Source organism: Ovis aries, chromosome 8, assembly GCF_016772045.2.
Source record: "Ovis aries strain OAR_USU_Benz2616 breed Rambouillet chromosome 8, ARS-UI_Ramb_v3.0, whole genome shotgun sequence".
Classification (NCBI taxonomy): domain Eukaryota; kingdom Metazoa; phylum Chordata; class Mammalia; order Artiodactyla; family Bovidae; genus Ovis; species Ovis aries.
In genome coordinates this window covers 70,337,034-70,481,212 of record NC_056061.1, presented here as the reverse complement: position 1 = coordinate 70,481,212, position 144,179 = coordinate 70,337,034, and the positions used below count along the sequence as shown (strand labels likewise).

The following is a 144,179-nucleotide window of genomic DNA, read 5'->3' as shown; positions in this document are numbered from 1 at the left end:
TGGAATTCCAGTGGAGCTATTTCAAATCCTGAAAGATGATGTTGTGAAAGTGCTGCACTCAATGTGCCAGCACATTTGGAAAACTCAGCAGTGGCCACAGGACTGGAAAAGGTCAGTTTTCATTCCAATCCCAAAGAAAGGCAATGCCAAAGAATGTTAAAACTTCCATATAATTGCACTCATCTCACAAGATAGCAAAGTAATGCTCAAAATTCTTCAAGCCAAGCTTCAACAAAACGTGAACCAGAACTTCCAGATGTTCCAGCTGGATTTAGAAAAGGCAGAGAACCAGTGATCAAACTGTCAACATCTGCTGACTCATCAAAAAAGCAAGAGCGTTCCAGAAAAACATCTATTTCTGCTTTATTGACTATGCCAAAGCCTTTGACTGTGTGGATCACAACAAACTGGAAAATTCTGAAAGAGATGGGAATACCAGACCACCTGCCCTGCCTCTTGAGAAATCTGTATGCAGGTCAGGAAGCAACAGTTAGAACTGGACATGGAACAACAGACTGGTTCCAAATCAGGAAAGATGTACATCAAGGCTGTATCTTGTCACCCTGCTTATTTAACTTATATGCAGAGTACATCATGAGAAATGTTCGCCTGGATGAAGCACAAGCTGGAATCAAGATTACTGGGAGAAATATCAATAACCTCAGATATACAGATGACACCGCCCTTATGGCAGAAAGGGAAGAAGAACTAAAGAGCCTCTTGATGAAAGTGAAAGAGAAGAGTGAAAAAGCTGACATAAAGCTCAGTTCAGTTCAGTTCAGTTCAGTTGCTCAGTCGTGTCCAACTCTTTGTGACCCCATGAATCGCAGCACACCAGGACTCCCTGTCCATCACCATCTCCCGGAGTTCACTCAGACTCACATCCATCAAGTCCGTGATGCCATCCAGCCATCTCATCCTCAGTCGTCCCCTTCTCCTCCTGCCCCCAATCCCTTCCAGCATCAGAGTCTTTTCCAATGAGTCAACTCTTCGCATGAGGTGGCCAAAATACTGGAGCTTCAGCTTTAGCACCATTCCTTCCAAAGAAATCCCAGGGTTGATCTCCTTCAGAATGGATTGGTTGGATCTCCTTGTAGTCCAAGGGACCCTCAAGACTCTTCTCTAACACCACAGTTCAAAAGCATCAATTCTTCAGTGCTCAGCCTTCTTCACAGTCCAAATCTCACATCCATACATGACCACAGGAAAAACCATAGCCTTGACTAGACGGACCTTAGTCAGCAAAGTAATGTCTCTGCTTTTGAATATACTGTCTAGGTTGGTCATAACTTTTCTTCCAAGGAGTAAGCATCTTTTAATTTCATGGCTGCAGTCACCATCTGCAGTGATTTTGGAGCCCAAAAAAATGAAGTCTGACACTGTTTCTACTGTTTCCCCATCTATTTCCCAGGAAGTGATGGGACGAGATGCCATGATCTTCGTTTTCTGAATGTTGAGCTTTAAGCCAACTTTTTCACTCTCCTCTTTCACTTTCATCAAGAGGCTTTTTAGCTCCTCTTCACTTTCTGCCATAAGGGTGGTGTCATCTGCATATCTGAGGTTATTGAGATTTCTCCTGGCAATCTTGATTCCAGTTTGTGCTTCTTCCAGCCCAGGGTTTCTCATGATGTACTCTGCATATAAGTTAAAAAAGCAGGGTGACAAGATACAGCCTTGATGTACTCCTTTTCCTATTTGGAACCAGTCTGTTGTTCCAAGTCCAGTTCTAACTGTTGCTTCCTGATCTGCATACAGATTTCTCAAGAGGCAGGTCAGGTGGTCTGAATACCCATCTCTTTCAGAATTTTCCAGTTTGTTGTGATCCTCACAGTCAAAGGCTTTGGCATAGTCAATAAAGCAGAAATAGATGTTTTTTCTGGAACTCTCTTGCTTTTTCCATGATCCAACAGATGTTGGCAATTTGATCTATGGTTCCTCTGCCCTTTCTAAAACCAGCTTGAGCATCAGGGAGTTCACGGTTCACGTATTGCTGAAGCCTGGCTTGGAGAATTTTGAGCATTACTTTACTAGCATGTGGGATGAGTTCTCAGCATTCTGAAAACTAAGATCATGGCATCTGGTCCCATCACTTCATGGGAAATAGATGGGGAAACAGTGGAAACAGTGACAGACTTTATTTTGGGGGGCTCCAAAATCACTGCAGATGGTGACTGCAGCCATGAAATTAAAAGACACTTACTCCTTGAAAGGAATGTTATGAGCAACCTAGAGAGGATATTACAAAGCAGAGACATTACCTTAACAACAAAGTTCTATCTCATCAAGGCTATGGTTTTCCATTAGTCACGTATGGATGTGAGAGTTGGACTATAAAGAAAGCTGAATGTCGAAGAATTGTTGCTTTGAACTGTAGTGTTGGAGAAGACTCTTGAGAGTCCCTTGGGTTGCAAGGAGATTCAACCAGTCCATCCTAAAGGAAATCAGTCCTGAATATTCATTGGAAGGACTGATGCTGAAGCTGAAACTCCAGTACTTTGGCCACCTGATGTGAAGAACTGACTCATTGGAAAAGACCCTGATGCTGGGAAAGATTGAAGGCATAGAAGGGGACAACAGAGAGGATGAGATGGTTGGATGGCATCACCAACTCAATGGACATGAGTTTGGATAATCTCCAGGAGTTGGTGATATACAGTGAGGCCTGGCATGATGCAGTCCATGGGGTCAACTTAGTGACTGAATCAGGATGAAAAAATGAAAAAGCAGAAAGTTATGTCTCAGATGAAGGGAAAGATAACCCCCAAGAAAAACGACAAAATGAAGTGGAGACACGCAACCTTCCAAAAAAGAATTCAGAATAATAATAGTGAAGATGATACAGTATCTCAGGAAAACAATGGAGAAGATGCAAGAAATGCTTACCAAAGAACTAGAAGAAAATACAAACAGAGACACACTAGAAGGAATCATTTGGAGAAGGCAATGGCACCCCACCCCAGTACTCTTGCCTGGAAAATTCCATGGATGGAGGAGCCTGGTAGGCTACAGTCCATGGGGTCACTGAGAGTTGGACACGACTCAGTGACTTCACTTTCACTTTTCACTTTCATGCATTGGAGAAGGAAATGGCAACCCACTCCAGTGTTCTTGCCTGAAGAATCCCAGGGACGAGGGAGCCTGGTGGGCTGCCGTCTATGGGGTCGCATAGAGTCGGACAAGACTGAAGCGACTTAGCAGCAGTAGCAGAAAGAATCATTTGCAGTTAACTGCTCTTCTGGGCAAACTTAAAGAAATCACTGCCACAAAACAGAATATAGAAAAGAAAAAATTTTTTAAAAAAAGTGAAGACAGCCTAAGAGATCTCTGGACAACATTAAATTCACCAACACTTGTATTATAGGGGTCGCAGAATGAGATGAGAGAGAGAAAAGTTTTGAGAAAATATTTGAAGAGATAATGGCTGAAAACTTCCCTTACATGTGAAAGGAAATATTCAAGTCCAAGAAGCACACAAAGTCCCAGGCAGAATAAACCCAAGAATGAACACAGAGAGACACATAATAATTAAATTGACAAAAATTAAAGACAAATATAAAATATTAGGAGCAACAAGGGAAAAATGACAACTTACAAAGGAACTCCCATAAGGTTATCAGTTGACTTCTCAACAGAAACTCTACAGACCAGAAGAGAATGGCATGATATATTTAAAATGGTGAAAGAAAAGAACCAAAACCAAAAGTATTCTACCCAGCAAGATCCTCCTTCACATTTGATGAAGAAATCAAAAGCTTTCCAAACAAGCAAAAGTTAAGAGAATTCAGCACCACCAAACATCTTTACAACAAATGCTAATGGAACTCCTCTAAGCAGAAAACACATAGAAGGAAAAGACCAACACAAAATAAACTCAAAATAATTAAGAAAATGGTAGTAGGATTATACATATTGACAATTACCTTAAATGTAAATGGATTAAATGCACAAACCAAAAGACATAGACTGGCTGAGCAGATGACAAATATGTGCATATATGTGCTTTCACTTACCACATCATTCTACTTAACTACCCAAATTGTATTTAACTATTTTAATTTATAGATTAGTCAGGTTTCCATCATGGTGTGCAATTGTAATGATTTTTTATGTTTGTCTGGCTATTGATTGTGACAACCGAGAAACATCTTCTACTATTGTGATTTTTGATTAATAAAATAATTGTATCATGACTAGTCAACAAAAAAATAACAGAATTTTATATCACTAAAACTACCATTTAATAAGAAAACCTGTAATCACTTTTCAAAATTCAGATGCATATAAGAATGATCTTGGAATTTTTTGAAAAATACAATTGACCAGGTATTGCTTTTTTTCCTCAAAAACTCGAAATGTGTTTCCAGTATGCAGTCATGTTTAAAAATTAACTGGACTATATGATGATCTCTTAATTTTATCTAGTTTCTTTCACTTTTTCTATTTCATATTCAGTTCTCCCATTTCATTTTGTTTATGTTTCCCAATTTCTCCATTTCTTTTTTTGAAGTTCTTTCTCAAATCATTACCAATAGCAGAGAAGGTTTTCTATAATATATATATTTTAGAAAACTTATGAATTTTTGCCTAGCTAAAAAATATATGACATTTTAATCCCACTTGTTTGACTTAGTATGAATAGAATGCTACATTACTAATTTATATTCACTCAAAATTGTAATATAGTTCCATGTATTTTGGCATCTAATATTACTGCTAAAAGTCTAGAAAGTTTATTATCATAGTGATTAAAAAAAAATTTTTGAATAAGACTTGAAACTTCTAATGCAGTTCTGAGAATAAAAAGAAATACTGTGATGTAAACAAAACAGGAAATTAACATGGTATACAATTTTATTAACTAAAGTACAGATTTTTTTCAAATCTCAAAAACATGAAGATAAATGAGTAGTAGTAATGTAATGTACAATAGCATAATTATAATTAATGTTGATGTATGCTATATACAAAAGTTATTAAGAGTAAATACAAGAATTCTCATTACAAAGAAAACATTTTTTCTATTTCTTTAATTTTGTATCTATGAGATGATGGATGTTCACTAAACTTATGATATCATTTTATGATGTATAATAATCATAATGGCATACTTCTTAAGCTTATATAGTGTTCTATGCTGATTATATCTCAATAAAAATGGAAGAAGAAAAAAACAAAAACATGAGTCTATTTTTAAGATCCTCATTATTTTAATCATATTTGTATATACATTTATTTCAGTGGCTATTTAAGAAATAGCTATTAAAGTTACATGCAGCTTATAATAGTATATAAGCTGCATATACTCTTTGATGCATTTTATTTTTAAATAGCATGCAAATCACATATACACTAAAAAAGGAAGGAAATTATATCAAATATTAAATTATTAGCTATAGAAGCTAGCAGAATAAGTAATTTTATTTTTTCTATATTCATTCTTAAAATTTCTGTAATGAATATATGTTAATGTATTAAAATATTATAGTAAGATGGAAAACAAATCAAATGTTTAATATCTAATATAATGACAAATTTAAGGAATCAAAGTTTACTAGGTCGAATACCACTTCACACACAAAAAAGATATATAAGTGATCAGTAGGTACATGAAACAGAGAAGGCAATGGCACCCCACTCCAGTACTCTTGCCTGGAAAATCCCATGGATGGAGGAGCCTGGTGGGCTGCAGTCCATGGGGTCGCTAAGAGTTGGACACGACTGAGCGACTTCACTTTCACTTTTCACTTTCATGCACTGGAAAAGGAAATGGCAACCCACTCCAGTGTTCTTGCCTGGAGAATCCCAGGGGATGGGGGAGCCTGGTGGGCTGCTGTCTATGGGGTCGCACAGAGTCAGACACAACTGAAGCGACTTAGCAGCAGTAGCAGCAGCAGCAGGTACATGAAAAGGAGCTTCCCTGGTGGCTCAGATGGCAAAGAATCTGCTTGCAATGCAGGAGACCCAGGTTTGATTCCTAGATCGAGAAGATCTCCAGGAGGGCATGGCAACCCACTCCAGTATTCTTGCCTAGAGAACTCCATGGAGAGAGGAGCCTGGCAGGTTACAGTCCATGGGGTTGTAAAGAGTCAGACATGACTGAGCAACTAACACACACACACATACATGAAAAGTTGCTAAACATGACTAAATTAGTCATCTGAGAAATACAAATTTTAACCTCATAAGATACCACCTCACACTCAGGAGACAGTAAAAATGATAAAGTTTATGAGAACCAAAACCCCAAACAGTGATAAGAATATGACTCAAACAGAAATGTAATGAACAGCTGAAGACAGTGTTAAATGATGCAGAAAATATGGCTAAATGTTGATAATTTCTTATAAATTTAGGCATACACCTGTTCTATGGACGAGCAATTTCACTTCTAGCTATTTACCCAAAAGAAATAAAAATATATGTTTATAAAAAGACTTTTATAGGAATGGTCTTAGTAGTTTTATTTATAGTAGACAACTGGAAACAATTCAAATGCATATCAACAAGAGAGTGAGCTTAAAAATTGTAATATTTCCATATAATAAAACACTACTCCACAATTTAAAAAAATACATTACATGAAGCAACATGAATGAAATCAAAAACATTATTTTAAGAAAATGACACCAGAGTACATACTGTTTAATTCCATTTGTATAAAGTTCAAGTATAGTCACACTTGTCTACAAATAGAAATCAAAATGGTAATCACATTTGCATGAGGGATATGGGATTAACTAGAAAGGAAGAAAAAAGAATTTTCTGAAGTGATGGAAATGTTCCATATTTTGATGAAAAAGTTATAATACACAACAGAACTAGATAAAGTGACCCATAGAATACTCAGAGTAAGAAAAATAATACTAGTTATAGTGAAAGTAGAGAAATTGGATTCTACAAGTTGATAACGAAGGAGCAGCAGAAAGACAAAATACAAGAAACTTTAAGGCCAGAGAACCAGTGAGAAAGAAGAAAGTAGCCAAGAGTCCTCAGAACTGGAGAAAGCAAAGGACCAAATATGACATTGCATTTATCAAAAAGTAGCTTAGTAGTGATATTTATAAAGCAGTTTTATGAGAAGGAATGACATCAGACTGTGGAAAAATGGGAGTGAGGAAACAGAAAATAAGTCTTATAACTTTTTTCGAGTGTCTGAAAGCCTTTACATTTATTTACCAGTAACTTTGGTATACCAAAAATATCTGCATACACACACAGACTTCTGCGCACCAATGATAATTACTGTTTGTGATTTAAAATTACAGAACACTTACTAAACACAAAATTAAGGTCAAATTACAGGTATAAATTTAGAAGGAAAAAAAAAAAACAAGCAAATGATCCCCAGTGTAAAATTTAACTATAAAAAGAGATTGCCTGGAGGAAATTATATTTATATATAATATATATATACATATATAGTCATATCCTACTTCTATATGTAAAAGAAAGAAAAGCAACATAGTTGATAAATTAGAAGGGTGTGGAGCAAAATCAGACCTATATTTGAATCCCATCTCCATACTTTATTAATTGTAGGACCATGAGAAAGTGGCAGCATATTCAAATTCCAGTTTCCTCTTTAAGAAAACAGGATAATCATACTTATACTGGTGGAGTTGTTTTGAAAATTAAATGAAAATGCTGAGTATACTGACTAATAATTTTCAATGTTAATGGTTGTTGTTCAATTATTCAGTTGTTTCCGGCTCTTTGCGACCCCATGGACTACAGTACACCAGGCTTCCCTGTCCTTCACCATCTCCTGGATCTTGCTCAAATTCATATCCATTGAGTCGGTGATGCCATCCAACCATCTCATCCTCTGTCGTCTCCTTCTCCTCCTGCCTTCAATCTTTCCCAGCATCAGGGTAAGAGATGGATATTTATTATTGTCATTATAATTATTATTATAAGGTGCTAGAGAAGGAAATGGCAATCCACTCCAGTGTTCTTGCCTGGAGAATCCCAGGGATGGGGAAGCCTGGTGGGCTGCCGTCTATGGGGTCACACAGAGTCAGACACAACTAAAGCAACTTAACAGCAGCAGCAGCAGCAGCAGCAGAGAAGAGAACATTTAAGAGTCTATTCCTTGGGTATGTACATTCACTATAGTTCAACATTTTCATGGAAAGAACTGTTTTGTAGGCTTATTAATAAAGCTATTTTCCATACTTGAATAAGATTCATTAAGCTTTTCAGATACACTGAATCTATAGCAATATACCATAGCTCAGTTGGTAAGGAATCTGCCTGCAATGTGGGAGGCCCTGGTTCAATTCCTGGGTCAGGAAGATCTGCTGGAGAAGGGATAGTCTACCCACTTCAGTATTCCTGGGCTTCCCTTGTGGCTCAGCTGGTAAAGAATCCACCTACAATGCGGGAGACCTGGGTTGGATCCCTGCATTGGGAAGATACCCTGGAGAAGGGAAAGGCTACCCATTCCAGTATTCTGGCCCAGTGAATTCATGGACTGTATTAGTCCATGGGGTCGCAAAGAGTTAGACGTGACCGAGCGACTTTTACTTCATTTCACTTCACTTCATGGTCAAACCAGTCAATCCAATTCACCTCGGAAGTACTTAACAATCAATAATTATGCTGTATAAATAACATTGTTAGAAACAATTTTATTGATTCTAGTATCTGATCCTAGCAAACCATATCTACTTTGGTTGGCCATCTATCAGGCCAGCTTGGAACTTTGAAATAAGCTTAGTATTGCCAAGTTCTTAAAGATTAAAATATAAGAATTTCTTAGTTGTATGTGTTGCAGTTAATCCTTTTTCCTATTTAAACCTCATTTTTCCTACGGTACAAGACATATGTCTGTAGATTTGTCAATTCCTTGAACACCTAGGAAATTATAGTGTTGATGTTTCAAGTTTTTTTGTATAGACACACAGTGTTCTAAAAAAAAAAAAGTTGTAAGAGTTACAAAAGCTAATTATATGGTAATATTAATGACAGTTATCAATGGTGATAGTGATGATAACAATCGTAGCAGTAAAGAACCCAGGTACAAGTTTCCCTGGTGGCTTAGATGGTAAAGAATCTGTCTGCAATGGGGGAGACCTGGGTTTGATCCCTGGGCTGGGAAGATCCCTGGAGAAGGGAATGGCTTACCCACTCCAGTATTCTGGCCTGGAGAATTCCATGGACAAAGGAGCGTGGCAGGCTACAGTCCACGGGGTCGCAAAGAATCAGACATGACTGAGCGACTTTCACTGTCACTCTCTGTCAGAAGTTCTAAGAAACTCTAAGTGGGTTGAAGGATGAGAGCCTGTTTAAGGGAAAGAGCATCCAGAAAAATATAAGACATCCTGAAAGGATATATGTTGAAGAAGCAAAGAAAAATAAAAAGAGTACCTCAAAAAGGAGAAATGGATAAATTGTGTGGAATATCACTGTAACATATAAATTAAGGTTAGACATAGCAGTATCCCTGGGTTTTAGTGGTATGGAGGAAATGGATAGCTCCAGCAAGAGCAATTTTTGTCAAGTTTTGAGAGCTTAAGACAGACTGAAGTGGTTGAATAGCTAATGTTTAATAGGATTTCCCAAGTGGTGCTAGTGGTTAAGAACCTGCCTGCCAATGCAGACGCTGGTTCAATCCCTAGGTCAGGAAGACCCCCTGGAGGAGGAAATGGTAACCCACTCCAATATTCTTGCCTGGAGAATCCAAAGGACAGAGGAGCCTGGCAGGCTAAAATCCACAGGGCCACACAAAGCTGGACACAACTGAAGCGACTTAGCACGTGTGCATATTGCAACTTCAAAAAATGGAATTGCTAGTCAGAACTCAATATGAACTATCTCAAGTCCTGTGTAGGGAGACTCATGATGTATGTATCACACTTGAAAATCTTATGTAAGCCTAATAATCTGTTCCCAACATTTTACAAAACTGGGGACTGGATTTAACAGGGGTATTTTCTACTTCAAAGAACCATAATGTTCTTTCAATTAGTAGAATTCAATCTTCCATGAGAATTTAAAGGATACAACACTGTATTTCTCAGATGACTTAAATGCAGATACCTCCAAAGTGACTCACATCTCACAATTATTATTCACTTATCATTGCATTTATCCACTGTCCTCATAAATGGTACTTTTATTTAACTATCTTTTTATCTCAGTCTTGTCTTCTTCCTGCCATGCTAATCTCGTCTATCTTTGAGGGCCCAGCTCCAGTCTCATCTCCTGTTTTGAGGCCTTCAGAAAACACTGATCTACATTAATTGCTGCCCCTTATGATTTCTAATGAACTGTGTTACATATATTTACACCAAGAAAATATCCTTGTTTTTCACTTATACCTGATCAAGAGGAAAGAGTACATGATTCTTGAGTTTAAGAATCAGATCAAATTGTATTCTTGTAACCCATGGTACAGTTCCATGCAGATAATAGATTCTCAATAAAAATGTGTTGTATTAAAAAGTAATAAAAGAGATAATTTTCTAATTTAAATTTTTTTTTCAATTTTTAGTTCTGGTCATGCCATGTGAAGCTTTCAAGATCTTAGTTCCCCAACCAGGGACTGAACCCATGCCTTCAGTAGTGAAAGCTCAGTCTTAACAATTGTACCACCAAGGAATTTCCAAGAGATAATCCTGAAGACATAGGATAAAAAGTAAAAACACATCTAAATCTGAACTGCAAAGGATGTCTAGGTTTCCTTCCAGCCTGAGCAGATAAAGTGCTTTCAAGTGCCTCCCAAATTAAGGAGTTTTTAAAGAGATTCCTAAATCTTTTTACAGAACTACTTGGTTTCATTGTAAAGCTCAGTTCTCAAATTCTGACTCAAGTTCAGAGAGTAACGTCACTTTTAGCCTTGATTCAGAAACTATGCTGACAATTCTATTTTCTTATCTCTCTGTGGAGATAATTACCTTGCAAGTGATTTGATGAGTCAAAGTTTTAATAGCACTTTGAAGAACGGCCTATATATATTTGGATCTTCATTGGTGCAAATAATGTACAAATAACATGTTTTGTTGGCTTCTAAGTTGCTTTCCTAACATGTGGATACGCAGAGCATATATCATCAAGTGATTGATATATGAGCATTTTACCATGACAGAAATATTGAAAACAGACAATGGGGGGGAAGTACATAATCTGAGATATATATAAAAAGAAAACTAATTTCAGAGCTTATTATAAACAATAAATCAGTCATGCATATTACAGTTAAGTTTATCTGTATATAATAAATTTAAGGTATTTTGTATGCATCTACTTTTTAAGTGCCTATGATACCTCAAATGATCAGTAACTATTACTGTAAATTATTTTCTGGAAAAACTTAAGTTCCTAATTTAGATTCATTATTTAAACATAAAAATTTCATCTCTTAAAGCTAAAAATTTGCATACCATGGAAGTATCAACAGAAATTCTTTCATATATCCCTAATAGATTATTTACAGTTTTGCTTCACAGATAAAAGGAGCTAAGTCTTTAAAGTCCTTTTAAAGTATTAGTAGTGTAGCAAATTTTTGAAAACCTAAAAGGTATTATTCTCCAAATTTAATCACAAAAACAGAATGACATGAAAGAAATCACCTCAAAGAAACAATACACCTTAAAATTAGAGCTGGGCAATTCTATTTCCAGTTTTGACCCAGCAATCCCACTGCTGGGCATACACACCAAGGAAACCAGAATTGAAAGAGACACATGTACCCCAGTGTCCATCGCAGCACTGTTTATAATAGCCAGGACATGGAAGCAACCTAGATGTCCATCAGCAGATGAATGGATAAGAAAGCTGTAGTACATATACACAATGGAGTATTACTCAGCTATTAAAAGAATACATTTGAATCAGTTCTAATGAAGTGGATGAAACTGGAGCCGATTATACAGAGTGAAGTAAGCCAGAAAGAAAAACACCAATACAGTATATTAACGCATATATATGGAATTTAGAAAGATGGTAACAGTAACCCTGTATGCAAGACAGCAAAAGAGACACAGATGTATAGAACACTCTTTTGGACTCTGCGGGAGAGGGAGAGGGTGGGATGATTTGGGAGAATGGTATTGAAACATGCATAATATCATATATGAAACGAATCACCAGTCCAGGTTCAATGCAGGATACAGGATGCTTGGGGCTGGTGCACTGGGATGACCCAGAGGGATGGTACGGGGAAGGAGGTGGGAGTGGGGTTCAGGATGGGGAACACGTGTACACCTGTGGTGGATTCATGTTGATGTATGGCAAAACCAATACAATATTGTAAAGTAATTAGCCTCCAATTAAAATAAATAAATCTATATTTTAGAAAAATTAGAGCTGGGAAAGCCTTAGTCTTACTCTCAAATTACGTCAATGAGCAAGTTGAGGACCAAAGTGGCATCTGACTGAGTTTGTAAGTGGCAGAACCAAATGTAGAATATTAACAACCTGACTCCAAGCAATGCTTAATCTGTCACTTGATATTCTACTATGATTCATTCACTCCACATTGAGTACGACTGTACGCCAAATGACATGCTAAGTGTGAAGGACAAATGTACAAGTTCTTACAGTGGGCAAGATCATGGCTGTTAGGAAAGACAAATACTTAAATACATAAATTGAAGTATAGTGTGGTGAATGCCAAAATACAAAAGAAGAGTGAGTAGATAATTTTTTCTAGTCTAGGAGAATCAGGTAAGCCTTCATAAAGTAACATTTGATCTGGATCTTCAGAAGGTGAGTGCTGCTGTAACAAGTTACCTCAGATACGTTGACTAAAAACAACAGAAATTTATTTTCTCAAAGTCCTGGAGGCCAGAAGTGTGAAATCAAACTGTTGACAGGCTTAGTCCCTTCTTGAGCTTGTAAGGCAGACCCCATCCCCTGCCTCACTTCCAGTTTCCAACGGCTAGTGGCATGTAGACACACCATTGCAGTCTCTGCCTCTGTCTTCACATCATCTTCTCCTCTGTATTCCTTCCCCCGTCTCTTTCTTATAAGAAAACCTGTCATTGGATTTTTTACTGTAATTCAAGATGATCTTATACCAGGATTCTTACCTTAATTATATCTACAATGACCTCTTTTCATATAAGACCACCTTCAAGGGTTGCAGATACACATGTCTTTTAGGGGGCTAGCCAACCCATTTCAGAGACTGTTGAGATATCACAAATGAGAAACATTTGAAAAATCTGAGAAATGATGGCATAGGCCAATCCACAGACATTATGAAAGAATGCCGCTTACGGTGAAGAAGTAAGAAGTGTAAAACAATTAGGATGAACCTGGAAAAGGGACAGTAGGTAAGGCGGAAGCAGTAAACGGAGGTCAGTTGAGAAGCACCATGTAAACCAAAGTAAGAAAATCTCAAAAAAACCAATTCTGGGTAAGATTTTTATAACAACATTTGGAGTTTGAAAGAGAAAACTGGAGGCTGAGAGATTTTAAAACAGGGGTTGAAAAAAGTTTCCCTGTAAAAGACCAGATTATAAATAATTTAGGCTGAATAACAAACTATTTCTCCACAACTACTCAACTGCAGGGTGTAAGGAGACATAGACAGTAGGTGAAAGAATCAGTGTGGAGGTATTCTAATAGGTTGGTGCAAAAGTAATTGCAGTTTTGCATTGCTTAATTTTGCTGTTTGATATTGAAATAATTTTTAAATAAATGTGGTTATGTTATACATAATTCTAACATGCACTTCTCACTTTATGATTTTTTGCTAATGATTTATTACTTGCTATGTATTTTATATGTATTTTAAACTATGAAAATGATGTTAGACAAAAAGCAAATTTATTTGAGCAATTTTTTATTCAAGTTCTAAATGGGTCATAAAGCAGCAGAGACAACTTGCAACATCAACAAACATTTGGTCCAGGAACTGCTAACAAACGTAGAGTGTAATAGTGGTTCAAGAAGTTTTGTAAAGGAGACATGAGTCTTGAAGATGAGGAGCACAATGGCTGGCCACTGAAGGTTGACAACAACCAATTGAGAGGATCACCGAAGCTGATCCTCTTACAACTACAAGAGAAGTTGCTTAAGAACTCAGCGTCAACCATTTCATAATTGTTTAGCTTTTGAAGCAAATTGGAAAGGTGAAAAAGCTCAGTAAACGTATGCCTCATGAATTGACCACAAATCAAAAAAAAAAAATCATCATTTTGAAGTGTTGTCTTCTGTTATCCTATGCAACAGCAACAGACCATTTCTTGATTGCATTGTGATGTATGATGAAAAGTGGATTTTATACCACAACTGGCAATGACCAGCTCAGTGGTTAGACCGAGAAGAAGCTCCAAAACACTTCCCAAAGCCAAACTTACACCAAAAAAGGTCATGATCACTGTTTGATGGTCTGCTGCCAATCTGATCCACTACAGCTCTCTGAGTCCCAGTGAAGCCATTACATCTGAGAAGTATGCTCAGCAAATCAATGAGATGCACTGAAAACTGCAACGCCGGTAACAGGCACTGGTCAACAGAAAGGAACCAATTCTCTGACAATGCCCAACCACACGTTGCACAATCAATGCTTCAAAAGTGGAGCAAACTGGCCTATAAAGTTTTGTCCTGTCTACCATATTTGCCCAACCTCTCACCAGCTGATTATCACTTCTTTAAGCAACATTTTGCGGGGAAAATGCTTCCACAACCAGTAAGAGGCAGAAAATGGTTTCCAAGAGTTCATCAAATCTACAGGAATAAACAAATTTATTTCTCATTGGCAAAAATGTGTTGATTGTACTGGTTCCTATTTTGATGAATAAAGATATGTTTGAGCTTAGTTATAATGGTTTAAAATTCATGGTCCAAAACCACAATTACTTTTGAACCAACCTAATAATATATATCTGTGCACACTGAAGTTTAATTTTATGTAAATTTCATGGTATTCTTTGATTTTTTTAAATATTTAAAATATAAACCCATTTGTACAGGCAATGTCAGCAGAAATGGTGGAATAGTTAATTTCCAAGGGACCCTCCACAGAAATACCATAAATAATACAGGAACTGGAACTCTGAAAAAGATTTATAACAATCAAGTGAATACTGAATTAAGGAGGGGAAAAGGCAACTTTAGAATTCTAGGAAAGTTTTTCAGCATTTATACTTTCTTTTGTCCTATCCCCTCCCAGCCTGCAGTGATATTGAAGATAGCAGCCTACATTCCCACCGTGGGACACTGGCCCCTAGTTTGTGAAGAGCAAAGGGGACCTTGTTCTCAAAGAATTGGGCTTGTCCATTTTGACATATCTGAGTGCTACCTGAGGCAGTGATTCAGGATACTTGCCTTTGCATCACCTAATTCAGAGCTGTCATGCAGAGAGAATTCCTTGAAAACGTTGTAAGGCAAATGAACAACCCATTACCATCTCAAGCTGGAGATTACAGTTGAGGGTAACAACAGACATGTAAAAAGCCTGAAAAGAAAAGCAGGGGAGTTTCTTTGGAAAACTGGAGTATTAGAAAGTATTGTGTAAACATAAGTGAAGTGAAGTCGTTCAGTTGTGTCCGACTCTTTGCGACCCCATAGACTGTAGCCTACCAGGCTCCTCTGGCTGTGGGATTTTCCAGGCAATAGTACTGGAGTGGATTGCCATTTCCTTCTCCAGGGGATCTTCCCAACCCAGGGCTCAAACCCAGGTCTCCTGCATTGTAGACAGACACTTTACCGTCTGAGCCACCGGGGAAGTGTAAACAGAGGAATATAGAAAGCCACGTCCAAGTGTCAGTTCAGTTCAGTTCAGTTCAGTCTCTCACTCATGTCTGACTTTTTGTGACCCTATGGACTGCAGCACACTAGGCTTCCTTGTCCTTCACTATCTCCCAAAGGTTGCTCAAACTCATGTCCATTGGGTTGATGATGTCATTAACGTCTCATCCTCTGTCACCCCCTTCTCCTCCTCCTTCAGTCTTCCCCAGCATCAGGATCTTTTCCGGTGATTCGGCTCATTGCATCAGGTGGCCAAAGTATTTGAGCTTCAGCTTCAGTATCAGTACTTCCAATAAATATTCACAATTGACTTCCTTTAGGATTGACTAGTTTGATCTCCTAGGTATCCAAGGGACTCTCAAGAGTCTTTTCAGCACCACAGTTTGAAAGCATCTGTTCTTTGGCACTCAGCCTTCCTTATGGTCCAACTCTCACAATCACACATGACTACTGGAAAAACCATAGCTTTGATTATATAGACCTTTGTCGGCAAAATGATGTCTCTGCTTTTTAATATGTTGTCTAAGTTTGTCATAGTTTTTATTCCAAGGAGCATGTGTCTTTCAATTTCATGGCTACAGTCACCATCCACAGTGATATTGGAGCCCAAGAAAATAGTTTGTATCTCCATTTTTCATTGAAAGGCATTGTAGACCATGTGAATAAGTATGCATTCTGGATTCGGGCAAATCTGTTTCTGAATCCTAGATTTTCTGCCTACTTACTTGATATCTAGATGACCTTTAGTAAGTTACTAATGCCTCACCAGCCTGTATTTCTTTAATATTAAAATACAAATAATAACAGCATGGAATCATTTTGAAGACTGAGATTGTGAATGAACAGTGCCCAAGATTGCCTCCCACCAAGACATTCAATATGTGATTACTGTTACTGGATAAAAGTTTAACATTATATTGTTATTCCTATGGTTAAATTTACAGAAAGTAATAACTGGGGCAAAGTATGCTTTTTAATATAAATTATCATATATAAACTATCTAAGCTTTACAGTATATGCTGCCTTCAACAAAGACCTGCAGAGAGTCTATCCAAATGGTAACTGATCCTTCTGTATTCCCATCATGGATACAAAGAATTCCAATGCTTTATTTACAACAATGCAAATTGTTGCTGTTGAACTGATATGATCTAGGCAAAACCAAAAAAATCCAATTTTGTTTATCTAAGGTAAGACAACTTAGTCTAACTAAACATTCATTAGACTTTTAAAAAATATATTTTCTGTAAATCAAAACTACAATGAGATATCACCTGACACCAGTCAGAATGACCATCATTAAAATGTCTACAAATAATAAATGCTGGAAATGGTGTGTAGAAAAGGAAACCCTCCTACACTGTTGGTGGGAATGTAAATTAATACAGCCACTATGGAAAACACTATAGAGTTTCCTTAAAAAAACTAAAACTAGAGTGGCCATATGATCCAGACATTCCACTCCTAGGCATGTATCTAGAGAAAATTCTAATTGGAAAAGATACATGCATCCAATGTTCATAAAAGCACTATTTACAATAGCTATATAATAGTATTTATAATACTATTTCCAAGACATGGAAGCAACCTAAATGTCCATTGATAGATGAATGGGTAAAAAAGATGTTTTATATATATATATGTATATGTATATGTATATGTATATGTATATACACACACTCACACAAAGCACACAATGGAATATTGCTGTTGCTGCTGCTAAGTCGCTTCAGTCGTGTCTGACTCTGTGCGACCCCATAGACGGCAGCCCACCAGGCTCCTCCACCCCTGGGATTCTCCAGGCAAGAACACTGGAGTACTACTCAGTGATAAAAGAAGAAGGAAATAATGTCATTTGCAACAAATATAAATGGACCTAGAAACTATCATACTAAGTGAAATCAGACAGCAAAAGACAAATATCACATGATATCACTTATATGTGGAATCTAAAATATGATACAAATGAACTTATTTGCAAAACAGAAACAGACACATAGAGAATAAACTTATGGTTACCAAAGGGGAAAGGGATGGGGGAAGGATAAATTAGGAGTTTGTGATTAGAAAACACAAACTACTGCATAAAAATAGATAAACAACAATGTACTACTGCATAGCACACAGACCTATAGTCAGTATCCTCTAATAACCCATAACGGAAAAGATCATGAAAAATAATATATACATAAACTGAAACACTTTGTTGTACAACAGAAAGTAAAACAACATTGTAAATCAAATATAATTCAATTTTAAAGACATTATGTTTTCAAGTTTCCCACACAGTGACCTTCAAGGAACCTCTAGAGCTCCCAGTATTGCTGGTCAGGATCCACTGCTCTAATAAACCCTCAGGAGCATACTTTGCAAAATCAAATCATTTTAGTGTTAACCAACTGATGGAACAATTCTAAAAATCCAAATATCCTAAGCGATACATCACTTTTAAAAACTACTTTTGGTGTTTTCTACTCAAAAACAGGAAAAGAGCCCTAATTTTGGAAAGTAAGAAACGTATAAGAACAGTGTGATGTAGCATTACCATGAATGATAATGTTTCATTAAACCCATAAGAGCTGAGATGACACCCAGCAGTGGATCATGGTCAAGAATCAGAGACCACTTGATAGAGGCAGCAAATATTGACCTTGGTTTTAAAGAAGAAAAGGAACATGAATGACTGAGTAAAAAGTAACAAGGTAAAAGGTATAAGATATAAGTTAAAAGGTACAAGATCAGTTCTGTTTGTTTATTCTGTTTTTTTAGGATTTCCAAATCAGAAATTTTACTAAGTCTTGGTAGCCTATTCCAGGATATATAACAAAAAGGGGAGTGAAAGTCTTTAAGGTACAAAAGAGTCTCAGTTGGCTTACTATTCTCCCTGCGCCTGTAATTTTGTTCTGCTTTGTTTTTGCCAATTACAGATTTCAACATAGAAACAGCCGGCTAAAGAAAACAGCTTCTAGATGTACGTTGTTCTTAATGACTGGTTACTAAGTATTTTCAGATCTTAATTTTGGGTCAGGTCCTTATTGTAATTATTGATTTCACTTTGAAGTTTAAAAATAAAAGAGTTACTGCGCACTCACATATCCATTCCCTTTTTCAAGTTATTAAAACTCCTGTCATTTTACAAGCCATGTTATAGGCCACTCGAATAATATTGCCCAGTGTCTTTACTGTAACAGAAAGAGCTGAAATTCTGTCTAAGATATAATAAGGCATAATACCAAAGTTCAGGAGTTCGTCCATTGAATGATTAAAAGCAGTATACTCATCCATCCTCTCATTTACTCAACAAATATTTATTAAAGATCAAAGCACACATGTGCACACACAGAAACTCACTGCAAACTTTTGTAGCGACCAATGACTATCAAAACAAATATTTTCAATTCTAATGTGTTGAGCTTTAAAAACTAGAAATAACAAGTGAGTATTTAACTCAATAAAAGCCAGCTGAGCTTCATTTCTTCCCAATTTAGATTATACATGATATAAATAGCACACATTGCTCCTCTTCAAGAGAGGAAACTACATGAAAATGTCAAATTTACTTGTGGTTTCAATAATTTCAGATAACCCTGACATTCAAACATAAAATTTGAAGCCACAAGAAAAATCCTTCTGAAAAATAGTGTATATATATATATTTCTAGGTGATACACTTATTTTTGTAATCAAAATTGTTATTGCTACTCTATCTCATCCAAGTTTTCATTTTTTTATAGCACCTTAGGAAACTCACCATCAGCTCTTCAGTGAAGATGATATTAAGGATATTGGTTTTGGAGTACATAGTGTTCTTTTGAGACATTCAGGTGACATCTCTTTCTGGTCTTATATAAGTGATGACTATATTTTGAGCAACTAATTAACTTCTACATTATATTGCCTTGAATTACATATTAAAATATGCTTCTGCTTTGCACTGACTTCTAGAAAACTCAAAGTAATATATTTAATTGATTCCCAGCAAGTATTAATAAGGGCTTCCCAGGTGTTGCTAGTAGTAAAGAACCTACCTGCCAATGCAGATGTAAGAGACCCAGGTTCGATCCTTGGGTCGGGAAGATCTCCTGGAGAAAGGCATGGCAACCCACTCTAGTATTCTTGCCTGGAGAATCCCATGGACAGAGGAGCCTGGTGAGCTACAGCCCATGGGGTCGCAAAGAGTCAGACAGAACCAAAACAACTTAGCATGCACAAGTATTAAATAAACAGAAGAATATAAGTTCCATAAGAATAATTCTTACTCCATGAGTAAAATTCCTGAATTATATCAGTGTAATACTGATTTCCTATTAACTGGGCTTCCCTGATAGGTCAGTTGGTAATGAATCTGCTATAATGCAGGAGACCCCGGTTGGATTCCCGAGTCAGGAAGATTTGCCTGAGAAGGGATAGGCTACCCACTTCAATATTTTTGGGCTTCCTTTATGGCTCAGCTGGTAAAGAATCTGCCTACAATGCAGGAGACCTGGGTTCGATTCCTGGGTTGGGAAGATCCCCTGGAGAAGAGAAAGGCTACCCACTTCAGTATTCTAGCCTGGAGAGTTCCATGGACTATATCACAAAGAGTCAGACATGACTGAGTGATTTTCACTTTCATTAACTGCACCACTTTTCCACATAGTTATGTTCCTTGATGCTGAGCTTTTAATACTAACCTTCACTTGTTTAAAATATTTTTTCTCCTTTAATATACACTTTCTATCTTCTGTCTTGAGTTTATAGTTAATAATTTGTACATACCTCTTTACTTATATAAATACACACTACAGCACAGGTATGAACATAACCATGTACTTGATATACAAACACAATAACATTTCCATGAGACTGGTTTATTGGAGAGTTCACTGGGTTACAAAGATGAAATAGTTGGTTTTGTTTTGCTTTCCAAAAAGCTATACAAAACCCCACCCTCTTGTACTTCATTTTCTTCCTGAGGAGCTATTCTGTCATCATGATATCTATATAATTTATTAACCATTTTAACTCTTAGAAATGTCTGACTCATTTTTTAAATTTAGTTATTCATTTTAAAGTTTAATTCCATATCTGATTCAAAGAACTTTTTATACTTTCATTCTAACTTAGCTACAATTAGCACCCTAGAGGCTAAGATCTGGGACCAGGCTATCTGCTTACTATACCTCTCTCATTTCTCGTGTCCTCTTCACTCTGACTGATTCCACCATCACTGAGCATACCTGAACCATTTGAGAAGTAGGGCTGAATAAAATAGTGTCACAGCTCAGAACTTAAGTCTAAGATGCATTTCTCAATTCTGCTTTACCATGGGCTTATTGGAAGCTTGCATGATTGTTTATGATGTTGTTCTTGGATGCCTATCCTATTTTTTCTTAGATGTGGACCTTGCACAGAAACCTAAGTGGAGAGGGGAGAAGAAATAATCTGGATATTCTTGGGACCATAGCTGAAATAGCATCAAAGTAGTACCAAAATAGATCACCATTAACTTCTAAGAACTATGTCTCACAAAACTATTCAGAATCTTTGGGCACATGAGTCAACAAAACCATTTTACATGATAAGCATCATGCAAAGAGAGCAAAGTAGCTAATGTGACAAGTAATTTTACAAGTTCTCTTGGTTACTTATGTCTATGCAACCAAATGATTTGAGAATTCACAGGCAGATGTGGGTGGATATTAGGAAAGTAAACGCCAATTCCCTTCTTGCAGTCATCACAATCTTCTTGGGAGTTCAAGCCGAGGAGAGAGACAGAACAGCTTTTCTCTGTAAACAAAGCCCACTTACAATGACTTCTCTTATAATGACTACAAATGACAGGATAGGTGGTGTCAGAGTCTCTTCTTGGAACTGGCAAATCTCAGCAGGTTCTAAAGGATGATGTTCAGCTCCAACTGCTGGTAGGTATAGACTGCGACTGGAGAAGGAAATGGCGACCCACTTCAGTATTTTGCCTGGAAAATTCCATGGACAGAGGAGCCTGGTGGGCTATCGTCCACAGAGTTGCAAGAGAGTCAGACACGACTTAGCAACTAAACAGTAACACAGGCTGTAACAAGTGTAATACTCTTTGCTTTTAATACTAGCTTTGGATGTTAGCCATAATTCCAGAACATCAGAAAAAATCCTATTTCATCTCTTGTGAAGACTTCCCTAACAGAATCTTAGTTATATTCAGCTAGCTGGCTAAGAATCCTTGATCTCAGGGAAGGTAAGTCTTTTGCTAGCCCTAGAAAATGACTCATGATTAATAAAAACTAGTCATAGAAAAGAGAAGGCGATGGCACCCCACTCTAGTACTCTTGCCTGGAAAATCCCATGGATGGAGGAGCCTGGTGGGCTGTAGTCCATGGGGTTGCGAAGAGTCGGACATGACTGAGTGACTTCACTTTCACTTTTCACTTTCATGCATTGGAGAAGGAAATGGCAACCCACTCCAGTGTTCCTGCCTGGAGAATCCCAGGGATGGGGGAGCCTGGTGGGCTGCCGTCTATGGGGTCGCAGAGTTGGACACGACTAAAGTGACGCAGCAGCAGCAGCAGCAGTCATAGAAATCCCACTATCCCACTTTTCTTCATTAAATATTTTTCCCAAATTTCTTGGAGATAGAGGTGCCCATATGACAATTTATACTCAATGAGACATAAGAGAAAGTCTGCTAGGAGGCTCTGGGGAAAATTTGTGTTCCTATATAAAAAGATGGACTTTGCGAGAAGAAACTTTTATGTCCCAGCCCTTCCTATTCAAGATACTGGTTGTGTGGTTTTGGTGCCCACAAATGCTGCAACTATCTTGAGACAACGTCTAGAGGGCCACTGAGAGCATGGAGATGCTAACAAAGTGAAATGTTATCCTTGAGCTGCTATACGCAACCTGCAATCGCCCTCTTTCAGAGTTCTTGCCTTTGTTATATAAGCCAAAATCTATAAGGAATTCTTCTAACTGCATATAGCTTTCTTCTCAACCGATGATGTTTTAAAAATGCACAGTTAAATTATCAACGATCACAGATTTTTCATTAAAAAATTATATTTACCTCCAGATAATTTCCTCCCAGATATCAGGACATACAAGCACACTCTATCTTGATGACAATCTATCAGTATGAAAGGCTAAATATTGCTTTCAGGAACAATTACTCATTGGTCTCATTATCTTCAATAACTGATTTTGAGGGATTGGAAATAAAGAACAATTTTTCTTTAAAAATAACTAAACATTTCCTTGGACTTCCTTGGTAGCTCAGATGGTAAAGAATCTGCCTGCAATGCAGGAGATCCAGGTTCCATCCCTGAGCCCAGAAGATCCCCTGGAGAAGGGAATGACAACCCACTCCAGTATTCTTGCCAGGAGAATTCCAAGGACAGAGGAGCCTGGCGGGCTACAGTCCATGGGGTCACAAAGAGTTGTACATAACTGAGCGACTAACTCTTTCACTTTAAACAGTTCCTATCAAGTTAATGAGCCTCCAATTCCTGCAGTTGGAGCTAGAGAATCAATAAAAAATGAAATAAAGTTCTCAAGAGTGTCACAAATGGAAAAACTAGAGATAGATTAACTTTTAAAGTAAATACATGACACAAAAGAATCCCTATAATTTAAACATCTGTCTTGGCAGAGATATAGATGGTTAAACTTGGGAGAAACCCCTATGTGACTTTAATTTCTACTATTATCTGCTGAACAGGTAATTTCAATAAAGTCTTTTAGAATAACTTACAAGAACCGTTTTATATCATACATTTTTGCAAGGAAATCTTTTAAAAAATTAAATTTAGTCTATCATGTATATGATGAGAACAATAGAGTTGGTAATTCATTACATTAATATTTCAGCTTATTTAAATACATAATTAATATCTTTCTAGACAACTATACAACTTTTCATTCTGGATTTACTTTAGAAAGGAAGTTGCATATTCCTATATCCTGAAATCTATTTTTTATGTATAAACTTCCTTTCACAACATATGTTCCAGTTACAAAATCACACTTACTTAATTTTAATAACTGACTAAATGTGATAGATAACTGGAAGAAGATTTACAAACACAGGCCTCTCTCTCTTTCTGCCCAAGAGAGTGATACCATCGCTCTTTTAGTTGCTTTAGTGTCTAGTTACTGTAGCTAAAAGCAAATGGCTATCTGGTTAGAGATTTGATATTTCAGGGAGAAACAAAATATTCATGTGCTTATGCCAGTTAAAGCAGCTTTGCTTCCCACAAGTTATGTAAGACAGATTATTTTTCATGCTACTATTCTCAAGTTAAATTTGCTTGTATTTCAACAACAAAACTCATTTGGAATTTTTTTATGCTACCACTAAGGAATCGTTAAGTTGTATATCACAAGCTAAAAATGCACATTTCAAAAAAAAGGGGGGCCCCTAGTCTTCCAGTGTATCTATTTTCATTGCTTGGATGGCATTTATCCCTATTGTATTCTTAAGGCATAAACCACATACACACAAATCTGGGCATGATTTGAAAAGTAAATAATATTTTCTGTTTCTTAACTGGTGTGTTAACCAACCACAATATTCTCCAATTACAGTATTCTAAAAGAGACAGATACAGATGGAATTGTGACTTAGGCAGTGCTCATTCTCTAATGGCTTTTTAACCTCATCTCTGGAACAATTCTTCTTTTCTGTAGCCCCAACCAACAAATCATTAATTCAGCTGGCCACTCTCACAAAAGCAGTTGAGCATGACAGACTCTGCTGGGTTACTGCTTATCATAAGTGTTGTATACACCTTCTTTCCCAGTCCCTGAAGGCTCTACTTTTTCTAGCAAATCTAATACTAATCTAGCTGACTAGGTTTTATTAGGAGAGTCCCTATGCCATTTTCATATTTATTATAATTTGTGAAGATAAATATATTTTTAAAACTCTAACTTGCTATGTAAATATAAGTTGCCATTGGCTTGGTCTATTCAGGCTGCTATAATAAAACACAAGAGAATGGGTGATTTATAAACAACAGGAATTTATTTCTCAAAGTTCTGGAGGCTGGAAGTCTGAAGTCAGGGAATCAGCACTGATAGGTGAGGACCCTCTCCTAGCTTACAAGCTTGTTCTTGTATCCTTACATGCCATGAGCAGCAAGAGATCTAAGTGTGGTCTCCTTCATAACAGAAATAATCCCATTCATGAAGCCTTTGCCCTTATGAACTGATCATGTCCCAAAGACCCTGTCTCCTAATACCATCACCTTGGAGGTTAGGTTTCAACATATAAATTTGGGGGACACATGAACATTTGGACTTCCCTGGTGGCTCAGTGGTAAAGAACCCACCTGCCAATGCAAGAGATGTGGATTTGCTCCCTGGGTCAGGAATATCTGCTGGAGAAGGAAACGGTAACCCACTCCAGTATTTTTGCTTAGGAAGTCACATGGACAGAAGAGCCTGGTGGGCCACAGTCCATGGGGTTGCAAACAGGTTGGACATGACTTTGCCACAAAAACAACAACATAAACATTTAGACCAAAACAGCCACCTATGTCCAACATCCTGCAATTCCTTCAAATAATCCATTCTGTATTATACCTCTAGGCTTTCATATTCAGGAGGCTCTTTTTACTGAGGATATCTTATCTCTTTGTCTACGTGGTTTGGTTCAGTTCAGTCATTCAGTCATCTCTGACTCTTTACGACCCCATGACCCGCAGCACGCCAGGCCTCCCTGTCCATCACCAATTCCCGGAGTTCACCCAAACCCATGTCTATTGAGTCGGTGATGCCATCCAACCATCTCATCCTCTATCATCCCCTTCTCCTCCTGCTCTCAATCTTTCCCAGAATCAGGAGCTTTTCAAATGAGTCAGCTCTTCACATCAGGTGGCAGAAGTATTGGAGTTTTAGCTTCAAAATCAGCCCTACCAATGAACACCCAGGACTGATCTCCTTTAGGATGCACTGGTTGGATCTCCTTGCAGTCCAAGGGACTCTCAAGAGTCTTCTCCAACACCACAGTTCAAAAGCATCAATTCTTTAGCGCTCAGCTTTCTCTATAGTCCAACTCTCACATCCATACATGACCACTGGAAAACCATAGCCTTGACTAGGTGGACCTTTGTTGGCAAAGTAATGTCTCTGCTTTTTATATGCTGTCTAGGTTGGTCATAACTTTCCTTCCAAGGAGCAAGTGTCTTTTAATTTCATGGCTGCAGTCACCATCTGCAGTAATTTTGGAGCCCAGAAAAATAAAGTCAGCCACTGTTTCCACTGTTTCCCCATCTATTTCCCATGAAGTGATGGGACCAGATGCTATGATCTTAGTTTTCTGAATTTTGAGCTTTAAGCCAACTTTTTCACTCTCCTCTTTCACTTTCATCAAGAGGCTCTTTAGTTCTTCTTCACTTTCTGCCATAGGGTGGTGTCATCTGCATATCTGAGGTTATTGAGATTTCTCCTGGCAATCTTGATTCCAGCTTTTGCTTCTTCCAGCCCAGCGTTTCTCATGACGTACTCTGCATAGAAGTTAAATAAGCAGGGTGACAATATACAGCCTTGACGTACTCCTTTTCCTATTTGGAACCAGTCTGTTGTTCCATGTCCAGTTCTAACTGTTGCTTCCTGACCTGCATACAGGTTTCTCAAGAGGCAGGTCAGGTGGTCTGGTATTCCCATCTCTTTCAGAATTGTCCACAGTTTATTGTGATCCACACAGTCAAAGGTTTTGGCCTAGTCAATATAGCAGAAATACATGTTTTTCTGGAACTCTCTTGCTTTTTCCATGATCCAGTGGATGTTGGCAATTTGATCTCTAGTTCTTCTGCCTTTTCTAAAACCAGCTTGAACATCAGGGAGTTCACGGTTCATATATTGCTGAAGCCTGGCTTGGAGAATTTTGAGCATTACTTTACTAGTGTGTGAGATGAGTGCAATTGTGCAGTAGTTTCAGCATTTTTTGGCATTGCATTTCTTTGGGATTGGAATGAAAACTGACCTTTTCCAGTCCCGTGGCCACTGTTGAGTTTTCCAAATTTGCTGGCATATTGAGTGCAGCACTTTCACAGCATCATCTTTCAGGATTTGAAATAGCTCCACTGGAATTCCATCACCTCCACTAGCTTTGTTCATAGTGATGCTTCCTAAGACCCACTTGAGTACCTGGTACATACCTATTAATACTTCAACACTCAATTATCCTCAGAAAATTCTAACTATCCCAGTAGTTTTTCATTTGTACATTTATGCCCTCACAATAATCAGCACTCTACCATAGCACATACAAAAGTTCATTATACTAATTTTAACTCAGCTATCTTTTCTTAATAGGCAGTGACAAAAATTGACAAGGATTCTATCTCATTCAACTGTATATTCCTACAACTTGTAAAGCACTTGGCATCTAATTCTGCAAAATATTTACTGAACAGAATGTATCATATATAAAGTAAAAAAAAAAAAAGTTGCTGCATGTCATATCTTTATCCAAAAAACAAATATCTGGTGGCTCAGAGGGTAAAGCATCTGCCTGCAATGGAGGAGACCTGGTTTTGATCCCTGGGTCAGGAAGATCCCCTGGAGAAGGAAATAACAACCCACTCCAGGACTCTTGCCTGGAAAATCCCATGGATGGGGAAGCTTGGTACGCTATGGTCCATGGGGTTGCAAAGAGTCAGACACAGCTGAGTGACTCCATTTTCTTTCACTAATATACTATCAAGTACCAAAGCAGCTGTGAGGGGGATATTTTTCGATAGAGGCGTGGGGAGTTGGTTTTTATATCCTTTAGTGTTAATCACTCACTCATGTACGATTCTTTGCCCATCAGGCTCCTCTGTCCATGGGATTCTCTAGGCACGAATACTGGAGTGGGTTGCCATTCCCTTCTCCAGGGGATCTTTCCAACCCAGGGAATGAACCCAGGTCTTCTGTATTACAGGCAGATTTTTTACCACATAAGCCAGGAAAGCTCTCCTTTAACTATATTCATATTGCTAGTGCTTCTATTATGTCTGCCTAGGGTACATCTGCCTCATGGACTTCATAAATTTTCCTTTGTATTATATAGTAATAACGTAACAGAGAAGTCAGCTCTGTACAGAACTGAGCCTGTGTTTCTACCTTGTCTGTGCACTATTTGAAACTTCATTCAAACTAGTAGAGCTTCCTATAATTTTCAGGCAGTTTCTCTACCAAGTCATAGCATTGTCCTTCAAAAGGTGGGTGATGATCATTTTCCTAAATTTTGGTCCTATGTAGAAAAACTCTAATATTTCCCCAAGAAATGAAAAGATATTAAATTATAAAGAGAAATTTAGACTAAGTTAGGAAATCTGCCTAAACTGATATTTTGATGCTTGCCACAAATGAGTTTAACATACCAGGTCAAAAAAAAAAAAAAAACTTCCCTGAAATAGCAGAGACCCATATGACAAGATGAATGAAACATTTTTTGTGACTTCCACATAATCATATTTATCTCTAATTAAAAAACAAAGCATATGATACAAGGAACCTAAGTTTATTTATATATACAAACACATTTTTCCATCATTCATTTCACTATTTCGAATTTTCTAATGACTATACAGCCAGAATTTTCTATTTCTACAGGTATACTATAGAAATAGCATACCTCTTTTAAGCTTGCACTGTAAAGTGGATGAGGATGCTGAAAAACTTAACTAAAACTGCTTCTAATTTAGGGCAGAGGAACTTTAATAAATCTGAAGAGTTTTCCAAATACATACCTGTATTCCAGATGACTGAAAATACACAATCATAAATATTCTATTTTACATAAGAAGATGCTTTTTTCGTAATCAGGTTAATAATCACTGATAATTTGGATTTTTTTTTAGTGTTTGATTAAATATTCCATTTCTGCCAGTATATCCACTATGAATTACCCTCCTTAATGACACAAATTTATGCATTTCAAATTGATTTTCATATACTACATTTAACTGGAATAAAATTGGACAAATATTCTGCATAGGAGAAATAGTCATTAAAGCAACAGGACTCCTTTATTGGTTTCTGGTAGAATAGGTGAAATTCCTCCCACCTCTTATCAAAATATAGAAAACCCACATTTGTTCAAAATATTTGGTACAGGTAAAGCATTCTTGCTATTGTAATATCATTTGGCTAAGAATTTCTTCTACATGGATAATTGCATTTCAAAGGATCAAAATACAATGAGATATATAATACCTATTTGATTGCAAAAGAATCATTTTATGATGAGGGCAGTCCAAACTGTTGAAATTTCTCAGGTACCATTTTTTCAGCTTCATTGAAGTATTGACAAATACAACTTGTGTATATTTAAAGCGTACAACTTGATGGTTTAATATATATGTACACTGTGACATGATTACTACAATCAAGTTAATCAGCATATCAATAACCACACATTGCTATCACAGTTTTTGTAGTGAGAACACTCAGGATCAACTCTTCTGGCAAATTGCAGGTATACCATACAATATCATTAAGCATAGTGACAGAGAACTGTTGTAGCTCAATCAGTAAAGAGTCTGCCTGTGGTGCAGGAGAGCTAGATTCAATCCCTGGGTTGGGAAGATTCCCTGGAGAAGGAAACAGCAACCCACTCCAGTATTCTTCATGGAAAATCCCATGAACAGAGGCACCTGGTGGGCTACAGTCCATGAGGTCGCAAGAGTCAGACATGACTTAGTGACTAAACCACCATAGTCACACACTGTTCATTAAATCTCCAGAAGTGATTCATCCTGCATAACTGAATGTGTATACTCTTTGAACAACATCTCCCCATTTCTCCCATCCCTGAGTCCCTGGAAAACACCTTTTTATCTTCTGCTTTTATGAGTTCAAATGCTTTAGAATCCATATATAAATTACATCATGTAGTAATTTGTTTTTCTGTGTCTGGCTTATTTCACTTGTCCTCCAGGTTTGTCCATTGATGCTTTTGAATTGTGGTGCTGGCAAAGACTCTTGAGAGTCCCTTGGACAGTGAGGAGATCAAACAAGTCAATCCTAAACAAAATCAAGTCTTAACATTCATTGGAAGTATTGATGCTGAAGTTGAAGCTCCAATATTTTGGCCACCCGATGTGAAGAGCTGGCTCATTGGAAAAGATCTTGATGCTGGAAAAGATTGACAGCAAAAGGAAAAGGGGAAAGCAGAGGATGGTTAGATAGCATCACCAACTCAACAGACAGGAGTTTGAGCAAACTCTAGGAGATAGTGAAAAACAGAGAAGCCTGGCAGGCTTCAGTCCATGGAGTCGCATAGTGTCAAACATGACTTAGTGACTGGATGACAATAACATATATGTAGTCACATCATCTTTATCCATTAATCCATTGATGAACACTTTAGGTTGTTTCTGCTGCTGCTGCTAAGTCACTTCAGTCGTGTCCAACTCTGTGCGACCCCATAGACAGCAGCCCACCAGGCTCCCCCATCCTTGGGATTCTCCAGGCAAGAACACTGGAGTGCATTGCCATTTCCTTCTCCAATGCATGAAAGTGAAAAGTGAAAGTGAAGTCACTCAGTCGTGCCCAACTCCTAGCGACCCCATGGACTGCAGTCTACCAGGCTCCTCCACCCATGGGATTTGCCAGGCAAGAGTACTGAAGTTGGGTGCCATTGCCTTCTCCTAGGTTCTTTCTATATATTGAATATTGTGCATAGTGCTTCAATGAACACAGGGGTACATATTTTTCAAGATATTGATTTTATTTCCTTTGGTTACATACCTACATATGAGATTGCTAAATCATATGGCAGCTCTATTTTTCATTTTTTGAGGAAAATCTATACCGTTTTCCATAATGGTTGTACTAATTTACATTCCCATCAACAGTGTACCAGAATTCATTTTTCCCTATATCCTTGTCAACATCTCTTCTGCCCTTTTGAAATAGCTGTTCTAACAAGTTTAAGGTAATAGCTCATTGTAGGTTTGATTTCCACTTCTCTGATGATTAGGGATGTTGTGCACCCTTACATTTATATACCTGCTGACCATTTGAATGTGTTCTTTGGACAAGTGTGTATTCAGGCCCGTAGTCCATTTTTTAATCAAGTTTGTTTTGTTTTTACTGTTTGTTTTTGCTGTTTGACTGGCTGAATTATTTATATATTTCATATTAAACCACTTACCAATTATATGGTTTGCAAATATTTTATCCCATTCTGTAGGTTGCTTTTCTTTGCAATCTCATTGAAAAAATAGACAAAACTCATTGTCTGTTTTTGCTTTTGCTCCTGTGATTTTGGCATCATATCCAATAAATTATTGCCCAGATTAATGTCAAGAAGCTTTTCCCCTATGTTTTAACCTAGTAGTTTTACAGTTTCAGGAATTATGTTTATTCCTTTAATCTGCTTTGAGCTGATTTTTGTAGATGATGGAAGACAAGGGTCAAATTTCATTCTTCTCCATGGGGATATCCAGGTTTCCCAAAATTGAGAAGAGATTAACTTTTCCTTATTATGGATAATTAGCATTCTCGTCAAAGATCAGTTGACTGCAGTTGTGTGGGTTTATTTCTGGGCTCTCTATTCTGTTACAATGGCCTATATGTCTTTTTTTGCAAGTATACTGTTTTGATATAGCTTTGTAACATAGCTTTGAAATCAGGACGTATGATACCTCCAACTTTGTTTTCCTTTCTCAAGATTCTTTTGGGGTTCCATATGAATAGTAGAATTGTTATACTACTTCTGCAAAGAATGTCATTGGGACTTTGATAGGGCTTACATTGAACCTATGCACTGAATCTATGCAATCTTCCATTGAATCTTTGGGTAATATGGATATTTTATGAATTCTTCCAATCCACAAACAAAAGATGTCTTTCCACTCATCTGTGTCTCTTGATTTTTTACCAATGTTTTATAATTTTCAGTGTATAAGTCTTTTGTGTATTATGTCAAGTTATATCTAATATTTTATTCTTTTTGTTGCTACTGTGAATTGTTTCCTTAATTTCCTTTTCAGCCAGTTTCTGTATTTTGTGTTGTCTATGTCTAGAAACATGACTGATTTTTGTATGTTGACTTTGTACCCTTCAACTTTACTGTAAATTCATTTATTAATTCTAACAGGTTTTGTTACTTGAGTCTTGAGAGTTTTCTACATATATAATTATGTTACCTGCAAATAGAGAAAAATTTACTTCTCCCTTTCCAATTTGGATGCTTTTTATTTCTCTTTTCTTAACTCATTGCCTTGGCTAGGACTTTCAGTACTAAATTGAATAGAAGTGGTAAGAGTAAGCATTATTGCCTTGCACCAGTTATTGAAGGGAAAGTTTTCATATTTTCCTCACTGAATATGATGTTAGCTGTGAGCTCTTCATAAATGGCCTTTGTTGTGAACTTTGGAAGAATGTATTCTGTTGCTTTTGGATGGAATGTTCTGTGTATATTTGTTAAGTTCATATGATCTGATGTTTCCTTAATGATATTCTGTCTAGACAACCAATCCATTGATATAAATTATTATATTTCTATTTCTCACTTTAGTCTGTTAATACATGCTTTCTATACTTAGGTGCCCCTATGTTGGGTGTATAAAAATTTACAAATGTTAGATCCCTGATGTTGGATTGACCCCTTTATGATTATAGAATGCCCTTTTTTGTCTCTTATTATAGTCTTTGTTTTAAAATCTATTTTGTCTGATATGAGTATAGCTACCCCATCTTTCTTTTGCTTTCCATTTGAATAGAACAGCTTTTTCCATCCTTTCATTTTCAGTCTGTGCATTTCTGAAGTGAGTCTCTGGTAGAAGTGTAAAGATGAGTCTTATTTTTTACCCACTAAGCCACTCTATGTCTTTCGTTTGAGGAATATATTACATTTACATTTAAAGTAATTATTGATACGTATTTATTTACAGCTATGTTGTTAATTATTTTCTAGTTGTTTCATAATTCCTCTCTGTTTCTTTCTTCTCTTTCTCTCCTTTGTAATTTGCTAACTTTGCTTATTGGTATTTTTTAATCCCTTTCTCTTTAACTTTTGTACATCTGCTTTCTTCTTTGTGGTTACCATTAGGCTTACATATAACAACTTATAAGAACTTAAGCTTGATAACATTCTAAGGCTCTATATTTCTGCTCTCTACCTCCACCAGGTTTTATATTTTAGAAGCCACATCTTATATCTTTTTATCTTGTATGAAAATATTAGTCTTTCAGTCATGTCCAACTCTCTGTGATCTCATGCACCATAGCTCTGTCCATGGAATTCTCCAGGCAAGAAAACTGGAGGGGGTAGCCATTCTGTTATCTACAGGATCTTCCCAGATCAGTGATTGAATGTGGGTCTCCCACACTGCAGGCAGATTCTTTACCATCTGAGCCAGCAGGGAAGCCTTATGTATCCCTTAACTAATGATTGCAGTTATAGTCCTTTATCATATGATTCTTTTGCATTATTCCCTAGTACTCTGTATCTCATCTTCTAATTCTCATGAGATTGTCTTTGTAGAGCAGATTATTTCAATTTTAAAGAATTAAATCTAATAAATTTAATAAATAATTCATTGTTTTATTGAAATTTAATAAAATATTAACAGTCCAGCTTATCAGTTTTTTTTTCACATATTATGCTTTTGGTACACTATCTAAAAGTACCCCATTCATCACCATACCCAAAGTTTTCTAGGTTTTCTTTCATAATATCTTTTAAGAGTTTTATATTTTTACATTTTATATTTATAGGATTGATGAAAAGGTTTGTTCTGGTTTTTCCATAAGATGTTATTGAAAGACCCAAACAAACTTTTTGGCTAACACAATAGACCTGTGATCTATTTTTAGTTAATTCTTGTGAAGGTGATTTTGTCATTTTTGAAGTATGAAAAGATTTCCAGGATTCGTACCCCAGTTTATAACATTATAGCTATGGAAAATAAGGATTTGGTTTACACGAGCTTGTTTTTTAACCATCAAAGAATCTATTAGTTTTTAAGTTGGAAATCATTTGCTCCAGGGGTTCCTAAATATCTGTCTTTACGTTGGTTTCACTAGAGTTACCTGGATGGTTGGATGGATTTGGTTTATTTTATAAAAGTTAATTTTTAGGAACTAATCATCAAGAAGGGATTTTAAGACATATGAACATAATTGACGATATATGCTACTACTGTGTGTAAGTGCCCAATATTCTACTGGAAATCAGTGGAGAAATAACTCCAGAAAGATCGAAAGCATGGAGCCAAAGCAAAAATAATACCCAGTTGAGGATGTGACTGGTGATAGAAGCAAGGTCCAATGCTGTAAAGAGCAATATTGCATAGGAACCTGGAATGTCAGGTCCATGAATCAAGGCAAATTGAAAGTGGTGAAACAGGAGATGGCAAGAGTGAATGGTGACATTCTAGGAATCAGCAAACTAAGATGGACTGGAATGGGTGAATTTAACTCAGATAACCATTATATCTACTACTATGGGCGGGAATCCCTTAGTAGTAGCCATCATGGTCAACAAAAGAGTCCGAAATGCAGTACTTGGATGCAATCTCAAAAACGACAGAATGATCTCTGTTTGTTTCCAAGGCAAACCATTCAATATCACGGTAATACAAGTCTATGCCCCAACCAGTAATGTTGAAGAAGTAAAAGCTGAATGGTTCTACGAAGACCTACAAGATCTTTTAGAACTAACACCCAAAAAAAAGATGTCCTTTTCATTATAGGAGACTGGAATGCAAAAGTAGGAAGTCAAGAAACACCTGGAGTAACGGGCAAATTTGGCCTTGGTGTACGTAATGAAGCCGGGCAACGGCTAATAGAGTTTTGCCAAGAGAAAGCACTGGTCATAGCAAACACCCTCTTCCAACAGCACAAGAGAAGACTCTACACGTGGACAACACCAGATGGTCAACACTGAAATCAGATTAATTATATTCTTTGCAGCGAAAGATGGAGAAGCTATATACAGTCAACAAAAACAAGACCGGGAGCTGACTGTGCCTCAGACCATGAACTCCTTATTGCCAAATTCAGACTGAAATTGAAAGAAGTGGGGAAAACCACTAGACTATTGAGGTATGACCTAAATCAAATCCCTTATGACTATACAGTGGAAGTGAGAAATAGATTTAAGGGACTAGATCTGATAGAGTGCCTGATGAACTATGGACGGAGGTTCGTGACATTGTACAGGAGACAGGGATCAAGACCATCCCCATGGAAAAGAAATGCACAAAAGCAAAATGGCTATCTGAGGAGGCCTTAGAAATAGCTGTGAAAAGAAGAGAAGTGAAAAGCAAAGGAGAAAAGGAAAGATATAAACATCTGAATGCAGAGTTTCAAAGAATAGCAAGGAGAGATAAGAAAGCCTTCCTCAGCGATCAATGCAAAGAAATAGAGGAAAACGATAGAATGGGGAGATACCAATGGAATATTTCATGCAAAGATGGGCTCAATAAAGGACAGAAATGGTATAGACCTAATAGAAGCAGAAGATATTAAGAAGAGGTGGCAAGAATACACAGAAGAACTGTACAAAAACTATCTTTACAACCAAGATAATCAAGATGGTGTGATCACTCACCTAGAGCCAGACATCTTGGAATGTGAAGTCAAGTGGGCCTTAGAAAGCATCACTACGAACAAAGCTAGTGGAGATTATGAAATTCCAGTTGAGCTATTTCAAATCCTGAAAGATGATGCTGTGAAAGTGCTGCACTCAATATGCCAGCAAATTTGGAAAACTCAGCAGAAGCCACAGGACTGGAAAGGGTCAGTTTTCATTCCAACCCCAAAGAAAGGCAATGCCAAACAATGCTCAAACTACTGCACAATTACACTTATTTCACATGCTAGTAAAGTAATGCTCAAAATTCTCTAAGCCAGGCTTCAGCAATACGTGAACTGTGAACTTCCAGATGTTCAACCTGGTTTTAGGAAAGGCAGAGGAACCAGAGATCAAATTACCAACATCCGCTGGATCATTGAAAAATCAAGAGAGTTCCAGAAAAACATTTCTGCTTTATTGATTATGCCAAAGCCTTTGACTGTGTGGATCACAACAAACTGTGGAAAATTCTGAAAGAGATGGGAATACCAGACCACCTGACCTGCCTCTTGAGAAACCTATATGCAGGTCAGGAAGCAACAGTTAGAACTGGACATGGAACAACAGACTGGTTCCAAATAGGAAAAGGAGTACGTCAAGGCTGAATATTGTCACCCTGGTTATATAACTTCTATGCAGAGTACATCATGAGAAACGATGGGCTGGAAGAAGCACAAGCTGGAATCAAGATTGCTGGGAGAAATCTCAATAACCTCAGATATGCAGATGACACCACTCTTATGGCAGAAAGTGAAGAGGAACTAAAGAGCCTCTTGATGAAAGTGAAAGAGGAGAGTGAAAATGTTGGCTTAAAGCTCAACATTCAGAAAACGAAGATCATGGCATCTGGTCCCATCACTTCATGGGAAATAGATGGGGAAACAGTGGAAACAGTGTCAGACTTTATTTCTGGGGGCTCCAAAATCACTGCAGATGGTGACTGCAGCCATGAAATTAAAAGAAGACACTTGCTCCCTGGAAGAAAAGCTATGACCAACCTAGACAGCATATTAAAAACCAGAGACGTTACTTTGCCAACAAAGGTCCATCTAGCCAAGGCTATGGTCTTTCCACTAGACATCTATGGATGTGAGACTTGGACTATAAAGAGGGCTGAGCGCCAAAGAATTGATGTTTTTGAACTGTGGTGTTGGAGAAGACTTTTGAGAGTCCCTCGGAGTACAAGGAGATCCAACCAGTCCATCCTAAAAGAGATGACTCCTGAGTTTTCATTGGAAGGACTGTTGTTGAAGCTAAAACTCCAATTCTGACTCAATGCACAAGTTTGGGTAAACTCCTGGAGTTGGTAATGGACAGGAAGGCCTGGCGTGCTGCAGTCCATGAGGTCACAGAGTTGGACACGACTGAGCAACTGAACTGAACTGAACTGATATGAAGAACTGACACACTGGGAAAGATCCTCATGCTGGGAAAGATTGAAGGCAGGAGGAGAAGGGGATGAGACAGGATGAGATGGTTGGATGGCATAACTGACTTGATGGACATGAGTTCGAATAAGCTCCAGGAGTTGGTGATTTCGGACAGGGAAGCCTGGCATGCTACAGTCCATGCTGTCGCAAACAGCTGGACATGACTGAGCGACTGGACTGAACTGAGCTGAACTGAACTGAGGCGTGAACAGCTGCTTCACAACTGGGAGCTTCCAGAATGCTAAGGTGCATAAATGAGTCACGTTTTCTGAAATTAGCTCTGATGATTGTATATTGAAAAACACATCACTCCATAGAGAACTATTCAAAGGCCATACTTTGAAAATACAGGACTGAACATATATAGCATTGTAAAAACTGTTAAAATCTTAATTGTAAGCATATGCTACTGTATTAGAATTCTCTGTATTACATCAGAGAGTTTAAATAACATCTCTAGATATATAACTGGATCCCTAGTTTACTATTTTTGTACAGGTTAACAATAATGTCTGTAGAGACTAATTACTCAATAACATTGAACAAAAATGAAATGAGGCTGGGTTTATTTTAAAATCTCTCTACCTGGCACCAGCAGGACTCGGTAAAATTATGAGCTTGATTTTCTGCTCCATTGGTGAAATGTGACATAAAACTATCAAAGATCACCTGTCGCAGCGCCATATACATTTAAGTACGGAGCTTCAAATTACATTTCCAAAAGAAAGGCTCCATTATATCCTGCACTTAATAAAAGGATTAATTCTCCATTGTAGTGGGATTCTGCTTGCCTACTCTTCCAGCACTAGCGCTACTTTTTTAGCTTGCCTCCTAAACTCTGGATAGGTCACTGATTTCCACTGAATTCTAAGGGGTTTTGTTTACGGAAATAGCTTCTCTTAGAGGTTTGTCATGAAGTTCGGTACTAAGAATATCGACCACTCTGGACTGTCTCCACAGCTAACCGATCCTCCTATAGGCAAGAATTTATTTTTGTGCTTCTGTGATCACACAGGCCAAGACGCCCTTCCGCAGCATAATTCTAAGTCCTTATTAGGTACTCAGTCATCGAGTGCCCCATGTCTGAAAGTGTTAGTCGCTTAGCCGAGTCCGACGCTTTGGGACTCCAGGGACTGTAGCCCACCAGGCTCCTCCGTGGAGGATGGAGTGGGTTGCCATTTCCTCCTCTTGGGGATCTTCCCGACCCAGGGATGGAACTGGGGTCTCCCGCATTGCAGGCAGATTCTTTACTCTCTGAGCCGTTATTTTCCATGCTCTTGGTTCTGAAGCCGCTCAGTGATTTCGGAGTTTACCTAGGCATAAGCCTACCTCCAAGAGAAAAGGCTACCACTCAGTGAAGAAAAGGAAAAAAAAAAAAAAAAAAAAACCTTAAGATATTGGAAGTCCAGCTTCGTCACAATGTGTAGTTTTTTCCTCATCTTAAAAATATTTACTCACATCTCCCCGAAGAGTCTTTTAAAATAACTTCTGAGTGAGACAAACTTTAACCGTAACTAATTAATGGCTGCTCTCTAGAGACAATTTACAAGGTGTACCTGTAGAATTCTGGTCTTTTTATTAAAGACACAGCTCTTAACATCTGTTTCAAGTGTGACCGAAACCTTCAGCCAGCAGCCCCGCCCACTTCTAAATCCGCTTAGAGTGCCGCCTCTTCCTTTGACGTTCAGCCTATCCCATATTCTCTAATGGCTCAGTGTAGCTATCGCGAGACTCCAACGGTATTCTTCGAGAGTCTCTAACCGTGTGGACTTGCGCAAAAGAGACTCATGAAGCAAGGGTCGGAGAAAAGGGGCGGGGCGTCCCGACGTGCGCGTTCACCTTAACCCCACGCTCCAGCGCGCGCCCGGCATCTAGGCGCTGTGGTTTCTGGGCCCCCCGGGAACCCCAACACAAACCAGCATAAAGCGCGCGTGCCCACCTCAGGCCGATGTTCAGTGGATAGCGAATGCGTGCCCGGGACCTGCAGGGGCATCAGAGGGCCCTGGGCCTTGGTGCAGAGAGGCTCTAGGGTCTTGGAGAAACAGTCTAGGTAGGCGCTTGGGTGATAGAGGGTCAGGGGTCAGAGGTCGGGGGCGGAAGGCGTTTCTGGACGCTTACAGAGGTCTCAGGGAGGGACGACTCCGTTGTTTTGGAGCCTGGAAAACTGAAAGGCTGAGGGGGAGCTTCAGCGCGAGTCTCCCCGACCCTTCCCCATCCCAGATGTGCGGGCCTGGGGACCGCCGCGGCTTGCCCGGGACGAAGAGGAGCCGCGGAAGGGAGGCTTGCTTTCCCTCCGCGGACTGGGGCCTACGGTGTCTCGTTTGAGGGTCCTAGGGCCCTTGATCTCGCTCCTCCGCCTCCAGGCAGCTTGTTTGCCCGGCCTGCTGGGAGCGATCGGCGCTGACAGCCTTGTTCAGACTCCTCAAACCGCTTTTGAGTCTTTCGGAAGAAAACTGAGTGGGTATCACCATTCTCCGCAGATATGCCCCTAGAGACTGGAACTGGGCAGCTGCCTAGCTTATTGGTGTGCGGGATTGTAACTGTAGTAAAGGGGAGGCCGGGGCCTCTGAGTTAAAGTTCTCAGGTACCTCAGGAATCAGGTTAATTACATTCGCATTCAAAATCAGCCTTGCATTTTGTGCCTTTTGACTCCGTGATAGTTTCTACTTTTCTGAACCAAGATATGTTTTCTGATGGTTGACGGTCACTATCAGATAAACAGGATTAGTAAACAGTGACTTTGTGCCTTTTTTCTAAGGGACTTGACCTTAGCAGTGAAGTAAAAACCCTAGATGTTTGGTGTTTTCCTTTTTCCGCCTGCAATGTGGAAGACCTGGGTTCGATCCCTGGGTTGGGAAGATCCCCTGGAGAAGGGAACGGCTACCCACTCCAGTATTCTGGCTTGGAGGGTTACATGGACTGTGTGTATATAGTCCGTGCTCGCAGAGTCGTACATGACTGAGCGAGTTTCACTACTTCTGTTTGAATTAACTTGTGACTTTAATGAACAAAAATACTTTTAGAGTTGTTAGAGCCAGTTTCAATTATTCTTCTGGATGATAGCAAGAATGATGAAACTCCCATGAATCGAAATGATACCTGTACCGTACCAGAAAGGCTAGTTGGTTTATGATGAGAAATCATGCTGGAAGCAAGATAGTAGTGAGCAGTAGTGCGACAAATGGTCTGTATTGCAGTACATGGCACTTCCTAGAGTTTACAGAATCCACTTAGCCAATAAGCTGGCAGTTGAGAATAAAATGGTTTTGAAGGGTGCTATTTATAAATATCCTCTTGTCAGGCCTAAAGAGCTGTACTTACAGGATTGTTAAATCTGTTATTAAGAGTTCAGGCTAGAAGGATTTGGGGGAATAGAATCTGTTGGTGAAAAATCAAGGCCTTTTGTAAGTATCTGTGACTAACTATATTTTAGAGTTCTGCAGAGGAAAATACTGTCAACCTGCTGGGGTTATCACTAAGAAAAAGGTTGTGGTAATGGTAGGTCATTGAGAACTTCTCAGCCATCAGTAGTGATTGAATTTCACTTGCATAAGGCTTACCTTGCAGTGTGATATCTCAAATGTATATACTCTCCGTTTTCCTGGATAGCCTAAATCAGGACCTACCATGGGTTTGTTATATATCATTCAGTATTAGCAATTATCTTTTAATGAAGAGATAGTAATTTGGAGGGGGGGGAATCTGAATAAGTTTAATTGATATCCATCTGTTGTATTGTCTTAGTAACAACATTTTATGTTTGTTTCCTAGCAATCTATCTTTGTTTTCTGTTAAAGACACGGATTAGTCAGTTTTCTCTGTTTCACTCTGGGCCAGAAATTGTAAGGAGTAGTTTCACACTACCTGTAGTCTGTTTGAATGTGGTTGAGTGAGATTCGTCCAAAAAGAAATTTGAGTAAAAGTACTTCTGGGTTCTTGAGAAGAGAGAGAATATTCACAGAGTTAGAGATCTTTGTTTCACCTTACTTTGTATATCATTTCCGTCCTGCCCTGACCCGGCATTGGGAGTACAGTGCTGAATAGGGTACTGTTCCTACCCAGCTTTCAAGTAGTTCAGAGTCAAACAGCTGAGAACACTGTAGCAGTTGGAATCAGAAAGAGAAGCCCTTAACTCAGCACACCTGGTTGTGGAACGTTTTGTGAGAGATTAGAATATCGATAGGCCGAAAAGCATGAAAGGGCATTTCAAGCAAAAGGTATTTAAAGGAATGAGAGTGAAAGTGTGGTCCATGTAGGAAACTGTGATATATAATCACGTTACACCCAAACACTGGTATTTAAGGAGGGGAAGAAGGGAAGAAGAAGATTCATCTGGTCTGAGGAAAATAAGAAGGATTTAGAATTGGAATATGATTAGAGATATATGGAATTTTACTGGGACTTGACTTAATAGCTGCCAGTTAACATTATGGTTTTGAGTAGCTTTAATCAAATAATTTAATCTTCTTTGGTTCAAGAATTATTCCTAGGTAAAAGTCTCCTAAAAAAAAAAAGTTGAAACAGGATAGTGGGGCAGAGAGAAGGCAGAATGTTGGCTCAGTAGAGAACTGAATGAAAGGAGAGCCTGCTAGAAACTGTGGTATTTATTTTTCTTGAACTTATCATTGTAATTGATAAATACTTTGATAATAGTGTGACATTGGAAGAATCAAGTTGGAAGCAAACATCTGAGTGAAGGTGTAGATTATAGTGGTATATATAATTTAGAAGATAACTGCATGAGGATGAGTGTTACCAGAGAAAAGAACAAAGAATAAAAGGAAAGTGTTCTGGTTCAATAATATGTCTATTACAAGACTGTCGTAATAGAAAGGGCACATGTTAACCTCTGTTTGCAGTTGATAGCCTCAGACTGGTCATGGGACTACTATTGATGCACCACCAGATGAGCAGACATTTCCCATCTGTGCTGTACTTTGCCAGGAAAGAAATGGATTTCCGTCAGCAGCTAGCTATCCATAACAAGGTTTCTCAAACTTGGCTGGATGCTAGAATCACCAAGTGAGAGTGAAAGTGTTAGTCCCTCAGCTGTGTCCAACTCTTTGTGACCCCATGGACTGTAGCCTGCCGGTCTCTTCTGTCCATGGAATTCTCCAGGCAAGAACACTGGAGTGGGTGGTCATCCCCTTCTCCAGGGGATCTTCCCACCTCAGGGGTTGAACCCAGGTCTCCTGCATTGCAGGCAGACTCTACTGTCTGAGCCACCAGGGAAGAATCACCAAGGGAACCTAAAAAAATAATGGAGGTAGTGCCTGGGCCTTGCCCCAGAGATGATAATTTAATTGGCTGGGCTAGTACCAGGGCATCAGGATTTTGAAAATTTCCCCCAGGTGGTTCTAGTGTTCAGTCAAGTTTGAAACACGCTGATCTGTAGTTCCCCATCTTGCCACTTTAAAGTTTGGTTATTGCAAAGTGTAGTTTATAGTGTTCTCTGCTGCTGCTGCTAAGTCGCTTTAGTCGTGTCCGACTCTGTGCGACCCCAGAGATGGCAGCCCACCAGGCTCCCCCGTCCCTGGGATTTTCCAGGCAAGAACACTGGAGTGGGTTGCCATTTCCTTCTCCAATGCATGAAAGTGAAAAGTGAAAGTGAAGTCGCTCACAGTGTTCTCAGGGTGATGATAATAGCAACTACCACTTACTGAATATATGCTAAATTTCAGTTGCTGTGCTCTTGTACATACACAAAGAAGCTAGATAATTTCTAAGTGCCAAAGCTAGAATTAGAATTTAGGACCCCAAAACTCCCATTCTCTCATATAAGCCACATTGCTTTGCCAGATGTGAGATTCTGTAACCAGTTGCTTTGGGGGCCATTAGAGTTAATGATTCCATCATCACCATGTTGCTAATATTATGGTGGTTAGTGAGCTAGATTGTGTAACTGGCCCAGTTCCCTCCCCATATGTCCCCACCTCTTGACTGAGTCCATCTTTGTGAACTTGCTTTGGCCCATGGAACCTTAGTGTTTTTACCCTGACCAAATGCCAAAAAGTACTTGTGTGATTGGATTTGGACTCTTACTCTTCAGTCACTGTCATATCATTCTTGGGTTTTATTGCTGGTACGAGGAGAAGGATGATTATACTTAGGAGGGCCAAGTGGCTTTTCCCGAAACCTAGCCTATATCAGCCAGTCCTAAGATAATCTGCAGATCTGTGAAAATAAATGATTGCTGTCTCCAGGCAGAGCTTTGGGTGATATGTTATACACCATATTTATGATGGTGGCTAACTGATAAACTGGTATAGAAGACTGACTCGATTCTGGTATTCCAACCTGTGCTCTGAGGAGAACTGGACACAGACAAGCACTTAGTTTATTAGGGACTTTCTTTATCATTCTGATCTCTTATCCAAGGTAATAGGGGAGATAAGATGCTTGAAAAGTAGTTAACTATAGTCAGAGGTTGATTGTAGACCGCCACCTCCATATTCATAAACCAAGCACTGATTAAGGGAATGGAATTCTCCTGATTGACTTAGAACAGCAGTTTTTGATAGACATTTTGCAATTATGAAAATGTTCAATTACTGTCAGTCCATTATGGTAGCTTCTGGTCACATAGAGCTTTTGAGCACTTGAACTATGGCTAGGGAGAATGAAGAGCTGAGTTTAAGTCTTTTTGTTTTTAACGTAAATACTACCTCTTAAAGTTAGATGCAGCTGTCGGCATCCTTATGGGACTACACAAACAACTTCTTTGGGGCTGTTGAGGAAACCACTCTCCTTTTAAGTCACAAAGCTAACATGTTCCTCAGTAAGAGAAAGGTTCTGTCAACAAGGAAATGAGGTAGATCTTAGGTAGATAAATAATATTACTTGTTTGCTTCATGGTTATTGTCCTATTCAGATTTTTCTACTTATTGGGCCAACTTTACTCATTACATTTTGTTAGTAAATTATGCATTGTATCAATACATTTCGAGTTTATTAGAATAAAGCTGTTAAGAGTTTTTAATTCACTTCTATACCGGCTCTTTGTTTTTACCTTTTAAATCAGTTTTATTAAGATAAATTACGTACAATAAAATACAACGATTTTATATATACAATTTGATGAATTTTGACAAATGTATAAAATCATGTGATCACCTGTGGAGCATTTCTGTTACCCCAAAGGTTTCCCTTCTGCTTCTTTGCTGTCAGTCACACCTCTTACCACTTCCTGACCCCTGGAAACCATAATCTGCTTTCTAACACTAGATTCTTTCTTTCTCTAGAATTTCATATAAATGGAATCAGGCACTATATAGTCTTTGACATCTAGCTTCCTTCACTTAGTATAAATGTGTTAAAAATTCATCCGTGTTATATGGATCAATAGTTAGTTTATTATGAGTAGCATTCTGTTTGTTTATCCATTCATCAGGTGATGAACATTTGGGTTGTTTCCAGGTTTAGGCATTTATTTAAAAAATTGGTATTAACAAATTCAAGTTTAGGTTTTTTATGATTCTGTTTTTTATTTCTCTTAGGTAAACACCTTTGAGTGGGATTAATAGGCTGTGCAGAAAGTATATATTTAATTTGTAAGAAGTTGACAAACTTTTCCTATTGGAATGTTTGAGAATTCAGTTTTAGTTATTCTGTGTCCTCGGTCTTTACCATTTTAATTGTTCTACTAGATACGTAGTTTCTCATTGTGGTTTATGAGTTGAATTTGCAATGCCTGAATGACTGACGTGGGACTTCCCTGGTGGCTCAGATGGCAAGGCATCTGCCTACAATACAGGAGACCCGGGTTCGATCCCTGGGTCAGGAAGATCCCCTGGAGAAGGAAATGGCAACCCACTCCAGTACTCTTGCCTGGAAAATCCCGTGGATGGAGAAGCCTGGTAAGCTATAGTCCATGGGGTTGCAAAGAGTCAGACACGACTGAGCAACTTCACTAAATGACTGACAATGGTAAGGATATTTTCTTGTGTTTATTTGGCACTTAGAGATCATCTTTTGTGAAATGACCATTCAGCAATTTTGTCCATTGTTTAAATAAGGTTTTTCTTAAATTGGTTTGCAAGAGTTATGTATATATTTCACATATAAATCTTTCATCAGATCTCTGTACTATTTTCTCTTTTTATGAAGACTTGACAGTTTTAAGAATAAGAAGTTTACAACTTTGTTTAAAGTTAATTATCTTTTAAAAGAGTATAAAAATGAAAAAGAATATTAATATTTTTACAGATATTTTTCATTCATAATGCTTTTTTTCTTTGTGTAGGTCCAAATTTCCATCTAATATCATTTTCCTCTCCCTTGAGTACTTCATTTAACATCTCTTGTGCTATGAGTCTCCACTTTAGGTTCCACTACCAGGTCCCACCACTACCAGCCCCACCACTAAACATGGCAGCCCCCTTGGTGATGCTCTTCTCTCTTGTGCTAATACATTCACACTGTCACTTAGCTTTCCATTCTGATCCCTTCTGTGTCACTCTTTACGAAGCCCTCCAAGTTTCTGGACAGCTGAGCTGTCTCATCGTTTTATATTATCTTAGACAGGGCTAGATTGGGGGCAGAATAATTGAGAATGGGTTGTTAGCAGGGGTAGAGGAGTGTAGACTGCTCTGTGTGCTGAGTTTGTCTTCACAAAACCAAAATGCAGCTTGATGTTTGTACTGAATTAAATACCATGGTTTGATCTCCACTACTTTTATATCCTCTCCTCAGATACGGGATGGTGTTGAATACTTACTGGGGACTTATCCAGTACCTGGCTGGATTTTATTTAAAAAATGAGATTACTGAGAATATATATTAAACTGCACTTGAAGCCAAATTTTATTTATACATTCCTTTCCCTTTTTTTTCAGCTACATGCTTGGAATACATTGGATTAGGCACCAACCATCATTGTGACTTTATGATTTAACTTCTCTGAGTTCTATGTTATGTATAGGAATTGGCTTTTCTTTTGGGAAAAGGGAAAGGCTACGAACTCCAGTATTCTTGCCTGGAGAACCATGGACTGTATAGTCCATGGGGTCACAAAGAGTCGGACATGACTAAGTGACTTTAAATATATATATATATAGTTTAGTGCCTGCCTTATATAGGCTACTTTCAACTTAATTGAAAAAGCTTTATTTTCTTTTTTTCCCTATATTTTAAAATTCTTTTCTTTTACTGTCTCTGCCTTATTTCCCCTCATTGCTGTCACCATCTTATTTCTTGTCCAGCTATCCTCTTATTCTGTTTATCAGCTAATTCATAAAAAGAAATACATTTCCATATTTTCATATTCCTCTTTTGAAAAAAAATATATTTTTAGAGATTTTTAAGCTATGTCAGAGTCAAGTGAACCCTTTGGAATTATAAAGCAAAATTAAATCCTGTAATGATTATATGGGTTTAAGTGTTACTAAAAGTTTTCAAATAAGCATTTCCAGAATATTTGAGAGATTTACCCATCATGCATTCAAAAATCATTATACATATTTTTAGAATTTATTTTAAACAAAAATTTGTCTATATTAAATTTATCTAAAAAGACCGTTAAGATCATTAGGATTTGTGTGATACAAGAGATTATAGTCAATGTGTTCCATACCTGTATTTAACTTATTAAAAACAATTATCCATCGCTTTATGTATCTCTCTAAAGATGTCATGTTATGTGTGGGATTATTATTCTGTGTTGAATTGCTCATCTGGGAATATTTTAATACTAAAATCCTCTCTTGGAATGTCTGCTGTTGTGTTTATCTTCTAGGGTTCACATTTACCAAGAGAACTTGAGGATGAGCAGCCGACGGAAACGTGCTCCCCCAGTGAGGGTAGATGAGGAAAAGCAACAGCAGCTTTGCTGGAATATGCATGAGGACAGAAGGAATGAACCTCTCGCCTTAACCGATGACGAGCAGTCCTGCCCGGGTTTGGGCCCCTCTCCTGCTCACCGCATCATCGTAGATGACAGTCTACAGGAAGAAGTGGCTCCTAGAGAAAAGAAGAGATGTTCCAAAGCCGTGAGCATCTCAAAATCAATTGATAAAGAAGAGACTGGTGGTGTTTTTTCCCCTTTGTCTGTAAAGCTGAATATTATAATTTCTCCCTATCACTTTGATAATTCTTGGAAAGCATTTCTAGGAGAATTCACTCTTCAGCTTCTTCCTGAACAGTGTTTAATTCAAAATTTTTCTGAAAAGAGTTTTACACTAATGAGTCCCAAGTTGAGCAATCAGTTCCTGATCTATGTTCATTCAGGATGTGAAAATGTAGAGAAAAAAGAAAGAGGACTCAATGAGCCAGTAAGTATCTGTGACAAGGGAATTCAAGTGGAGTCGTCCTTCAGCAGTGAAATGTTACAAGATTTGGGATGGCTGCAAAAGAAGAAAAGAATAAAACTTTACCAAAAACCAGAAGAAAATAACATTATCAAGGTATCAATTTATGTGGTGTCCTTTAAGGTTCTTCTGCATTGGATACCCCATTTTGAAATTAACTTAGAAGGAAGCCCTGTAAAGCCAGCGATAAGCATTTCATTATTAAGTGTCAAAGTACGCTTCATTGGGGGCGTTCAATAACTATAAAAATGTATATATTTTATATATCATAGCCAGTCATTTCCAGGCTGTACTTCTTTGGGATCTTCCTGATTCACCGTTTCCAGCTCTATTCTCAGTGACTTCTTTTGATCTTCATTATCTCTTTCCCTTCCAGTAGCAATCCTTTAGTCGTTGCCTTTTCACTTCTTTCATCTCCTTTGTCTCTGGGCTGGTATGATATGAATGCAAATGCAATTCTAGTCTATTTTCAGTTCAGTTCAGTTCAGTCACTCAGTTGTGTCCAGCTCTTCGCAACCTGATGAATCGCAGCACACCAGGCCTCCCTCACACCAGGCCTCCCTGTCCATCACCAGCTCCCGGAGTTTACTCAGACTCATATCCATCAAGTTGGTGATGCCATCCAGCCATCTCATCCTCTGTTGTCCCCTTCTCCTCCTGCCCCAAATCCCTCCCAGCATCAGGGTCTTTTCTAATGAGTCAACTCTTCACATGAGGTGGCCAAAGTATTGGAGTTACAGCTTTAGCATCAGTCCTTCCAAAGAAATCCCAGGGTTGATCTCCTTCAGAATGGACTGGTTGGATCTCCTTGCAGTCCAAGGGACTCTCAAGAGTCTTCTCCAACACCACAGTTCAGAAGCATCAATTCTTCGGCGCTCAGCTTTTTTCACAGTCCAACTCTCACCTCCATACATAACCACTGGAAAAACCATAGCCTTGACTAGGCGGACCTTGGTTGGCAAAGTAATGTCTCTGCTTTTTAATATGCTGTCTAGGTTGGTCATAACTTTCCTTCCAAGGAGTAAGCGTCTTTTAATTTCATGGTGCAATCACCATCTGCAGTGATTTTGGAACCCCCAAAAATAAAGTCTGACACTGTTTCCACTGTTTCCCCATCTGTTTCCCATGAGGTTATAGAACCAGATGCCATGATCTTCGTTTTCTAAATGTTGAGCTTTAAGCCAGCTTTTTCACTCTCCTCTTTCATTTTCAACAAGATGCTTTTTACTTCCTCTTCACTTTCTGCCATAAGAGTGGTGTCATCTGCATAGCTGAGGTTATTGATATTTCTCCCGGCAATCTTGATTCCAGCTTGTGCTTCTTCCAGCCCAGCATTTCTCATGATGTACTCTGCGTATAAGTTAAATAAGCAGGGTGACAATATACAGCCTTGACGTACTCCTTTTCCTATTTGGAACCAGTCTGTTGTTCCATGTCCACTTCTAACTGTTGCTTCCTGACCTGCATACAGGTTTCTCAAGAGGCAGGTCAGGTGGTCTGGTATTCCCATCTCTTTCAGAATTTTCCACAGTTTATTGTGATCCACAAAGTCAAAAGTCTTTGGCATAGTCAAAAGCAGAAATAGATATTTTTTTTGGAACTCTCTTGCTTTTTCCATGATCCAGCTAATGTTGGCAATTTGATCTCTAGTTCCTCTGCCTTTTCTAAAACCAGCTTGAACATCTGGAAGTTCACTGTTCATGTACTGCTGAAGCCTGGCTTGCAGAATTTTGAGCGTTACTTTACTAGCATGTGAGATGAGTTCAAATGTGCGGTAGTTTGAGCATTGTTTGGCATTGCCTTTCTTTGGGATTGGAATGAAAACTGACCTTTTCCAGTCCTGTAGCCACTGCTGAGTTTTCCAAATTTTCTGGCATATTGAGTGCAGCACTTTCACAGCATCATCTTTCAGGATTTGTAACAGCTCCACTGGAATTCCATCACCTCCACTAACTTTGTTCATGGTGATGCTTTCTAAGGCCCACTTGACTTCACATTCCAGGATGTCTGGCTCTAGGTGAGTGATCACACCATTGTGATTATCTGGGTCTTGAAGATCTTTTTTTGTACAGTTCTGTGTATTCTCACCACCTCTTCTTAATGTCTTCTGCTTCTGTTAGGTCCATACCATTTCTCTCCTTTATCGAGCCCATCTTTGCATGAAATGTTCCCTTGGTATCTCTCATTTTCTTAAAGAGATCTCTAGTCTTTCCCATTCTGTTGTTTTCCTCTATCTCTTTGCATTGATCGCTGAAGAAGGCTTTCTTATCTCTCCCTGCTATTCTTCGGAATTCTACATTCAGATGCATATATATTTCCTTTTCTCCTTTGCTTTTTGCTTCTCTTCTTTTCACAGCTATTTGTAAGGCCTCCTCAGACAGCCATTTTGCTTTTGTGCATTTCTTTTCCATGGGGATGGTCTTGATCCCTGTCTCCTGTACAATGCCATGAACCTCTGTCCATAGTTCATCAGGCACTCTATCTATCAGATCTAGACCCTTAAATCTATTTCTCACTTCCACTGTATAATCATAAGGGATTTGATTTAGGTTATGCCTGAATGGTCTAGTGGTTTTGCCCACTTTCTTCAATTTCAGTCTGAATTTGGCAATAAGGAGTTCATGATCTGAGCCACAGTCAGCTCCTGGTCTTGTTTTTGCTGATTGTGTAGAGCTTCTCCATCTTTGGCTGCAAAGAATATAATCAATCTGTTTTCAGTATTGACCATCTGGTGATGTCCATGTGTAGAGTCTTCTCTTGTGTTGTTGGAAGAGGGTGTTTGCTACGACCAGTGCTTTCTCTTGGCAAAACTCTTATTAGCCTTTACTCTGCTTCATTCCATACTCCAAGGCCAAATTAGCCTGCTACTCCAGGTATTTCTTGACTTCCTACTTTTGCATTCCAGTCCCCTATAATGAAAAGGACATCTTTCTTGGGTGTTAGTTCTAAAAGGTCTTGTAGGTCTTCATAGAACCGTTCAACTTCAGCTTCTTCAGCATTACTGGTTGGGGCCTAGGTTTGGATTACCGTGATATTGAATGGTTTGCCTTGGAAACAAACAGAGATCATTCTGTCATTTTTGAGATTGCATCCAAGTACTGCATTCTGGATTCTTGTTGACCATGATGGCTACTCCATTTCTTCTAAGGGATTCCTGCCCATAGTAGTAGATATAATGGTTATCTGAGTTAAATTCACCCATTCCAGTCCATTTTAGTTCGTTGATTCCTAGAATATCAACGTTCACTCTTGCCATCTCCTGTTTGACCACTTCCAATTTGCCTTGATTCAGGGACCTGACATTCCAGGTTCCTGTGCAATATTGCTCTTTACAGCATCGGACCTTTCTTCTATCACTAGTCGCATCCACAGCTGGGTATTGTTTTTGCTTTGGCTCCATCCCTTCATTCTTTCTGGAGTTATGTCTCCACTGATCTCCAGTAGCATATTGGGCACCTACCGACCTGGAGAGTTCCTGTTTCAATATCCTACCATTTTGCCTTTTCATACTGTTCATGGGGTTCTCAAAGCAAGAATACTGAAGTGGTTTGCCATCCCCTTCTCCAGTGGACCACGTTCTAGTCTATTTATGCCTACGGAATTAACTATAATCTGGCATATAAGTCTCTCCTTTGATAGACCTTTGTCTCCTCCAGCTTTATCTGTCTCCCTCTCAACTCTTTATCACTCTGCTTTTTATTCTGTCCCAGAAACTACAGATTGATTTGTTTCCTGCATACACCCTGATGTCTTTCTGCATCTGTGCTTTCACTCTCATACTCCCCTCTGCCTGGGTTGTTGCTTCCTCATCCCTCAAAACTCCTGGTCATTCCTCAATGTGCAGCTCAGGGTTTACTTCATGTGGGGAGATCTTTTCTTAAACTCCATGCACGGTGTTATGTGCTCTTCCCCCATAATACCTGACGCACGTGCTTATTTTTGCCTTGATCACTTGTAGTGTACTTCCATTTTAGACTTTCCCCCTCACTTGACTATGAAGTTTTTTTAATCTTCACAACTGAATAGAATACCAAATACTAAACAGATTTTCAGCAAATGGCTGAATAAATTTATGATTCATTTCAGGCTCTACTATTCACTAGCCAAGTAACTTTTTGTGACTCTTTTAAAGACTCTAATTTCAGCTTCTTTCCATATGACATGTAAATAAAATTCATTTTACCTCATACAACTGTGCTGAAAATCAGGGGAGGTAATGTGAGTAAATGTACTTCAAACTGTAAAGAAGTTAATATGTCTTCATGCTAATACTTGGCATATACTTGGATATACTTGATTCAATACGTGGAATTCTAAAATGTCAAATTCACTTTTGTTCAGTTGAAAACATCACACATGTGTGTTATACATTTCTCACACTGAAAAGCAGTTATATCAATAGCCCTATTTATAGCTTCAGAATTGACTGAGGAAAGGAGAAATTTTAGAAGCATTAGATTGTAATTAATTCTTCCCTGTACAGTCAAACTCTGCAACCTAGCATCCCCTCTCTGGTGACTGTGAGTGCCATAAATTATGGCTCAAGTTAAAAACAGATTTAAGAATTAGTGGTGTGTATGCCTGTGTTCTATCCACTTCTCACCCACATCAAGTCTTGATCTCTTCTGTCTTCCCTAATCCCTACTTTTATAAATATTTAAACACTTACTGCTGCAATACCAGGGCATCTCTAAGCAAACACAGAGCAGAATATAAATAATAATGAAAAGTATTCTTTGCCACTTATTCCAGTGTAATGCTTATTGAATTTTGTTCTTTACTGAAAGAATGTGAGACTCTCAGTGATCATGGAATCAGGCCCAGCATAATACAGGGAAATGAAGGAAACTGTGTTTGTTGATTATCTACCATTAGGAACTTTTAAAATTATACTAAGTGGGCTATATCATATAGTTGTCTCTCCATTTTGCAAATGACAACATTTGGGTTAAAATCAATTATTTTGTGTGTTCTTTTAGCTCTTACATATCAATGCCAGTATTAAAATTCAAGTATTTTGACTGGAAAGCTTTATACTACATTGTTTCACCAAAGTCAAGCTGTACAGCTTTAATCAGGGCCTATTTTCCTGAACATTTTAGTGTTTGATCTAGTAATAGGGATTAGTAAAACCTATCTGTGTTTAAGAATCTTCTTGGGGAATCTGTATTTTTAACCAGCATCACTGATTATTCTGATGATCATCTAGCTGGGAAATCATTGACTTGGTAGGTAGAATTGGCGTTCTCATCACAGTCTCACAGGTTTGGTTCCAGTTAGGGAAATATTTTTTTCTGGCTACTTCAGTGGTGCATCATACATAGTAAGCACTGCATTTGCAGAATAAATTTGTTATTGAAAGTGGAAATATGTGAGATTTGGTAGGTATATATTTAGAGTTTGTCGGGTAAATACTCTGAATACCTTTAAAACTGATGGTGTTAAAAATGTGTTTCTTATATGGTCATAAAAAATGGTGTAGTACAGTCAAAACTTTCTAATGTTGATTAATTATTTGTAGGTTGGAATTTATCTTTTGGAAGCTGGCCTGGCAAAACCAGATTTTCTGAGTGATGCAAGTTCAAGAATGAAAAAGTTCAATCAACTCATGAAGAGAGTGATGGAAAAGCTATACAATTTTATTATTCCAGGTAATTTTTAAAGTAAACTTTAAAATTGCTGCTACTGAAGAGCTGTGGATTTCTCCCAAATCCTGTATATAACAACCAGAAAAACAGCTAATAAAACCATAATAAAATTGAACAACCAACATAAAATTGCTGTATGACAAAGTTATACTTATCTTAAATGCCCCCACTTCTATACTTTTTGTCTTTTTTTTTTTTGCTTAATAATATGCTTAGCTTATAGTGTGTACTCAAGAAATGTTGGTAGCATCACTAGGCAGAATATAAAGGGATCTGAGCTGATTGGAATTTTTGCATTATTGCTGTGTTTTTTGTTTTTTTTTTTTTATTTTGTTATGGCCGGAGATTCTTGGCCGGCCTTTACTCCACCTCTCCTTTGCAGTCTGACAAATAATCTCAAGAGCCTGCTTCCCATAAAGACCAATTAACTTTGCTACTGTTTCTTGGCAAGAAGTTGCATCCTTGGTCAGGACTGCAGTTTCAGAGTTGTCTGCCATTGGTTCCCAAGGGAGAGTGTGGATGGCTTGCTGCAGCCCATCAGCACGACTGGAAAAACGGCTCAGATTCTCCAAGTCCTGCTCATGGTGGGTCAGCCTTATTTCTGGTGCAAATCAGAACAGTTTTATACTGGGATATCTGGGAAATCAGTTTCTAAGCTTGGTTATTGAGTTGTTTTTCTGCAGTACATTCTTTGCGAAGCTTCATAATGCTAATAATAGTAAATCATTTGCATGCTAAAGACATAAAAAAAGAAAATCACTGGTTTCAGAATTGGAAGGAATGCTTTCAAGTACATCTAGAACTTTTTCAGAGTTACGATAAGAGTCCATTATTCTGCCTTTTAAAAATAATAAAACTGGAACTTTTCAAAGGAAAACTTCAAATTTAATTACTAATAATATGCACCTACACTAACAGAAATAGCCAAGCATGTAACTACACATTTATTGTAAACTTTTGAAAATCTTAAAAGGATATAATTTTTATTGAAAAAAGTTAATTGTGTATTTTGTGGTACAGTCTCTATTTTAAGGCTTGTGAGGTATGTCCTACAAATGTGTGTAAGCCTGTTTGAAACCATTCAGTAATAAATCATTGGCAACAGGGGCCTTGCAAATTTTTCAAGAGTTTGAGGGTTGTTTTTTTTCCCACATCGTAGGCATGGCATGACTGAGCAACTTCACTTTCACTTTTCACTTTCATGCATTGGAGAAGGAAATGGCAACCCACTCCAGTGTTCTTGCCTGGAGAATCCCAGGGACAGAGGAGCCTGGTGGGCTGCTGTCTATGGGATCGCACAGAGTTGGACACAACTGAAGCGACGCGGCAGCAGCAGGCATGAATCTTTTTCCACAGGGCAGTTGTGCCCAACAAATGAATCTGAAATTCTTATGGATATGTGTTGGTGGCATAAGCCCATAGTCTCCTAATTGGCTGCTGCTGCTGTTACCAAATACCTATCCTTTTTTAGCATAAGAAATAGAATGGGAAACTTTGTCTTATTAGATATAGGAAAATTGTCTGCCTGTGGATTTTTTTAATGTTGTAAAAGTAAAATAAATTACTCTTTTACAAACTGCAATAGATATTCACATTCAGTTCCTCAGTGGCTTATTAAACATCTACGATGGGCATAGCACATGCTGGCTGCTCTGAGGGGCCATAAAAACAAAAGATAGCCTTTGCTCTCAAAAAGCGTTACAGTTCAGTGGGGAAGGGATGAATGCACACAAACGATTATACTATGAGAAAGACTACAATGTATTGTTATATCCAGTGTATAAGAGTGTTGCATAATACAGAGGAGAGTATTCTGATCAGGGAAAACATAATGTCATGAAAAAGGTATCAATTACATTATCTTGAAGGGTGGAAGCATAGATTTTTGGTCAGTCAAAAGGCACACTAAGCAAAGCCCCAGAGTCGGGAGAGTATATGGTATGTTCTGGGAATAAGAATTGCTTATAATTATAAATGTAGATCTTGTTGTTCTGAGTACACTTGTTCTTGGATATACAGATGTGTTGGAAGAGGATGAGGAAGGTTCCGATAGTGAGCCAGAGGGACAAGACATTGATGAACTCTATCACTTTGTGAAGCAGACACATCAGCAAGAAACTCGGTCCATCCAAGTGGATGTCCAGCATCCTGCACTGACTCCTGTGTTGAGGCCATACCAAAGAGAGGCTGTCAACTGGATGCTACAACAGGAGCATTTCAAAAGCACCCCTGCTAATGGCAAGTATAAGATACTTAAAGAAAGGCAAATTGATCAGAGTAATTAGATGAGAGAGTTAGGGTGGAGGAAATCGGTCAGTAAACAAATTATATTGAAAACATGGGAGAGAATGGGTGTATTACTGTGAACAAAATTATTTTCTAAGATATCCTTCAAAATTGACACCTAGAGAAATTCATTTATGAGTTCCCTCATCTGTAAAAGTTTGAACTGATTTTTCCAACCAGAGTAAAGGCTGCCTTGATGGAATTTTTAAAAACCAAGAAATTTTTTTTACATGCCTTTCCAACTAAGAATTGCTTTTGTAACCTGATCAGATGGGAATTGTGCTAATGTATGAAAGAAACTGTACAATTTAATCATGAATGTTAGGAACAGAAAGCATGTTTATAAAAGTGGGAGACTAACATGATTAATCTGTTTCCTAGTCATACTTATTTTCTTTACTCCACAAGATAAATAATGAAATGTCATCTAGTAAGTGTTTTTATAAAAGTAGTCAGTTTATGGGAATCATCTGTGTTGCTGCTTTATCATTTGTCTTTACAGGGTTGGGCACTAGATGAGATTTTTACATGACCCTAGGAAGTGAAGTGCTAACCATTTCTCCTTTTTCCTGTATAGATTTATTTTAATTAGTGATGAATAACTCTTCCATATTTCTCCCACTTTTTTATCCAACAAACTTTTTTAAACTTTTTATTTTGGAACTCAGTTCATAGCCAATATTATTTCTTACTCTTGCTTCTCCCATATTCTGAATTCTTTTGAAGTAGTAATGCCTCATGAAGAAGGAAATGGCAACCTGCTCCAGTATTCTTGCCTGGAAAACCCCATGGACATAGGAGCCTGGTGGTACAGTCCATGGGGTCGCAAAGAGTCGGACACAACTGAGTGACTGGATAGCAACAATAACCCCACATATCATTTCATCTGTTAATATTTCAGTTTATTTCATTAAAAGATACAGGTTCTTTTAAACAAATATATATATATATAATGAATTTTGAAACCCAAAAATTTATCAATATCACTGTCTATCTTCCTTCCTAACCCCCTTTCTATTTCTCTCTTTAGTATGTTCAAATCTGAAACCAAGTAACATCCATATAGTATTGGAATTACTTGGTGTCTCTTAAGTTTCTTTTAGTCCATAGGTTTTATTTCTTCTTCTATTTTTTTCTTATATTTGTTGAAGAAATTTTATAGTTCTATAGAATTTCCTACAGGTTATTTTTTTCTCTAAAATAAAATAATTTTTTTTAACTAAGGAATTTGATTAAGGTGTAACATATACAGTAAATGCATAGATCTTAAGGGCACAGTTTGTTAAGTTTGGATAAATCTCTGCATCTATGTAACTAGCAATTCAGTTAAGACATAGAACCAGACTTTCCCAAAAGTAGACACTGGCCACCCATGCCTCTTTAAACTTGAAATGTGACTGTCCGAATTATGTGGTGTAAGTTTAAAATACACACTAAGTTTCCAATAGTACAAAAAGAAAAGAAGTGAAATATCTCACTACTACTTTTTACATTGATTACATATTGAAGTGATAATATTGTATTTGATTGTTAGACAAAAATATTAAAATTAATTTTACCTGTTTCTTTTAATATTTGTATCATACAGTGCTGACATAAAATATTTCCATCACCCAGCACTTTCCATCATTGCCTAGTCAGTTTTCCTACTTCAATCCCTTCAGGAGGCAACCACTGTCATCATAAATTTGTTTTGTCTGTTTTTGAAACAGACAGTGATAAAATGTGTCCACTCAGGCGGAGGGAGTGGCCTTCTTTCAACATAATGTTTTTGAGGTTCATCCATGCTGCATGTATCAATAATTCATTGTTTTTTGTCCCCAGGCTAGATTTTGTTGATTAAATCACATGTGTCATCTAGTGGTTTTTCGGTTCTCTGTGGTTCCCATAAATTAAAACTTTCTATCTTTTAATTTTTTTCATTTTAAAAAACCTGTATGTCTGTATTCCTACTTCATCTATTAATCACTGAAGAAGGTAACAAAAAATGACTAACCGTTTCTGGAAGTAGAGACATACTTACAACTTAGCAGTTGGTTTAAACAGCTTAAAATATTAGGAAGGGATAGTGGAAGATGCTGGTTGACACAGACTCAGTACTTCATTGCTGTAGTTTTAGATTTTTTTTTTTCCTCAGTTAAGCCTTTCCTCTACTCAGACCCATATGAAAGGTTAGATCTGATATAAGTTAATGTATTAGCCCAGTGTAATTTATCTGTGAAGTTATTTAACGATATAAGGTAACTTCTTTAAGCATGTATAAAAGACAAGCTGCTTTCATTTATTCGGTAAGCCTTGATATGTATTGGTTTTCTTTTCCTGTTAATCCTCTGTACTAGTATAATTTGTACATTTTGCTATACTTTGCATAATTAAAATATAATTAATAAGTTAAATTATAAAGTTTCCAATAAAATATAATTGCAAGTATAATTTGCTTTAGTTTTTCTGTCTTATCACTTGCTTCTATGGAAAATAATTGTACGCTAAACAAAGGAAGCAAAAGAATAATATCTGAAGAATGAGAGCGGGGTCCTGGCCTTTTACCCACATGTATGTGTCTTCCCAGGGTATCCTGACTGTTGACTTACTTTTATTTTAATGTGATTATCTGGCAGAACAGAAACTAAACAGAAAATGGTTTATTTTTCTTTAGAAAATGCCTTACACTTTCTATGGCGAGAAATTGTTACATCTGAAGGTTTGAAACTGTACTACAATCCATACACAGGCTGGTAAGGCAAAACTTTGCTTATGCACTTGATATTGAAAACAAATATTATGAAAACCTATATGAGACTGATGGCATATGTCTTCAGCCTTGGCAGTACCTCAGAAAGGCATACTAAATTAAAGTCTCATTAGACAGTTTTATAGATAGGATAGACATGGAATTAATAGCACTTATAATTTTTTGGTAGATAAATGCAGTAGGATAGACTTAAGATGTGTATTTATTGATATTTAAAGAGATAATATTTTTAAGTAAAAATATCACCTTATTATGAGCCAATTCATTAAACTTATTAATTTTATTATAAAAGAGTTCTAGGAATCATTAAATATGATTATCGAATCAGTAGTTACTGCCATTTTTATTCACAGATTCATAAAGGTTACAGAAGGTAGACATGCTTCCCTTTATTTATGGGAGAAAAAAAAATAATGATAGTACCCATTCTGTTTCTGCACACTTAAGTTGTCAGCTCAGGCAGTTTTTTAGTCTCACAGTTGTTCTATTCATGATCTAGAGTCTATAATTGTTGCAACTGAAAGTAGAGTTTTAAAAAGCTTAAGACTTTAATGCATTTCTCCCAGTTCTCTTTAGGAACAGTACGACTTATATTTGCATTCCTATGATGTGTTTTTCTTGTATTTTCCTTCAGCATCATTCGTGAGTACCCAAGTGCTGGACCACAGTTGCTTGGTGGGATCTTAGCAGATGAGATGGGTCTTGGAAAGACAGTGGAGGTTTTGGCTCTGATTCTGACACATACTCGACAAGATGTCAAACAAGATGCTCTCACTCTTCCTGAGGTAGGAGGAGTACTACAGGGCTTGGGAAAGCAGAGCATATGTTCTCCAGAAAGCATCATATGTTGAACATTTGGTTGGCACTTAAGTCAACACTTTCAGTTTATTCTGCGGCTTATGATTTGTATTAGTTGTTAACTTCACATAGGCACAAAAAATGGGATATTTGTGACCTGGCGAAGTTTTTATAGTGATATTGGCCAACCAGGAAGGGGATAGGTATGCTGTTATTTATCAAGCTTCCTTCTAGTTGGCAGAGAAATTCTCTTAGGAAAGTTTGATTACTTCCTCAAATGTTTTGTCACTTCTTCTGATCTCCATATTACTGCTACATATTTTTGAGAGCTATTTTTCAAAAATTATGCAAAGCTCAGATATGTAAATCTTGGGGTCAAATAATTAGAACTTAAAGGGTAAATAGCTTAGTAAGTAGATTTCTCAATGAAACGAACAAATGAAACAAATAAAACTTCTCAATAAATAAAGTCTTTATTCTAAAATGTATGTGTGTTAGTCGCTCAGTCATTTCTAACTCTTTGCAACCTCAGGGATTGTAGACCCCCAGGCTTCTCTATCCATGGGATTCTCCAGGCAAAAACAGTGGAGTGGGTAGCCATTCTCTTCTCCAGAGGATCTTCCCGACCCAGAGATTGAACCTGGGTCTCTTGCATTGCAGGTGGATTTCTCTACCATCTGAGACCCTAGGGAAACCCTCTAAAATGTATAGTTGTGTTTAAATATATACATTTTAGAGTTTATAAGAAAAAAAACTTCACTGAGACTCATAGCTTATAGCTTATATTTTCAGATAATGAAATCGTCAATTAGCACATTAAATCCTGCCGAAATGAAGCCACTAGTTAAAGACATAATTACCTGTAGGGTCCACCATGCTTTCAACCTTAGCGGTTATATGATCTTTTGATAGGGTAAAGTTTGCAAAATTATCCTTTCAGATTTGAGTAAGAGATAGAGTAGGGAATGTCTGTTTCCTTTGTAGAAAAATGAGTTGACGTGTACAGTTTTAACTATCAGTAACTTCCTTTTGAGGGTTTTTTTCTCATTAGCTGTGTTAATTTTAACTTATTTTGATTGCTATTACAAATTCAGTGGGTTAGTACAATTTTAAACAAGCCTTAAAACATATTAATTTCAGAAGTTTCACACTTTAATATGCATGATTTTTTAAAATGATGGCTAGCTGATAACTCTGAAATAAAAAATAAGGTGTATATGTGTGAATAACTTATTTAGCCCTTTCTTTCATAGTTTGTTACAATTCTTTTGTATCTCCTTAATAGAAGGAGGGTTAATTTTGTGAAGCAACTCAGAATACTGAAAGCAAAACACTGTGTAACTGCCTAACGTTGTTTATATCAGGGAGAAGTGGTAAATTATTTCATTCCATCACATTATTCTGGCGGAAATGTAAAAAAGACAGAAACCCAGAATATGGAATTTGAACCAAAAGAAAAAGTTCAATGCCCCCGTAAGTATGAAATCTCTTAAAGATAACAGCCTTTGCAGTGATATTTGTTCTAATTCTTATAATCTTTAATAGAAATATCTTATAATTGTTATAAATAATTGTTTTTACAGTTGTTTATACTTCGCATAAAAGTTTGGTTACAAGGCATATTATCTTAACAAAACTAAAGATTTATTCTTTGGTTTGACTTGATCCAGATAATTTGTTGCTTAATTCGTAGATTAGCAAATTAATGTAATTCTTCTTAAATTATTTTCGTTACTGTAATTTACTTCTTAATTGAGATAAGCTCATTACATATTCTTCAAAATGATGATATACAGACAGCATGTCTTTGATAAATCTTTATTTTTTACTTGGTTCTTAATGCACATTAAGATTAACTGAGTTTTATTTTCTTTTCACTTTAATTGTTTTGACTGAGTTAGCATATCCTTTTGCATTTAGCTACACGTGTGATGATCCTGACAGCTGTTAAAGAAATGAATGGAAAAAAAGGAGTTTCTATTCTTTCCATCTACAAGTATGTCAGTTCTATCTATAGATATGATGTTCAGCGGAACAGGAGTCTTCTGAAACGGATGCTAAAATGTTTAATTTTTGAAGGCCTTGTGAAACAGATCAAAGGCCATGGTTTTTCTGGTACTTTTACATTGGGGAAGAATTACAAAGAAGAGGACATATATGATAAAACGAGAAAGCAGGTAACAGCATTTATCAAGTAGTTATATGTGATGCTTTACAAAGTAAGTTGACAGATCCCACCTGTCTAAAGCTCTTAGAGCCAGATGATAAAAAAGAAACATTAGGAAAAGCACTAATGGCTATGACTTCTGTTTTCTACTTTCTGAAAGAAGTTCCATCAGAGTAGAAACTAAAAATAAGTATTAATTGAGTGGATTATGCAATTAGTTTGTAAAGCATAATATAGGTTAAAATAAGATTTCTTCACCCTCATGCTATTGTCAGCACTCAAAAAGCACATTCCATACTTTAAAAATGTTAATACCTGACATCTGCATAACTCTTTACATACGATTTGAATCTTTTATATGCGTTCTCATTTTCCCTTGTCATCACCTTTTAAAATATTTACATTTTGTTATAAAAGTTCTCTTCTGGGCCAATACTACAATTTGCTTTTAAGAAAATAGTTAAAAATTTGTGAAAATAAATCGAGAAAAGACTGATGACAACAATTCAAAATGTGGAGTTACTAGCTTAGCTACTGTGAAAGAAATTGCAGACCAAAAAGTTCTCTTCCGAGAATAGTGAGTCTCCAGCATTTCCTCCCCAGCCAGGTTAGAAGACTGCAATGAACTCTGTGCTTTTAATAATCCTTCTGCTACCAAAAAAGGAAAATCTCCTTCAGTTAATGCCAATCATTCCATGTTAATGTCATTCATTCCTCTGTTCACCCTTGACTGTGACATCACTTCTAGGAAGGTGCAGCTGACATCTGCCTCCCCAGCATAGCCCCTGTCTGTGGTATAACCCCCTTATGCAATCCTGTAGCATCATTTTAAAGAGTCATGCTCAGTTGTGTCCTACTCTTTTGCAACACCATGAATTGTAGCCCACCAGGCTTCTCTGTCCAGAGGATTCCCCAGGCAAGAATACTGGAGTGGGTTGCCTTTCACTGTTCTCTCTTTCCCTACAGACTCCTTTGAGACCAGGAGCTAAATATACCTCATACTTACATCCCCAGCACCTAACATGTTGCCTGGCACAGAACTGGCATTCAATAAATAATTGTAAAGAGGGTACACCAATAGAAAGGAGAAATAAGGAATTTATTTGTTCATTGTAGTAACTAGTAGATTAATGTTTACTTTAGTTAAAAGCTATATTTTAATACTTGATATTTGTATAATTTCCCCTGTTGTTGTTTAGTCACTAAGTCATGTCCAACTCTTTTGTGACCCCATGAACTGTAGCCCATGGACAGGCCCCTGTGTCCATGGGATTTCCCAGGCAAGAATACTGGAGTGGGTTGCCATTTCCTTCTGCAGGGGATCTTTACAACCCGGGGATTCAACCCCATATCTCCTGCACTACCGGCGGATTCTTTACCGCTGAGCCACCAGGGAAGCCCATAATTGCCCTAGTTTGTATTATAAACTACCAGTCTTTTATTGATTTAGACAGACCGTAAATTATAAGAGGTTGATAGCAAAATTAGTAGCTCCCGTTATTTCTAAGTTTGGTCCTTCCAAATATTAATTAAACAACAGTAGAGTTTTCTTTTCCTTTTGGGCCTACAGGGAGAGGAGTTCATAGAGCAATGAAAATCACTGATCAGGAGTGATTCTCCTCAGGGAAAGAGTAACGAAGACTGACTACGAGATTTTTATGTAAAGCATATGAAGTTGGGTGTTTAATTTTAGCTATGTCACTCCATTGAAATAAATTAAATAAATAATGTTTTTCATAGGCGGTGGGGAGTCCAAGGAAAACTCAGAAAGAATCCAGAAAATCAGGAAACAAGGACACAGACTCTGAATATTTGCCATCAAACACCTCTGATGATGATGATGATCCTTACTATTATTACTGCAAGCCCAGGAGAAATCGTAGTAAATGGAGGAAGAAACCTGTTCCGTCCACGAAAAGGGAAAAAAGCCAGCTGAACATCAGTCTCAACCCGCAAGATCACTGTCCACCTACTGGTAACTCTGAAATTACTGATGTTACTACATCTGAAAGTACATGTGTCTTTGAAGTCAATCAAGAACATTCAGCAGAGGACCAAGCTGAATCTCTAAATCCTGTTGGTGATGACATGCCACATTCTAATATCATGGGTCCCTATAATTCTTCCACTTATCGCTTTGAGTGCATATGTGGTGAACTTGACCAGGTAGACTGTAAGCCTCGTGTTCAGTGCCTGAAATGCCACTTGTGGCAACATGCAAAATGTGTGAATTATGAAGAGAAGAATCTGAAGATTAAACCTTTCTACTGCCCCCACTGCCTTGTTGCAATGGAGCCAGTATCTACGAGAGCAACTCTGATCATCTCCCCCAGTTCCATCTGTCATCAGTGGGTGGATGAAATCAACAGGCATGTGAGGTCATCATCTCTTCGAGTCTTGGTAAGACAGTTTGGACTCTTTAAAGGGATAGGAAAATATAAGTGTTTGCTTATGATAATTTTTATAATCTTTGTCACCTTGTTTTTATCCCCAAAATTAACTTAATGAGATAATAATATTAAGTCAGAACTCAAAGAGGAAATTGAGAATAAGAAAAAGCACAGTAGACTGCTTATTCTTTTCTGACATCAGAAGTTAAAGCACTGTGAGTGGAAAGTTATGAAAGTTTTTGAAAAAGTCCTTAATCATATAAAGGAAAACATCTTTGTATTCAGAAAGAAATGCAGTTCAAAGGCAGCATTGTTTAATAGTTATCTGTTTGTATGATCCTATATCTTTTAGCTCCAGAATCTTCCTCTGAAGCCTCAGTTACCCCTTCTGTAAAATAAGAATTTACTCATTCAACAAATGAACACCTATTGTGTGCCAGAAATTGTGCTAAGTTCTAAAAATTGTACCCCCGCACACTTTTTGTGAAGATTAAATGATTTGATAAAGTGCTGGCACATAGCGAGTGTTCATTTAATGTTATTGTTCACTACTGTTAGTATTTTTTACCCTTTGTGTTCTTCTTTTCTTCTTTCCACACAAATGTTATTGGAGATTTTCTATATTTCGGCCACTATGATAGGCATGTATAATACAGTAGTTTATAAAACACCAACTTTGCCACTGAGGTGCTCTGTTCTGTAGAGGAGGCAAACCTTGATTTGTATCTTGACTCTACTAGTTTTGAGTAAGTCACTTCATGTTTTCTGTGTGTGACATAGGAATAATAACAACTGACAGAGTTGTTGTTAAGGTGGGAGATAAAACTTTGCAGTGCTAAAACATAAAAGGCATTCAGTAAATAATAGCTCTTATTGTTAAACTTTCTCATACCATTGTGCTTTTGCACAAACTATTGATTCCATCTACCCACCTACATTTTCCCCTTTCTTCCACCCATGAAAACTCTTGAATGTACTTCAAGATCTACTGCAAATTTGAATTCCTCTCTGAGTTTACCTTCTTAGCCATAAAATTGGTCTCCACTGTGAAGCTTTTGCGTTTACTTCTGTTCCAGTTCCTTTCACATTGCTTATGTTTTTAGTCTTCCACAGTAAAATGCATCTTTCTCTAAATAGGTCTGGGATGTATCTTATAGGATGTTTGGTTATAAACAAATAGAAAGTGCTCAGTAAGTGTATAAATGAATGTCTGTGATTATATCCTAGGTATATCAAGGAGTGAAGAAAGATGGTTTTTTACAGCCTCATTTTTTGGCAGAACAGGATATAGTCATCATTACTTACGATGTCCTCCGTTCAGAGCTGAACTATGTAGACATCCCACACAGCAACAGTGAGGATGGGCGTCGCTTAAGGAACCAGAAGCGCTACATGGCTATTCCCAGTCCTCTTGTAGCTGTGGAGTGGTGGAGGATCTGCCTTGATGAAGCTCAGATGGTTGAATGTCCTGCTGTAAAAGTGAGAATTTCTGTAGAATCACTTGAGGGCTGGGAAAAAGACTGGAGGAAACTATTCATAGGAAATTTAATAGTTTACATGTAGTTTAACCTGCAGTATTGACATTCGCCAAGTTTGCCTTTGGATACTTTGCATTTGCTTTCTCTTATGCATGAGCTGTATAATCCTTAGAAATTATTTGGTACTCAGAATCATTGTTCTGTATGAAAAGTTCATGTATATTTGAAGAAGATGGTAGTTTTTATGTGATGTAGATCTAAGTAAACTCTACTTAGGTACTTTTATCAGCATTTCTGCCACATGGAGTACTCTCCATGCAGGTTTTGGTAACTGACAGCTTTTTATCAGACACCAAATGGTAATAGAAAAATGCTAGAGGTAAAGCTTTTATTCAGACTTCACTGTATGTCTTTATTCTGTCTTCTTTGCCCAGTCTGTGACCTGAACTGAATTAATAAGTCATGCCTATTAGCACAGTGGTTCCTCTCATCTGGAGGATGGGGTGGTCTAAGGAATGTATCAGTCAGCTGGGACATTTTCATTCTACCCATACATGAATTTCCTTTCCTCTTTGAAAGGACACATTGCAGCCTCCTGCTAATAAGAGCCCCATACTAGAAGATAACCCATTGACTATGATGTTCAGTATTGAGTGTGATAACTATTCTGTAAGGGCAAATGCATGTGACCTGAAGCCTGGGCTTGAGAACTGTTTTCATAAGTAAACACAATCCTTCTGCATTGTTCTTGTGTCTCTCTTTTCATTCTCTCCAATCAGGCTGCAGAAATGGCTCAGCGCTTGAGTGGGATTAACCGCTGGTGCATCAGTGGCACTCCAGTACAGAGAGGATTGGAAGGTAATGGATGGTTTCCTCACATATTGCATTTATTTGAAAAACTTAAATTTTTTAAGCAAAAAGCATTGCTTTTGTAGAAATCCTTAGGTGATTATGCATATATTAAAATATATTTGATCCTAATAGTTGCAGACATCTACCTTTTTAAATGGAATCAAGTGCTTTTTATTTATATATACATATATATGAAGACAGATATGTAGTTGAGTAGTCCTACTGTCCTGATTTGAGCAGTTATTGTGCCTGCCTGAACACTGTAGACACAGGTTTGAATTGGACTCAAAGTTCCAAAATGGTGAGTAGAAAACAGGGAGAACCTGACAAGAAAGAAAGAGGGAAAGAGAGAAGAAAAAGGAATTAGTTTCCCTTGGCTGTGTCTATAAAGATAAGGACTTCCCACTCACACATTTTAACTGATGCTTCTACATCAGTCTCATTCATATAACTAATTTTTTCTATAGAACATAGACAACATTTTTAAAACTTTTGTCCAAGTTGCAGATATTTAAGACTAAAAGTTTAAATAAGTAAATGTTAGTTTACATAAGAAATTTCTGGAAAAACTGTCACTAAAATGTGGTTTAATTATAAAAATATAAATATCCTTAGTCCTATGACAGATATTTATCTTCAAAACCTATCATTCTTGAAAATTCAGGTTTTCATGTATCATTTGTTCTTAGCAGGATAACTTACTATTCTGCTAAAGTAAAAATTTCAACATCTATTACATTGAACTGAGAAACACTATTTTTTGATGATTATTTTTAGGGGAAAAGAGTTTTTTAGGAAGATGTTTAAGTATATATTTAAATACCTGTGTAATTTTAGTAAGTTACATTAAGATGCATATTTCTAGAATGCTGCTGCTGCTAAGTCGCTTCAGTCGTGTCTGACCATGTGCAACCCCATAGGTGGCAGCCCACCAGAATCCCCCGTCCCTGGGGTTCTCCAGGCAAGAACACTGGAGTGGGTTGCCATTTCCTTCTCCAATTCATGAAAGTGAAACGTGAAAATAAAGTCGATCAGTCGTCTCCGACGCTTAGCAACCCCATGGACTGCAGCCTACCAGGCTTCTCCATCCATGGGATTTTCCAAACAAGAGTACTGGAGTGGGGTGCCATTGCCTTCTCCAATTTGTAGAATAATATCAGACTAATTAAAAGGCCAAATTTAGTGGTCTGCTGTACATTGGAAACTGTCCAATATGTTAATATTTAGGTGTTAATAAGATAATCACAGTGGTGTGATCACTCACCTTGAGCCAGACATCCTGGAATGTGAAGTCAAGTGGGTCTTAAAAAGCATCACTATGAACAAAGCTAGTGGAGGTGATGGAATCCCAATTGAGCTATTTCAAATCCTAAAAGATGATGCTGTAAAAGTGCTACACTCAATATGTCAGCAAATTTGGAAAACTCAGTAGTGGCCATAGGACTGGAAAAGGTCAATTTTCATTTCAATCCCAAAGAAAGACAGTGCCAAAGAATGCTCAAACTACCGCACAATTGCACTCATTTTACACGCTGGTAAAGTAATGCTCAAAATTCTCCAAGCTAGGCTTCAGCAGTATGTGAACCGTGAACTTCCAGATGTTCAAGCTGTATTTAGAAAAGGCAGAGGAACTAGAGATCAAATTGCCAACATCCACTGGATCATCGAAAAAGCAAGAGAGTTCCAGAAAAACATGTATTTCTGCTTTATTGACTATGCCAAAGCCTTTGACTGTGTGGATCACAATAAACTGTGGAAAATTCTGAAAGAGATGGGTATACCAGACCACCTGACCTACCTCTTGAGAAACCTATTATGCAGGTCAGGAAGCAACAGTTAGAATTGGACATAGAACAACAGACTGGTTCCAAATAGGAAAAGGAGTACGTCAAGGCTGTATATTGTCATGCTGCTTGTAACTTCTATGCAGAGTACATCATGAGAAACGATGGGCTGGAAGAAGCACAAGCTGGAATCAAGATTGCCAGGAGAAATATCAATAACCTCAGATATGCAGATGACACCACTCTTATGGCAGAAAGTGAAGAGGAACTAAAAAGCCTCTTGTTGAAAGTGAAAGAGGAGAGTGAAAAAGTTGGCTTAAAGCTCAACATTCAGCAAACGAAGATCATGGCATCCTATCCCATCACTTCATGGGAAATAGTTGGGGAAACAGTGTCAGACTTCACTGCAGATGGTGATTGCAGCCATGAAATTAAAAGACGCTAACTCCTTGGAAGGAAAGTTTTGACCAACCAAGATAGCATATTCGAAAGCAGAGACATTACTTTGCTAACAAAGGTCCATCTAGTCAAGGGTATGGTTTTTCGAATGGTCATGTATGAATGTGAGAGTTGGACTGTGAAGAAAGCTGAGCACCGAAGAATTGATGCTTTTGAACTGTGGTGCTGGAGAAGACTCTTGAGAGTCCCTGGGACTGCAAGGAGATCCAACCAGTCCATTCTGGAGGATATCAGTCCTGGGTGTTCATTGGAAGGACTGATGGTAAAGCTGAATCTCCAATACTTTGCCCACATCATGTGAAGAGTTGACTCATGGAAAAGACCCTGATGCTGGGAGGGATTGGGGACAGGAGGAGAAGGGGACGACGGAGGATGAGATGGTTGGATGGCATCACCAACTCGATGGAAATGAGTCTGAGTGAACTGCGGGAGTTGGTGATGGACAGGGAGGCCTGGCGTTCTGTGATTCATGGTGTCGCAGAGTCAGACACGACTGAGCAACTGAACTGAACTGAAGATTTCATTGAACTCCAGGGTTAGCTAGGAAGGTGTAGAGAAAATGCCTATCACAGTTACTTTATTCATATTTTAATTTTAAAGGAATATGAGCAGTAATTCTGCAGTTCCCTGGGTACTTAATTTGGGATGAATAAGATGTTGGCAGGTGTTTTGAGCAACTGGCACCCTTTAACAAATTTTTGATTAATTTTCTAAACAGCTTTATTGAGGTATGAATGACATATAATGAAACTAGAAATATTTAAAATGTAAAATTTGTAAACTTTTGACATATATATTTACCAGGGAGTTTATTTCCACAATCAACATAATGACTCCAAAAGTTTTCTCATGTCCAAGTTATCTTAAAAAATAACATTTCCTGAATATCTGGAAATTTAGTTTATTTTTCATCTTTTCTTCCGTGATTCTCTGATATCGTTAATGCTATCACTCTTATAATATATCAGGGTTTTGGGGGGTTTTTGTGTTAATAGTAACTGCGGTGGGAATGTTAGCCTGATGTGACTTCAGTTCAGTTCAGTCAGTGTCACGAATCTCGGTCCATAGTTCTTCAGGCACTCTGTCTATCATATCTAGTCCCTTAAATCTATTTCTCAGTTCCACTGTATAATCATAAAGAATTTGATTTAGGTCATATCTGAATGGTCTAGTGGTTTTCTGCACTTTCTTCAATTTAAGTCTGAATTTGGCAATAAGGAGTTCATGATCTGAGCCACAGTCAGCTCCCTGTCTTGTTTTTGCTGACTGTATAGAGCTTCTTCATCTTTGGCTGCAAAGAATATAGTCAATCTGATTTTGGTGTTGGCTATCTGGTGTGTAGAGTCTTCTCTTACGTTGTTGGAAGAGAGTGTTTGCTATGACCAGTGCGTTCCCTTGGCGAAACTCTGTTAGCCTTTGCCTTGCTTCATTCCATACTCCAAGGCCAAATTTGCCTGTTACTCCAGGTGCTTTTTGACTTCCTACTTTTGTATTCCAGTCCTCTATAATGAAAAGGACATCTTTTTTAGGGTATTACTTCTAAAAGGTCTTGCAGGTCTTCATAGAACCGTTCAGCTTCTTCAGCTGACTTACTATGTTGTATTTGGAAGTAGAAGTCTCATTTGTTTTCTTTTTGTGTTACACCAGGGTTTCTCCACCTTAGCCCTATTAACATTTTGAGTCAGATATTCATTTTTATTAGGGGCTGTTCTGGTTATTTTGGATACTGAGCTTTTACACTCCTGATGCTGGTAGTGTTCTTGCAGTTGTGACACCCATAATTGTCTCCAGTCATTGCCAAATGTCCCCAGTGGGCAAAATCACATCCTTCCACCCCAGTTAATAGCCACTCTGCTAGACTGATAGAGATAAATAAGTTTTGATGATTTATTAACATTTGTTTTTGCTCTATGGTAAAGTCAAAAATTTAAGTCAAACCATCCTAAGTCAGAGACTATCTATCTGTATTCTCAACATGCTTTTTTTTTCCTTTCAGATCTTTTCGGGTTAGTGGTATTTCTTGGTGTTGAGCCTTACTGTGTCAGACACTGGTGGGTTCGGCTTCTCTATCGTCCTTATTGCAAGAAGAATCCTCATTTCCTCTACAGCTTTATTGCCAAGATAATGTGGAGGTCTGCGAAGAAAGATGTGATTGACCAAGTCAGTAGGATAAGTATTTACTGATTAAGGGTATTAGGAAAAAATTTGAGAAGAAGCAGAGTTGGGGTGAAAAGTTAAATTTCCAAGTGACTTTTTTTTTTTTCCTCCTCTGTTTAGATCCAGATACCCCCTCAGACAGAAGAAACCCACTGGCTTCACTTTTCTCCAGTGGAAAGACATTTCTATCACCGTCAACATGAGGTGTGCTGCCAGGATGCAGTGGTAAAACTCAGGAAGATTTCCGACTGGGCTTTGAAGCTCAGCAGCCTGGACAGAAGGACTGTCACCTCCATCCTGTATCCATTGCTGAGGCTCCGACAGGCCTGCTGCCACCCCCAGGCGGTTCGGGGCGAGTTCTTGCCACTCCAAAAAAGGTTTTATTATCAGTTTTCTTATGCTGTAAGAGATAATAGAGTAGTGATCGACAATATTGGGGGAAGGAAATGGCAACCCACTCCTGTATTCTTGCCTAGAGAATCCCGTGGACAGAGGAGCCTGGTGGGCTGCTGTCCATGGCGTCGCACAGAGTTGGACACGACTGAAGTTACTTACCATGCGTGCATACATAGACAGTATTAAAGCAGTTAGCTTCCTAGCCCACGGTTTCATTCAGGGTCTTAGAACTGAGTTGTCATCTGTTTTTAACAGTGTGGTGATTTTTCTTCACTATGGAACCCCATTTGTGAAAGAGAACCACATCAAAATTATTTTCATGGTTTTGAACATATTTTTAGGACTGTTGAAGGGTTTTGTTGTTTTGGGGGGGTTTTGTTTAATTGTCTTCCGCTGTACTTCAGATATGAAATGCTTTTGTTCATTTTGTGTTGTATTTTTCGGTTCTGACATCAGGGAATTAGGTGAATTAGATTCCTATTAAATATTTTCTTTATAATTATACTAGCTATATTCTTTGATTATTCCTTTCAATACTCTGTTGTCCCACAAAATTTGTTTGTTTGTTCATCAAACTGATAGGAACTAGCCTCTTCTTTTTTTTTTAGCACTTGATATTAAAAAGATATCCTTTCAAGTGCTATAAGAAATATAAAGAGGAATTTGACTCTTATCCTTGCCTTTGAGCAGTTTGTAGATAACTAAAGGCAATGACAAAGATTAATGAAAGTATTAGTTGCAAAGTTGAGTCTGACTCTGCAACCCCATGGACTGTAGCCTGATAGGCTCCTCTGTCCGTGGGATCCTCCAGGTAAGAATACTGTAGTGGCTTGCCATTCTCTTCTCCAGGGGATCTTCCTGTCACAGGGATCAAACCCAGGTCTCCTGCACTGTAGGCAGATTCTTTATCATCTGAGCCATCAGACAAAGTTTATAGATCTCTATAATGTAAAGAAAACATTGTGTATTTCACAAGAGGTATATATGAGTTGCTGTGGGGCTTCCCTGGTAGCTCAGACAGTAAAGAATTTGCCTGCAATGCAGGAGAGCTGCCTTCAATCCCTGGGTTGGGAAGATACTCTGGAGAATGGAATGAATGCCCACTCCAGTATTCTTGCCTGGAGAAGTCCATGGACAGAGGAACCTGACAGGCTACAGTCCTTGGGGTTGCAAGAGTCAGACATGACTGAACGACTTCACCACCACAACCACCACTTTGCACTTTAGGAAGATTTTTCTAGTTCTGCTCTTCACTGACTGAAATGAGAAAAAGTTAAAGAATGAGAGGATCAAGAGAAAGCTTGCTACAATAGTAAACTAATAATGGTAGTGATGAAAATGGAGGTAAACGGATATCAAGGATCACAAAGACTCTGTAACAGAGACTGGTACTCTTGATCTTATGTAATATTATTCTCTCACTTGGAATCTTCTTTCTAGTTCTGTAAAACCTGCCTTTTCTTTTAGCACCATGACAATGGAAGAACTGTTGACATCCCTGCAGAAGAAGTGTGGCACTGAATGTGAAGAGGCGCATCGGCAGCTAGTCTGTGCCCTCAATGGCTTAGCAGGCATCCACATCATTAAAGGTAGAAGGTGATGCTTTGTTATCTTCAATTCTTCTAAATACTTATAATGTAAATCAAAGTTACAATTATAGTTATAATGTAAATCAAAGTCTCCCCAGAAAGACACTTTCACACAATATTAATCAGAATTTAAATAGGTCCAACTTAATGGAGAGCAGTTACACAGAACATTTCCAAAAAAAATGTTTCAATATGCTTTCACCAAACATTTCCACTTTTAGAAGCTTTTTGTGTGAACAATCGAAACAATCAAAATAGTGAACAACTGAAACAACCAAAATGCCTAGAAATAGAATGGTTAAATTGTGACACATTCAAGTGAATGTTGGTCATTGACTTACAAAGTAGTATCACTTGTAAGTTCACTCTCCCAACAAATATTCAAGTATTTCCTAGGTACTGGTTATGATTTAGGTACTAAAAATAATGTACTAAAATAAGTGTCAGTCTAGCCTCATATCTGAAAAATTCATTTTTCTATAAGCATTTTATAGTATATATAATACTATATATATATATATACATATATATATATACATATTCTGTTTTATCCTCCTGATTGCCATTACCATCCCTATTTTAGGGATTTAGTTTAGTCATTACCATCCCTATTTTATTTGAGAAAATGGGTTCAAAAGGCTTAGTTGCTTTCTCAAGATTACAGCTAGAAAGTGACAAAGAGTTTGCCCTGGATCTCTCGATTTCACATTAGATATTTAATTTTTTTATTATCCTATGTCCTCCTCTTTATCAAATAGGCATTTATAAACCTCAGTATTATACTATATAATAGGTTGCAACTCACCATCAAAAATTTCTGATGTTGAGTGATATGTCCCTTGTAAATGATCACAATAATAAATTTCAGATTTCCCAACTTGATTATGAACTGCATTTCTCATTTTATTCTGTGTTGTTATGACTCAGAAGCTTAGACAGTAAATGAATTTCTTCACTTGGCCTTTTTTCTAGTCTCCTGTCAGACTTGTCTCTTTTCCCCTGCTGTGAAATTATACACAATATGAGAATTGGGAGGGTTATTCATCTGATCAATGTCCAGACACTGTAGCGCTCTAACAGGATCAGTGTGTGACTGGCTCCTGTATGGCAAAATGCCATGCTATGATGTAGCAGGAGGTGCCTCACTGCTCTTTCCAGGTAGTTTTCACTGCATCCTCACTGTAGTGATTTTCTGTGGCTGGAAACTATTGCTGATTGTTAAGAAGAATTCTTATTAGAAAGTCCGTTAATAAGTGGTATGTCTGTTCTCATTTAATTGTAATTATAAGCTTAACTGTGGGGGATTAACTACTTTCAGTTTCTAGTTTAATTCATAGTAGTATATTAAATAATATACATTTTTAAAGTAATATTACATATTTAACTTATATAATCTAAACTCTTCTAATATTAGAGACCAGATAGTACAGATATGACTTCTAAATGAAATCTAAAATTTATATTAACCTCTAAAGGGATTCACATATTACATGCAAATATACATATATATGATATACAGTGTATATTTTAAGGTCCTCACTGATTATGGTATTAAAAACATGATGTTATTTCAATTTTGTGTACTAGATACGTGAAATATATATGTGTGTGTTTATCTACACACACACACACACACATATAATATAGAAGTGTTTTAGGTTCAGTTTTCTGAGAAAGAAAGCTTTTTTTCTTGATCCTCACATACATTTTTCATTTCTACATGTGTTTTTTTGGAAAAATTAGTTTGGCAGTATCGAACCAGTACAATTTGTCTAGTTGTTAATAGGTTTAGTGCCATCAAGTGGCAAAGAATGGGCATTTCCATATTTGGCTTATATTTGCATAGCTTATTGAATATGGATATTTTTATGTCTTAGTCTGGGAAAGACATAAAAATATTTTTTTTCACTATAAAAAATCTTTTTTTTTTTCACTAAATAGTGAAAATATATTATAATGAATAGCTCAGTTTCATCTGCTTTTATTATAGTCTAGTCATTGTACCTTCTTTAAAAGGTATAATAATTATGAAGAGAAAATTGTTAAATGAATTATTCTTTATAAATGACAGTATAAATATTAATAGAATCCATATGTCTTTTGAAAACCTAAGAGAGCTCATTGTGTGAAGTTAATTGTGTTACTCCTACATTATAATGCAACTTTATTATTGTGAAAGTAATCTGCTTTATAAAAATGAATAGAGATTAGATGACTTGGCAAGTACTGTGAAAATGTGTGCTTTAGAAAGCTTTATATTAAATAACTGGTAGAACTAGATATAAAACAGTGCCGTTGGACTACACTCTTAAAAAAATGGGTGAAATGGTAAATTTTATTTTATGTATACTTTACCACAATAAAATATACATATATGAAATCAGCTTTACCAGAGAGAGAGAGTGTGTGTTAGTCACTCAGTCATGTCTGACTCTTTGCAACCCCGTGGACTGTTCTTCTGTCTGTGGAATTCTCCAGGCAAGAATACTAGAGTGGGTTGCTATTCCCTTCTCCAGGGGATCTTCCCGACTCAGGAATTGAACCCGGGTATTCCGCATTGCGGGCAGATTCTTTACTGTCTAAACCACCAGGCACATATATATATCACATATACATATATATAATATTCATTATGGCTCTGAGCAAAATTCTAAATCCATGATATTAATGAAACTGGTTTAAAGTTTAAAATAAGCAAGCGTATGCAATGATCAGGATAAAAGCTTTTTCCTCAGCAAACTGAAATTAGAACATCTCTTTATCTTTTTCTCCCTTGTGTTTCATGATTTTGCCACTGTTAGATTTTCATTTTAATTATATGTATAAATTACTGGTTTCGAGTTTTTCCCTAGGCAGCAAAAAAGATAGGTTCCATTAGTCAGAGCCATTAAAAATGCTTCACCTCCCCTTCACTGAAGTCTAATGAAACTTTCTGAAAGAATCAGGTAGTAAATATTTTAGGCTTTGTGAGCCATAAGATTTTTGACAACTATTCAGCTGTTGTAATACAAAAGCAGCCACAGACAGGACGTAAAGTCCTCATGACTGAGTTCCACTAGAACTTTATTCATGGACCCTGAGATTTGATATCATGTAATTTTCACATGTCACAAAATAGTATTATCTTAGTTTTTATTTCAACTATTAAAAATGTAAAAATAAATTCTTAGTGTGTAGACCCTACAAAAATACAGTCAGATAAGACCCATGGGCCATAGTTTGTCAGGTTGTGCGTTTATACTTTTTTACTTTATTTGTATGAGCTACTTTTCAGGTATAACAAAAAATAGCATAAATCTCTTAGACTAACTGTGAATTATATAACCAGAAATAGAAAGAAAGAATTCTAAATTTTTGAAATGTAGTTATAAACTAAATCATTTTGGCCTAATACCAACAGAAACAATACCTATCAAGAAGAGTGCATTATTTTTCTGAGAAGTACGTGTATATTGGTCATAGTGTTTTGAATATTTGTTTATAAACACATGTAAATACCCTAAATTTGTCCTTAATTTCAAACATGACTACTACTTGGAAGTCATTAACCTGAGAAAGAAGAAAACATTAGTTTAAAAGTTAGAGTTTGTTTTTTAGCATAATTTTAAAACATTGTATTTGATTGGTGTTCTATTTGTATGGAATTTTAACCCCCAGGAAAGGGTGCTATCATCAACTTTTTTTACTGGGGCAGTCATATTAATACCAACTCAAATTCCTTTTCTTAAAAAATAAATTAGGGAATTCTAATCAATGCTGTATTTTTACAGTAGATGTTTTTAGATGACTTTGAGAGCTAAATACGTGATTTTCTTATTCTTTAAACATTTTGATTATCCAGGCGAGTATGCTTCGGCAGCAGAACTATACAGAGAAGTGTTGCGTTCATCTGAGGAACACAAGGAAAAGCTCAAAACAGATTCACTGCAAGTGAGTAAACTAAACAGTTTCAAACTGTGTGATCTTTGTAAAATAAGTTTTCTGAATATTTAAGAGGATGAAAGGTAACAAGTGGAGTGAGTCACAGTCACTGGGGATAAAGCTTAAAATTCGTGTTCTCTTAACAAGCACCCAGGATGTCTTTTTGTATAGACCCAAAAGTTTGAGAAACACTAATATTCTGTCTACTTACGCCAGTACTGGCCACAAGGCTGACTGATAAGCCTAACCTACATTAGAAAAGCAGCTCAAAACATTTGTATTTCAAAGAATGGAATCAGTTTCATCACTTTTGCATATTTACATCAGCGTATTTATTTATATAATATTTAGCAAAAAAAGAAATTGAGTTTCACTCAGCAGTGGAACTAAGCAATAATAACACTTATCCAATGGTCTTCTAATTTAGTTTTTGTAGGTCTTTTAGGGAGATTTGGGTATTTGAATTGTAACACTCAGGTGTGAAATTTCTTCTTCTTGATTCTATCAGTGGATCATATAGACAAGACTCTAGCTAAATGGTAAATAAGATCCCTTTTATGAATCCTGGTAAGTTTAGGCTTGAGTCCTAGGTGAGGCTTCTTTTTTACTGTTCAGACCCTAGACCTTGGAACCTCATATTCACCTGTGTCTGAGCAGGTGTTACGAGGAGTGTATGGGGGAGGGGAAGAGGAGAGAAAATTAAATACTAGTATCCTTACGTATGCATGGATGAGGATTACAGAAGGCTTTGGACCTTAAGCAAATGTGTTTACCTTATGAGAGAAGGAGAAAGTGCAAAGATACTATGCTCCTGAATAAAGGAAACAAAAGTGGACAGCTAAGTCTAGTGTGCCTGGGTTCAAGAGTGAAGAGTAAACCATCAGTCAGCCTGGTTTCTTGCTTTGAGTCACAGTAACTTAGCCTGCTGACCAAGCATAACCCAAGGAATGTCTAACTCTGTCCAGTCAAATTAGCCACTCTGCTCTGTTGGGATAAATGTGTAAGGGAACAGAGAGAGATAAGTGTTCCTCCCAGTCCATTCCACCAGCTTGTGCAGAATGCAGCAGAAGGCTCAATACAATCACAGACTCAATATCACAGTGAGATGTCTGGCTTATATTAATACAGAGATTTAAGATGGAGTTTTCTCCTTTATTCTATGCCGTCTTCACCTCCAGCCCCTCCTCTTTTCAGCCCTTAAATTCAACAGATCCAGGTCACAGCCCTGTTTTCTTATGTATTTCATTATCTTTGGTTTTATAATATCATAAATTGCTAGGCTCATCCAGACTCATTTTCCAGAAGAGGAATCAAGTCTATCTAGTCAGCCTTTCTGCTTTACTGGACTTACTGGACATATTCATATTTCCCCATATAGACAAGTGCATGTATAAGAGAAGTTACCTATATTACTTACTTTGTTAAATACATAGACATGTTTCATAAAACCATATATTTTAACTGAAAATTTACATCATTATGAATTAAGATAATTACAGTAAAACTGACTGAAGAAAGTTGGTATTCAAGTTATTTTTAAAGGAAAAGAATTCGATGATTTGGCCTTAAATACATTATTAGTGTTCTGTATGCCTGAGTAGATTCTCCCCTAGAGTCACCTGCGTTGGCTGTCATAATTGCTGCCTTTTGTGTGTTTGTAGAGACTTCATGCTACCCATAACTTGATGGAATTGTTGACAGCCAAGCACCCAGGGATACCTCCTACCCTGAGAGATGGCAGACTTGAGGAAGAGGTACTTTTTTTTTTTTTTTCATTCTGCCTATAAAATAATTTTTTCTCAGACTTCATGTTCCGGCTAATTGATACATCCTAGGAAATCAAAAGGTAATCATGTTTCCTTGCTGCTTTGATGTTCCAGACTTTGCTGTGGTGATTTTGGGTGGCATAGAATAGGAACTTTCCATATTATTTTGTTTCTCTGATAATCTTCTTGCAGCTGTGTGGCAACTGCTTGTTGTAGACACGGCTGCTGGTAGCCAACAGCACAGGATGTGTATAAACAACAAATTAAAGGAAATCTTGTTGATTTCATGACAGACCTGCCAAAGGTATAGTTTAGTAAAAATAAAGTTTTCTATGTTTTCCACCTTCGATGTATTATTAAAGCAATAAATAAACTCAAATTTTCACGATAACTTATGTCCTCAAAGAAATTCCTTCTGCAATGAACATTACCTCTCATTAGAAACAGTGACGTAAAATAGTTTTAATACACTTATTATGCCAATTCCCCAGTGAATTTTTGCCTCATTAAAGATCAGAAAGATGGCAAACCTAAAAGCAAAGGAGTAGTAGATGTGTTTGAAAACTACTGAACTTGTAAATGGAGCCTTTATATAAATTAAAAGGATAAAAAATGAGATTTTATAAGTATGTACTTACTTGTAAGTAAGTATGTAAGTATTTTTTAAATATGTATCTAGCTAGATGCTAGATAGTAATCTAGCATCAAGTGTATGAAATTTTCAAGTGAAAAAGTGTGTGAAAATTTTCAAGTGAAATTTTATTCCCAGTACAGACGTCTAATCTTTATATGTAATCAGTCATTCTATTAAATGCTTTCAGTGACAGGAAGCTCTCTGGGAGACAGTCCTATCTATTGGTAGACAGCTCTAATGACCAGCTAATTACAGCCAAGGAATTGTAATGGATATTAATTGGAAGGTTGTGACAGGAAGAGGAAAATTGCATCAAGAGGTGGAGGGTTCATACTATGTAGATGTATTTCCAAGGAAATCACTCTATCACTTTGGCCTAACTCTCACATGATATGAAGCCTTGGTATTTCAGAGCTGGACGAAATTCTAGAAATCATTCATTTCCACCACCTCTTTTTGTAGATGAAGTAACTAAAGCCTAGGAAAATTAAATGGCTGGTCAAGAGAGGTGTGTCTATTCAGTTGACTTCATGAAACTGCTGTTGTTGTAAGTCAGAAGTAGTCTACTATTGGCAATTTCTTATGGCTCGTCCCACTACTAAGTGGAGTATTGGGATTTCCAGTTCAGTAGTCTTTCCAGTTTTTCTCCCACTGTCCACATAGCCTCTGATCATCCCCTTTCTTCATTCATAAAATAGTTTCCAGAGTCAGTTAAGTATTTCAGTTAAATGGACAAAAGTGAATTCCCCTAAATTTCCTAGTGGAAACTTACACGAATAAAATTTTTCAGTGTTTTTGTTGCTTTGCAAATAACATGATCCTTTTTGTCTTGAGAAGTTGAAAGGGCCCCAATTTTTGAATCCTTTTTGTATTAATCTTCTAGGACTGCCATAACAAAATACAGACTAGGTGACTTAAACAATAGAATTTTCATTTCTCACATTCATGGACTGGAAGAATTACTGTTGTTAAAATGTTTATGCAGCCCAAGGCAGTAGACACTTTCAGTTTAATTCCTATTAAAATTCCAGTGGTATTTTTCACAGAAGTAGAATAAACAATCCAAAAGTCTGTATGGAACTAGAAAAGATCCTGAATAACCAAAGTCATCTTGAAGAAGAACAAAGCTGCAGGCATTATGCACCCTGATTTTTCAGCTATATTATAAAACTATAGTATTTAAAAGAGTATGGTATTGATCTAAAAGCAGAAACACAGATCAGTGGGAAAGAACAGCGAGAGCCCAGAAAGAAACCCACCCACATATGGTCAGTTAATTTATAAAAAAGAACCAAGATTCAGTTCAGTTCAGTCGCTCAGTTGTGTCCAACTCTTTGCAACCCCATGGACTGCAGCATGCCAGGCCTCCCTGTCCATCACCAACTCCCAGAATTTACTCAAACTCATGTCCAGTTTGAGTCAGTTCTTCACATCAGGTGGCCAAAGCTGGAGTTTCAGCTTCAGCATCAGTCCTTCCAATGAATACTGGGGACTAATTTCCTTTAGGATGGACGGATCTCCTTGCTGTCCAAGGGACTCTCAAGAGTCTTCTCCAACACCACAGTTCAAAAGGATCAATTCTTTGGCACTCAGCTTTCTTTATAGTCCAACTTTCACACCTATACATGACTACTGGAAAAACCATAGCTTTGACTAGACGGACCTTTGTTGGCAAAGTAATGTCTCTGCTTTTTAATATGCTGTCTTGCTTGGTCTTAACTTTTCTTCCAAGGAGCAAGTGTCTTCTAATTTCATGGCTACAGTCATCATCTGCAGTGGTTTTGGAACCCAGAAAAATAAAGTCTGTCACTGTTTCCACTATTTACCCATCTATTTGCCATGAAGTGATGGGACTGGATGCCATGATCTTAGTTTTCTGAATGTTGAGTTTTAAGCCAACTTTTTCACTCTCCTCTTTGACTTTCATCAAGAGGCTCTTTAGTTCTTCTTCACTTTCTAACATAAGAGTGGTGTCATCCACATATCTGAGGTTATTGATATTTTTCCTGGTAATCTTGATTCCAGCTTGTGCTTCATCCAGTCCAGCATTTCTTATGATGTACTCTGCATATAAGTTAAATGAGCAGAGTGACAAAATACAGCCTTAACGTACTCCTTTCCCGACTTGGGACCAGTCTATTGTTCCATGTCCAGTTCTAACTGTTGCTTCTTGACCAGCATACAGATTTCTCAGGAGGCAGATTAGGTGGTCTGGTATTTCCATCTCCCTCAGAATTTTTCAGTTTCTTGTGATCCACACAGTCAAAGGCTTTGGTATAGTCAATAAAGCAGATATTTTTCTGGAATTCTTTTGCGTTTTCAGTGATCCAATGGATGTTGGCAATTTGATCTCTGGTTCCTCTGCCTTTTCTAAATCCAGCTGGAACATCTGGAAGTTTGCGGTTCACGTATTGCTGAAGCTTGGCTTAGAGAATTTTGAGCATTACTTTAATAGCGTGTGAGATGAGTGCCATTGTGCAGTAGTTTGAGCGTTCTTTGGCATTGCCTTTCTTTGGGATTGGAATGAAAACTGACCTTTTCCAGTCCTGTGGCCACTGCTGAGTTTTCCAAATTTGCTGGCTTATTGAGTGCGGCAATCATCTTTTAGGATTTGAGATAGCTCAACTGGAATTCCATTACCTCCACTAGCTTTGTTCGTAGTAATGCTTCCTAAGGCCCACTTGACTTCACATTCCAGGATGTCTGGCTCTAGGTGAGTGATCACACCATCGTGATTATCTGGGTCATGAAGATCTTTTTTATATAGTTCTTACTCAGTAGGGAAAGGACAGTCTCTCCTTTTTTCTAATTGCAATATGGTTGATTTGATATGGGGCTTCCTTGGTGGCTCAGATGGTAATGAATATGCCTGCAGTGCAGGAGATCCAGATTCAGTCCCTGGGTCGGGAAGATCCCCTGGAGAAGGAAATGGCTACCCACTCCAGTATTCTTGCCTGAAGAATTCCATGGGCAGAGAAACCTGGGAGGCTACAGTCCATGGGGCTGCAAAGAGTCGGACACATCTGAACAACTAACACTACCACTACTATAGTTAATTTATGATACAGTATACAGCATAATGATGCAGTATTTTCATAGATTATACTTCATTATAAGTTATTGAAAGATAATGGCTATAATTCCCTGTACTATACAATATATGCTTGTTGCTCATCTGTTTTATATGTCATAATAGTTTGTGTCTCATCCCTCTGATTTCCCCTGTCCCCTTTAATCTCCCCAGTGGCAACCAGTAGTAGTTTGTTTTCTATACCTATGAGTCTGTTTCTGTTTTGCATATATATTCATTTTATTTTTTAGATTCCAAGTGTAAGTAATATAAAATATTTGTGTTTCTCTTTCTGCCCTGTTCACTGAACATGGTATTCTCTGCGTCCATCCATGTTTCTGCAAATGGCAGAATTTCTTTCTTTGATTCTAGCTGAATAATATTACATTATAAATATTTACAACAGCTTCTTTATCCATTCATCTCTGTTGATGGGCACTTGGGTTTTATCATGTCTCGGTTAATTGTAAATAGTGCTGCTCTGAATATCAGAGTGTATGTATCTTTTTGAACTAGTATTTTCATTGTTTTTCCATCTGTTTACTCAGGAGTGGAATTGCTGAGTCATATGGTACAATATCTAATTTTTTGAGGAATCTCCATACTGTTTTCCTTAGTAGCTGTACCAGTTTACATTCCCACCAACAGTGTGCAAGGGTTCTTTTTTCTCCCTGTTATCCCCAACACTTGTTATTTGTAAACTTTTTGATATAGTCATTCTGACATGTGCGAGGTGATACCTCATTGCTGTTGTAATTCATATTTCTCTAATAATTAGTGGTTTTGAGCATCTTTTCATGTGCCTCATTAGCCATCTCTGTGTCTTCTTTGGGAAAATGTCTGTTCAGGTCTTCTGCCCATTTTTTAATTAGGTTGTTTTTTTGACATTGAGTTTTATGTGTTGTCTATATACTTTAGATGCTGACCTCTTATCAGGGATTTAGATATTAACCCCTTATCAGGCAGTTAAAAAAATAGGCACAGGATAGGAATAGACATTATTTCAAAGAAGACATACAGATGGCCGACATGCACATGAAAAGTTGCTCAACATCGTTAATCATCAGGGAAGGCTGGAAGTCTGATACCAAGGTCTCATCAGGGTTGGTTGCTCCGAAAGATTCTCTCTTTGGCTAGTAAAAGGCTGCCTTCTCACTGTGTCCTCATATGGCCTTTTCTCTGTGCGCTTGCATCCCTGGTGTGTCTCCCTTTTCTTTTAAGGACACCAGTCATTTTGGATTAGGGCTCCACCCTTATCATCTCATGTATATGCATTTACTCAATCACTTTCTTGAAGACCCTGTCTGTAAATATAGTCACACTGGGGGTTAGAGCTTCATCATACAGATTTTGAGGGAACACAGTTCAGTTCACAAACCATGTGTTAGTGTATGTTCTCAAATGTTAGTTCTAAACTGAAGTAATTCCAAGCAATTATAATAATTGAATGAGACAAGAAATTCTAAAATGTATTCCTGCTTTTGCCTTATGTTTAAAATGTTACTGCTCTTCCTCCTCCCTTTTTTTTTTAAATTAAAAAATTAGAAATTTGGAGAGCAAATCCTTGGAATTTTTTATATGACTTACAGGTAAATGTAAGTCAAGGTGGCCTCCAGATAAATTCTCTTCAACATAAATATTAGGAACTTCTAGCATGGGTTTCGGAGAAGGCAATGACACCCCACTCCAGTACTCTCGCCTGGAAAATCCCATGGACAGAGAAGCCTGGTGGGCTGCAGTCCATGGGGTCGCGAAGAGTTGGACGCGACTGAGCGACTTCACTTTCACTTTTCACTTTCATGCATTGGAGAAGGCAATGGCAACCCACTCCAGTGTTCTTGCCTGGAGAATCCCAGGGACAGGGGAGCCTGGTGGGCTGCTGTCTATGGGGTCACACAGAGTCGGACACAACTGAAGCGACTTAGCAGCAGCAGCATGGGTTTTACATTCTCTACAGTATACTTGAGTTTAATGCGTAAGTTAAACAGATTTAAGTAAATAAAGTAAGCACACTGTTCTTGAAACATCATACTAGATTATTTTCTTGACCTGTAGTGAAAGTTTATACTTGTTTCGTGTTTTAACACAGGCCAAACAGCTACGAGAGCATTATATGAGCAAGTGTAACACAGAGGTTGCGGAAGCCCAGCAGGCTTTGTTACCTGTGCAGCAGACTATCCGTGATCTTCAGAGAAAGGTATGTATGTAATTTTCCTTACTTACATTTTTATCCACATAACATTTTGGTGGTGTGAAGACCTTTGGGAGTGCGATGTCAAGTGGGCCTTAAAAAGCACTACTGTTAGTAAAGTTAGTGGATGCAATGAAATTCCAGCAGAACTGTTCAGATCCCTAAAGGATGATGCCATCAAGGATTTGCATTCATTATGCCAGATAATCTGGAAGACCCAGCACTGGAAAAGGTCAGTCCTCATCCCAGTTCCCAAGAAGGGTACTACCAAAAAATGTGCCAACCGTCAAACAGTTGCACTCATCTCTCAAGCTAGTATGGTCTTACTTAAAATCTTACATGTTAGGCTTCAGCATTATGCAAACCAAGAACTTCCAGATGTCCAGCTGGGTTTCAAAAAGGAAGAGGAACTAGAGATCACATTGCCAATGTTCGGTGAATTATAGAAAAAGCAAGGGAATTTCAGAAAAACATCTATCTCTGTTCATCAATGACACTAAAGCTTTAACTATGTGTATCATGACAACCTGTGGAAAGCTCTGAGAGAGAGAGGATTACCAGACCACCTTACCTGTCTCCTGAGAAACCTGTGTGCAGGTCAAGCAGCAACAGTCAGAACCCATCATGGAACAACCGATTGGTTCAGGATTGAGAAAGGAGTACGACAGGGCTATCTGCTCTCACCCTGTTTCTTTAATCTGTATGCTGAGCACGTCTTGAGAATGCCAGGCCGGATGAGTTACAGGCTGGAATCAAGACAGGCAGGAAAAACATCAACCTCAGATATGCAGATGATACCACTCTAATGGCAGAAAGCAAAGAAGAACTAAAGAGCACCTTGATGAGGGTGGAGGAGGAGAGTGAAAGAGCCAGCTTAAGACTAAATATTAAAAAACTAAGGTCATAGCATCTGGCCCCACTACTTCATGGCAAATAGAAGGAGAGAAGGTGAAAGTAGTGACAGATTTTCTCTTCTTGGGCTTCAAAATCACAGTGGATGGTGACTGCAGCCATGAAATCAAAGACGAATGCCTTTTGGCAGGAAAGGGATGACAAACGTAGACAGTGTGTTGAAAAGCAGAGACATTACCCTGCCAAAAAAGGCCCATATAGTCAACGCTAGTCTTCCTGGTGGTCACGTATGGTTCTAAGAGCTGGACTGTAAAGCAGGCAGAACACCAAAGAATTGAGGCCTTCTGACAGAGAATGAGATGGCTGGATGGCATCACTGACTCGATGGACATGAATCTGAGTGAACTCCGGGAGTTGGTGATGGACAGAGAGGCCTGGCATGCTGCGATTCATGGGGTCGCAAAGAGTAAAACACGACTGAGCAACTGAACTGAACTGAACTGAACTGTGGTCCTGGAGAAGACTCCTGAAAGTCCCTTGGAGCAAGGAGATAAAACCAGTCAATCTTAAGAGAGATCAACCCTGAATATTCCCTGGAAGGACTGATGCTAAAGCTGAAGCTCCAGTATTTTGGTCATCTGATGCAAACAGACAACTCATTGGAAATAAGTCCCTGATGCTGGGAAAGACTGAGGGCAGAAGAAGAAGGCGTTAGAGGATAAGATGGCTGGCTGGCATCACCGATGCAATGAGCATGAACTTGGGCAAACTTCAGGAGGTGGTGAGGGACAGGGAGGCCTGGCCTGCTGCAGTCCGTGTGGTCTTAAAGAGTCAGGCACTACTGGAACACTGAACAACAACAACATTTTGGTTTGTGTTCTGATCTAGGGAGAAACTTAAACTTTCTTATCATCTTGGAATTCTTAGCACCTAGTATAGTGAAGTGAAAGTCGCACAGTCATGTCTGACTCTTTGCAACCCCAGGGACTATATAGTCCATGGAATTCTCCATGCCAGAATACTGGAGTGGGTGGCACTCCAGTGCCACCAGCTTTCCCTTCTGCAGGGGATCTTCCCAACCCAGGGATCGAACCCAGGTCTCCCACATTGCAGGCGGATTCTTTACAACTGAGCCACAAGGGAAGCCCATATAGTACCTGGGCCACAATAAAAGTTTATTTGCTGTTAACAGTGTTTATTGACTGAATGAACAGATACAGAGATAAATCACCTATTTTGAGGTTATTCTCTTTGATTTCTTTTAAGGTGTAATGGGGTTTCCTCTACCTTTGGTATATAACAAGTTGTCTTTTGAAGAAAGTAGACTTCCACAGCCTTCTTTTGATCTTAGATGTGTATGTTTCCAAAATCTTTCGAGGTTTGGAATATTAGAACTATAAGTATTTTTCTTATGAAATATGTGCCATTTGTCATTTCTAAAATTTCTCTTTCATGAAGTCAATAGCAAAGTTTAAAGAGGAGAATACACAAAATACACTTTTAGTCTTTGATTTTAATCAGTTACACCACGTGTTATTCTTCCTAATTCATTAATTATTTAGTATTCAGGCATATAATTTCATTAATTACCATAGATTATTCATTGAGTAGAATCTTGTTCAGTTAGTTGAGGATAAGCAAGAAGTCTTTATTACGCTGAGAAAGAAACCTGTTACCTTTTCAGATATATAGAGTGAATACTGAATTTTAAAGTATTTTTTTTTAGCACAGCTTTGTTATACATGTATGTACAATAAATTCTCACTCATTTAGAGTAATCATGAAATAGGTGTTCTATTTAATTATATATGCAGATGTTGTATTCATTCATTGTATAGCCAACATGTCTATTTGTCTCCCTACTACTATTGTGATTTTCCTGAGACTGGCATTTATTGTTCCTTTTAGAACCCTTTTCAATGATAGAAATATAGTGAGTAGTGAAAAGATATTAATTATCTTGTTTACAGATTCATTCTAATTCTCCTTGGTGGCTGAATGTGATACACAGAGCAATAGAATTTGGTATTGAAGAGGAACTTGCTCAAAGAGTGCGAAATGAAATAACCAGCAACTACAAGCAACAAACTGGCAAGCTTTCTATGTCAGAGAAGTAAGAAAGTAGCACAAAACAGGATAATTGTATTAGTAGTCATCCCAAATATTCAGATCATTTGGCATTAAGAGTTACAGTTAAAGATCATAACATACTGCAGTTATGAACATCTGAATTTTATATTTTGTTAAGTGTATATTTCAAACCAAAATATGAAGTATAAATCTAAAAGATAAGCCTTTTATCCTGTATATTAGTCATTTTTAAATGTTTTCTTTTTTAGTGCTTTTCTTTTTCTATTTTTTTAAAATCTACTTGAAGTATTTTTTTGTATCTTTGTTGGATAAAGTTGCTTAAAACCAAACTGAAGCAGAGTTTTGAAATACGCTCTGTTTTGGAGATTTTTGCCCTTAGGGTAAGCCATTCCCATTTCCCTATGTCATTCATTCCCTGAGAGCTAAACTTATAGTGCCACAGTGAGCAGTTTCATATTTTAGAGTCTTTGTCTTCCCGTCTTTCTTCTTATCAACACTTACCGTTCTTTAAGATAGATATATTGGATTATTGCTCTTGATATACGTATGAATGGTGAATAATTTTTTCCAAAGAACAGATATACTCTGTCAAAAGTACCTTCAGTGGTTTAACTGAAAGGGATGTCTGCCTAATGTGGGAAACTTAGGTGTTGTGGCAGACCTGGATTCTGGGTGGAAGGACCTTTGCCTCTCAGATCACATCCCAGTCGGAGGTCAGCCTTGGCATTAAAGCTGGTTTTCAGTGAAAAATTCAGTAACAATGTCTGTTAAATATTTAAAGCATTTTCATTTACTCTTCTAAAAACTTTTGCAAATGTCTGCTAACCCCCTAAAAAGATATGCTCCATTTTCCATGTGTCATTATTAACTTGGATGTACCTTAGTATAATCTTTTTTTTCATCATGCAGAACCTGATAGACTTCTAATTTCTAAAGTATATGCAGGACTTCCCTGGTGGCTCAGATGGTTAAGCATCTGTCTACAATGTGGGAGACCCGGGTTCGATCCCTGATTCGGGAAGATCCCCTAGAGAAGGAAATGGCAATCCACTTCAGTACTATTGCCTGGAAAATCCCATGGACAGAGGAGCCTGGTAGGCTACAGCCCATGGGGTTGCAGTATTGAGTTCAGTTCATTCACTCAGTCGTGTCCAACTCTGCAACCCCATGGAGTGCAGCACACCAGGCCTCCCTGTCCATCATCAACTCCCAGAGTTTACCCGAACTCATATCCATTGAGTTGGTGATGCCATCCAACCATCTCATCCTCTGTCGTCCCCTTCTCCTCCCACCTTCAATCTTTCCCAGTGTCAGGGTCTTTTCAAATGAGTCAGCTCTTTGTATCAGGTGGCCAAAATATTGGAGTTTCAGCTTCAACATCAGTCCTTCCAGTGAACACCCAGGAATGATCTCCTTTAGGATGGACTGGTTGGATCTCCTTGCAGTCCAAGGGACTCTCGAGAGTCTTCTCCAACACCACAGTTCAAAAGCATCAATTCTTCGGCACTCAGCTTTCTTCACAGTCCAACTCTCACATCCATACATGACCACAGGAAAAACCAGAGCCTTGACTAGACAGACCTTCATTGGCAAAGTAATGTCTCTGCTTTTTAATATGCTCTCTAGGTTGGTCATAGCTTTTCTTCCAAGGAGCAAGCGTCTTTTAATTTCATGGCTGCAATCACCATCTGCAGTGATTTTGGAGCCCAAAAATATAGTCTGCCACTGTTTCCACTGTTTCCCCATCTATTTCCCATGAAGTGATGGGACCGAATGCCATGATCTTCGTTTTCTCAGTGTTAAACTTTAAGCCAACTTTTTCACTCTCCTCTTTCACTTTCATCAAGAGGCTCCTTAGTTCTTCCCTTTCTGCCATAAGGGTGGTGTCATCTGCATATCTGACGTTATTAATATTTCTCCTGCCAACATTGATTCCAGCCTATGCTTCATCCATGTACTCCAGCATTTCTCATGATGTACTCTGCATATAAGTTAAATAAGCAGGGTGACAATATACAGCCTTGACGTACTCCTTCTCCTATTTGGAACCAGTCTATTGTTCCATGTCCAGTTCTAACTGTTGCTTCCTGACCTGCATATAGGTTTCTCAAGAGGCAGGTCAGATATAGTCTTAACCTAAAAAGCAAACAAATCCCATTTATGTTTTTTTACTTTTTAATTTCTTGTTATTCTAGGCTTTGTTTTTCCTTTCAGAAATACATACACACATCCATAAATTTTTTCTTAACCTGTTTGATTTACAGTTTATCAGATTGGTTAAGAGCTTTGAAATTTAACTCTTAGTTCTGCCACATAGCTTTCTAGCTTTAAATTACTTTAATTCATTAAGCTTTATCTACATTGGGGGACCATGATGTCTTTTGAGGTTAACAGGAGGAGTGCTTGGCAAAGTGGCTGGCATTTAGTAAGTGGTTAATAAAAATACATGTGTATATGTACAAGTTCCTGGTAATATGGAAAATAACTGTTGGCCATTTTTCTTCTTTCTTCTCCCTTTTCTGTCTTTACTTTTCATTCTGCAGTCACTACCTCTCCACGAAGAGCATCGATGTCAGGGGGCATCAGTCAGAGTTTAAAAAAATGTGACAATTCTCATCTTTCACAGACATCAGAGGCAGAGACATAGGTTTTGCTTACTGTTTCTTGGTTCTGAGGCCAGCAACTATCAGATGATTTTGTTATCTTTCATAGTGGGCTACCCAATGTTATTATTCTTTGTTTACTAGCAGATAGCAGTTGCATACATGCCTAAGGTAAACTCACCCAGGTTTGACTTGGTAAAATGTTCAGTTTCTTTAACACGTTGTCAACCACTTTTTTAATTTTCAAGAAATTGACCTACTATTCTTTTCTTTTTTGTGTGTGGTACTGGTGATGGGAATCAGGTTCCGTGACTGCCGAGGACTTCAGTTCTTACTGACAACACATATGGAAGAGCTCAGTAAGTTCCAGAAGCAAGTGAGAGAGGCTGTAAAAAACCTGGAGGGACCTCCATCTCGGCATGTTATTGAGTCTGCAACAATCTGCCATCTCCGACCAGTCAGACTTCCTCTCAACTGGTGGGTAATAGCAGAAATCACCTGGCGGATGGCGCCATTCCTTTGAGCTAGATTTTTTCTCACAGAAGAAACAGCAGCTCACATAAAATTTGTTTTCATTTGATTTCAGATAGAAATAAAGATGTGTTGTTAATCTAACTTAAAAAATAAAAACCTCTCTAAGACCACATACCAGAGGACTATGTATTTTTTTTTCTAAAATGGCTTATTTGTTGTAACAAAAATGTGAGGTATAAAATACTCAGCCTCTTTTAGAGATTACCTGATTGCCAGATATGTCTGTGACTCTTTCTCTCATAATTTCTTCTTTTGCAGCTGTGTCTTTTGTAAGGCTGATGAATTGTTTACAGAGTATGAGTCGAAACTATTTTCTCACACGTAAGTCCTCTGATGGATTCAAATGAAACATTTTACAAGACTTAGTCTTTTTCTTTTTTTTTTAATATTTATTTTTATTTATTTACTTACTTGGCTGCCCTGGGTCTTAGTTGTAACAGACAGGATCTTTTTACCTGTGGCATGTGGGACCTAGTTCCCTGACCAGGGATCGAGCCCAGGTCCTCTGCACTGGGAGCTCAGTCTTAGCCACTGTACCACTAGGGATGCCCCAAGCCTTGGTACTGTGTAGGATCATATTTTCCTCAAAGTACTATTTTTTCTCTCTCTTTTTCAATCAGTTTATAAACCTTAGCATTTGACCATGTAACATGCTCAGTTTCCCCTTTGCTGAAGTTTACCCTCTAAATGTTCATGTCTTGTGTTAATAGTAGTGTATGTTAACTTCAAGGGAGGACACAGACTGTTCAGACAACAGATTTGAACTCAGATCCCTGCTCACTAATGTGCATAGTGGACTTCTCTCAGCCTCAGGATCCTCATTTGTAAACTTATGCTGATTTTACAAACATGGAAATTGAGGAAAGACTAAGTTCTGATTGCCTCAAACAAAAAGAAAGAAAGAAAATAGTTTACTTTCAGGTCATCTTGTGGCCTTTTCTGTTTGTATGGTTGATAGTGGTAATTTGTGTTTTGTATTTTAATTCTCAGAGTAAGATTTTAGCCTGGAATTTATAGCCATTTTTTACTGTGCCAGATTGCTCTTAAAAGAACACTGGTCAAGTGTATGATGCCTCAAGGCTGCTGTGGTTTTTCCAAAGGCTTGCTAGCATGATCTTGTAGACATGACATTGAAAGTTGTCAGTAATGTTGATGAAATAATTGTTTTTGACCTTGCTTTTCTGTTGATTCTGCCAATATCGCTTTTACGGTACTTGTTACCCACTGACAGTAGTTATTGTGGTTTTCTTCTCAAACACCTTCAGAGTCAAAGGCCAGACTGCAATATTTGAGGAAATGATAGAAGATGAAGAGGGACTGGTGGATGATCGAATAACTACCACCAACCGTGGTCTGTGGGCAATAAGTGAGACAGAGCGATCTATGAAAGCGCTCCTGTCATTTGCAAAATCACACAGATTTGATGTTGAATTCATTGATGAGGGAAGTAATTCAATGGATCTCTTTGAAGCTTGGAAGAAGGAATATAAGGTAACAGTAATTTATATCTTCCTTCCTGTATTAAAAATTCTCCACCTCTACATTAATTTTAATTGCTACTTTCCTTTTTCTCTGTCAATTTTTAAAAATCTGCTTCAGAAAGTTGAGGTATACATGTGTTCCCCATCCTGATCCCTCCTCCTTCCTCCCTTCTAATACCACCTGTGGCGGATTCATGTTGATGTATGGCAAAACCAATACAATATTGTAAAGTAATTAACCTCCAATTAAAATAAATAAATTTATATTTTAAAAAAAAAGAAAGTTGAGGTATCATAATTTATCTTTCTATGAAATGTAATGATTGTACTAATTAATAATAAATATACTGAAGAAATAAGCAATTTCTGTTTATTAAATTGGTGAAAATAATAACTAAAATGAAATTTAAATGAAACCTATTTAGCCGTGAAAGTATGTTATTCTTGTTTTAGCTTGACCTTACACTGATATTCTTTGAAATCAGAGTATTATTTTGTTTCCTTTTTTGTTTTGTTTTGCTTTTGTAAATAACAACCAAACATCAGCAACCTTGAAGACTGAACTTAGTAAATAGTTCTCAACATACAAGACTAGAAACCATTGCAATTAATAATGCATGAAGGGACCCTTCATATTCATTCATGAAATTCTGTACTTGAAATTCCAGAATTTATTAATTTTGAATTTTCCTTTATATCAATTCAGTTCATGTCTGACTTTGTAACCCTGTGGACTGCCCTACACCAGGCTTCCCTGTCCATCACCAACTCCCACAGCTTGCTCAAATTCACGTCCATCAAGTCAGTGACGCCATCCAACTCTCTCGTCCTCTGTCATACCCTTCTCCTGCCTTCGGTCTTTCCCGGCATCAGAGTCTTTGCTAAGGAATCAATTCTTTGCATCAGGTAGCCAAAGTATTGGAGTTTCAGCTTCAGCGTCAGTCCTTCCAATGAATATTCAGGACTGATTTCCTTTAGTATTGATTGGTTGGATCTCCTTGCAGTCCAGTGGACTCTGAAGAATATTCTCTAACACCATAGTTCAAAAGCATCGCTGCTTCAGCGCTCAGCTTTCTTTATCTTGATGATCCAAGTCTCAAATCCATACATGACTACTGAAATTCTTTTTATGTAGATTTGTTAATCCCTTGTCCTGTTTTGCAAGTGAGATAGGGGAGGAAATAAAAGAAATAGTTTTTTTTTTTAATTTATGCCATTATAATTCCATTTGATATCTTTTATTTATTTAATCTAAAGTTCTTCCTTTTAAAGCAGGATAAAAATTTCTCTCAAGAAAGAGAAGCTAAGTTGTCTATCAGTTCATGCGTTTAATAGTTTAGGGAATGATACTTCTGTAGAGTCCAAAGTGTTGGCTTGTAGTAATTTTTTTCTCTTCACGTTACTCTTCTAAAAGCAAAAGCACATTAACACCGTTAATTACAGCAGGTCGTGGAAGAAGACAGTACTGTATACAGTGTTCACTTGCCCTGCAGTCTTCCTTTGAGCTCACTTTAGCCACGTCTTCTGTGTCAGAGGAATGCTTATCACACATTTCACCCCGATCTTCGTGCACTTTTTTCTCTGTGACACTGCAGACTAAACCCTTTTAGACCGTGTAAATGAATGAGATACTGCTTCACACATCAGGATCTAACTTAAAGCATAATGTTATTGAAGACAGCATATCAAAAAATGTTATAATGACTGATACCATTTTTATAAATTTCAGAAAATTATATAACCAGATTATTAAGTATGTGTAGATTAATACAACTCCAGTGAAAAGTACAGAATAATAAGTCCAGTTCAGAATAGTGGTTACCCCATTGTTGGGGGTTGAAGGAAGAATATGTGAGGCAAGAGAGCAAGGCAGCTGAGAAGGAACACAGAGGCTTTCTAAGGAGCTGACATTCTCTTTCCTTATTTGGATGATGTGGACTCAGTTGTATAATTTTAATATTTTCATTATCCTATATATATGTTAAAATTGAGAATGTGAAATATTGTATAATAAAAAGTATTTCTTTAGAAAATAAAGCAGAGATTCCACCAGTCTAGTATTGAGCTCTAAAAATCTTTGATCCTACCAAGAAATCTTGGGATGTGCTATTCCTCAGATTCTGAAGAAGTGATATACTCTAGTGTCCTGTGAAGATTATCCAGTCACACTTCATCCCAAAAATGTCCCAAGATTGCTTGCACCTTAGACCCTAATGAAAAAACTATTTATGTCTTAAGACCTCACTGAAGATTCTAAGTGATTTTAACCAATTTTAATTATGTGCTTTACCGCTGTCTGTCTGCTCTGTTCCTTCAGTTGCTTCATGAATACTGGATGGCTCTGAGGAATCGTGTGTCTGCTGTTGATGAACTTGCAATGGCTACAGAACGACTGAGAGTCCGTGATCCTCGGGAGCCAAAGCCCAACCCACCAGTTCTTCATATCATTGAGCCTCATGAGGTAATCTGCAAGTGAATCACAGAAGAGAGCACAGCGAATAGATAGTCACGAAAATGTTAGACACATAGAAGAGATCAGGACAGTGATGTTTTCAATAAATGTTTCCTGACTACTCTTAGTTTGAGCCCTATGATGTTTTTGTAGGTCGAAGATGAGCAATTTCATATCTTATCATGTGCTTAGCATCACTGATTTGGTACATTTGTGTGTTTCTCTTTCATATTGCATATTCATCTATTCTTGAGCATTTTCTGTGTGCAAAAACCTATTCTTGGTCAGTTTTTAGACATGTGTCCTGTTACCCCAACATTTTCAGAACTGGGAAACTCTTCCCCAAAGAGTGGCCAAGAACCTACCTTACCCTATTTTCCGTTGACAGATTCAGTACAGTTCAGTTCAGTCGCTCAGTTGTGTCCAACTCTTTGCGACCCCATGAACTGCAGCACGCCAGATCTCCCTGTCCATCACCAACTCCCGGAGTTCACCCAAACCCATGTCCATCAAGTCAGTGATGCCATTCAACCATCTCATCCTCTGTCATCCCCTTCTCCTCCTGCCCTCAATCTTTCCCAGCATCAGGGTCTTTTCAAATGAGTCAGTTCTTCACATCAGGTGGCCAAAGTATTGGAGTTTTAGCTTCAACATCAGTCTTTCCAATGAAAACCCTGGACTGATCTCCTTTAGAATGGACTGGTTGGATCTCCTTGCAGTCCAAGGGACTCTCAAGAGTCTTCTCCAACACCACAGTTCAAAAGTGTCAATTCTTCGGCACTCAGCCTTCTTCACAGTCCAACTCTCACATCCATACATGACCACAGGAAAAACCATAGCCTTGACTAGATGGACCTTAGTCGGCAAAGAATGTCTCTGCTTTTTAATATGCTGTCTAGGTTGGTCATAGCTTTCCTTCCAAGGAGTAAGCGTCTTTTAATTTCATGGCTGCAGTCACCATCTGCAGTGATTTTGGAGCCCAGAAAAATTGACAGGTTACTATCTGTTAAATCCCTCTTTGTATCTCAAAATTTAAAAAATAACTCCACCAACCCTTCTTCTTCCTATTAAAAATATAATATTCTTTATTGCTTGTTTTTGTTCCTTAAATCTTTTAAATATTTTTTTCTGTAAAGCTTGGAGACTATAACTTAGAAAAACTTAGAAAAGTTCATTATATACTATTTCTTCTATATAGCAAAATATATGCAGTTTTAAAAATATATTATTCAGTATCCATTTTGCACATTTGAGTTTTCACACTTAAATATGTTTCTTAAATGTTGAAAGGATGAATTAAAATAGAAGAATTTTGTGTGTTTAATATAATGTTACTATCTTAGAATAAAGATGTTTTATTTTGCTTTTCAGGTAGAACAGAATCGTATGAAACTACTAAATGATAAAGCTGTTGCTACATCCCAGCTGCAGAAAAAGCTTGGGCAGCTTCTTTACCTAACTAACTTGGAAAAGGTATTGTTTTTAAAAGATGTTAATTTTTCCCATATTGTACTATCAATGAACCACTTTATTGATTCTCTTTATTTAATCTGTTAGTCCCATAATTAAAGCTATAGGTGTTTCTTTAATCATTTTTTTGTTTGTGTTAGTTACATGTCAGAACACTAGCTATGTTCTGCAGTACCTGTGCAGATCAGGAAAGAAGATGATGTCTATAGAGAATATGTTATACAGATAATGTAAAGGGTATGAGTATATAGCATAACACAATGTAAACAGACTAGTTCGAAACCTTGAACAGTAATAGTATTGCAGCATACCTCTGCGTGAAGATTGCACTGTATAATACATACACCTGCCTCCATTAATGCATGCATAGATTTTTTTAATTTGTTACCTGAAATTGTGCAGTGTGTTTGGAAACCTGCTAAATAAGAGGATATGGCAATGAATTATTTAATGTAATTCACAGCATATTTTCTGAGCAGTAAGCAAAGTACTATATCAGACATGGATGAATATAATTCAGCTTTCTGGCAAGCATAAATGTGACAGTTAAGAAAGTAACTTATCAGAAAAGTTACTTATCAAAGAACTTATCAGAGTAGATTTTTGGATAGGAAAAATGATGCAAAGAGTAGACTACAATTGGTCCTGAAAAACTGGTGCAAAATAACATTTGAGTGAATGTCATTAAATCTGTGATGACAAAATGAAAAACATTCTTTATCGGTAAAATAGCATCGTCATTCAGAAGGTAGACTTTTGACCTAAACAGTGCAAGCTGGATCATGAAGCCACTACTTTCTAAATATAGGACTTTTTTCAAGTTATTTTCTTCTTTGTCCCATCTGTAAAATAAGAATAGTAATACTCTTGTAGGACTCCTTGTAAGATTAAATGAATTAATATATGTAAAGTGTTAAGAGTGTTTCCTGGCTTATTAAACCATTTCTAGGTATTTGATAGTAATGTGTTTATATTATTATAATATTTTAATATTATTACTATTACCATAATGATGACTACTGTTTTGGCAGGGGGGTAAAAAAGAGAAAAATTTGAGGTCAATCTCATGCAAAAATCCCAGATATATGAAAATAACATGGGAAAAAAATTTTAATATTTCTGGACATGAGTTTTTAAAATATAAGATTTCTGTACTTTAAATATGAGGGTCAAAATTAAGAGACAGTTGGTCATTTTTTTAGTTATAGAATAAGTTGATATCCTCTATATGTTGAATTATTTTTTAAAAGGTTAAAATCCCAAAGATATAATCTATATGGGAAAACCCATTTGACTAAAAATAGAAAAAAAATTTAGTTTGTAAATGAAGGAAAATAAGGAATCCATAAACTACTACACATAGGACAAATCCAACCCATCACCAGTTTTTGTAAATTTTAAAGATTTAATGAAACAGCTATTGTCATTCATTAAGTATTGTCTGCAGCTGCTTTTATGCTATGTAATAGCAGAGTTGAGTTGTTGCAGCAGAGATCATATGGCCCACAAAGCCTAAAATATTTACTACCAGGCCCTTCATGGGAAAAATGCTAATTCTTATGTTAAACAAATTAGAAGAGAAAACAAATGGTAGATTGTTTATAAAATAATACAGTAATGCCTTCTCTTGTGTGCATGCTCTTAGTTACTCCACTCCCACACTGACTCTGGCCTTAGCCAGATGATTTGCTTTTGGCCTTGTGTCATAGCAGAGATTTGAAAAGTCTACGCACTTTGGGGACTTCGCAGGTAGCTCAGTGGTAAAGGACCGCCTACCAATGCTGGCGACACAGGTTCCTTCCCTGGGTCAGGAAGATCACTTGGAGAAGGAAATGGCAACCCACTCCAAATCCCATGGACAGAGGAGCCTGGCGGGCTACAGCCCATGGCGTTGCAAAAGAAACACAACTTAGGGACCAAACAACAGTAATGCCCTTTGGCATTCTCCCAGTTGAGTTGTTTTTTTGGACTCCCAGACTAAGTGAGGAAGCCCAGGTTCCATTCTTGAGGAGCAAATACCTCAACTTAGCCCTCTCCCCAGACCAGCTCTTACCAACTGCTAGACATGAGGGTGGGGCCAGCCCAAAGCAAATCGGTCCATCCCAAAATTACCCAGGTGCCCAGTAGAATCAGGAGAAATAAATGTTTTTTTTAGCCACTAAGTTTTAGGTGGTTTGTTATATGTTACCTGAAATAAATCATTAATTAAAAAGGGAAAGAATAATTCAGTTCAACTTTTTTAAATGCTTGCATACTTACGTTATAGTTAATGGAGTTGTTCTAACCATTAAACTGCTGAATCCATGCACAATTTACCTTTTTTTTTCCTGCTTATAAAAGTCAAAGGGTAATCAAGAGCAGTTTAGTAATCTGTGAGTCTAATTTACTTTACCTTGTTGTCCTCAGTTTTAAAACTTGTTCATTTTGATGACTTTGTTTTAGAAATCTTCCAGTTTTTAAGGAGATTTTGAAAAGCTATTTCGACATGATTTCCAGGCATAGATAGCTCTCAAATCAATAGTATTTCTGTTTAGTGAAATTAGAGAAAGGGTCCTGAGAAGAAATCAGCATTAATAAGGAATTACGTGAATAAATCGGAGAAGGCAATGGCACCCCACTCCAGTACTCTCGCCTGGAAAATCCCATGGACAGAGGACCCTGGTAGGCTGCAGTCCATGGGGTCGCTAAGAGTTGGACACGACTGAGCGACTTCATTTTCACTTTTCTCTTTCATGCATTGGAGAAGGAAATGGCAGCCCACTCCAGCGTTCTTGCCTGGAGAATCCCAGGGACCGGGGAGCCTGGTGGGCTGCCGTCTATGGGGTCGGACAGAGTCGGACACGACTGAAGCGACTTAGCAACAGCAGCAGCATATGAATAAATGCTGCCTCTTCCCATGTCTGTGATCCCATGCCAACTGGATATGCAGAATACCTATTTCTTTATTTAAAAAAAAATCTAGCATGAAAGTAAAATTTGAGAATTTAGCTAAATTGTATCAATATTTTGCTTTTTATTTTGTCTTCTATAATAATCACAAATCATAAATACAGTAATATGACAACTTTCACAAATGGTATTAAAAATTGTATCCATTTTTTTGTTCACTTCTTAAATAAATGTTATTTGTACATCTCAGGATTGATAGTATTAGGTAATATATGAATTATTAGGTCATCTCAATTATTAGATTATTTTAATTCAATTGCCAATATTTACTTTTATAAATGAGTTGTAAAACATGTATCAGCTTTTAAAATATAACTAATACATGTTTTATTTTTTCTTTTTTGGACAGTCTCAGGACAAAACATCAGGAGGTATTAATCCAGAACCTTGTCCAATCTGTGCTCGGCAACTGGGAAAACAGGTGAAATTATAATAAGTACTGTATGCATTTATAAAATACTTTACAGTTTTCAAAGGCTTCTACATACAAATTCCCCTGCTCTACCCTCAAACCTTGCATGCAAGGCAAATATTATCTCTGTCTTAAAGATATGGCCAGAGGTTAACTAACATGCTTAATATCAAATATGTTTGAGTAATGTTTTTTCCCTTAAGTGACAGGTCAAACATGTTTCTAGAATAACCCCATCTTTTTCATTAAAGATGAATAATTTTAAGCATTGTTTTCAGTCACTTGACTGTCAGTTTATCATGGATATTTGCGAATTGTACAGAAATAGAATACAACATACACAGATTTACTTACGGTATTACAAATGTATAGTAACATAGTTCTTAATATTATTAATATCTAATAGTACGAGAATTTAAAGCACAAATAACAGTAATCCTATAGGAATTTATATGTGTTTGAATATTAGTGTACAAATGTCTAAAATAAATGGTACTATATTAGTTCTCCTCAAAAAGATTATTTTTATTTTATGAAATGTGATTTACGATACTGTAAGTTCCTACTTTGTATGATAAATATGTGATAGCAGAATATTCTTTGTTTTTTTTTTAATTTGAAAAAGTCTTTTTTCTTTTTCTTAAATGGGTAAAAGTGTCTCTGGCACTTTTTTCCTATGAAACTAAGAGTAAAATTTAAATATATGAATTCTGTACTCTGACCATCAGTAATTAGAAAGCACATACCTTTTAGTCTCCATAGTTTATGGAGAAGATTTTAAAGGATAGTTTATTGATAATAAATCTTAAAAGGATAGATTGGAAACTGAGCAAAAGAATATTAATCTCAGTAATACTGGAGATTACGGATAAAAAAATAAGTGATAAAAGCATTTTGACAAAAATTACTATAGTAAATGGAAAGGATCATAGTGTAAGTAGTTTCTTTACTTTTAGTTTTGATGAGATTCATGCAACTAGTTTGTCTCAGAAATTTTATTGTCTTTACCATTTGCATCTCATCTTCTGTATAGTAAATGCTTTAACATATAAAAATTAAATCTGTTTAATAAGTTGTATAGAATGTATTGAATATGATATCTCAGAATTAATATTGTAGTAATCTGTTACTCAGAGTGATTTGCATTTTTCCTAAATACTGAAACGAGAACACCAACATCTTACAAAATATTGATGACTATTAGTCCTCCTATTAGTGTGAGCAGAACTAAAAACTATGGTTTACTAAAAAATAGTTTAAAAGTATAATTTAGTTTTTATGACTTAAAGGTTTTTTATTATTCATCATGAAATATTTAGGAAATGAAATGATGGCTCTCTTCCTTTCCTTTTAATAGATGTATAGATTGGAAGGCATCTTTGATAGCATCTCACTGAGGCACATTCTGTGTGTTTTCTCCTTTAGTGGGCAGTACTGACCTGCGGGCACTGTTTCTGTAATGAGTGCATTTCAATTATTATCGAACAGTACAGCGTGGGGTCTCACAGGAGCTCCATTAAGTGTGCCATCTGCCGCCAGACCACGTCTCACAAAGAAATCTCCTATGTCTTCACCTCAGAGAAAGCCAGCCAGGAAGAGGACATCCCTGTGAAGGTAAAGTCGGTGAAGAACATGCATAGTCAGAGCAGTGTAATAGGAGTCAGTATCTGGCAGTGAGAGCGTCAGAGTCAGAGCAGGGCTGGCTCAGTGACTGTGAAGCAGCTACTGTTGACTGTAGATATACTGCCTGAAAGCCTCAGTGCATCTACTCACTCCTCATGGGAGGAACACAGGAATGCTTTTTCAAACATAGCAATAATTATGCCCACTATAGCAAAAAAGTGACATCATAGAATTCCATTCCTTTTTTTTTTTTAATAGTGTTTCTGAGCACTACAGATATTAGATAGAGCTCTGGTTCAATTCCAGGTTTCTTTCTCCTCATTTTTCCATTCAGCCCAGTGTATCAGGAAAAAGAAGATATGCCCCACCAAATTAAGGGATAAAATAAATTGATTCCTGAAGTTATTAGTGAAGACTGTCACAAGGAGATAGCGCATTTTTAGATGGCATGGATTGGTTTTTCAGACTATAGTGAAAACTTTGCTTTATTTTCCTAATTTTTTTTCCCATACTTCATTCAGAACTTTAAGAAAGAAGACTATAATTTAAAATGCAAATAAAATAAATTCCAGATTTGTTGTTTAGTCTCTAAGTTGTGTCCAACTCTTTTGTGACCCCCATGGACAGTGGCCCACCAGGCTCCTCTGTCCATGGGATTTCCCAGGCAAGAATACCGGAGTGGGTTGCCATTTTCTTCTCCAGGAGCTCCTTCCGACCCAGGGATCAAACCCACGTCTCCTACATTTACCACTGAGCCACCAGGGAAACCCAAAATCCAAGTAGGATCTGTAATTGGACTTTCTGCCTGAGGGGGTATTTATTTAATGAAAAGCCTTTACTAGGTTTTTTGTTCTTTGTTTTATGTAAGCATGCTTTTTTTGTTTGTTTTCCTAACCAAAGTTAAAGGACAATTCAACATATGAGTATGGTAGAGAATGTAGGCCAGAAGAAGTAGTTGGAAGACTGATGGAGCTGGCTCAGAAGCTAGAAGTAGTAGAGTATTTTTAATTAATTCCTTCTCCTTCTGAGTCCCTGCTGCTGTCTGCTCCCTTGTTGTCCAAGGTTGTTTTTTGTGAGTAGACCAAACCACAGGTCCTTATCGGAGAACAGGAGACCTTTTTACTATTGTTACTATTACTGAAATATAGTTGATTTACAGTATTAGTTCCAGGTGTACAGCAAAGTGAAAGAGTTAAACATATACCTGTGTCCACTTTTTTTTAAGGTTCTTTTCCCATGTGTGTTGTTAAGAGTATTGAGTAGAGTTCCCTGTGCTATGCAGATCCTTATTAGTTCTCTGTTTCATATAGAGTAGTGTATATATGTCAATACCATTCTCCTGATTTATCACTCCCCTGGCAACCATAAATTTGTTTCCTACTATTGTGACTTGTTTCTGTTTTGTAAGTAAGTTCATTTATACCAATTTTTTAAATTCCACATATGAGCAATATCATGTGATATTTGTATTAGTTCTCTTCAAAGAAGATAGGTATTCAGTACTCCAGATGTGACTGTAGAAATGGGTAACTCAGGTGAGGTGGTAGAAGCTGAAGCAATGAGATCTGAATGTTGAGTAAGTGGTCCAAGTGGAAGGTATATAATATCTGGAGTTGATTATACTTTAGCCTGTCGACCACACAGAGAACTGCTTTCTTTTTCAGTTCGCCCCCCTCCTCTCTTCCTACTCTTACAGTTTTTTCCTTTCCTTTGCATAAAAAGTCTTTTTTCTTTCCCTCTCTCTTCTCCTCTGGCCTCAGGCATCCCAGGGGCCACAGATGGCATGCGTGGCTCATGACAGTACAGGGAACAAGCATAAGAAGGAACTGCTGTGTCAGACTTCATGCAGTTTAGGGAGTGATTGCCCTGGCTACCAGTAAACAGCACCATCTCTCTGAAACTGAGGCCATCAAACCCAAACACCTGTTCATTTTATGGCAGCTGTCTTAGACACCTAGGAGAAAGATCAGGACAGTTACATATGCTGTCCTGTTGGGACAGGAATATCAGTGAACAAATACTGTATATTATGCTCTGACTTTTTCCTGTCTTTCGTGGGTATTGATGAACACGGGAATTAATTGAAGGATCTACCAAAACAAATTTTTGTAGCACTGAAACATGTTTACATTACCATATATAAAATGAGATACCCAGTGTAAGTTCAGTGCATGAAGCAGGACACCCAAAGTGGGTGCTCTGGAACCACCCATGGGGATAGGGTGGGGAGGGAGGTGGGAGAGGGATTCAGAACGGGGGGGACGCATGTGTGCCTATGGCTAATTTATGTTGATATATGACAAAAACCATCACAGTATTGTAAAGTAAATATCCTCCAATTAAAATAAATATTTTTTTTCCAAAAAGAATACAGAATTTATCAGTTAAATCATCTTAGATGTACATATACTTCTGTTTCCTTTCTATTAAATATGTGACTGAATATTATACTTACTGTGCGAGCAAGTTTTATCGCTTCTCTGCATTCTCACGTTGCTTCTCTCTGCATTTACTTTGTTTTCTGTCGCTGTTTCTGTCTGCCATTTCCGCCTTCTGCTGCCTGTGTCCTTTTCTGACTGTCACATTTCTGCCATCTTCTTGAAGCATCTGCTTGTTTTCTCAGACTCACACTGCACTCTGACCGTCTGAGACTATCCCACTTAATTGATCACATCATCTGTCTTAGAGTTGAGGGATATAAAGATGGCTCTATGTAAATGCTAAAGGCATTGTTTTGAAATTTATTTCATTAAAGTTTTTATCTGAAATGTTGACTTCACTCTAAGCATTCATGTCCAGACACTCGGACACAGCAAACAATGTAATTTTATACGTGGTGCTTAATCATCTAGCTGATCTCTGGTAAAGGATATTTAGAGAACATAAAAATAGAAGTAAATAATATAAGACTTTTTTTTTCTACTGGTATTTCCCAATGTAAGGAATCCTGTTGATTGACCACGGAAATAAAATGAATAAAGTATTCATTAGTGAATTAGGGTGTGCATTTAAGTTAAAGACTGTCTCTACCCTAACAGCAGTGTCACAGATTCTTAAGTGACCCTTGGAACTTCCTGGGCATTTTGCAAAGTGAACAAAATTCCCCCTGCGAGTTCTGACAACTGCCAGGCATTTTAGAGGGTGACATAGGCCTCCTGGCAGAACATAGGCCCCACGTGACCTGTTCCCTGTGTCCTCAGTTTGGCTCTCTTTCATACAAAGCATTTTTGTCATTGGAAACCCTGACCCTGTAATGAACAAGATTCTTATGTCATAAGAAGTTTCTATCCAAGAGAGAATACATGGATATAGCCACAGCAAAACAGCACCTGCTACACACACAGAGGTTCAGCTTCTCAAACTTTTGAGTGCCTAGTGATCAAGTGCTCTGTTTTTTAAATTAAAGTATATTTTCAGGCTGTATTCCCGTAACTTTTAACTTGTTAGATCTTGGATCTGGTCCAGAAATCTGCATTTTTAACAAGCAAATCTATTGCTGGTAAAGATGTTTTATATAACCTTTTGTAGAGGAAAAAAAAATATTGTATTTCTACATTAAAACTCAGAGAAACCTAGCAACACCATTTGTCAAACTGTACTATGTGTAGGATCATGTTGTTTCTTTTCCTTTTTTTTTTTTTTTTTCAGTTTGTATTCAATTGATTTGAAGGTGACTTGTAAAGTCTGTCTTATACTTTCTAACTATAATTAAAATATCTAGGTGGAAGAAAACTGATTGTTTAATTCTGACTGAGTTCAAAGTTGACATAAAATAATTTGGTAAATATAATCCACAAGTGGTTATATTCAAATATGCTCCTCTAAGTATTCCTATATAAGATATTTGATATTATCTTGTTGCTGTTGGTCAGTCCCTCAGTCATGTCTGACTCTTTGTGACTCCATGGACTTCAGCACCCTAGGCTTCTGTTGAGCTTGCTCAAATTCATGTACATTGAGTCTGTGATGCCATTCAACATCTCATCCTCTGTTGTCCCCTTCTCCTCCTGCCTTCAATCTTTCCCTGCACAGGGTCTTTTCCAATGAGTCAGCTCTTTGTTTTAGGTGGCTAAAATATTGGAGCTTCAGCTTCAGCATCAGTCCTTCCAGTGAATATTCAGGACTGATTTCCTTTACAATTGACTGGTTGGATCTCCTTGCAGTCCAACGGACTCTCAAAGAGTCTTCTCCAGCACCAGTTCAAAAGCATCAATTCTTTGGTGCTCAGCTTTCTTTATAGTCCAACTCTCACATCCTGCGTGACTACTGGAAAAATCATAGCTTTGACTAGATGGATCTTTGTTGGCAAAGTAATGTCACTTCATTTTAATATGCTGTCTAGGTTTGTCATAGATTTTCTTCCAAGAAACAAGCATCTTTTAACTTCATGGCTGCAGTCACCATCTGCAGTGATTTTGGAAGCCAAGAATATAAAGTCTCTCTTTGTTTTCATTGTTTTCCCCATCTATTCCCCATCTATTATATTTACATATAATATCCCCCATAACCTTTGGGTCCAAATAAAATTTTTAACTTTTTTGCAATTGCTACCTTTTTATCTCTTTGAAATAATTATTCAAAATACTTTAAAGAGTAGGATATTTTTGTGGCTAAGTGCACTTGTAAAATTTCCCACCTAGGCTGCCTGGGTGGAGTTTCCACTGGACTTTATTGAAGAAACATGTGAAAAGCCCGACCGTTTTCCCAGGCAAGAACTTGACAAATATTCCTGATTTGTGAGATCAATCATATATAAACTGTGTAACTGCACTAAATTGTATCTGTCACTATCAAAAGGGTTTTTAGCATGGTGAACAGGTGCAGACAGAAATAAAACAATGTTAACTGATCTTATTCAACTAGAACTACTATGGACAGCACAGGCAAATTGTAAGAGTCAGCTCTACTTTAAAAGAAGTCCAAAATAAAAGTAATGAAAGTCAGAAAGTCCCAAGACAGGAAATTACTTCCTCTGTACTGTTTTCGTAAAAATAGGAAACATTCAGGTTATTTGGAAGTTATAAACCAGTAAGAAAATCTAAAGAAAAATCTGTGACCTATTACCAAATTATAGCCCTAGTTATAACTGATGAAAGATTATGGTTCTTTTGGGGGCGTGAGGGAGCTAAATTGTATAAATTTGTCTTTTTAAAAGTGATGTTCTTCAGTTAAATGAATTTTCAAAAAAAGCTCTAATCTCAGGATTTTTGACTCTTATAGTAAGTTTAAAAGATTGCAAAAAATCAATCCGAGTAAGAGCTGGAAGATTTAAATACTAACTCTGCTCTGTTTCAGCTGTGATTGTCCCATTTCTAACAAGGCTGACACTCCTTTCTTGTGGCAGCTAACAGAGGCGAGGCACCCATTTGACCCTAGAGCAGTGAGAGGTGCCGTAGGTACAATATTACACAGCACTAAAGTAATGACGTAATTCAGAAGACCAATTCATTTATAATAAAATGTGTGTTAGTTGCTCAGTCATGTCTGACTCTTTGCAACCCCATTGACTGTAGGCTCCTCTGTCCATGGAATTCACCAGGCAAAAATATTGGAGTAAGTAGCCATTCCCTTCTCTAGGGGATCTTCCCAACCCAGGGATCAAACCTGGATGTCCTGTATTACAGGCAGATCCTTTACCATCTTAGGCACCAGGGAAGTGTTTATCACTTACAGTAAACACAATCCCAGTGGTATCACTGATACAGTTAAAAGTTCCCAGGATTACAGTTACAAGTCTCCCACCCATTCCCCTAAAACCCTTATTCTTCTGTCAAAAATCAGTATAATGTTATTTTTTAGTGGAAGTAATTTACACAAAAGATTAAAATAAATTCAGAATGAAATGAACAGCACTCAGTGAAAACTAACGTTCTCCTTCATCCATCCTACTTTGCCTTGCCACTGTGAACAATTTCTACTTTTATTTACAAAGATCACCTCTATGATTCTCAGTAATCTACATCAATTTTGTTTCTTAAAGTACTAGCTTTAGACAGTATCTGCTGACTCCTCACTATAAAATAGGAAAAATTAATGCATCTATTCCTCCATTCCTTTCCTTTGTATTTTTGTAATATTATCATTTTTATATCATAATATTTATACATCCACATTTTGTTATATAAATACTTTTCATTACAGAACCAAGTAGAGTGATTGAAGTCATGCAGAAAGGAGCAGAATCCTGATCCTGTATCATTTAAATTTGCTTTTCAGTGAAGAATCTTTTTAAGTACCCGAGTCTGATAGAAGTTCTCACTTTTTCAGCTAGCTTCCTGCACTTCTGTGTCAGCCTTATCTGATATCATTATTCATGTAACCCTCATTCTTTGATTCTTTTTTTCACTGTGCTATAACTGCATCAAGAAATTTTAACATGGTGAGCATGTGAATGGCAAATCAGTTTTTGCACTTCTGAAAATAACTTCATTCAGCCTTCACTTTAGAGTCATAAGTAATTGGCCTCCTTACTATGCGACATTATTTGACATGTCTTGTATATATTAGTTTGTGTGTATTTCACATGTATAGAATATATAGAATATACCTATACCTACTAATATGGTAGCTCAGACAGTAGAGAATCCGCCTGCCATGCAGGAGGCCTGGGTTCAATCCCTGGGTTGGGAGGATCCTTTGGAGAAGGAAATGGCAACCCACTCCAGTATTCTTGCCTGGGAAATCTCATGGACAGAGGAGCCTGGAGGGCTACAGTCTGGGGTTGCAAGAAGTCTGACATGACTGAGCGACTAAGCACATGTAGCACACAGTGTAGTGTGAAGCTATGGTAAAGATAATATACAAATACTCAGTATCTGTAAAATCTCTAAGGATATGGTCTGCCTGTGGAATCTATAGACATGAATATTTTCTCTGATGTTTGGTGAAAACTGAATACATTCATCATCTTCATTGTGTTGAGTGTTTTCTGATGCTCTTCAGAACACAGCAGACACTGTAGCCTTTAATTCTGCCTGTGGAGCTGAGCCTGACCATGAGAATCCATAGATACTATGAAGGAAAAGGTGTGGGAGAGGCATATGGACAGATTTAATAGAGGAAATAAGAGAAGCTGAAGGAAGGAGGACTAAGACCGTGAAGAAGGGTTATAACAGGCAACGAACTGTTGGTTCAGTTGTGAACTGCCCAGCTCTGCCTCAGAGTCCACAGTTTTCACTTTTATTGTATATGTCAAGTCACCGAAGAAAAAAATAGAAAGCCATACTAACTTTCTAGTCATAGAGCACTATTTTTCTTTTGTTTATATGAGTCAAGTACAGGTAGCATTTTGCTGCTCCAGTTGGAAGGTGCCATGTCTGTTCTCTCTTCTCCAAGTCAGGAGTCTCAACAGATAGGACATAGATGTGGAGGGAATAGTATGAAGCCAACTGCAATCTCTTCTCTACCATACTTATGGACTTTTCTAAGGTGCACCCTCTTTCCCCAGTAGTAAGACCTCAGAGAATAAAAAGCAGTACCTCTCTCTAAGTTGCATTGGTAAAATATTTAGACCCATTCTGGAGGAGAGGCGTTGATCAAAGTCTAAATAAATTAAATATTACTTGATTGTTTTATCGTTAGAATTCTTTTAGTCTCCTGCATATATGATAGAAACAAAACTGAGTTTTCTATCCTTTGCTGAGTGCCGAAGAATTGATGCTTTTCAGCTGTGGTGTTGGAGAAGACTCTTTGAGAGTCCCTTGGACTGCAAGGAGATCCAACTAGTCCGTCCTAAAGGAGATCAGTCCTGGGTATTCTTTGGAAGGAATGATGCCAAAGCTGAAACTCCAGTACTTTGGCCACCTCATGCGAAGAGTTGACTCATTGGAAAAGACTGATGCTGGGAGGGATTGGGGGCAGGAGGAGAAGGGGACGACAGAGGATGAGATAGCTAGATGGCATCACCCACTCGATGGATGCAAGTTTGAGTGAATTCCGGGAGTTGGTGATGGACAGGGAGGCCTGGCGTGCTGCAATTCATGGGGTCGCAAAGAGTCGGACATGACTGAGCAACTGAACTGAACTGAACTGAACATGTTTAACAGCTTTTAATGCAGAGTCTATGATTTCAGAATTTTACAAGAGCCTGAGAGTATCCAATCAAATTTAACTCTGATTTTTAAAAATGTTAATTATACCTACTTACAATAGATAAGCTACACGACCTTTCTGATTTTAGTTATGCTAGTAGACAGCCTCTAGGCCAGATTTCATGAGAGGTTTTTTATTAACCTTTATTGCTAATGGAGCTCTACTCTTTTCCATTGCCTTGACCCAATGATCTGGAGCTTTTAACTTTGTATTTAATTTTCTGAAAAGTGAAAGACCTGTGTATGTAGCTTCGAGATCTAGTCTGGTTTTGCTCATTAAATTATAAGCAGGTGAGCAAAAATCTTCATAAAGAATATTTTATAAGATCCTTCTGTTGTAAAGAAGGAAAATTCCAAATTCTTTTTCTTCAGTATTAACTATTATAATGCTCTTGGCTACTTACCTCATGCGAGGAAAACCAGAAGAGGCACTGGCTTGGTCTGCATGGCTGCACTTCATATGTCTGTTTTTATAGCTCCTCATTGACCTTAGAGAGAACTTGTGTCTCAGAGAGAATGGCCACAAAGATACAGTGAAGAGAGGCAGAGGACAAATGAAGGGTCTTTATTCCAAAGCTCGGGCTTGGTCACTGATGTTTCAGAAACAAAGGAAAACTGAGCATTAATCATAGAGTCAGGGTTGGCAGATACATATCTGGAAAAACTGGAGACTATCAAGAAAGGATAGGAATGAGGAAAGGGACAAGAACAATAGAAAAGGGCAGAGGTGCTATAATTAAATGCAACTTTATCAATCTCATATATTAAGGAATAATCTAGCAGTTTGGGGGTGGGGTGTCTATTCCTACGTACCCTCCTAATTCCAGTTTAACTTTTCATTTGTGTGTTGACTGACATGACTAAAACATAAGCTGGGTTGGATTAAGGCTACCAATTTACATGTCTTGAGAATATTTATACTTTCTTAACACCTTGCACAGGGATAGATTGACATCCCTTTTTCCTCTCCCATATCTTTTTTGCCTTTTCTGTGATCGCCTCCTATACAGATACAACATGTATATAATCCATCACCTTCTTCCTGTTTCAGTGAATGTTCAACAAGTGATTGGAGGTGAATCAACAAGGTGAATGTTTCTTTTCTGTGGCAGTGACCACATTGTGAAGTCTCTTCAGAAACTAGTAGATTTGAGCCAAAGTTCATTTATGCATATGAGATAAAAAGAAACATTAAGAAGAACAGTAGAATGTGGATAATGCTTATTAAGCTGGTATAATAAAGTGTTCACTTAAGTCACTTCCAAGCCAGCCCAGCAGTATAAGACTTTCCTTTGCTTTTCTTCATATTCTGTAACATACGTTAGACTGTATGCATTTGGGAATAAGGGAGTATCTTCATCTTTGTAAATCCAGTGCCTACTGTAGTTCTTGTCACTTATGTGCACAGAAAATTTTTGTTGAATGATTTAAATAATCAAACGTGAACTTGCCTGAAATGTTGGAGGGATTGAATGATAGAAGAATGACATAGAAGTCTGCCCTGTCTCTTTGATCTCTTTTATTGACTCTGCTCTTAGACCAACCATGGTCTTTTCAGTATTATTTTGGGACTTTTGCTTTTCACTTGGAAGGGGAAAGATCACAAGCAGAAAAAAGAAAGTTAAGAGTAAGGATCTCTGATCCTAAGGATTTGAACTAAAAGTCCACAGGGTTGGCTGACTTTATTAACCTCTCCTATCGCTGCTGATAGGTAGGTGAAAAAAAAAAAACAAGAGTTGATAAACCTGAATGAAATGGTACCACCCTCCAATCATTTACTTCTTTTAAGACCAATTCCCCACATTTCATTACATTTTACTAACCCAAAATCCTCCTAAAGCTTGCTTTGTGTTAGATTAAATCTGCTTGTCTTTCATGACTGTTCTTATCTGAGTCTTTCTGGGAAAGCGATAGAGATCAGTCAAAAGATTTGATTTGCCCATTGTTGATCATTCTGAATGAATAAAAAAATATGTTGAGAGTTTTAAATTATATTCTAACCTCTTTTATTTTCATTTATCTGTATTGTTTTTCTCAGATTTGTTTGGGATTGAGAACTTTAAAAGTACATATTAAATTTTCTTTTACATTAAGTAAATTGGTTAAGTGTATACTATTATGGAAGACCATGCACAGCTCTAAGAGATATAAAAGTAAATGCCATTTAGTCCTTGTTTTCAAGTAGTATATCAACTGATAAATGACAGAAGTATTCTATACTCAGGTATGATATCATATCAAATGATACTACATAGAACCATCGCAGGGCAGTTAATTAAAGAAAAAGCTGTTCCTTTCCAAATAAAATCTCTCATCTTTCCCTTATGAAAGACACATTTAACTGTCAAACACAGAAAAGCCTAATAAAGCCAAAAAAAATCTAGTTTATAAACCCACATACCATTCATCAAGCATTTGTGAGTTACTGAAACTAATATAATGTATTAATACAGTACTTTTGCTAACATTATTTGCATTTAATACAATTAAATGTAAACTACATATAGAAAGGTAGGAAAATATTTACAACATGAATTTAACATGTGCAGTATTTGAGTGGTCCTACAAACCAGTTTATTTTTATTGGCAAGGAATATGAACAGACAGTTCACTGAAGAGAAATTCTGAATGGCCAGCAAGTGATATTCAAGCTCATTCTCAGAAAAATGCAGATAAATGAAAATTTGGTTCCACATTTTACCTATGCTATTGGCAAAAAATTGAATTTTAACAAGTGTACTAAGAAGCAGGTGCATCTAAACTGTTGATAGTTTAAATTTCTAGCATTTCTAGGGTCGGTGTGATAGGGAATCTACTGCAATCCAGATAATCTAAAAACTTTTTTTCAACCTTTGACCAACAGTTCCACTTTGATATGCCTATCCAACAAAAACTGTGCACGCATACCCAGTCCTCTAAGTATAGTCACTGAAGTATTGTTTGTAAGAACAAAAAAGAGTGAAATTAATGTAAATTTATATTAATAAGCAAATGTGAGAGTTGGACTATAAAGAAAGCTGAGCACCAAAGAATTGATGCTTTTGAACTGTGGTGTTGGAGACGACTCTTAAGAGTCCCCTGGACTGCAGGGTGATCCCGTTAGTCCATCCTAAAGGAAATCAGTCCTGAATATTCATTGGAAGGACTGATGCTGAAGCTGAAACTCCAATATTTGGGCCACCTGATGTGAAAAACTGACTCATTTGAAAAGACCCTGATGCTGGGAAAGATTGAAGGTGGGAGGAGAAGGGGACGACAGAGGATGAGATGGTTGGATGTCATCACCGACTCTATGGACATGAGTTTGAGTGAACTCTGGAGTTGGTGATGGATAGGGAGGCCTGGTGTGCTTCAGTCCATGGGGTCACAAAGAGTCGGACACGACTGAGTAACTGAACTGAACTGAACTCTAGTCTTTTCCTTCACAGAGTTACCACTCCAGGTTGGAATTTTGCTTATAAAAGGTTATTCTGTTTTCTTTTGAAATTTTTGTAAGAAGCAGCTTAATTTTAGAAGAGTTCATAGTTATCATGGTGTTTCACTTGAAAATATCTTTGAAAACAAAACCTTGCACAGAACATGGAAGTTTCTTCACTGCTAAAATGATCACTTTATGCTAATTTCCTGTTTTCTTTTATGTGAGATAGTTTTGCTCTTATTTAAGGTAATTTTTAGATTGAAATAGTTCCCTTATACTTTTTAACCTTTCAAGTATAACTGAAAGTCTACATATCCAGAGAAATAAATGTAGATATAGGACTTTAATATAAGAATTTAAAAATCTTCCTTAATTCTTTGTTGATGACTTTAAACTTAATAAAGCTTTCTTCCTATTTGTTTCTATTTTTACCTTTAAGTATCTCTGTGTAAAAGTAATAAGGGGACATGATGTGAGGGTAATAGTAATATGGGAGTATTTTTACTTTTTGGTTACATCTGCCCCTCTTGTATGGTGATCTGATGTCTCTGAAAGGTTACCAAGTGTCTACTATTTGGAGTATTAGGCTAAACGCTTTGTACACATTTTCTCCTTTAACCATCACAGCAACCTTTGGAAATAAATATAATCATCATCCCTGCTTGACAAACTAAGGCTTAGAAAGGTTAGAATCTTTATAACTAAGGAGCTGCAGAACTGGCAGTTGAATTTCAGTTTATCTCACTCAAAGTCTCATGCCCTTAAGCTCCATGTCATACCATCTCCCACAGCATTCTAGGAGGAAAACTTTCTCAATGAAGGCTTCAAAGACACTTGCTTTATTTCTTCATTTTCTTATTCCTTTATCTTGGAAATGGTTATGCAGAGTACCAAAAGCAGTTTTTAAGTGTTTATCTAGCTTTGCATAAATCTGCCTCTGCCCAAGTGGACATCATTTGTACCTCTGTCATTGTCCTTTGTAAGGCCCTTAAAAGAAAGGATTTTTTGTGGGTTAGGTTCTTTACTATTTGCTTACATTAGAGTTTTGATTCATTATATTCTGCACAATTTCAGTGCCATACTATCTAAAGTGATATGTATTTTAATATATATTCTGATTATCTAAAATAACAAAGTTTTGTAATTGTAAAATATAGCCACTTAACTAAAAAAGCTTATCTTAGGGTCTTATAAATTTGTGGAGTGCTTTTTTATATTTGATTTTCTTGGGATATTAATCTGTAACTTCTGCAGTTTGAGGCTAAAGAAAATTTCCAGCAAATACGAAATGAAAAAGAATATATACATATGTACCTATCATACAGTTTTGATGGTGTTTTACATTGACTTTCCATTCCCTTGTTGATTGGATTTTATTTGATAATAATGGGTTTTCTTCTTTGTGTTCAAAGGGCAGCCATTCTACAAAAGTGGAGGCTGTGGTCAGAACTCTGATGAGAATCCAGCTTAGAGATCCAGGGGCTAAGGCGCTTGTTTTCTCAACGGTACAGTCAACATCCTCAGTGTTAACTCGGACTGGCTTTCTGTTTCTAGTCAGTTTATATCTGAGAACTAACTGTTAATGTTTGCCATGATGTAATTGAGATTTAGAACTACTGATTGACTTTTCCTTGTTAAATTTTTTTTCTTATATCCATTGGATAGAATTATTTTTAGAGAAATTTGATGATGCTTCACAAAGCAATTCCCATAGCTGTATTTTAAGTTTTTAATATTAATTTTACTTAGGGATTTCTTATATTACTATTTTAAAATTGAAATCTATAAACTTGAAAGTCATTTCACAAATGTACTTGGTTAAGGAAAAGAACATTAACCTATTGAAAAAAAGGTATTGAGTAGAACTTCTAGTTTTCATTTTTGAAAGATAAATAGCCACATCTACTTATATATTCTATAATTTATTTTCTGTTTATTTTAATTCATTTATTAAAGATGCTCATTTTTTTACCCTATCTTTAACCAGCATTTGATTTAAAATATCTTTCAGGATAGAAAATAATATTAATGGTATTACACTTGAAGTTTATGTTTTTGTTTACTTAATTCTGAGGTATAAAGCTTATTTTGGTTTAGTCCCTTTTCAAATCTGTTTTACATGAAAGCTATGCGTAAATATTTGGTTTTCTGTTTTCTGTGTTCTTAGTGGCAAGATGTATTAGACATTATTTCAAAAGCTCTCACGGACAACAACATGGAATTTGCACAGATCAGTCGTGTTAAGACATTTCAGGTATGTCAAGAAGACTTTACTCATGTTTTTTGGAGTGAATTCAGTTACAAACTGAAACTGCTCTTAACTAGCTTACTTGCATTTATTGTCTTGTGTCATATAAACCACAAAAACAGTTTGAGTTCTTGATTGACTATAAGATTAACATTTAAAGGCAAAGTAAACAAACTACATGTACTTTCCATCTATTCAGTTATACCCATAGCAAACCATACTTAAAGATCTTATGACTTGAGGTCCGTTTCTTTAACATAGGAAAAGATGGCCTATAGTATACCTTTTGAATGGACAGAGGCCTCATGCCCCTAAAATTAAGTTCTAAAAACACTGCATTAGGCAGAACTGCATATGGTCAAATTGTGCTTACCTCACACTCAGCACAATGACAGATAACAAACCTAAGAGAAAAACACCAAAAAAAGACCAAGTGAAAATTTAGCAGATTCATGTCTCTTACACTCACTCTAGCACTTTCTCTCACTCCTTCTTTCCTCTAAGCTCATATAGTTTCATTTGCATACATCACATGCACGTATCTTGTGATTCTTCTATGTATTATTATATGTATTATAAAGAACATGAGAGGTTGTGTGATACTTTTTTTTTCTTAAAGTCAAGCCACATGATTTTGTTTTCTAAAATTTGTCATCTTACATTTAATTTTCTTAATTATTGCCTTTCACAATGACCTGGATATCATTGGGCATTTTAGCATGAGCTGTAGTATCCTGCTTTTATTTTTGACTATCCAGCTAAAATTCAATGTACCTTTCTTTTTTTAGGAGAACCTGTCAGCATTTAAATATGATCCCCAAATCAATATTTTGCTGCTGCCCCTGCACACAGGTTCTAATGGATTAACTATCATTGAAGCAACTCATGTTCTCTTGGTGGAGCCCATATTGAACCCTGCCCATGAGCTTCAGGCCATCGGAAGGGTGCACCGGATTGGACAAACAAAGTAAGGACTAAAATTAGCCTCAGTCACATTTGCTCTTGTTTCTAAGATACAAGTCAGCATTTAAACTCTTCATTTATGTTCATCTTAACCTATTCATTTTTAGTGACTTACTTATATATTAAATTTTCAATTCTTATTATATGACCAGAAGATATTTTGAGATTTCCAGTGACTCTCCTCCAAACACCAGATCCCCACATTCTCCCAGATTTTTCTCTTTCCTTGTTCAGAAGCTACCCTGGTCACTTCATCAAGATAGTTTCTTAAAATACCTAAGACAACTATTAAGCTGAAGGCATCTGTCATAACTTTGAGAAGAACTGATTTTTGATTTGCTGAAGTAGCCAGTATTTAAAATAAGCCATATCTCATGCATAACTGAAAACAAATAGCTCTTATAAATGCTTCCCCTTAGGAAAGTACAACCTTCCCGATCTAATATAAGAGATAGTTAAGTAAACCTAATAGTAAATATTATGTAGTATGTACTACTTTTATTCAAATATCAGAATGGATAATTATCCTTTATACAGCCTCTCAGATGCACTACCTCCTGGATGTTAGATTCTTTCAATTTGTTCTAATGCATCCATACTCAGTTCAAATCAGTCCTTTAGTCATGTCCAACTCTTGCTTCCCTGTCCATCACCAACTCCTAGAGCTTGCTCAGACTCATGTCCATCAGGTTGGTAATGTCATCCAACCATCTCATCCTCTGTCGTCCCCTTCTCCTCCTGCCTTCAATCTTTCCCAGCATCAGGGTCTTTTCCAATGAGTCAGTTCTTCACATCAGGTGGCCAAAGTATTGGAGCTTCAGCATCAGTCCTTCCAGTGAATATTCAGGACTGATTTCCTTTGTGATTGGTTGGATCTCCTTGCAGTCCAAGGGACTCTCAAGTGTCTTCTCCAGCACCATAGTTTAAAAGTATCAGTTCTTCAGCACTCAGCTTTCTTTATGGTCCAACTCTCACGTGCATACCTGACTACTAGAAAAACCATAGCTTTGACTGGATGGACCTTTGTTGGCAAAGTAATGTCTCTGCTTTTTAATATGCTCTCTAGGTTTGTCATAGCTTTTCTTCCAAGGAGCAGGCGTCTTTTAATTTCATGGCTACAGTCACCATGTGCAGTGATTTTGGAACCCAAAAATAAAATCTGTCACTGTTTTCATTGTTTCCTCATCTATTTGAAGTAATGGGACCGGATGCCATGATCTTCATATTTTGAATGTTGAATTTTAAGCCAGCTTTTTCACTCTGCTCTTTCACTTTCATCAAGAGGCTCGTTAGTTCCTCTTTACTTTCTGCCATAAGAGTGGTGGCACCCATTCTAAGCACTTGTTAAATAAATATTGATTGAACCCTTGCTATATGTCAGGTATTATTCTAGACACTGGAGGCTTCCCTGGTGGGCTCAGCAGTAAAGGATCTGCCTGAAATACAGGAGATGTGGGTTCAATCCCTGAGTCCAGAAGATCCCCTGGAGGAGGAAATGGCAACCCACTCCAGTATTCTTGCCTGGGAGATCCAATAGACAGAAGAGCCTGGCAGACTAGAGTCTGTGGAGTCACAAGAGTCCCCATGACACAGTGACTAAACAATGATGACAAATATACTCTACCCTGAAGATTCAAATTGAATAAGATATAATCTTGTTTCCCCAGTGAGATCACTATGTAATACAGGAAACAGATGATTTGACATATTATAGTAGAATGTGCAAAAATAGGAATACTGTGGTAACAAAGAAGAGCGTGCACTCTTGTACCCTAGAGAGTCAGGAGAGGCTTCATTAGACTGAGTCTTGAAGGACTGATTACTCCAGAGTTGGCCTAGAGAAGGGTGCTCACACAGCAGAGAGTTGCTTGTGCAGAAACACAGAGGAGAAAATCCACATGATGTTTCTCAGGACCGTCAGGAGTTTGAAGTTGCCAGGGTATAAAGTATGTGCAGAGGAGTGGCAGGAGGTAAGGGCTTGTATGCCACACTCAGAAACATAGCCTGCTCTGTAAGCAGTGGCCGAGAGAGCAAACGATGGCTTTAATTTTAAGCAGGAAAGAGACATTCATCAAGCAAAATATGACAAAGTAATATAATTGTAATAAAGGCAAGATAGTTCTACAGTACTACCAAGTATCATTTAAAATGTAGTTATGTCTTACTGGGTTTTTTCTTTGTTTGATTCGGGTTTATGTGGGGGACGGGGGTGGTTTTGTTTGGTTTGAGGCCGTACCACACTGCATGTGGTTATCTTAGTACACTGACCAGGGAGCAACCCCATCCCCCCTGAAACGGAAGTGCAGACTCTCAACCACTGGACCACCAGAGAGGTCCCTGTTTGTTTTCGCCTTGTCTTATATTTTTAAGCGCTGACTTCTTATCTTATTGTTTTCTAAAGCATACAGTGGGCTTATCTCAGATGTAAGACCACAGGTCTATAAAGGCCACTCAACACTGCTTAACAATCCTACTTTGCTTCCCTAGTATATAGATTTTTCTGCTTTCTGAAGAGTGGATGGATCTGCAGTCTCTCTGTTCCTCCTCCTTGTTGAGGGAGAAAAGGGAAAACAGCTACAGTCAGAGTAGAAGTAACTCATCTTTCCATCACCAACTTGAGCTGTCTACCTCCAGCAGTATCCACATAGTTCATTCAGTAAATTTTTATTGAGCTCCTGCTGTGTGCCAAGCACTGTTCTAAGTACTTGAGATGCCCTCACCTAGCTTAAATACTAGTTGTATGGGATTGGTCGAGACAGATGGTAAACAATAAACATAATAAGTAAATATATATACTGTGTTAGAGGCAGGGTAAGGAGGATTTAGCCACCCTGCAGGTGGCTGGGCAGGAAAGGAATCCGACCTCCGTCCCCCTCACCGTATGCTTCATCCCTGCTAGCCTTCTTTCTGCCCTTCAGACTTTCGAAGCTTGTGCTCGGGCGTGGCATTGATTTACTGCTGCTTCTGTCAGGCTGCTCTTCCCTGTCCTCCTCTGCTTGTAGCCACCTATTCTCAGCAGTCATGTTTCAGGTCATATGTCAGCCTCCTCATGACCTTGTCTATAGCTGAAAATGTCTTTATGGTGTGTTTTTATTATGTCTTCCTCAGTAGATACTGTAGATATCGGTTCATTGAGATTAGCTTGTTGTATTCACTGTTGACCAAACCCCCTCACCCCAGCACCTGGCTTAGTACCTGCCACAGCAGATACTGACTGATAAATATAGCATGTAATATATGAAGTTTATTCATTCTAAACTGTTCTACAGGTGTTTTTAAACTTATCATTGTTATGTACCTTCTAGACCCACTATTGTACACAGATTCTTAATAAAAGCGACAATAGAAGAAAGAATGCAAGCAATGCTGAAAACTGCTGAAAGGAGGTAGGTAACAGTTCGCTTCAAGTGGATGGCAGAAGTGCTCCTGTTCATCTAAGGTTGTGTAAGCATGTAGAACTTCTACACCTAGATGATCACTTAGTCAACCAAAAGATGTAAGTGCATATACTTTTTATAGAGCAAGGTATGACATTTTACCTATCCAAAATTTCCCAGCTAATACTCCAAGCATTCTATATTTGACTTAATTTATTAATAGGGATTATAAGTTTGAGCAAACACCGGGAGATAATGAAGGACCGGGAAGCCTGGAGTGCTGCAGTCCATTGGGTCCCAAAGAGTTGGACACGAGTTAGAGACGGAAGAACAACAGCAGATACATAAAAAAATATTTAAGTGATTCTGCTGTTAAAGAAACTTTATTTCAGAGCTATTATACTTTCAATCACCCATATATATTTTGTCAGTGGCGGGCTTTGGGAGAACTAGCCTACATTTCCTTGCCATGCTGGATTACTTTTTAAATGAAATCTATCTTTATGCCCAACCTAAAAGCCTTGGTCTGAAATCTGTAACATGAAACTTAGAGACACTTGTTAGTTACATGCAAGTTAAAAAGTATGGACTTAAAACTAGGCTGGTAATTGTGTTATTACTCTTACAGGCAGAGCAGAAGCAGGGAGACTAAAACAGCCTTAATTTTAAAAACTTAAGTTTGAAATCATAAAACTTCCTAACATTTACTTCCTAATGTATTTTCTTTCAATATTTGTTTTCTTTCCATATATGTTTTCTTGAAACATAAACTAATGCCTAACTGAATTCTGGTGAGATAGGTGTGATTGCAAGATAAACTCAGAAGAGATGATTGCCTTGGAAGGGATGGTTTCTGCAGAGGTATTAGTACTTTGCACAGTAAAGCGGCCATTGGAAACCAGAAATTCTCTTTCATTGGTGGTCTGTGGAAAAGAGAGAGGCTACCACAAAAGCTTTTTGCCTCAAACATGAAGGCTTTTTCTTGGTGGTATTTCCAAATATAACAGAATTCAGTAATTATATTTAAGCTGCCTCAATAAAAATAGCAGCTTGAATTTTTCTTGAAATTAACTTTGGATAGTAAGAAGGTAAGTTGTAAGGTGAAAGCCTTAACAGTACTTGGCAAGGGGTTTTGTTTATTAAGTGTACAGAGGAAAACATTTTATGGCAAAGTTTGAAAATGCTATATAGAAATCTTTCCTAATTTTAACAAGTTGTAATAATGATCCCATCATCTTCTTGGAGTTTCTTATAACTCAATTACAAAAAATTAGGGACATACTCTTATATTAAGAATATAATATTAATATCTTTTTATGTCTTACATTATTATGAGACCAGAACTGTATATAAAGACAAACATAATAATTTATTTCTGGGGGTTTCTTTCTGATTCTGCTCACTTGGAAAATCCTGCAGTCACACGAACCCTTCCGCAAAGCATTCCGAGGCCTCTGTCTTGACCGTGGCTGACCTGGCAGACCTGTTTACCAAAGACACTGAAGACCTTGAATGAAGTACACTTGGTTCAGTCCAGACTTTAGTGTATTTTAAATTTTTCATAGTTTATAGAATAAAGTTATAAGTAAAACAATCCAGTAGATGTCAGTAAACACTGTTCTTAGTTGAATGAATGTATCGCTTTTTTGGTTGTACAGTCCAGTAGTTTTTGAGTCCTTTTCAATATACTGTTTCCATAATAGCTATCAAGATCTTTAATTTTACACTCCTAATAAAATGTTTGGGCTCCCCAGGTGACACAGTGATGAAGAATCCACCTGCCAATGCAGGAAACATGGGTTTGATCCCTGGGTGAGGAAGATCCCCTGGAGGAGGAAATGGCAACCCACTCCAGTATTCTTGCCTGGAGAATCCCAGGGACAGAGGAGCCTGGCTGGCTATAGCCCACGGTGGTCGCAAAAGAGTTGGACACCACAGAGCGACTGCACGCATGCACACACACACAAAAATACTTATTTTATTCCAAAGAATATCTCTATCTGAGGGAATTAAGAGAGGTATTGTGTACTTTTCTTTTGATAAGATCAGTCTTAAAACGAAGTTAGAATAAGAGAGTAACTCAACTATTCTAGTTTTATATGACTCAGTATACTCAACCAAGATAGATCTCATTTTTGGAAGAGCCTTTAGTATCTTTAGCACAGGATTCACCAATATCTTATTAGTAATATTTTTAAAAGATGATGAATTATATTAGCTCCCAGTTCTTTGAGTAGTTATAGACTGTAACTCCATAAATAGTAACTTCAGAGTAATGTAGCTCCAACAGTAAGTTAATATTAGACAATTATTTCTTTTCTCTGTATCTTGCTACTAAAAATTGAAACACTGAACACTTTAAGTATTTCTGTTATATGTTAAATATTATCAGTGTAGGCAGTTAACATAGCTTTATTAAGTGTATTAATGTTTAATTAAAATTGTTTTCTCTACTTTTAATTTGTGTTCTAAATGTTTACGTTTTAAGATTGATCTGTAAATATTGCAGTGTCTATAATTTCAGTTCTTATGATTATAGCAATATGGCAGGGTTTTTTTTATCATTATTACATACTAATGTCTTAGATTCTTTTTCTTTCCTATGTTCTTGTGTAACTAGACTTTTTAACCACTAATATCTAAATTTATGATAGGATTTGTTATTTCATTCCAGTAGTACTTCCCTCAAGGATTAGCATTTGATCTTTGTAACAAGAGAATGTCATATTCACAGAAGCAAATAATTGCAAGTGATAATAACCCAGTGTTTCTTCTTCTGTGAAGAATTAATGGACTTTGAAATTGTTAAATAAGGAGTAGCTTGTTGTATCCTAGCCATTTGATGTAATACAAATGTTCTTGATTTATTTTCTTTGAGCCTTCAGAGTTTCAAATGACCCTCAGGACTCATTAACTCCTACTTAGTTGTCCAGAAAACTAACAGGAATATACCCTGGATCACATTTGTCCAAGAGGCTTTGGTGCTTAGTTAAGGTGCATTTTCTTATTCTGGTTTATAGAGTGACATAATCCAACTGAAGAAAACACACACACATTTTTGGTGCTTATTCTTCAGTTGAAGGAAGATATGCATTGATTCTTTTATATGAAATTAGACAAAACTATTATTTTTGTAGCTCTTTACATGTTATAAAGAGCTTTCCTATACATTTTTGTGTTTAATTTGCCCACCAGTCCTGTGAAGTTGATGAAATTTATAACATTCCTGTTTTAAAAGTGGAGAACTGAGATTCAGAAATATTAAGAAATATGCCTGTGACACATAGCAAGTAAACAGTGGAGCCCAGGACCCTTGGCTCCAAATCTCATGTTTTTTCTCTAAATCATAACTTGCTGCAATTCAGAAGGCCCTTGGTTCTAATTTAATGATGAACATGTTTCAGTATTTCTTTCTGTTTCTGAGTATTCTTTTTTGCGCTACAGTTTTAGGGAAAGTAATTTGATAATGCTTCAATTTTGTATAAAGAGAAATATAAAAATATAAATAGATAAATATACCTATCTGTATTAGAGAAAAACTGCTCTTATTTATTTCTGTAAAATGTCATCAATTAAATAAATATTTTAGTGTAAATTGAAATTCGGGCATTTATTAAATTTCTGATCCACAGAACATACTACATGGTTTTCATTTTTTGTTTGTTTTGGTCTTTCAACAAAAGGTGTCAAAATTGTTTAAACCACAGAACCCTATATTTTATAGACATTTATTCTTTCTTCAAAATAGTTGTGACAGTTTAGTTGCTCAGTCGTGTCCAACTCTTTGCGACCCCATGGACTGCAGCATGCCAGGCCTCCCTGTCCATCACCAGTTCCCAGAATTTACTCAAACTCATGTCCATTGAGTCGGTGATGCCATCCAACCATCTCATCCTCTGTCATCCCCTTCTCCTCCCGCCTTCAGTCTTCCATGAGTCAATTCTTCGCATCAGGTAGCTGAAGTATTGGAATTTCAGCTTCAGAATCAGTCCTTCCAATGAATTCAGGACTGATTTCCTTTAGAATGGACTGGTTGGGTCTCCTTGCAGTCCAAGGGACTCTCAAGAGGCTTCTCCAACACCACAGTTCAAAAGCATCAGTTCTTCAGCACTCAGCTTTCTTTATAGTCCAACTCTCATATTCATATGTGACTACTGAAAATACCATAGCTTTGACTAGATGGACCTTTTTTGGCAAAGTAATGTCTTCTCTGCTTTTTAATAAGCTGTCTAGATTGGTCGTAGCTTTTCTTCCAAGGAGTAAGCATCTTTTAATTTCATGGCTGCAGTCACCATCTGCAGAGATTTTAGAGCCCAAGAGAATAAAGTCTCTCACTGTTTCCCCATCTATTTGCCATGACGTGATGGTTCCGGATGCCATGATCTTAGTTTTCTGAATGTTGAGTTTTAAGCTAACTTTTTCACTCTCCTCTTTCACTTTCCTCAAGAGACTCTTTGGTTCTTCACTTTCTGCCATAAGGGCGGTGTCATCTGAATATCTGAGGTTATTGATATTTCACCCTGCAATCTTGATTCCAGCTTGTGCTTCATCCAGTCCAGCATTTCTCATAGTTATGACAGTTCTCCCAAATAATTGTTCAAAATAAATTCCAATCTAGTCCCCACATCTTGGCTGCAAACAAAGGGTTTTTTTTTCCTCCTTCTGTCTTTTTATATTTTCTGAAATATCACTGTACTTTTAAAAATAGTTGTTCCTAAATGAGTACTTTATTAATGAACCACAGAGGGAAAATAGTAAGGTAATTCAAGTCCTTTGTGAGCTGAAATGTGTTTGGAACTGGGACTGTATGTCTCTCTCTCTTTTTTTTTTTTTTTTAGTTATGTTTGGTTGTGCTGGGTCTTTGTTGCTACATGGGCTTTTTCTCTAGTTGCAGTGAGCTGGGGGCTACTCTTTGGTCACGGTGCACAGGCTTATTGCAGTGGCTTCTCTTGTTGTGGAGCATGGGCTCTAGGGCATACCAGCTGCATGCAGCAGCTGCGGCACATAGGCTCACCCTGGGCTCTGGAGCACAGGCTCAATAGTTGTGGTTCACAGGCTTAGTTGCTTCACAGCATGTGGGATCTTCCCAGGTCAGGGATCAAACCTGAGTCTCCTGCATTGGCAGGCGGATTCTTCACCCAATGATCCGCCAGGAAAGCCCTGCATCTCTCTTAAGTGAATCCAAGTAACCTTACTAGGACTGAAAAGACTTATTTATATATAATGAAGCCCTATAATGTGAAATACGCCTAATTCCTCTGTCTCTTGCTTCAAACTCAGGTAGCTTTACCATACTTATTGCAATTTCAGCTTTTCTCTTTGTGATCTCAGCAGAATGGCCCATGTTTTAGAGATAGCTTATTAGGGATTGGCCCCTTTTATACTGTATTAATAAACTTAAAACTCTCTACATGGTAATTCAACATACAACCACAAATTCTTTACAAATAGTTATCAAACTTGACAGTATTTGTCAAAATATTTAGGATTTGAATTTAACAATGCAAGATGAATCATCAACCCAAGTTACCCTTTTAAGTAGACAAAGAAACAAATGATGTCTTTTAAATCTTGTGCTCTCCTTTACAAGTTCTCCCAATATTTAATTGTGCTTGAGTATTTTTATGTTTATTAAACTAGGATAATCTTTGAGAAATGCAAAAATCACCTATGCTAAAAGAGCTCAGGCCTTGTTAAGCTGAATAAAAAGTATCTTTCATTTTTTCTAGAATTTAAACAAAATCCCACAATTACATGCTATTTCTTAATTTCTTACTGGCATAGCAATATAAAAATGACATGCTACTAAAATGAAACAGTGCAAGCAATATGTTTTAAACCTGTCTACTCTGGTAAAGAAAAATCTAATCTTCCATAATGCTTCTTCAAAGTGGGATCAGTCAGCTCTACCTTTTATATAATGTACAAGAATTTCTGTGTACCTTCATTGAGTTGTGAATTTCACATAAATGCTATCACACATAAGACTTAAATATGAACCACTTGTGAGCCTTCCTTTAAAGGAAGGAGTAATGGATAAACCGCAAAGGGAACTCAGTTCTCATAATGGGTATGTGGTGTTGCTTCTGAGTTAACAGACTACCATATACAGAAAATAGCAGGAGAAGTTGGCCAGGACCAAAGTTGACATCTCCAACTTTTCTTTGCCTTCAGTTAGCCTTTCAGAGCCCTGCATACTTTATCTTTGAAGGTCCTATACCATCCCTTGAACCCTATTCCATTATTTAATATCAGTGACTCTCAAGACCAATTTTGTTCATTAAAACTGTGTTATATTGGAACCAAATCTTTCGTACTACAGCTTATACTTTTTCCTTGCAAAATAGAAATAAAATTTAAGCTCCATTACCTGTGTAACAATTCTTTGTATGGATGACTAAATTATTCAGTAACTTTTTCTTTCTGCCATTCAGTTATTCCATCCCTTCAGCCTTAAAGAGCTTAATCTCCAAACCCCTGTGGTATCTTTGTCTCCTAGTAAACCTGCTCTTATGTTCCAAACCCTCAATAGAGCCTATTCAAAACACGATTTTGAGCAAGAACCTATTTTCAGCACATGGGATCTTTTCACATCTGTGATTTGTATGCCTCACAGTTCTGATGACTGATTCTTCCAGTGCCTTAGGGAGCAGACATTTGTCCCCAAATTTCCTCAGAAAGAGGAAGAGTTTCCCCAGATGAGCTTCAGAGGGGATGTCCCCCTGTGTACAGTCTTCAGGTCCCTGGAAAGAGTTTTGTAAAAGCCCAAACCAGCTTCCCAGGTGGCTCAGGTGGTAAAGAATCTGCCTGCCAGTGCAGGAGCCATAGGAGGCTAGGATTCTATGCCTGGGTTAGGAAGATCCCCTGGAGGAGGAACCCACTCCAGTATTCTTCCCAGGATAATCCCATGAACAGAGAAGCCTGATGGGCTACAGTCCATGGAGTCGCAGAGTCAGACATGACTGAGCAGGCAAGCAAAGCAAAGCAAGCTAATAAGTATAACCCATATAAACAGAAGCTCTTCAGAGTCCTCAATAATTTTGATGGCACCTGAGACCAAAAATTTTGAAAACTATAATAGCCTATTTTTAAATTAACTCTGGTGTCTCCTCAGCAGGAACAAGGCAGGGAATGGGCAAAGTTTTCTGGCCACATTGTAAGTTGCTGTATACACAATTTTGTTGATCATGGACAAAGCCCTATTGTAGGAAGAAGTCTGTCCACACAGCGGCAGCAGTGTTTGCAAGTCTGATAGACTATAAAACAAAGAGTTCCATTTAATTTTATATCTTACACTTTGTTAAAAAAAAAAAAATGAAATGGTTGAGGTTACATGTAACAGCTTTTAAAAGCTGTGTCCACATGAATATAAACAAGTGATATTCTGTGACTGCCCCAGGACCACAGAAATTATTGTCACCTGTGATGGTCAGATTTACGAGTCATTTTGTCCAGGCTGTAGTCTCAACCAATCAGATACTGTGTGGCTATGAAATGTTTTCGTAGATTTTGTAGATACGACTAGTGTCCATAATCAGTTGGCTTTAAAGGAGATTATTCTAGATGAGCTGGGCAGACTTGATTTAATCAGTTGAGAGTCTTTCCAAGCAGATGTGAGAATTCCCAGAAGAAATTCCACCCGTGGACAGCAACTTCAGCTCATGCCTTAGGGTTCCAGCCTCTCCTTCCTGATGGCCTGCCCTCTGGACTTCAGACTTACCTATCCAGCCTCCACAATCACATCAGCCAATGCCTTGCAATAAATCCTTGAATATGTATCTCCAACAGGTTTTGTTTCTCTGGTTGAACTCTTGATCCAGACTATCCTTGGAGAAACAAATGGGTGATACAGTTTATGCTACCACTTTTAAATAGCATTGTAATGTTTCTAAAAATATATACTCAAAACTGTTTAACTGTGACTTAAACATCTTAAGAATAAAGATTGCACCCCAAAGAAATGGTAGTTCATGAGTATCATTGGGTCAGTAAGTGGACTCCCATGGACACATTCCAGGGATCGGCAAGGAGGTCCATTAAGATGTGGAAAGAAGATATTGGAACTCATTCAGAGTGGAGGATTTTTTATAAAAGACAAATTAAGCTTCCTCTCATTCAATATGCAGACCAACACCTTTATTCCCATCCATGTTTATGGCAGTTACATGTCACCTATGTAAGTGAACATGGGAGCTACTCATGTTATCAGGTAAAATAGTTGTGAAGATTTTCATCCTTATAAGATACCGGCAGGGAAGAGCTGGCTTACTGAAGTCAGAGAACAGGCCTGAAGCATCCATTACGACATTGATTCTCCATGGAGAAAGGAAATTTTGAATACAACATGAGTTCTCAAAAGGAGTTAGTGAAATAATTTCTGAAAGTTTTTAGTACAAGTGAACTTTAAGGCTCTTTTAAATCCGGTAGTTAAATCACCATGGCATTTTCCATTTTAGATTTTCTTTCTGCCAAAATATTCAGTGCTAAGTTCCAGAATCTCTTTAGCCAAATGAATAATAAATACCAAAAAAGGGAGGCTGCTATTTCCTTTTCTAAAAAGTGAGTAAACATAGAATGCATCTATTTTTCTCTGAAAACATCAAGTAACTCAATGAATTCAGTAGAAAAGGCATTAAATGTTTGTTGTTGGGTGGGCAGTAAACTTGCTGTTGTTTTTTAGTTGCTCAGCCATGTCTAACTCTGCAGCCCCATGGACTGTAGCATGACAGGCCTCCCTGTCCATCCCTATCTCCCAGAGTTTGCCCAAACTCATGTCCATTGAGTTGATGATGCCATCCAACCATCTCATCTTCTGTTGCCCCCTTCTCCTTCTGCCTCAATCTTTCCCAACATCAGGGTTTTTTCCAATGGTACAGTTAATAGTTGCTGAATTTAATTGGTTGGAATAACAAACACTGTTCACCCTAGAGGAGAGTTGTGTGGGTTACTAAAGTCGGCAAACATCCTGTCTGATAAAGAGAACAAGCTAATGAACGTTAAATTATTTAACACTTTTCCTCCAGCTGTGCTTTTCCTGTGTGTTTCATATTTAATAGTAAGAAGTGCTGTTTGATTCTATTCTCTGATTGTGATATCAGAAATGGTTATACTATTACATAAGATTTATTAAAAATTGCCTAAAGCTATTTGTTTCTTTTGGACTCCTATGAGTCCAGCTGCCAAGAAAAGTGGTGCCTCTGCCCTGAAATCACAAGTCAACTACTTTGACAGTCAGTGGATCCCAGATATTAAGGAACGGTGAAACCTGCTCAGAAGACCACCGTTCAGGATAACACACTGTAGTCTTTCTCTCATACTAGATGAAATAGTGGGTTATTTTCCTTTTCAGTTAGAGGCAAACTGGACCTCTAAAAAGCACTGATATTCAGTAATAAGACAATCCAATTTTTAAATAGGCAGAGGAATTTTTAGTAGACATGTTTTATTTCAAAATAAAGATACCAAAAGCTTAATAATATCTAAAACTTCTATAAAGTTACTTTAAAAAATACTATGTATATTTCATATTGGCACAATATTATATCACTAATGGGGCTTCCCAGCTAACGCTGGGGGTAAAGAACCCACCTGTGAACACAGGCAGATGTAAGAGACACGGAACTACGGTCATCGTACTGTACATACTTATAACTGACAGTTTGTACAACTTGACCTGTATCTCCCCTCTGAGAAAGACAAGTGGCCATAAGCACGTGGAAAGATGATGAACGGCATTAGTCCCTCGGAAAATATAGAAACCATCAAAACCCTAATGAAGAGGTTGGGGGAGGGGAGAAGAATGAGTAAGCAGAGCACAGAGGACTTTCAGAGCGGTGAAACAATTCCATAGGACAGCTACACCAGTGGATCCATGTTATTTTACATTGTCCACAACACCAAGAGTGAAACCTAATAAAACTATGGACCCTGGGTGATAATGATGTGACAAAATAGGTTTCATCACTTGTAATAAATTGCAAGTTTACACTCTGACATGTGATACTGATAGTGGGAGAGGTGAGGTGGAGTAGACATGGATGGGAGTTTCCTGGGAACACTGTACTTTCTGCTCAATTTTGCTATGAACCTAAAAGGGCTCAAAAAAATAAATAAATCCTATGGGGAAAAAAAGACTCGCACAAATAAATAAACCCTGTGGGGAAAAAAAAAGAAACACATAATGAAGTACCATTTCACACCCACTGGGATGACTATAATCAAAACAGACAATGACAGGTTTGGGCAAGGAAATGGAAAGTTGGAACTTGCACACACTGCTGGTGGGAATGTAAAATGGCACAGTCTCTTTGGAAAACCGTTTGTCCGTTTCTTAAAAAGTTAAACATAATCCTTTCAGCTCTGCCACTCCTATGTGTTTACTAAAAAGAAAACACTTACATTTGAAGACCTGTTTGTGAATAATTCGGCAGTTCTGCACACTGTTAAACATAGAGTTACCACATGACCAGCAATTCTACCCCAAAGCATATTAGTCATCTAGGGCTTCCATAACAAAATACCACAGACTGGTTGTCTTAAAACACATACATTTATTTCTCACAGTTCTGGAGGCTAGAAGTTGGAAGATCAAGGTACCCTCCCATGGTCTCTCCTCTGTGTACATACACCCTGTGTGCGTGCGTGTCATTGAGTCATGTCCGCCTCATTGCAACCCCAAAGACTAGCCCACCAGGCTCCTCTGTCCATGGGATTCTCCAGGCAAAAATACTGGAGTGGGTTTTTATCTCCTTCTCCAGGGGATCTTCCCCACCCAGGGATTGAACCCACATCTCCCACAGCTCCCGAATTTGTAGGCAGATTCTTTACCACTGAGCCAACTGGGAAACCCACTCATATACCCTCGGTGTCTCTCTTCATAAGGACACAAGTCATGTTGAATCATGGTCCCACCCTAAAACTTGTTCATGTCTGCATTATTTACAATACAAAAGTAGAAACAATACAAACACCTATTGAATGACAAATGGATAAACAAAATATTGTAAATATACAATGGAACATAATTTAGACTCAAGAAAAAAATCCCTGATACATACTATTAAAGGATGAATCTTGAAAACATTCTTAGTGAAAGAAACCAGTAGTAAAATACTATGTGCTTCTATTTATATGAAATGTCTAGAATAGCCCAGATATAAAGTTAAAAAATTAATTACTGGTTGCCTAGGTCTGAGGGTGCTGGGGTATGTGGAATGATTGCTAATAGTTCTGAGGTTTCTTTATGGGAGGATGAAGATTCTAAGCTTTAAACTTAGATTGTAGTGACAGTTGCACGATTCTTTGAGTGTACTTTAAAAGTTGAATAGTACACTTTAAATGGCTGGGTTTTATGGTGTGTGAATTTTACCTCAATAAAAATATTTTAAAACATTTTTTAACAGCACAAGATTTTTTTAAAAGTCATTTGGCATGCAAAACCTTTGGCAGAGTGTATTCTCAATTAAAATGAGACAGATGGTCTTCAAACTATCAGGCACACATTGTCAAGAATATTGTACCAGGGGCCTGTGAAACTCATTGATATCTGGCAGCCACAGTTAAAATCGTGTGTCTGTGTATGTGAATGTGTAGCATCTCAAATTGTTAGCGGTAATTGACACTCAAGTGAAGAGAAAGCCTTGGGACTAGAATGGCTAACAAAGGCATAGATAAAGTTCTTAGAAGTGAAATAAAGGGGACCAGAAAAACATCTATTTGTGCTTTATTGACTATGCCAAAGCCTTTGACTGTGTGGATCACAACAAACTGTGGACAATTCTGAAAGAGATGGGAATACCAGACCACCTGACCTGCCTCTTGAGAAACCTGTATGCAGGTCAGGAAGCAACAGTTAGAACTGGACATGGAACAACAGACTGGTTCCAAATAGGAAAAGGAGTACGTCAAGGCTGTATATTGTCACCCTGCTTATTTACCTTCTATGCAGAGTACATCATGAGAAACACTGGGCTGGAAGAAGGACAAGCTGGAATCAAGATTGCCGGGAGAACTATCAATACCTCAGATATGCAGATGACACCACCCTTATGGCAGAAAGTGAAGAGGAACTAAAAGCCTCTTGATGAAGGTGAAAGAGGAGAGTGAAAAAGTTGGCTTAAAGCTCAACATTCAGAAAACGAAGATCATGGCATCTGGCCCCATCACTTCATGGGAAATAGATGGGGAAACAGTGGAAATAGTGTCAGACTTTATTTTGGGGGGCTCCAAAATCACTGCAGATGGTGACTGCAGCCATGAAATTAACACTTACTCCTTGGAAGAAAAGTTATGACCAACCTAGATAGCATATTGAAAAGCAGAGACATTACTTTGCCATCAAAGGTCCGTCTAGTCCAGGCTATGGTTTTTCCAGTGGTCATGTATGGATGTGAGAGTTGGACTGTGAAGAAAGCTGAGAGCTGAAGAATTGATGCTTTTGAACTGTGGTGTTGGAGAAGACTCTTGAGAGTCCCTTGGACTGCAAGGAGATCCAACCAGTCCATTCTGAAGGAGATCAGCCCTGGGATTTCTTTGGAGGGAATGATGCTAAAGCTGAAGCTCCAGTACTTTGGCCACCTGATGCAAAGAGTTGACTCACTGGAAAAGACCCTGATGCTGGGAAAGATTGAGGGCAGGAGGAGAAGGGGACGACAGAGGATGAGATGGTTGGATGGCATCACTGACTTGATGGACATGAGTCTGAGTGAACTCCTGGAGTTGGTGATGGAGAGGGAGGCCTGGCGTGCTGCGATTCACGGGGTCGCGAAGAGTCGGACATGACTGTGCGACTGAACTGAACTGAAAGGTGACTATTATCTTTCAAAATCTCTTTAACCCTCATGATATTCTTCTGTCATTTTAGTCCCTGCATCATGTCCTACTCTTTTTGTGACCCCATGAACTATAGTCTGCCAGGCCCCTCTGTCCATGGGATTTCCCAGGCCAGAATACTGGAGTGGGTTGCCATTTCCTTCTCCAGGGGATCCTCCCAACCCAAGAATCAAACCCACATCTCATCTCCTATATTGCAAGCAGATTCTTTACCACTGAACCTGGGAAGCCCCATAATTTTCTTGGTAAAGCCCTAATCTGGTACACTTGCCAGTTTCTAATGAAAGATCAAATGGTCTTTCAACTCAGCTAATGACTGTAAACCATGTAACCTCAAAGTAGTGTGTTCTTCCCATCCGAGAAATGCAACATAGTGCCAGTGGCACTTGGCAGACATAGTGCCAAATATTGAGCTGAACAATAGAAGTGTAAGGCTCAGCTAAAGGACTGCAATTGTGTTGTGAGCTATGGAATGAGCTATGAGCAACGGCATAAGCCAGGGATTCTCAACCTCAGCATTACTGACATTTTGGACTGAATGATTCTTTCCTGGGCTGACTGTCCCGTGCACCATAAGCTGTTTAGTTATATCCCTAGTCTCTACTCACTAGATGCTATTAGCCCACCCCACCCCCAAAATGATGACAACCAAAAATGTTTCCAGACATAACCACGTATCTCCTGAGGGTGCAAAATTTAGAACCACTGGCAAGTCTAGAAAGACATCATTTTCCATGGTAATAACATAGACCATATATTAAAAGGAAAATTCCATATATTGGACTTTTACTTCACTAGTAGAAACTCAGCTGGTTTGAAATATTCAGAATATTGTGTAGTGACCATATTCTTTGCCAAGTTTCTTTGGAAGATTGTCATAGTTTGCTCTAAAATATAAATCTAATGCTGAAATGCCAACATGGAGCCACAGGAAAAAAAATTATATTTGTATTATAGTAAAAGACTGCCCTTGGACACCTTTGGACACTTATAAATGGAAACATTTCAGAGCAGTTGAAATGTAATTGTATAATCTACTTTGCTGTGTAGTAAAAGATTTGCTGTCCACTGACAGAGAATTTGAAAATACACTCAATGTCTTTATCATTATGGGCACCAACTTGGCATGGCAGAAATCACCTCATTGTCCTTCTAGCATAAATCATCTAAGAAAGAAGGATATAATCATGTAAGTTCTGATACATTGTACTTCAAGAGTTTTAAATGTGAATTTACTGCATTCTGAAACTATAGTGTGGATGACATCTGCTCACACATTTAAATATGTCATATCAATGTACTGTCACTGTGATGTTAGTTTTCCCACTAAAAGTCCTCACCTACCTCAAGAGGACCATACATATACCTGAAGTCTCTGGGGTTAAATGATTCCTTTCTTTCCTTCCTCCTTTTCTTCTCCCTTCCTTCCTGCTTTCCTTCCTTCCTCCCTCCCTCCTTCCTTTTATGAGCATCACTGAGCCACTAAAGCTAACATCCTCTCCCACTCTTGCAATTATTCTACAGGAAACCATGGACAAGCTAGCCTCTCTTATAAGTAGAATGTGAGGCTTTACCAGGAATCTTCCCCAGATTATTGGCTACAAGTGTTCCCAGGTGGCTCAGTGATGAAAACTGCCTGCCAATGTAAGAGATGCAAGAGACGAGGGTTTGACCCCTGGGTCGGGAAGATCCACGAGAGCAGGAAATGGCAACCCACTCCGGTATTCTTGCCTGGAAAATCCCATGGACAAAGGAGCCTGGCAGGCTACAGCCCCAGCATCACAAAAAAAGTCAGACCCAACTGAGTGACTGAGCATGCAAAGGAATACAAACTTACAGAAGGAAAGTGTTTTCCCCAAACTTTCAAAAAACTACATGAAGTTGTTAATGGGAAGTTTTGTTAACTAATGATATAAAACTACTGGCTATTTTCTGTATCTCAGTAAATGGCACTCTGTCTTTCCCTTACTCAAGCCAAAAATCTCAGAGTCATCCTAATCCCTTTCTCTGCTCTCATCTTTCACATCTAACCCATCAGTCCACCTTCATCCTACATCTGGACTCCAACCACTTTTCAACACCTCCAAAGCTGCCACCAGCCCCACCATACTCGCTCTTAACTGAATTATTGACAGGTTCTTAGAACATTTTCCCAACACTGCCACCAATGTGATGCTTTGAAGATAAATGACAGATAATGTCCCAGCTCTGGGCAAAATTCTCTTGGTTATTCAAGTCACTCAGAGGGAAGCCTAATCTTCATGAAGGCTGGCAGGCCCCATCCCATCTGTCCCTGTCACCTCCCTGTTCTCATCTCCCACACATCCTGTCAGCCTGTTTCATCCTCAGAGTGCTTTCTGTACCTGGAACATGCCAAATGTGCTTCCTTGGGGCCTTTGAAATGGCTGTTCCCTCTGTCTGCAATGCTTCTCCTCCAGGTACAAGCATGGCCCTAGCTTCCCTGGTAGCTCAGACGGTAAAGAGTTCACCTACAGTGTGGGAGACCTGGGTTCGATCTCTGGGTTGGGAAGATCCTCTGGAGGAGGACATGGCAACCCACTCCAGTATTCTTGCCTGGAGAATCCCATGGACAGAGGAGGCCAGTGGGCTACAGTCCATGGAGTAGCAAAAGAGTTGGACACGACTGAAGCAAAATGGCTGTCTGGGGAGGCCTTACAAATAGCTGTGAAAAGAAGAGAGGTGAAAAGCAAAGGAGAAAAGGAAAGATAGAAGCATCTGAATGCAGAGTTCCAAAGAATAGCAAGAAGAGATAAGAAAGCCTTCCTCAGCAATCAATGCAAAGAAATAGAGGAAAACAACAGAATGGGAAAGACTAGAGATCTCTTCAAGGAAATTACAGATACCAAGGGAACATTTCATGCAAAGATGGGCTCGATAAAGGACAGAAATGGTATGTACCTAACAGAAGCACAAGATATTAAGAAGAGGTGGCAAGAATACACGGAAGAACTGTACAAAAAAGATCTTCATGACCCAGATAATCATGATGATGTGATCACTAATCTAGAGCCAGACATCTTGGAATGTGAAGTCAAGTGGGCCTTAGAAAGCATCACTATGAACAAAGCTAGTGGAGGTGATGGAATTCCGGTTGAGCCGTTTCAAATCCTGAAAGATGATGCTGTGAAAGTGCTGCACTCACTATGCCAGCAAGTTTGGAAAACTCAGCAGTGGCCACAGGACTGGAAAAGGTCAGCTTTCATTCCAATTCCAAAGAAAGGCAATGCAAAAGAATGCTCAAATTACCGCACAATTGCATTCATCTCACATGCTAGTAAAGTAATGCTCAAAATTCTCCAAGCCAGACTTTAGCAATACCTGAACCGTGAACTCCTTGATGTTCAAGCTGGTGTTAGAAAAGGCAGAGGAACCAGAGATCAAATTGCCAACATCTGCTGGATCATGGAAAAAGCAAGAGAGTTCCAGAAAAACATCTATTTCTGCTTTATTGACTATGCCAAAACCTTTGACTGTGTGGATCACAATAAACTGTGGAAAATTGTGAAAGAGATGGGAATACCAGACCACCTGACCTGCCTCTTGAGAAACCTGTATGCAGGTCAGGAAGCAACAGTTAGAACTAGACATGGAACAACAGACTGGTTCCAAATAGGAAAAGGAGTACGTCAAGGCTATATATTGTCACCCTGCTTATTTAACTTCTATGCAGAGTACATCATGAGAAACTCTGGACTGGAAGAAGCACAAACTGGAATCAAGATTGCCGGGAGAACTATCAATAACCTCAGGTATGCAGATGACACCACCCTTATGGCAGAAAGTGAAGAGGAACTAAAAAGCCTCTTGATGGAAGTGAAAGAGGAGAGTGAAAAAGTTGGCTTAAAGCTCAACATTCAGAAAATGAAGATCATGGCATCTGGTCCCATCACTTCATGGGAAATAGATGGGGAAACAGTGGAAACAGTGTCAGACTTTATTTTTGTGGGCTCCAAAATCACTGCAGATGGTGACTGCAGCCATGAAATTAACAGACACTTACTCCTTGGAAGAAAAGTTATGACCAACCTAGATAGTATATTCAAAAGCAGAGACATTACTTTGCCGACTAAGGTCCGTCTAGTCCAGGCTATGGTTTTTCCCATGGTCCTGTATGGATGTGAGAGTTGGACTGTGAAGAAGGCTGAGCGCTAAAGAATTGATGCGTTTGAACTGTGGTGTTGGAGAAGACTCTTGAGGGTCCCTTGGACTTCAAGGAGATCCAACCAGTCCATTCTGAAGGAGATCAGCCCTGGGATTTCTTTGGAAGGAAAGATGCTAAAGCTGAAGCTCCAGTACTTTGGACACCTCCTGTGAAGAGTTGAGTCATTGGAAAAGACTCTGATGCTGGGAGGGATTGGGGGCAGGAGGAGAAGGGGATGACCAAGGATGAGATGGTTGGATGGCATCACAGACTCGATGGACATGAGTCTGAGTGAACTCCGGGAGATGGTGATGGACAGGCAGGTCTGGTGTGCTGCAATTCATGGGGTCGCAAAGAGTCGGACACGACTGAGCGACTGAACTGAACTGAACTGAAGCAGCTTAGCACAGCAGAGTACTCACATGGCCACGGTCTCACTCTTTGAGAACTGCTGCTCAGTGTGTTCAGTGCCTACAGAAACCCCTCAATGGTGTGTCTCCTTTTTAATTATAAAGACCTTAGGTTGGTCAGAATTACCATGTGGCAACTTTCCAGTCTTCTATGATGTTACATGATAAATTGAAATCGAAGAAAAGCTGCATTTGTCTGCCATCCACTTAAAACGATCAATACATCGCCATTGAATGAAACAAGTACCACTTCAAAGTGTCTGAAGAACCAACTTTAAATACCATGTAAGAAGTAAAGTAAGGAACTGTCATATGCCTCAGGGCAAATACATTTACCATTTAAATGCGGGTTTCCCTGGAGAAACCCTGAGTGAATGTTAGTCTAGTTGTGTCAAAAAGCCATAATAAAAGTGCCTTCATAGCCCAGTAAAAAGAAAAAGGATGGCATTAATCTTCAGACATACTTGCAAATTAGCTGTGCTGTAGTAATTTGTATAAAGATTCCTCTTAAGATCAGCAGCTAAATAACACACACTACAGCAGATTATGTTTTTACCTGCAACATTGTTTTATGCAGAAATCAATGAAATCATCACCTCTTCCAAAGATTTGATTCAGGTGGCAATTCCAAGATGTTTTTGTTGTTGCTGTTTTTACAAAGCATTTCCGGCTTTATTAATATGGATTTATTTGAAATACATAAAAGTGGGGAGGGGGTTCCTCCTTGTATAGATATCCTGGACTAAAAGGGCAATATGCCCCATTCTCTCCTCAGGTGGTAGAGGCTACCACTTTAACAGGTGGAATCACGGCCATCTGCAGAAGTCCAATCATTTTATGGTCAACCAAGTACATATACGGAGAAGGCAATGGCACCCCACTCCAGCACTCTTGCCTGGAAAATCCCATGGGCGGAGGAGCCTGATAGGCTGCAGTCCATGGGGTCTCAAAGTCGGACACGACTGAGCGACTTCCCTTTCACTTTTCACTTTCATGCACTGGAGAAGGAAATGGCAACCCACTCCAGTGTTCTTGCCTGGAGAATCCCAGGGACGGGGGAGCCTGGTGGGCTGCTGTCTATGGGGTCGCACAGAGTCGGACACGACTGGAGTGACTTAGCAGCAAGTACATATACTATGCATTATTAAACTTCCTTTAAGTCAGTTAATGACTTGGAAAACAGGGAACAGATACATTTATTGTCTACATAAAAATATACTAAAGTCAATGTTAATTTCATTGATTGAAAGTTAGAATTAACCAGTAAAAAATAAAGTGAGGGGAACAGATAAATATTCTTTTTTAATATCTGTTGGGACATTTCAAGGATCTGGAAGGTGTTATAATTACCTAGAAGACCTCTTTTCAACAAGCAGCATAGAGAATTCAGTTCTCTGGATAGGAATTCACATTCTTTTGAAAGAGCCTGATCATTTAGTGATCTCAGTAGCATCTCAGAAATACCAGATGACAACTAATATTAACAACTGCTTTCCAAACACTGCCTGGAGGAAAATATTTATTTCTAGCTGTTCCATAATGCTTAGCATAAAATAATCATGCAAACAAAGCACAAAGCTATTATCTGATGGTTCAGTGATAAAAGTATCTGTCTGCAATGCTGGAGACATAGGTGATGAGGGTTCGATCCCTGGGTCGAGAAGACCCCCTGGAGAAAGGAATGGCAATCCACTCCAGTATTCTTGCCTGGAGAATTCCATGAGCAGAGGAGCCTGGCAGGCTACAGTCCATGAGGTCACAGAGTCGGACACGAATGAGCACATGCTTTGCAAAGTAGGTACTAAGCAGATACTTGAATTAGTGTTGCAAGCAACTTATTAGTTGTCTCATGGTGAATAACAAATCACTTCAAGATTTAATGACTTTAAAAATTATAATTAATTTATAGCTCTCATGATTTCTGTGGATCATGAGTTTGGAAACCACTCTCATGAGGCTGTGTCCTGCAGGCTGTGGATGCAGTCACTTTAAGGCACAGCCGATATGTACCCTGGATTTAACCTCTGGCATGTAATTGTTTGCTATCTGCTTTATTCCACTAAACCGTAGGTTTCATTCAGGATTTTTCTGTGGGGTATTTTTTGTACTTTATTCCCAATATTTAGAAAAATATTTGGCAGAACATCTTCAAACAGTATTTGTTCGACGAATGATGTTATGTTTGGAAATTCGTCCCCGTTAACAAACAACATTTTTAGAACTTGATCAAAATTTTGTTAAGAAAAAGGATGGTGTCTCATGAAACACACAGGAGAGGCATTATTATTGAAGAAGAATGAAAACAAACTATTATGATGCAAGATTTCTAACTTTCTCCTAAAGATAACTTGGATAATTCTTTGTAGATACCTGTTTGTTTCCAAAGTGATATTTCAAGAAATCAGCTGTAAGGGTAATTGTTTTATAGTAGACTTAAATATATGTATAGAAATATTTGTTACATATATTATATATATGTCTAGGCTATAGGTTCTTCTTCAGCTACTGAACCAGACACTAGAGCGGTGAGATATGAAAACAAGACTCTGCTAAGACAACTGCATTATCTCCCTTTGAATCTGTACTTTTGTTGTTGTTGTTTCTAAGAACTGAGTAATGGATTCAGGGCAAGAAATCTAAGCTCCTGGATTCCTCAGCTGTGTGATATTAAACAAAAGTTCTGGACTTTAATATTTCCTGAAAAATAGAAATAAAGATAATGATGTTACTTGATTTTATGCTCAGAATTGTGTCTGCATCAAAATTCATATGTTGAGAATCCTAACCCCCAGTATCTCAGAATGTGACTGTATTTGCAGATAGGATCCTTAGAGAGGTAATTTGGGTATAATGTCGCAAATAGTCAGACATGACTGAGCGATTGAACTGAGGTCATATGTGTTGGTCATAATTCGATATGCTCAGCATCCTTAAAAGAAGAGGGATTAGGACACAGACACAAGCTTGCACAGAAAGAAGACGAGGAGACATAGGGGAGACATATCTATAAGCTAAGGAGAAAGGCCTCCGAAGAAGTCAGCCTCGCTGACACATTTATCTTGAACTTCTGGTCTCCAAAACAGTGAGAAATTAAAATCACATTGTTTAATTTACCAGTCTGACCACAAATTCAGAGGCTTAAAATGATAGAAATGGGTTTTTTCCAGGCCTGCAAGCCAGAAGTTTGAAGTCTGTCTCACTGGAGTAGAATCAAGATGGCGGTAGGGCTGCACTCCCTCGAGAAGCTCTGGGGGGATGTCCCTTCCTTGTCTCTTCCAGCTTCTGGGGCTCTGACTACTCAGCTTATGGCTGCATCTCTCCAAGTTCTGCCTCCATGATCGTGTCCCTTTACCTCTCTCTTCTGTCTGTGTCTTTCCTCTGCCTCTCATTTAGACTGACACTTGTGATTGCATTCAGGGCCCACCAGGTTAATCCAGATAATCTTCCTCATTGAGACCCTTCAGTTCAGTTCAGTTCAGTTCAGTCGCTCAGTCGTGTCCGACTCTTTGCGACCCCATGAATCGCAGCACGCCATGCCTCCCTGTCCATCACCAGCTCCCAGAGTTCACTCAAACTCACGTCCATCGAGTCGGTGATGCCATCCAGCCATCTCATCCTCTGTCATCCCCTTCTCCTCCTGCCCCCAATCCCTCCCAGCATCAGAGTCTTTTCCACTGACTCAACTCTTCGCATGAGGTGGCCAAAGTACTGGAGTTTCAGCTTTGGCATCATTCCTTCCAAAGAACACCCAGGACTGATCTCCTTTAGAATGGACTGGTTGGATCTCCTTGCAGTCCAAGGGACTCTCAAGAGTCTTCTCCAACACCACAGTTCAAAAGCATCAATTCTTTGGTGCTCAGCTTTCTTCGCAGTCCAACTCTCACATCCATACAGGACCACTGGGAAAACCATAGCCTTGACTAGATGGACCTTTGTTGGCAAAGTAATGTCTCTGCTTTTCAATATGCTATCTAGGTTGGTCATAACTTTCCTTCCAAGGAGTAAGCGTCTTTTAATTTCATGGCTGCAGTCACCATCTGCAGTGATTTTGGAGCCCAAAAAGATAAAGTCTGACACTGTTTCCACTGTTTCCCCATCTATTTCCCATGAAGTGCTGGGGCCAGATGCCATGATCTTCGTTTTCTGAATGTTGATCTTTAAGCCAACTTTTTCGCTCTCTCACTTTCATCAAGAAGCTTTTTAGTTCCTCTTCCCTTTCTGCCATAAGGGTGATGTCATCTGCATATCTGAGGTTATTGATACTTCTCCTGGCAATCTTGATTCCACCTTGTGCTTCTTCCAGCCGACTTAGTCACTTTTATAAAGACCCTTTCCATATAAGCTACCAGGTACGGATTCCAGGGATTAGCACCGGACATTGTCAGGAGCCGTGATTCAGCCTGGTCGGGGGACACATTCAGATCCACACTGAGAGAACACAAGGTACCTTCCTGCGATGCTGGTGTTAGCAATGCTGAATGAACAAGACGTTCAGTGTACTTGCTCATGTTGAGATCAGGAAGAGAAGAAGAGTGGGAAAGACAAGACTGAGACTGAAAATCCATCACAGAACATCTCTATAGGGACTTCCATTTTAAGCTTTAGCATGCTATTTGAAAGTTTTAGGGTTTATATTCTGGAGCGGAAATAAGTATTTTGGATGTAAAAGAAGGATATGGATCCAGCCAATAAGTATAGGCAATCTTCAAGTGTTGTGTCCAATTTTGCCATTCACTGTAGAACTTCACGTACCAGAATCCTGCTTTCTGCCCTCTGTCCATCCTTCCACCTGACAGAAATGACAGGTTACTTCGTGTTATAGTAGCTGATGTTTGTGCGGGAACAGCACTTCTGACTTCTGAATCCCTGGTGGCCAAGGGCTCAGATAGGAAGTGGCAACTCAGAGTCTCCTTTAACCCTTTTTGCCACTGGCGGCCTCTTCCTTTCATGGAAAATATGAGGTGCATCTGTGTCCCCATTTTCTCAGCACATGAGTGCTGCACCTTTGGCTCCTCAAATGCTACCTGAGATGAACCCTCTGCCACTTTCAAAATGAGGTCAGAAGTTGCTAACTCCTGGGGATGCTGCCAATAATGTCTGATAGTAATAATGCCTCCTGGCTTCCCTGGTTGGCTCAGTGGTAAAGAATCCGCCTGCTAATGCAGAAGACACAGGAGATAAGGGTTCAATCTCTGGGTCAGGAAGATCCCCGGAGAAGGGGATGGTAATCACCTCCAGTATGCTTCCCTGGAGAATCCCATGGACAGAGGAGTCCGGCGGGCTACAGTCCATGGGGCCGCAAAGAGTTGGACACAACTGAGGGACAGAGCATGTGTAGACAGTACACAGGGTTTCCCAAATGGGGCCGGCATGTGAGTCTTAAACTCCCTGGAACCAAATTTAGAGACCCCCCCCACCCCCCCGCCTATACAATCACTCCTACTTTGTCTTGAAAGCTCGCTGAAGCAGATGAAGCAAGACGCAGCTGAACCCAGCTCTTGGAGAGACTGCCCAGACTCTCCTCCTTCAGGACGAAGCTCCCTGAGAGAAGCCGGTTCTGGACTTTACTCTGATACCCATTGCTTCTCACTGTGGTTGGGATGGCAGCTTGAACTGGAATGAAAAGTAACCACTTATTTCCTTCCAAATGCATATGGGGAGAGCATTAGAGGGGTCAAAGGTGCTAAAATGTGAACTCCAAAAGGGGCTGAAGTCAGGGATGATCACAACTATAGGGAAGAAAATAGTCCAGAATAATGAAACTATAGCAGTTCATGAAAATGTGCAGTTTATGGTTCTGAACATCCCATGCTACAAATAAATAGAAAAGCGCCACGTCTCAAATTATCTGTTTCTGTTTTGAATTTTATTTATTTCATGCTTTAGAGTTACTGGACTTAAAAAGAAGAAAAGGGACATTAACAGAAAAAGCTAGTGCCAGTAACAACTTTGCCTACTGCTAAAGACCTAGATATGTGGCAACTGAAAAAGAAACAAATAATCATTTCAGCGTAAACTGTCTCAGAAATCTGGGACATCATCAAGCCTTGGTCCCTTTGGGCTTTTCACTTAGAAAGAATGATGTGCCTTTTCTTAAAGTTGTCTTTATCCACCAAGCCTTTTAAAATCTCATTCATAAGCTAAATGACTTTTAAAATAACTTTATCTTTGAACCAGATAGCAAAGTGTTGCCTTGTTATAAGAGGCTTTATTATTTGTTCTGGTTTTTGTTTTGTTTTTACTGTAATTGCTATTTTTACTTTTCAAAAAATATTCCATTTCTTTTTCAAGCATCTTTCTTAATTAAATATATTCGGGGTAAATAAAAATACTGAGGGTTGCTAAGTCACTTCAGTCGTGTCCGACTCTGTGCGACCCCATAGACGGCAGCCCACCAGGCTCCCCTATCCCTAGGATTCTCCAGGCAAGAACACTGAAGTGGGTTGCCATTTCCTTCTCCAATGCATGAAAGTGAAAAGTGAAAGTGAAGTCGTTCAGTTGTGTCTGACTCTCAGCGACCCCATGGACTGCAGCCTACCAGGGTCCTCTGTCCATGGGATTTTCCAGGCAAGAGTGCTGGAGTGGAGTGCCATTGCCTTCTCCAATAGTGAGGGTTATTCAGTATTAAATGTCTTTAAGGAATAAATGTGAAGACCCCTGAATTAAAGGTCCAAAGCAGAAAAGGTAAAAAGATGAAAAATAATGAAGCAAGAAGATGATGCTACAGGCTTCAGCCCTGAGAGTTTCACCTTAAATTAGAGTCACAGACAAGAGGAGAAGAGGTGAACTAATTTGTCAACAAGATATGAGAATAAACCACTCATACTGAGAAATGTTTTGTGGCTTTATGAAACTGCTGCCACCCTTATGATTCAAATTACTCATGTGGATAAATAATAAGTAAAAAAGATTATCGTGTAAGATTTTAACACAATCTACTTAGCAGCAATATCCCAATAATCCCCTGGAGGAGGAAATGGCAACCCACTCCAGTATTCTTGCCTGGAAAATTCCATGGACAGAGGAGCCTGGCAGGCTACAATCCATGGGGTCGGAAAGAGTCAGACAGGACTGAGCAACTGAACACAACACAACAACAACCTCAATAATACATCACGAGAAAGTCTTCAACGCCCTGTATCCTACGAGCATAGGTCCTGCTGCCTGACAACTAGCCACTTAATGAGTCACTAAAAGCAGCAGGAAGCAGCAGCCAGAAGATGCTGCTTGTCAAAGTTACCTTTCTAAAAATACTTAGATCACGTCATTTCCCTACTTAATACTTATTCCAGCTCCTTGTTGACAATGGAAATGTCCCAAACCCCTGAATAGGGCACAACTGTCCTTTATTAGCTGGCCCAGCACTACATGTCTGTTCCCATCTCAGGTACTGCTATGAACTGTATTGTTCCCCACTCCCCAAATTCATATGATGAACCCCCGGTGTGATGGAGTATTGCCTGGTGGCTCAGTTGGTAAAGAATCTACCTTCAATGCAGGAGACCGCCAGCAATGCAGGACACACAGGTTCAATCCCTGGGTAGGAAAGGTCCCCTGGAGGAGGTCATGGCAGTCCCCTCCAGTATTCTTGCCTGGAGAATCCCATGGACAAAGGAGCCTGGCAGGCTACAGTCCACAGGCTTGCAAAGAATCAGACGCAACTGAAGCAGCTTTCCATACATGCACATTGCAAAATGGCAGCTCACCAATGTCATTTTCATCCAAATGACTTAAAATATTTGTTGCTTATTGAAAGGGGCTATACCACCTGGGCTTCCCTGGTGGCTTAGAGGTTAAAGCATCTACCTGCAATGCGGGGGATCTGGGTTCAATCCCTGGGTCAGGAAGATCCCCTGGAGAAGGAAATGGCAACCCACTCCAGTATTCTTGCCTGGAGAATCCCATGGATGGAGGAGCCTGGTGGGCTACAGTCCATGGGGTCACAAAGAGTCGGACACGATTGAGCAAGTTCACTTATACCACTTAAACTTGGCAATATATTACAACATATGAGCATTTATCCATGCATTTCTTTGGAAATCTGGTCTTATATATGTCCACTTTTTATGGCTAGTCTGTTATAGTAAGTGTGTTATTCTGAAAATTTCTCCTTTGGTTAACCTTTAATCAAAATTTCTGCATTCATTTTTCTTATTTTCAAGCCCCAACATAAGTAGTGCTTCATCTAAAATTCCCTCATCCCTTTACCTGTGCTTCCTTGGGGTTTTTTTTGCACGTTAGTGAGAGCACAGTGTATTTAGTGATGCACTGCGGTATTTGATCGGCTTACACAGCCACCTCCTTCAGGCTGGGTGGGTGTTCCATGTGTACCTTTATATCCTATTCATTATTACAGAGTCAGACATAGTTGTTGTTCAACGCCTGATATCCTTAGAGCCAAGCTCCAGTCTAATGAGATTTAACACTAGGCAGAGTTTGATCTTACTCACTCATTCATGCACCCAACCAAAATTAACTGAGCACTTAGCACATTCCAGGTACCTATTTGTGCCAGAAGCTGAAAATCCTGAGACTAAGACTTCATCCCTCCTAGCTCTATAATCCAGGAAATTTGGTTGCATGTGAGAGAGGGTTTTCTAAGATACTCATGGAAATAGCTTGATGGAAAACAAAGACAAAATTTTCTGTACTTCTTCAGCACTCTTATACAGGCATAAAATCTCTGTTTCAGAGAGAATTGCCACATCTCATACAGTCAGAACATAGAGTTTGACACTCAGAACATGAAAGTAGTTGTTTAACACTGTCTATGCAACTGGGCTTCCCTGGTGGCTCAGAGGTTAAAGCATCTGCCTGCAATGCAGGGGACCTGGGTTCAATCCCTGGGTCAGGAAGATCCCCTGGAAAAGGAAATGGCAACCCACTCCA

At 38.0% G+C, this 144,179-nt stretch overlaps 1 protein-coding gene across 3 annotated transcripts; it reads left to right on the top strand.

Moving 5' to 3' along the window:
- The first annotated feature begins 38,530 nt into the window (after positions 1–38,530).
- On the top strand, positions 38,531–121,488 carry SHPRH (SNF2 histone linker PHD RING helicase). 3 transcript variants are annotated; one of them, XM_004011398.5, is made up of 30 exons: positions 38,531–38,732; positions 46,416–47,082; positions 52,508–52,637; positions 54,654–54,872; positions 57,577–57,655; positions 58,307–58,457; positions 59,835–59,943; positions 60,391–60,647; positions 62,378–63,037; positions 64,255–64,506; positions 65,285–65,363; positions 69,597–69,760; positions 69,878–70,134; positions 71,621–71,742; positions 75,584–75,672; positions 77,325–77,417; positions 83,223–83,330; positions 86,147–86,289; positions 89,174–89,347; positions 89,663–89,725; positions 90,670–90,895; positions 93,203–93,346; positions 94,709–94,810; positions 98,106–98,177; positions 99,594–99,782; positions 112,712–112,804; positions 113,467–113,553; positions 114,336–114,514; positions 117,816–117,896; positions 119,307–121,488. In XM_004011398.5, exons 2-30 carry the CDS (start codon positions 46,444–46,446, stop codon positions 119,401–119,403), a joined length of 5,058 nt encoding a protein of 1,685 aa, XP_004011447.3. In that variant the 5' UTR covers positions 38,531–38,732; positions 46,416–46,443; the 3' UTR covers positions 119,404–121,488. The 3 variants fall into 3 exon arrangements, with proteins under 3 accessions (XP_004011447.3, XP_012038456.3, XP_042109518.1); XM_012183066.5 differs by having other exon boundaries at positions 38,531–39,139; XM_042253584.1 differs by lacking the exons at positions 38,531–38,732; positions 46,416–47,082 and adding an exon at positions 53,086–53,218 and having other exon boundaries at positions 52,525–52,637.
- The last annotated feature ends 22,691 nt before the right edge of the window (positions 121,489–144,179 follow it).

Coding starts and splice junctions, on each gene's coding strand:
- SHPRH (XM_004011398.5), top strand. CDS start 46,444: ATGAGCAGCCGACGGAAACGTGCTCCCCCAGTGAGGGTAGATGAGGAA. Junction 64,507..65,284: donor TTGAATGTCCTGCTGTAAAA/GTGAGAATTTCT, acceptor CTCTCCAATCAG/GCTGCAGAAATGGCTCAGCG. Junction 112,805..113,466: donor AGGCGCTTGTTTTCTCAACG/GTACAGTCAACA, acceptor CTGTGTTCTTAG/TGGCAAGATGTATTAGACAT.